Source organism: Lutra lutra, chromosome 5 (genome assembly GCF_902655055.1).
Source record: "Lutra lutra chromosome 5, mLutLut1.2, whole genome shotgun sequence".
NCBI lineage: Eukaryota > Metazoa > Chordata > Mammalia > Carnivora > Mustelidae > Lutra > Lutra lutra.
The window spans coordinates 125,856,031-126,000,209 of NC_062282.1; the positions used below are offsets into that span (position 1 = coordinate 125,856,031).

At 36.7% G+C, this 144,179-nt stretch overlaps 2 pseudogenes; both read left to right on the plus strand.

Moving 5' to 3' along the window:
- The first annotated feature begins 2,901 nt into the window (after positions 1-2,901).
- LOC125101199 (14-3-3 protein theta-like) lies at positions 2,902-119,227 on the plus strand (annotated as a pseudogene).
- A 20,738-nt stretch (positions 119,228-139,965) lies between these two features.
- On the plus strand, positions 139,966-140,066 carry LOC125101424 (uncharacterized; annotated as a pseudogene).
- The last annotated feature ends 4,113 nt before the right edge of the window (positions 140,067-144,179 follow it).

A 144,179-nucleotide genomic window follows, 5' to 3' on the forward strand; every position in this document is an offset into this window, starting at 1 on the left:
GGTCTTTCTCTGCATTGTAATGTACAACTTTCTCAGTCAGGATTTCTCCTAATCTGAACCAGAATACCAGGAAATAATGTAAGTAGTGACTTTCTCACTTATTCTAAGGATATTTTAGAACTTGGACCACTTTGGGGGCGCCTGGGTGGCTCAGTGGGTTAAAGCTTCTGCCTTCAGCTCAGGTCATGATCTCAGGGTCCTGGGATCAAGCCCCGCATTGGGCTCTCTGCTCAGCAGGGAGCCTGCTTCCCCCTTTCTCTCTGCCTGCCTCTCTGCCTACTTGTGATTTCTGTCTGTCAAATAAATAAATAAAATCTTTAAAAAAAAAAAAAAAGAACTTGGACCACTTTGGATGCATAAGAGAAGTGAATTCATTACATACAATGTATGCCTCAGAGCATTAGGCCTTAATTCTCTGATGGACCTTAGTTCAGAAAGTCTTAGGATAAGCATTCTTTGATTTACTTGTTTTGTAGATATATTTTTTTCATACACTGAATTTACTAAAGGTAATAGTTGAGCAAATAATTAAATGAAGCACTTGTGACTTGAAAACGTGTATGCAGTATTTAGGGGAAGGCACACATACTGAGAAGGAATCAATGAATACTTACTGGCGGGGGCCTGAGGGAATAAGGAAAAATAATGAGTCTAATTCACATCTGACCTGCTTCTGCCCAAAGTAATATAAATAATTGATCTCTAGTCTGCACTACCACAATTATCTTTCTACACATTCCTCTCAAAAGCTTTATGTCGATACATATGGAAAACTTAGAGAAAATTGTGCTCTCAGAATAGAACCACTTAACCAAATTGTATATTACCTACTATTGTGACCTATAATTAGAAAAGTCAGGAAAATGCATTTTAAAAATCTTTCAGGAAAACTCAAATGTATCTTCTCATTATTCCTGGTGAAACCTAAAGTATATACTATTTACCTTTTAGAAATGTGTCTGGGTAGCTATGAAGGGCATTGCAATGGAGGCCCGGGGCTGGAGGTAGGGTGAATCCAATTGTTTATGATAGATGGATATAGATAGAGGCATAGAACTAGCAAAGGGAACAAATGCACAGAGAAAAGACTTCTCAAGGGTGAATGGGTTACTAAAAAGCATCTGAGAGGTAGAATTTCTGTGGAGAGACACCCTGAATTCATGGGAGGTTTGGTTGCTCGTTTAGTGTGCTAGAGGTATTCATCATATTTCTTTTGTTGTTGTTGTTGTTAAGATTATATTTATTTATTTGACAGAATGAGAGGATCACAACTAGGCTGAGAGACAGGCAGAGAGAGAGAGAGAGGGTAAGCAGTTTCCCTACTGAGCAGCAGCCGGATGAGGGACTGACGAGATCCCAAGACCCTGAGATCATGACCTGAGCCAAAGGCAGAGGCTTAACCCACTGAGCCACCCAGGCGCCCTCATCACATTTCTTGTGAGGCAACTTCTTCCACAAAGAGGACGCTTGGACTCCTGATCACTTCTTGCTTTTTGGTGGATAGGCTTCTTTTTTGGTGTCAAAGCAAATAAAATGTTAAAGCAAAACAAAAATAAAACATTAAAAAAAAAACAGCAAAAAGATGTAATAGTCTCAAGATCCAGCCTTACAGCCTCTTCTCTCTGAAGAAACAGCTAAGTTAGCTTAAAAATGCACATCAGGGAACAAGCGAACTCAGCCACATCAAACCAAGCGAAGGAGGTGGAGATGTGACTAGAATGATAGGAGAGACTTTGCATATCATGTAGTACAACCATCTTATTTTTTTTTCCAAGATTTTATTTACTAGAGAGAGAGCACGAGAGCGGGAGGAAGGGGCAGAAGGAGAGGGAGAAGCAGACTCCGGGAGGAGCAGGGAGCCAGACTCAGGGCTCAATCCCAGGATCCTGGGATCATGACCTGAGCTGAAGGCAGACACTTAACAGATTGAGCCACCCAGGCGCCCCAGACAACCATCTTGTTTTATGTTGTGACACCTGAAGCAAAGTAATTTCACGTAATTTGCTTAATTTATCATTTGTTCATTCACTCATTCATTCATTCAACAAATATTTATTGTATGCTTCTTGTATGCCGGGCATATCAGGTCTGGGGATAAAGTAGAGAACAAAGAATCATATTCCCCTCTTTCTTACTGTCTAGAATGGAACAAAAATATAGATAAAAACTCTTGAGATGATTATTTTAATAAGCACAGAAAAGAAAACACTTGGGAGGGAGGGCATAATAGGTAGTCATTTTTAGATAAGGGGGTAGGAGAGGGCCTCTTTGAGAAGATAACATTGATTTAATGCTTAAAGAGTAAGAAGAAGCTAACTTTACAAATGAGTGGTGAGAACAGCAAATTTAAGGCTAGAAAGCACAAAATGGCTTGGCTAAAATGGCTGAAAATGAACATAAAAGAGATCATTATGGCTTGTGAAGCAAATTGGATGGCAGTGAGAGACGAATTTTGGGATATTCGAAAAATAAACATCTCATAGTTATATTAGAATCTGGAGCATTGGATTACTGAAGGAATTATTTCTATATAGCATTAGTTTGAGCGGGTCGATTTAAAGAAACATCTTTCAAATCATATATTCAATCTTTCGGTTTAGGCACAAAGGCATATATGATTCAAATCTGTAGAACTTGGGATTTTACAAGGTATTGTGACAGAGAAAGAGAACAAATGTTAAAGGTGATTTATGTATCATGATTGTAATTGATAACTAATGGTCAAAGTTGAGTTAGGAGGGGTAAAGATAGAGGAAACAGGAAGAGTAAGGAGAGATTAGAAGGGTCAAGAACTCAGTTCAATGGAAACTTTGAAGATACAAAGAATTATTATCCCAGGAGTACCAGAAAAAGTGAGCTGGTGACAGAGCAAATGGCAGTCAGAGAATGGCATATTCGACAATGGGATTTCAGAGACTCTGCAGTAATGCAGAATTCAGGGTGCGTCCCCTGGGGTAAGACACGTGAATGTAGGGAAAACATTAGGGAGAGGTGATGAAGTCCAAAAGTTTGTCACACTGTCACCTTAATTATAGTGGGGGAGAGGATAGCAGTCCTATCCCTTCCTGCATTGGTGCTCTGCATGTCTTATGGCAGTGGGTGCGATTATGTCATAGGCTTCAGGGAAGAAGAAAATGGAAATATCGGAGACAATGAAACAATCCAACACAAAAAAGCACTGAAAACTTACGATAACTACTTCATGAATTCAACCCAAACTCGGCTGAGACATGTGTCTGCCAAGGTAAAAATAATAAACACTGAATAATGTCTATAGTAGTTAAAGGGTAAGAGATTTAATAAAAAAGGTAGATGTCAAGATATCTTTCCTTCTCTACCGTACAAAACAAATACAGGTAAAGGAATGTGGTAATGATGGTTTATTAGAAAAGGAAGATGAGCTGATCTGTCTCCCTAAAATCCTCATTAAGTAGTAATCATTCTTTAGTACATTTTTCATGCTTCAGTGTCTTGCCACAAACTATATCAGCCCAGATACATGGTTTGACCATTACTCTGCATTATATTCTAGACACTGGGATAAACTGCATTTAACTTATAAGACAGTATGTGAACCGACCACATGGTTGAGATGGTCTTTGGGGAGAGGGTTCCAGATCAACCTCTACCAGTTAGCTTCGTTCATACAGATCTCGATTTTATGTGAATGGCTGTTTAGGGCTCCATTCTTACTTTTCACTCTCAAAGTGCCTTCCGTATTTCTTGGGAGAATTAAGTGAGCTGATTGGAGGTATGCTGCTGTTTATTCTCTACTGTCAACTCTGCTGACACATAGGCCAGCTGTTTTAGAAGAACCATACCATGTTGTATTCCAAAGAGGATTAGAAAATGTTTATGTAAAGAAAACCTGAATTACAGTAATTAAAAATCAGTTCTAATCTGAGACCTTTTCCATAGAGTACCTCACCACTCGAATAGTTTTTAAGGCCAGGCAAAAGTTGGGCTACTGAATTCATTTTTGGAAGCCTATAAGGAAGATGGAAAGTTGTAAAGGAAAAAAAAATGTAAATGTGAATTTTGTCCCTCTCGCTGTTTGACACATGTCATTCTTAACCTTGGAATATTTTATCATTGGGCCTTTAAACTTTCAGGTTAAATTTAATGTCAGAGAGATTTTTTTTTTAAGATTTTATTTATTTATTTGACAGAGAGAGAGATCACAAGTAGGCAGAGAGGCAGGCAGAGAGAGGGGGAAGCAGGCTCCCTGCTGAGCAGAGAGACTGATGTGGGGCTTGATCCCAGAACCCTGAGACCATGACCTGAGCCGAGGGCAGAGGTTTAACCCATTGAGCCACCCAGGTGCCCAAATGTCACAGAGATTTACAGTTTTACTTCAACAAGGATGTGACAAGGATCTCAGCTGTATTCTTTCTCTGTAGTGAAACATTAATGCTCAGAGCCACCGAACCAGGTGTCGCCATATAAATAGCACCCAGTGGCTCATAACATAACATCCCAAAGATATGTGTAAACTGATACTCTAATGCTACCTTTAAAACCTCACAGTAAGTTATTGCCAAATTATGGCTAAGTGAAAGCGTTTCCTTGTGTGAGACATTGCACATCCGAACATACTAAATGTTCAGTGTGGCATTTACTTGGAAGGATGATGGAAGAGTTAAACAAATAATCGTGAATGATCACACAATTGCACATTAGGTTCAGGAACACATACCTGAATGTTTTTGCATTGCTATGAGCTATGGTAATGCACAAAGCTATAAGCAGGTATTAAGATGCAGGATTAATAAAAAATAAATCTACTGTATATTATGCTAGCCATCATCTATTCACATAACAATGTATTGAAGGGTCCTTGGTGGCTTTCAAATATAAGAAGAAATATGGAATTAATTTTATAAGAATGTTTACCAGGCTATCCCAAAGAATAAAGAAAAAATGGAGATATACCACATGCCATTATATTGAATCATTCGCAGATTAAAGGAGCAGAACAGAGAAAACTTACACAATGAGTGTTTGGGAAGCATGATATAAATGGAGATGTCCTGATTTCTATTTGAGAACTTAGAAGGGAACCAGGCATGTGCTGCCCTTGATCCAAAAAGGACAAATTTCTATGTTCTCTGTTCTATTTTTCCAGGTTAGAATGCTTGGCTGAAACAAACAACAAATGTAGTCATTAGTCAATGCACTATGTCATGTAAGGGAGAAGGAACCTTGGCACACAGTTGGTACATTGTACATATCTTGGGGAAAGATAAAGAAAAAAAAAAATCCTGCTGGCAAGAGTGCTTCATGAAATTGTCCAGGAGGTCAATGTATGACTTGCCTTGGGACCTAAAGTGATACTCACACAAATTTAAAAGTAAATCACCTACTTCCTAGGGTTGGGATGGGAGTTAGGTACATGAAGATGGGAAACAATCTTTCGCTGTTTAGAAAAGAAGTAGTGTAATTGATACTGTGTTTGCTCTTTGGAAGTTTATATATCCATGGGTGAGGTATAAACACTTCTTATCCCTCATTTAGAAGAGGGAAAGGATATCAATGAGATGCCTCACACAGATGAGGACATCATTGGAATTTAAACAAGAAAAATGTAAAAACAAAAACAAAAACGAAAATGAACAAGAAAATAATTTACAAGTACGAGGAAGGATAAAGCAATCTCACAGTTACTTAAAAATTAGTTACTGTCTTGGTGTGCCTGGGTGGCTCAGTGGGTTAAGCCTCTGCCTTCAGCTCAGGTCATGATCTTGGAGTCCTGGGATCAAGCCCCACATCAGGCTCCCTGATCAGCGGGGAGCCTGCTTCCCCCTCTCTCTCTCTGCCTGCCTCTATGCTGCTTACTTGTGATCTCTGCCTGTCAAATAAATAAATAAAATCTTTAAAAAGAAATCAGTTACTGTCTTGAGGTAATTCTACCTAATAGAGAGTAATTCATTAAGAGTTTCAAAATATATTAGGAAAACTCCTTGATGGGCAAGAGGTTTGGTTTTGGTTTTGGTTTGATTTGGTTTGGTTTGGTTTTAAAAATTTTGTCATAGCATTTATGGAGGAAACAGAAAGAGTGATAAAATGTGTCCAATGAAAATTTCAAAGGACATAATGAAGCAATTTAGAATAAATGTTATTTAGCCATATTTCTATTTTAGAGATATACAAATACCTATTTGGTTTGTTAGCATGTATTGTAAGTGTTAATTGTACTAGTGTAAATACTACTTCAGTTGAGAAGAATTTAATTAAATATCTAGAGATAGACTATATGATAAAAACAACACTTAAATATTTAGAAATATATTAATAATTAAGGTGTAAAATCAATTATAATTTTCATATATACAAAACTTCATTAAAAATATGAGCTAAATTTAATAAAAATAATGGTCTAATATTATAGAATATATACAGTATATGTATATATATACACTATATATATATATAAAATAATGTGTTGTCACATGTTAAACACACAAAAAATTATTTTTAATAATTCCATAGTACTTTTCCTAGAAACTGACATTAGCTTTGACTTGAAATGATCACTTTTCTTCCTTTTCTTTGAATTTTGTACAAGGTTGCTTCTAATGGCCAGATGTTAAAAATATTTAATAAATTTGGGGATATAAAAGGAAAAGGAGAGTTACGGGAAATGGACTGAAATGGGAATTACTCAGCCGGAAGAAGATGTTAGAAAGGATTCTAGTGTCATATTTTTATTCTTTTGTTAACTCCTTCACGTATGTCCTGCTGTCCCAAGGGTCTCTCCTGCTAGAGAACCGGAAGGACATTCATAAAGACTCATGAACATGAATTATTTCAGAAACTGCACCATATCGATATACCGATGTGTACTACATTAATACTATAAGTAATTAACACTTCTAACCAAATTAGAAATTTGTCTATCTGAAGTTTTAATCAGACAAAGGAAGTATCATGAACAATGCATATCTATGAACATATTAATTCACTGTCCCCTGCTTTTTTGCATAGTTAGAGAAAAGGGCTCCATTTAGACTAACCCTTTCAGTCTCATTTGCGAACGAACAACGAAAGGTCAAGTATTTTATTTCAGGATTCCTGGAAGTAGTGACACTGGATTGATCTATATTTGGTCATATCAGAAAACTGAGGCTATAGAAATACCTAAATATCTGTAAAAAAGATAAATATGAGAGGCGAAGTGTGTTACGTAACTAGGTGGTGGGAATCCTCTCATCATTTAAAAAAGAAAAAAATATAAATATCTACAATCATGTCTGTTCTGTTCTTTTTTATCAGCTGTTTGGAGCATCCTTATAACAGATCCTTACTACCTCACCATTCCCAACATATACATCACTGCATTGTTTTTAAGACTGAACAATTTCTTATAGGTCAATAAGTCTTTTGAAAGCAGTAACATACATTATTTATCTTATATATTCATCCTTTTGCAAGGTGCCTGAATATGGTGGGATTATAAGTGGTCATTGAATGATTACATGGGATGAAAAAAGTACAGGACTATCCCTCTCACAAGCCATATCTTATTTTTTCTGAAATCTGTCTTAAATCATCCATGGTATGTTTTTGTGTGGACAATTTTAACACATTTAGGAGCTTTGATTCACCTGCTACTGAGTCTATAGACATCTAGGGGCATTTGGGTTTTAGCCATTCACAAACCCACTTTGGTCTCAGTCTCATGACTGCTCTCCGAATCCTCTAGTTTCGGTGGAGTTCTTTGTTATTCTGACACATTATGCATGGACTCTACCACTCTTCACAGTCTCTTTTGACTCTTTGTTTCTGGTTACTGTATCTTGGATTACATTCCTATCATACTCATGTCTGTCTACTTCTAATCATTGTTATAGTGACAAAAACAGGTTTTTTTATATATCCATATTTTTTAGAGTTTAGTGTGTTTTATAAATTGAAATTTGTTAGTGTATTCTCTTTTGGGAAAGACCTTTATTCAAACTGTAGTTCACTGAAGATATGTGACTTTTAAGTGAAGCATACAGTTTGAAATTTGATAAGTAGAAAACCAAGGAATTGTTTGAATCTTTTTAAAATATATATTTTAAAAATTTATATATTTATTTAGAGTGAGAGAGCAGTAGGGAGGGGCAGAGGAAGAAGGAGAGAGCATCTGGGGCAGACTTGGTGCTGAGAGTACGAGCCCAACACAGATCTTGATCTCACAACCCTGAGATTATGACCTGAACTGAAATCAAGAATTTGTCACTTAAATGACAGAGCTACCCAGGTGCCCCTGAATCGCTTTTTACAAGTGAATTTACAACACATCGTTGCGTATTTCCACTTAATTGAAAATGTACACATTAAAACATGTTTCAAGGGCACCTGGTTGGCTCTATTGTTAAGTATCTCCCTTCGGTTCAGGTCATGATCCCAGGGTCCTGGGATTGAGCCCCACATCAGGCTCCCAGTTCAGTGGGAAGCCTGCTCCTTCCTCTCCCACTCTCCTGGCTTGTGTTCCCTCTCTTGCTGTCTCTCTCTGTCAAATAAATACATTTTTTTAAATTTTTTATTTTATTTTATTTTTTTTACAGAGAGAGAGGGAGAGATCACAAGTAGGCAGAGAGACAGGCAGAGAGAGAGGGGGGAAGCAGGCTCCCTGCTGAGCAGTGAGCCCGATGGGGGACTCGATCCCAGGACCCTGAGATCATGACCTGAGCTGAAGGCAGAGGCTTAACCCCCTGAGCCATCCAGGCACCCAAATAAATACATTTTTTAAAAAAAAATCTTAAAAAAATATGTTTCAGAAGAAGAATAATTTCAATTTCAAAACCATTTATTTTTTATGTATATAGTTCCTTTTGAATCAGTAATATACATCATGTTGAACTAGACAAGCATATCCTTTTAAGAGACTATGGGACAGCTGTAAATTTTAGTTAAGAAGAAAAAAGAAGGAAACAAATTGCAGTATCTTTATGAGCTAGTGTCTATCCTTGGTCTTTGGAGAAGACCAAGAAAGTCCTCCCTTCTACCACCTGACGCTCTCCTGGAATGTAACAACACACCACACACCCTCACCCATTCCTAACTGTGAAGGGGTGCTAAATTTTGAAGTTTTCTTCTGGTTACTCTCTGGAATCACAATTATAGCTCTCCAATACCTGTCCACATTCATACACAAGACTAGATGATCCCAGTCACTTTTCCAATCTATTCCTCTGTGCCACAAACAGACATTTATACCTGGTGTGCATGGTGACCATTTCCTTTGTCGAAGCTTGGTGATGTCCCATTTAAATTTATGTACACTGTGAGAAGAGTTAATATAGCAGAAGATGGTGTATAAAAACAGCGTATTCATTTAGTGTGTAATGTTTTCCCTGAGACAGTTGGTTGACAATTTGAAAGCCCCAAACAGCTGTTTTCCTCAGACAAGTGTCAAAGGATCTTTGTGATTCGTGATGATCAGTGACAAAACAAAACAAACAAACAAACAAACAAAAAAACATGCAGTTCCAGATGCTAATCTCATCTTTTATTTTTTTATTTTTTTTAAAGATTTTATTTATTTATTTGACAGAGAGAGATCACAAGCAGGCAGAGAGGCAGGCAGAGAGAGAGGAGGAAGCAGGCTCCCTGCTGAGCAGAGCCCGATGCGGGGCTTGATCCCAGGACCCTGAGATCATGACCTGAGCCGAAGGCAGCGGTTTAACCCACTGAGCCACCCAGGCGCCCCCTCATCTTTTTTTTTAATTAACATATAATATAATATTTGTTTCAGGAGTACAGGTCTGTGATTCATCAGTCTTACACAACACATGGCGCTCACCATAACACATACCTCCCCAGTGTCCATCACCCAGCCACCCAATCCCCTCCACCCTGTTCCCCTCCACTTCCCTCCCCTCCAGCAGACCTCAGTTTGTTTCCTGAGATTAAGAGTCTCTTATGGTTTGTCTCTCTTTCTGGCTTCATCTTGTTTCATTTTCCCCTCTCTTCCCCTGTGATCCTCTGCCTTGTTTCTCAAATTCCTCATATCAGTGAGAGCATATGATAATTGTCTTTCTCTGATTGACTTATTTCTTTTAACATAATACCCTCTCATCTTAACCTCACTTTTCCTTCAGCTTCAACTGCCAATTTCATTTTCACTATATTGTTTTTCAGGTATTTTTTTCATTCTCCACCAAATGTCATCGCCTGAGCACTTCAACTTTGTGCCTTTCTGACCATGTCATTCTCCATAAATATGCTTCATCTATTCAGCAGAAATAGCAAAGTGATAATAAACCTTCAAATACATTATTAAAATGAACAGCTTCAAACAGGGCACAATATCACAGCTAGTTTGGTGCAGTGGATTACAGAATGGTTTTTGTAGTTGGTTAAGTCCATCTGTTGGCAAATGGAAAATTATTTTGAATACATGGCTTTTCAGATATTACCCTCACTAAAAATCAATGTAAATCCTTGGAAAATAAAATAATATTTGAATAATTGAAATATTCTTGCACTCAAGTTTTGGTAATTCTACTTTTTTTATAGTGTGCATTAAAGGAGAACCAACTTTCTCAGTTGGAAAACACATGGAAGAGTCAGAAAAAGAGAATGAAGACCAAAGCCATAAACCATATATTTGAATTTTAATTCTGCTACCATTGTGTAGCAATTTTATCTAACACGGTTAATCTCCCTGAACTTGAGTGTTACCATCTATTAAAAGGAGATGCTACTAGTAACTTGCCTTAATCCCATCAAGTTCCCGTAGGAGAGTTGTTGCATACTTCCTATCCTGAGGGTTGGTTACTTGTTGGTTAACAAACCAAGCCTTAGGTCCTTCAGAATCCTCTCACGTGTACCAGTGCACTGGGCAGGACTGGATAGCAGCGTGCTCTGGTAGAGTAAGGTATTTAAATATGCGTCTTTCTGGGGACCACGACAACTGATCATCCAGAAGTTGTGACTTCTGCTTGTCCTGTTTTTCATCTGTGAATAACTTGCTTTAGCCTATGTCCACCTTTGTTTCATAAACTCACTCATGAGAAACTAATAATATTGCCAAGTTAACAAAGCATCATGAAATCAGTCCTTGGTGTCTCATGTGCCATTCTAGAATCATGTCCAAGGCAGTGTCAAAGTCTCCAGAGCATATTTTTGCTCTCTGAAAGGGCTGCTAGAAGAATGATCGATTAATTTCAAGGTTCCTTCCTACAACTCTCAAACATGATTTGAGACACCATTGCAGTCTTTATATGGAAAAGGTAGATCCCCAAGCAGTGTTCCAGTGCACTACAGAATCTGCCTTAAAAATTTCAGTATCTCTGTCTCTGAAGCATGACATGTGTGGGACTTCCCTGATCACCGTTCCCCACAGAGACTGAAGTATACAAACCTGAAACATCAAATTGAGACACCCAAGTACCTCACTTATCAAATTACTCATTGTATTGTTACCAGTTCTTTTTTATTTTTTAAATTTTTTATACACATAAAATGTATTATTAGCCCCAGGGTTACAGGTCTGTGAATCACCAGGTTTACACACTTCCCAGCACTCACCATAGCACATATCCTCCCCAATGTTCATAACCCCACCACCCTGTTACCAGTTTCTTTTTCAGTTTTATTCAATATTATGTGTTTCTTATTCTTTCTCTAATGTGTGCAGACTTTGTGACTTCAGTATGACATCTTTTAGCATATAGGTATTAGAAGAGTCTTTAAATGCATAATATATTTAGAATGTTATTCAACAGAATTTTTCTTAGAAAGAGCGTGTCAGTGTCTCTGAATATAAACTGAAAGCCACAATGTTATTTTTATCAGCATGAAAATGTCAAAGTCCTACGACAGTGTTTCTTGTTCACTGATTTTAAAAAGCAAGTAGATTTTCTTAAAAGTCTCTGAACTAAAATTGTGAAAGTGAAAAATGTTCTCTACAGAACTGAGAATATACAGAAAAAAATAGATTTCTTGATATCAAATGAGTTTTCACTGGAGGCTTAAGAATATACATGATTAATTTTGGAAATTTTGTCTTTATGCCACTTACTTTATAAGCTATTTTCTTTTTTTGGAAAAGATTTTATTTATTTATTTGAGAGAGAGACAGAGAATGGGTAGTGGGGAAGGGAAAAGGGAGAAAGAGAAGCAGACTCCCTGCTGAGCAGGGAGACTGATGACAATGTGGGGTTCAGTCCCAGGACCCCAAGATCATGACCTGAGCTGAAGGCAGACAACTGACTGAGCCACCCAGGAACCCTTATAAGTTATTTTCTGATGTCAGTTTTGCCATTTGTGTTTTCAGGTTATGCTGACTTACAGTATTATTGGATTATCATTCTACTGTTTTTTAAAGGAAATAGGTTTTATTTTTTTTATTTTTTCAGTGTTCCAAGATTGATTGTTTATGTACCACACCCAGTGCTCCATGTAATTCATGTCCTCCATAATACCCACCATCAGGCTCAACCAACCCCCCCCACCCCTCACCCCTCCAAAACCCTCAGTTTGTTTCTCAGAGTCCATAGTCTCTCATGGTTCATCTCCCGCTACGATTTCCCCCAACTTACTTCTCCTCTCCATCTCCCAATGTCCTCCGTGTTATTCTTTATGTTCCACAAGTAAGTGAAACCACGTGATAATTGACTCTCTTTGCTTGACATTTTACTATTTTTAATAGAGGGTGAGGGAGAAAAAACAAAGAAAAATAAATTTGTCAACTTTTGAAAATAAATATACAAACTACACACGATTAGAGAAATTATTTCTTCTAATTAGTTTTTGCTGAAAGCTTTTCATATGAAGAATTTAATATTATAATTCCCAATCTTTTATTGCCTTATGTTGCTAAATTTTTAGTTAAATTCAAGTGGAATAAGGAGTTATTAAAATAGCAAAAACTTTATACCTATTATGCTAGGAAAAAACAACATAATGTACTTCCTAAAAGAGAAAAGCTATGAGTTGCAAAGGTATCATTTATGTTAATGTTGATAAAATGAACATTCTGGGGGCACTTGGGTGGCCCAGTCAGTTAAGCATCTGCCTTATGCTCAGGTTGTGATCCCAGGGTCCCGAAATCGAACCCTACATCAGCCTCCCTGGGGAGCCTGCTTCTCCCTCCCCTCCTCAATCATGTGTTCTCACTATCTCTGTCTCTCTCTCAAATAAATAAATAAAATCTGTTAAAAAAAAAGCGGGGGGGCGCCTGGGTGGCTCAGGGTCCTGGGATCGAGCCCCGCATCAGGAACTCTGCTCAGCATGGAGCCTGCTTCCCTTCCTCTCTCTCTCTCTCTCTGTGTTCCTCTCTGCCTACTTGTGACCTCTATCTATCAAATAAATAAATAAATCTTAAAAAAAAAAAGAACATTCAGTTCTCCAAATGCTGTCTATTCTAAGTATGATGTTATCCCTAGAAATACTTTTCAAAGTAATAGGAAACACGTAATTATTTAAAGTGCTAAGTAACTTGAAAAGGATAGTTCTGATAATGAGAAAACAAGCCATATTACATTATGATATTTATGTTACTGTGATTAAAATATCACTATAATATCTACAACGTCAGTTGTTTAAAAGTAAGAATATTTTGGTGTATCTTCTGGGGAAAAAAAATCCAAGAGAAATGTAAACATTTATTAGTAAGGACATATTTGAAATTCAGTTTTGCCACTTTCTGTTTTTCAGGTTCCTTATAATTTTCTTGCTTCAATATTAAATTGATACAATTAAATATCTATTTTTAAAAAACATACAGTTGGTAATTTAATTAAATGCACATAGCTTTATTTCTGGGTCAACTTTAGCCTTTATTTACTTATAGGGTTTTTTTTTTAAGATTTTATTTATTTACTTGACACACGGAGATCATAAGTCAGCAGAGAGGCAGGTAGATAGAGAGAGGGCGAAGCAGGCTCCCTGCTGAGCAGAGAGCCCGAAGTAGGGCTAGATCCCAGGACCCCCGAGACCATGATCTGAGCCAAAGGCAGAGCCCCAACCCACTGAGCCACCCAGGATAATTTGTTTTTCATTAGTCTGCTTTGAGAAATCTACCCCAAATTTTATACATATATATATTATGTATATAATATATATAATAAATATTTGAAACGCATAGATATATTTATAATGATTTCTCAAGTTCCATAACCATTTAAACTCATTTTATTCACAAATATTGTAAGTTTATATGCTAATTATACCTGGAAAGTCAGTTTTTATCATACCAAAAAATATTCCTCAAAATTTAATTGGCAGAATGAGTTTGAGAGAAACCAGTAAGAAACATAAAGGATGAAAATTTTAGGCACTACACGTGCCAACAAAGTTTGATATGGCACTCAAAGAACCAGATTTATTAAGCTTCAGGGAAGCAAAATTGCTTTTTCTTAAGTTTTTTTTTAATTATATATCAATATGCTAAAATTTTCACAATTTTTCTAAGATATTAATACTTTTGTTAAAAAAATAACATTTCATGTCTGTCCTCACAGACACATTATTATTATGGAAGAAATATGATACACAAGGACATTCTTAGTCCCTATATTCTATTATTGCAGTATCAAATATATGGAAATTATGTAAAGATCAATGTGAATATGAGTATTAGAAATCTTATTCTCACTATTGTCATTCATTTGAAAAGAAATGGCATCCAATTGAAAACTATAGGGTAGAAATCATTTGAAAATATTTTAATGACAAATTTTAGGTAAAAACCAAAAAATACATTTCAAAATAGATTAGTTGTTGATAATCCGGATCTAAAATATAACCCGTTTTTCATCTACTAATTTCTCCAATAAATGTAACTTTTATAATGGTTCATAAAAGAGTTACCTGAAGATAAATTGGGGGAGATAGTTTAGGACTATGCTTTTCTAGAAAAAAGAAAGTTATTAACATGTTTGCATGTAAGAATAATAGCTAGTAATTGATTTTTAAAATCTTTAGAGTTGCTTCTAAGATAAACTGGAGAAACTACAGATAGAAACAGAAAATATTTAAGAAAACATAAAAATTTCACAGGAAAGGGGCGCCTGGGTGGCTCAGTGGGTTAAGCCTCTGCCTTCAGTTCAGCTCAGGTCATGATCTCAGGGTCCTGGGGTCGAGCCCCACATCGGGCTCTCTGCTGAACGGGGAGTCTGCTTCCCTCTCTCTCTCTGCCTGCCTCTCTGCCTACTTGTGATCTCTCTTTCTCTCTGTCAAATAAATAAATAAAATCTTTAAAAAAAATTTTTTCACAGAAAAAATCACAATGAAATAAACAGGTTGATAGTGATACCTAAAAAACAGAAATAGTATATTATGATCTTAAATCTGAGGAATGTTGTATCAATAGGAGTCAATGATATCTTTGATATAAGATGAACTAAAGAAAGGAGAATCTAAAATTACTCTAGATTTTGAACCTCAGTGGTCTAGAGAATGGTGGCTTACTAAGTGGGGAGATAAACTGTATATGCAGAATGTCGGGTTCAATGTACTAATAGTTTCTATTTTGCACTAAAGGTCAGAGAAATGTCTAGCAAGTAGTTAGAAATTAAGGGCTCACACTGAGGAAATTTATGAGTGCAGGTCCAAATAATAAGACTGGTTCTCATTCAAAATAGTATTAGTGAGTATTACTGGGACAAAGACAGAAGGAAGATAACAGCCAGACCATCTTAAAACAAATTATGTCAAACAAATTAAAATATATATTTTCTGGGAAAAAATGGAAAATGTATTTATAATATGTCCACAATTTTGTAAGTGAACGAGTCCTGAGAGGGAAATTTGGAAGGCCTTACTAATGGAAATAAAACCAAGGGGGAAGGATCTAGCTCTGTCACAATTCTTTGGGGCAATTTGGCATTAACAAAGTCACAAATAGGAGAGATCCTTCACCAAAAGGCAGTATCTTTGGCTCCTCGCTAACTTCTATGGAACACTGATTGTGATCACCTTATACCTTCTTGTAGAGCCATAAGAATGTAAACGGGAGCATTTCTGGTCAAAAGAGGCCGTGTGATTACCTAACCTACAATCTGTTCTTTCAGTGCAAATGTTACTACAGATCAAGTTTTGATTAATAGAAGTCATTCACTTTGGCTTATGCTGAGTTCAAATTGATAATTCATGATGTTTATACTTTGTCTTAATTTTTTAGGAGTAAATTTAACTAAGGTAATGAAAGATAGGTACACTGAAAACTGTAAAACCCTGACATTTGTACTTTATGTTTAAAATAGTTTTCCCGAGGGGCACCTGTGTGGCTCAGTGGGTTAAAGCCTCTGCCTTCAGCTCACTCAGGTCATGATCCCGAGGTCCTGGGATCAAGCCCCACATTGGGTTCTCTGCTCGGCAGGGAGCCTGCTTCCCTTCCTCTCTCTCTGCCTGACTACTTGTGATCTCTGTCAAATAAATAAATAAAATCTTAAAAAAAAAAAATAGTTTCCCCGAGAAAAAGTAACTATTTTTATCTTACAGGTCATTTAAAATCCTTTGAATTCTGCCTTGATCACTTTGCAATTATCTGTTCCATCACATGGTAAATCAGCATGCTGAGTCCTTTGTACCCGCTAAGCAGTATATATCCATGTATCCACATCACAGGGCTTGTAATTAGACCAGCTCTGTTCACTGTGTCCTGCTTTAACAATGCTCTTGCCTTGAAGCAAAGAATCGGAACATTTACACGTGAATGGAAAACATGCAATTCTAAATATTTCTACATGAATTCCTATTTGATTTGGGTAAAAGGTGTTCAAAAATAAAGAAGACTGAAAATATCCTTCAAAACTGCACATCAAGAGATCCTTTCTATATCTGTTATCTGTGAATATAACTTGACCTTGATCAGAAGTCTAAAATTACGTATTCATGAATAATTTGGCATATTTCATCTATTCCATAAGTTATATAGTTACATAGTAGCTATAGTTTTAAAAAGATTCTATTGGTAGTTTTTCTAGCCATTAAAAACTCCTCAGGGATGAACTTACATAAAAGAAAGATACAGAATGTTACCTAAGTGCACACAATCACCTTCACATCTACTCATTTTTCTAAATATCTTTATTTGTAAGTGGGACAAGTCCTTCGATTCTTATTAACTGTCCGCATGGAGACCATTAACCATACTATACTAATTCATTCTCCCTCCTGCAGAGCTAATTATAACTAATTATAAGGGTTTCAGACTTGGTCAGGCTTACTTGTAACTGGAAATTGACAAGGCTCTTTGTGCTAAGGAATAAGCAAGGAGAAGAGAGGGGCAAAGTATAGTGAAAATGACCTGTCTATATTGTTCTGATACACCTAAATTGTAGATGAATATACCACTTTTAAATCCCTAAAATTGATGAATATACCACTTTTAAATCCCCTTTGCAATAGCTTGAAAAACACCCATTAAAAATCACTGAAAATAATGAATTTTCACAAAATCCTAAAGAGAAAAGCAATTAGTTCTAATTGAAAGTGTTGAGAACAAATGCATGTAGGTGGTTTTTAGTAACTGATTAATAAATGAATGACATAAATGTGTACAAGCACTTCAGTAACATAAAAATCATCCTTAATTTTAATGATGTAGTGGTGATTATTTTGCTATAGACAGAAGGCATATTGTCTTGTTTTTCCAATCCTTTTTAAAAAATACTTTATTTATTTAAGAGAGAGAGAGAGAGAGTGAGAGAGAGCGCAGCTAGCGGGAAAGGGAGAAGCAGCCTCCCCGTTGATCAGGGAGCCAGATTCATGATGTGGGGCTCAATCCCATGACCCTGGGATCATGACCTGAGCCGAAGGACACTTAACCAACGGAGCCACCCAGGTGCCCCTTGTTTTTCTCATCTTAATCTGATCAAAGACATTGCAGACCTTTTAAGTTATTATGAACAAAATCAGTGTTTCTGATTACTGTAAGTCCAAAGTCAAAGCCATTTTTTATTTCAGTAATACAGTTCTTTTGTTTATGGAATGAATTTTATATGTCAGGCATTAAGGAGTATATAGTGCTATGCAATATGTGAGAATAATTATAATCTATACTTTATGACATATCTGATAAAGAAATATTAGAATTAACATAATCTTGATTTTTATTTTATATTACACAAGAGTAAAGTAAAATACATTGTAAATTTATGTATATTACAGGGAAGTCAATACAAAGCATTAACTAATTTTAAATTTAGACTTCCAAAAATTTCTATAGTCATTATTTATCTAAAATATAACATCTGGAAAGAATCAATTGAAGTGGAAATCTGGGCATTGTTCCCTATATTTATTCAGAGCATGTGACCCCCACATTGTCAACTAAACACCCAAAATGCTGCCCTGGTAGTTGTTAACATTTATCAAATATAGACATTTGTGGCAAAAATATGTTTTTTAAAATCCCTTAAACCTTCTTTTCACTGTCAGACTGAATTCCAAAAAAAGTTCATAGAGAGGGCAAGATTCTTCAACATCCTGCATTTCAAGTCTCCCCCTGCACTGCTTCCTAGATCCCACACCTGGCTATTCAAGGTATAGGACAACCTCTTACACTGTGCTTTTCCTCACTACCTATATCATACCCCACTCATCATCTGACATTCCGCTCAGATATCACCTCAACTTCATAGACAAATCAATAGTCACTCCTTTGTCTCTTCAGAACACTTTCTATAAAATTCCCATGGCCCTATTACCTTGTACTTCAATTATTCTTTATATTCTGCCTCCTCTGAAAATACTCTGTAATCTACAATTATGCTTATTCCATCTCAGTGTGCCAAAATTTTGACTTCCTTATATCTAGAGGTATATATGACAAGTAAAGCCAGAATAAAAGGGAGAAAAATAGGAAAAAAAAATAAGAAAAATATTCAGGATAAAAATTAGAGAAGAAAGAATCAATTAACTGGCTATCGTGGTTTAAATTAAAATCAAATAGATATATTAAATGCAGACATTCAGATAGTCTCCCTAGAAGGGCAGGTAGTATTTCAACTTCCTTGTATTTCATTTTTCTCAAATGGACATTAAAGTGATTAGCCTATGTGATATCTGTGGTTCTTGCCGGATTGTAATGTTAGTTAATTGCATCATGCTAGCTAGTGTTTTAAGCCTCTATAGTTTAACCTTTTAAAATTTGCGTTGTAAAACTGTACCACCCATTGTGTTTAATGGATCTCTTTTCTTCTACCCATCAAGCACACTACCTGCTCCTTCTCCCTAAATGATTAAATGAAAGGAACTTAGACATCCTTCTTCAGTCTTAGGCCCTGAGCTTGTGGACAAGCCTTAACTTCTGGCCTGGTTTGTTTTTTGTTTTTTGTTTTTTTTTTTCCTCCCCTCTCTTTTTTTTTTTCTCTAGCTTTATTGAGATATGATTGATAAATAATAAATTATGTACGTTTAAGGTATACAACTTGATAACTTGATGATATAGATATGTTACAATATCATTACCACAATAAGGGTAATTAACGCATCCAACACCTTATATAATTACCTTTTTGTAAGTTGTGACTGTGTGTGTATGTGTGTGTGTGTGTGTGTATTTGTGTATATACATATTATAAGTTAGGTAGGATTTTATAAGTTACCTAGAGTTTTAACTCAGTCTTTATCCTTGTTAATCAAAGTCCTTGTACATGGGATACTATATATATAAAAGTGTGTTCATATGCCTACACACCTATTTGCATTCACATACACATATAACAGCAGAATAAAGTGAAGGAAAATTATCATTCATATATTTTTTCGAGGATCCCAAACTAGAAGCTTTGGAGAGTAATATGGTTAAACTTTATATGTGCCCAAAATGCAGAAGAAGACCAGTAACAGATGAATTATCCCTGCATTATTCTGTTAAGGTTGTTGGTCTTTTCAAAGAGGCACACTAGGGTGATACTTGATAGTCAGCTCTTTTTAGGAGACTTATGGATTAATTAGGTTATCTTCATAATATAAATTAATCTTTTAAGTTGAAGCAACAATTACACATGGGTAGCATAATATATTTTGGCAGAAATTCTCCTGGGAGACTATAAAATTATTTGATGTGAAGAGTTAGTTTTCTTTCTCTTCTATGAGGTCAACCCAACAGACCTTATATAATAAGTTTATTTTCATAGCTCTGGCTTTCCTATTTTCTGTTCCAAGATATATGTAGATGTTTCGCAAACTTCAAAGAACAGGGCATTTACCTGGGAGGCTTGTTTAAAACAGAAATAGCAGGTTTTCATTTGATCTTTACCCTCCACCAAACCTTAAGAATCAATGAACTAGAGTCTTATAGTGAATGGGAGACAAACTCTGTGGTCAAATGTGTTTTGTAAATATGGGCTTTAAAACTTTTCTTTCTTGGGCGCCTGGGTGGCTCAGTGGGTTAAGCCTCTGCCTTCAGCTAGGGTCCTGATCTCAGGGTTCTGGGATCAAGTCCCACATCAGGCTCTCTGCTAGGCAGGGAGCCTGCCTCCTCCTCTCTCTCTCTCTCTACTTGTGATCTCTCTCTCTGTCAAATAAATAAAATCTTTAAAAAAAAAAAAAAACAACTTTTCTTTCTTGGGCGCCTGGGTGGCTCAGTGGGTTAAGCTGCTGCCTTCGGCTCAGGTCATGATCTCAGGGTCCTGGGATCGAGTCCCGCATCAGGCTCTCTGCTCAGCAGGGACCCTGCTTCCCTCTCTCTCTGCCTGCCTCTCTGTCTACTTGTGATCTCTCTCTGTCAAATAAATGAATAAAATCTTTAAAAAAAAAAAACTTTTCTTTCTTTACTACAGAAATTCTCAAGCACTCTCCTATGTCTATGGCTCTGGAACCTCTAATCTAGGAGTACAAATGAAGCATCTTTCTCTCTCTCTCTCTCTCTCTCTTCCTTTTTATAAGATATCTATCAATGTATTTCAAATTGAAAATTTCTGATTATTTTATGTCCGTCAATATTTAAAGGTTCTTTCCTTCAAATTGGATTCAATTATTATCACCAGTCATGAAGCTTTAGTGTTCAGATGAATTTCCATTTCATATCTTGTATTCTGCTAAGGAGTTATTCTCAAAATTCCAAAGTATATTTGGGAATGCCCATGACTCATGAATATTTTCATTTTTTTAAGTTTTTTTTCAAATATATGTGTTCTTCTGTTTAACTGTAGTTTTGTGGATTGGGTAATTATAAATATTAAGACAATTAAAATAAATGTAAATTTCTGACATGTTTAACAACTGGTGCTTAGGTACTTAGGCATAAACAGATGGCTCAAGTGCAGATGTTTTCAGATACTTGGCTACTGTTCCCCTGTGGATCATAAATCATGGTAATAGCCAAAGCTCCTGAGCTAAATTAATTAATTAACTAGCTCACTGAATAAATAAACAATAACTTGATATAAAGTTTTCTTAAAATCCAGAGAGGGATTTTTTATTAAAATGAAGTGCATTAATTCTCCATTCACCTATATCCCTAGTATGTTGGTTTGGTGTGTTGTGTTGTGTCGTGTTGTGTTGTGTTTTGCTTTCCCCATACAATTAATACTTTCTACTAAGGTCATAAAGTGGTAAGGGTCTGAAAACAAGGTATCACCTATCACATTCTGGTGATATGAAGTTATCCCCACATAGGATTGTGACCATACACATCACAGTAATAGCTAATGTTTACTAATAATGTTTACACACCAGGCACTGCTCTAGGGTTAATATAGATTAACAAATTTGCATTAACTTCCTCATGATACAGGTTAACCTATTATCATTCTATTTTCAAGACAAAATTGTGAAGCAGTGTCTGAGAAGTTCAACTTCACATACTTGTGGAATTCGGATTCAGTTCAGCAAAGTCTGACTTCAGAATATGGGGTCTGAATATCTGCTGTGATGGTTAATTTTATGGATCCACTTGGCAAAGTGCTATTACCTAGTCATTTAAACAAACACTAGTCTAGGTGATATTCTGGAAGTATTTTGTTGATGTATTTAACATCTACATTGATTTAACTTTAAGTAAAGGAGATAACATTTGCTTAGAACGTTAGTGGTTGTCCTCATCCAATCAGCTGAAATGCCTTAAGAGGGGAAACATTTTTTCTGGAGAAATTTCACATGAAAATTGCAACATCACCTCCTGACTGAATTTTCAGCCTATGGACTTACCCTAAAGATTTTGGACTTGATTGCCCTATTTGCTACAAACTTGCCAGCTCCCCAATTGTGGGGTTAATTCCTTGAAATAAATCTCTGAGTGTATGTATACACATATATCCCATTGATTCTCTTTCTTTAGGGAACCCCAAATGATATATACACTATATAATAAAATGCCAGGATATATAATTGTTTCTCCTCTATCAAAAGTGTGCCCTTTGGGGCATGTGTCAATTTCTAAATGCTCAAAAATCATTGTCCTTACCATTTGGTAGCTCACTATCCATGAAAACCTGTGATTTACACGGGTGTAAATTAATGTTTAAATGATGTTCTAAGAACAAATTCTCTTTAAATAAGAGCCTGGTATTCATCCCATGGGATGGAGAATAGGTTAACCTTATTGATGGCTCTTTCTGCTGCTTTCTATTCACTGCAGTTCTACTCATCTTCTAAAACTTGACTTGTCCTGCGTCCTCCATGAAGGTCCGACTGATTATTCAAGTCACACGGATCTTTCTTCCCCTTGAAACAAGTGAATACTGATTCTACACTATTTGTCTTGTCCTCAAATTGTTCTCTTAGATCTACAATTAGATTCTAAGCTCCTGACCCCCTTTTCACTGATATCCATCATGGATTTGAGCAGGCAATCCAGTAAAGAAGTATTCAGAAAGTACCTCTTAGTTTTTTGTTTGTTTGTTTGTTTGTTTGTTTTTAAAGAGAGAGCACAAGTAGGCAGAGAGGCAGGTAGAGAGAGAGGGGGAAGCAGGCTCCCCACTAAGCAGACAGCCCGATGTGGGGCTTGATCCCCGGACCCTGAGATCATGACCTGAGCTGAAGGCAGAGGCTTAACCCACTGAGCCACCCAGGTGCCCCACCTCTTAGTTTTTCAATTTGATTTATAACAACCTGGAATAAGACTCTTCCAGATCATGTGATCTGTCCTATGACAATACTGCTGTACTCAACTGACCACAAAAGCCCAAAATAGAATACCATCCATATATGTAGGGACAGTACAGTGGAAGACCACATACTAAATAATAGTCTCAGAGTATTCTGAAGTTTCATTAAGATTGTCAGTTACATACATATTCTACATTAGTAAAATCATTTTTGAGTGAGTGGGTGTTGTCAGTAGTCTTAACAGTGCTCTTCTTTCACACACATTTAACCGCCATGAACTTTTATTATCCTAATGACATTTTAGGTAATCTTATCTTTTAGACTAGTGACTTTCAGATCTGTATATTCAGAGCCATTCATAAATATAAAAATTTGCAAATTTCATTCTTGTATGTATTTTCTTCCGTAAGTTTTTGTTGATGGCTAGGAGCCATCATTGGTTGTTAAATTTATTTACAGAACATTTTACATGCAGAACAAAAGTTCAATAACGTCAGGGGAGTTTTTCTACATGTTTCAACAATTAGAGATAAAAATAGTTCATTGCTCTATGCGTGGTTTAATGGTCTACTGATTGACTTAGTCTCAAAACAAATTTTCAACATATATGTTTCAAATTTGCACCCCAGAAAATCATTACTTTACTTCCTCTCAGGAATCTTTGAAAGTATATTATTAGTGAAAGCATATATGCATTTTATTTGGAAAATTAAAAATCTAGGACACTAACCTGATCAGAGGTGGAAAGTGGAAGCTTGGAATCCAAAACTGGGCAAGAAGAATTTTTCTTATTTTCTTCTTTCCTTCCCTTCCTCCCTCCCTCCCTTCTTTCCTTCCTCCTTCCTTCCTTTTTTCCTTCCTTCCTTTTATCTTTTTTTTTTCTTTCAGCTCCATTGTAAATACCTTGGTTAGGTGAATTTTGCATAAAGTTTTATATTTGTGATGTATTTAGGGAAATCAGAGATCTAGCAATATGGGTGTTTTCTTGCGTGTCTAGCACTGAGCAATAGTTTCCACTTAAGAGAAGCATTATTCTTCCATCAACCACAGACCTCATCTGTTAAATTAAAATTAACAACAATCATTTAAGTAAACTAGTTGTCTTATATAGGATTCAGAGGATAGTGATAAACTTTATTCTCATTTTTATTCTATACTCAACCTTTAAAGCTTATTTCCTGATTTATGGCCAAATATATATGAGAGTCTCATTATAAATTCACTTTTTTGTCCTACCTCCTCAACTACCATCCTGTGTATAACTGGTCAATAAAAGATAATACAAATGAAGTCCCCATGCTGCTTCAGTAAAGAGCATCTTCGGAATCATACATTTGAATACCCCTCATTACCCAATCCTGGTAATTACAAATTACTACTTGCTTCTGGTTTTTTTTATTCATATCACTAACAACTTCTGTTAAGAAGGAATTGACAGAATAATCTGAGTATCATGGTAATAGGTTAGTTGGCATTTATTTTGCTTCAGTTAATAGAAATCCTTGTATTTTCATCAGCAAGAAATCTCCACATGAAGATGTGGTTTCACTGATAATGAGGAAATTAAGAGGAAGAAAAGGAAAAGTGACATCTAGCTGAGTGGACCAGTTCTAACATTAAGCTTATGATGCTGATGTCTGTGGCGGAAGAGGAGTTACTTAATTTATGAACACAACAGGCTAGCAAAAAACCTGTTGTGTTAATTGTCCTCAGAAGTGAGAACCAGGGGTGCCTGGGTGGCTCAGTGGGTTAAAGCCTCTACCTTCGGCTCAGGTCATGATCCCAGGGTCCTGGGATTGAGCCCCACATCGGGCTCTCTGCTCAGCAGGGGAGCCTGCTTCCTCCTCTCTCTGCACCTGCCTCTCTGCCTACTTGTGATCTCTGTCTGTCAAATAAGTAAATAAAATCTTAAAAAAAAAAAAAAAAAGAAGTGAGAACCAATGCCAGGTTCTCCTCCACCATATCTTGGTACCCAGGCACTTCAAGTCTGACAGAATAATAAGTAAGTTCCCATGCAGTGCTGCACACCACACACAAAACAGTATTTTCACCTCTTATTACCTCAAACCACACTGAAATCTTCCTACACTGCAGAACCTGAGTCATCTTTTGGAAAAATAAAACAAATACCCAACATTTGAAAACTGAAATGAGTAGAAGATCACATATGTCAAATATTTTGAGGAAGAGGTCATTGATTCCCTTTTCCTCATATTCTGCTATCTTGATCTCAATATACTCCCTAATGAAATTTGGCCCCTAGCCTGCCATTTCCAATTCCCTGCTTACATGCTGATTTTACTATTCTGTTTGAGACAACGGAGTAATAGAATGAAGTAAACTGTTGGAAAATTATGATTTTCTAAATAAAATGGACTCATCTTTTATATGTCACACAAAACATACAAGAAAAATGTTTAAAGAGATTTTTTTCCTCTGAAAGGAGGGGGGACCAAAAGGATAGGTACTGCTTCTTGAGTCAGAAGACCCAGCTCCTTTTTTCACTAGTTAAGGAGTTTTACCTAAGTCATATAACTTGTTTGAGCTTCATATGGCTCTCCTGTAAACAGAAGATACTGATTATTATTATTAGTAGTAGTAATAGTAGTAGTAGTAGTAATAGTAGTAGTAGTAGTAGTAGTAGTAGTAGTAATAGTAGTAAATTACTTAATTTAAGGAACAAAGGTAGAAACACAGGTAAAGGTTATAGATGTCAATTGAAATTATAGTAGGAGTTATAAAAATTACTATCTGGTTAGTACTTCTTCATCTGAGCCCCTTAGGTTTTTTGCAATACTCCATTCGCACTCCCACCTAGGGCTGTCATGTCAATTTCAGGTTGACTGTGACCCTGTCCTCAAGGCAGGAAATCCAAATCAAAAGCTGCTTCTTCTTCAGTTCCGTCTCAGCATTAGTTGGCTAAAGCCACATCCCATTCGATCAAGGTGGTCTTAGCAGATTATTTAGTCCATCAAATCCTTTATTGCTAAGATATTGCTAGATCAGGGATTAATTAAAAACAAGGAAAAATAACAATATAACAATAATAATGAGGGAAAATGCAGTGTCAGTGTTTTTGAAATTGGCAGTGACCACTATCTCATATAAACCCTGTATATGTAGACATTATTTATATATACATAGATAATCTCATATATCTCATAGATACAACATATATATCTATATACATATCTATATCTGTATCTACAGATACAGATATAGATCTCCTATTGTCAACTTAATGTAATGTCTGTCACTAAGGTCAGGCCACAACTAAGTACTGGATCTCAGCTACCAAATACGATTTTCCACTCCCCAAAGCTATAAGACTACTCTAATTCTGAAACAAAAGCAAGGAAATCACACACAATAGCTGTTAACAAAAGACCTTTAAGAAGTTTCTTCTGGTCCAGCAGCAAAATGATTATCTGTTCAGACTACACAAAGGATGGAATAACATTAAGGCTGGTCCAAACATGCAATAAAGGGAGAATATGTGAAAAAAAATTATGATGAATCTAGAAGGCAACAAACACCATCATCTTGTATATTAAAGTAATCTACTCTAGGTGCCCTAACAGACAAACAAATCTCTATGGCTTAGCTGTAAGTTTATTTTATAATTTATTTCTCACTTTTTATAGTCTGATGCAGATCAGGTGTCCTTGCTAAGTCTTATATCCGGTTAAGCCAACTGTAAAACACGGCCACACAGTTGTATAACAGAGTAAAGTGAGGTATGGGAGAGACATGCGAGCTACTAGCTGCTTACATCTCAAAGTTACACAAGTCACTTCATTTCAAAGTTAGCCACATCTGACAATCTTAATTGGAAGGGATACTGAAAATTCCAAGTAAGCTATTGCTAACATTCTGTAGAGGAGAGATGGGCCACCTGACCCAAAATTTGATTCAGATAGTCAGACTTAGGATACCACTGTGCCTCAAGAGGGTATGAAAAATTTAATACTCCTATAATTAGGCTTTTGGGGAAGAATGCAAGGAAGTCTCCCAAATAGGTCCAAAAACGTGTGTATAGGGTCAGTTGGTGTCCAGAGTAACTAGGGAGGGTGAAGGCTTGGGTTTTATGGCTAATAAGAGCCAGGGCTATCATGCTGCGGAGTTTTCACTGGCTCCCTAAATGGTTTGTTCAAAAGCTCAGCATTGTAAATTTTGAGACATGAAATGAGTGCTTTGGTCACTATCAGTAACAACCAAAGTCTGAAAGGAATAAGGAATGCCTTGGTTAGGACTTAGGGATTTAGTCTGTGTGGAGATATGTATGCCTTTGATTTATATTTTCAAAATCTGTGAGGCAAGAGACTCCAGAATTCTTTACCCTAAAAGAGGTAACCTTGGGTATAAAAAGTTGTTGCTTCCAACATCTAGTTGGCTAGATATTTTGTGCAGACCAGTGATAACAGTCAGAGGGTCTATAAAAATGTTTGGAGGGGACCTACTGTTTTCCAGGGCAGCCTGTGCTAAGATAAATGCTGGAAGTTTAGGCAGTTGTGCTAACCTTTGGGTTCCATCCTTTATCAGGAACATTCCAGTTAAGAACTGAAAAGCAGCAGCTCTCCAAGAAGGTGCATCACCTGTAATGACTGCATTGCCATTCATAAACATTTCACTTTGTTGTTCCAGGGGGCTCCCCAGCTAGCCAAGAGGTGCAAAGAGGGACGACCTCCTCCAGCAACACATTTGTCAAGGGACTGAGGATAGGAAAGCCTACCTCCTGCTGAGGGTATGATTCACCAGAGGGACTAGGTTTCACTCTGTCTCACAGACACAATTTCCTTTAGGCAAGAAGGCCTCTGTGATTTTGCCAAGCTTGCAAGATTCTGCCTGCATAAACCAAGACATAATAGACATCTGGGTGTGTAGGGTTACAGGCTCGGGGCCTGTGAGAGACTCTATTTCTAGGAGCTTGGAGCATATGATCAACACTTGTCATTCTAATGCCATACAGTGTGAGGTTGAGGAAGGCAGTTTCTTTCATCAGAAGCCAATGAACCACATATGGTCGCCATGGTTACCCAGAAACTCCAAAAGGCATGAGAGGATGTTACCAAATCCCTTACAGGGAAAAAGTTTCTTACAGACATTAATGAGAGTGTCTGTTGTATTGCAATTTGGACAGATTCCATAGGCTTTTTTTTATAAAAGTCCCATTCAACATGGGCTGAGTGAGTTATGAGTAACAGCATAAATGGGTATAAGTAAATTTGTAAAATGAAGTATTTGTTGCCTTCAGAACACAAAAGGACTAAAAGATGTTGGACTTATTTTAATGGTGTAGGTTTCGAGAAGGTAAATATATGTCTTGACAGCATCAGAGAAGGAATGGTCCTCAGGTTACCAAATAATTTTCAGGAATTAACTGAGGCTTTGTAGGATGTGTGGGGCAATGGCCCATTCCCTTTCCCTTAGGTCCTCTGTGACTATTTATATGTCTTGCATAAGTATGATAAATGAATCTTGGAGGAGGAGATCATCATTATGAGGGCACACTGGTTCTTCTGGGAAAAAATGGATGTGGTTGACATATTCAATCCATTTCATTATTTTTCAGTGGTCTCACTTTAAAATCTGGCAGTTGAAAAAATACTAGTTGCTCATCAATCCATGTATCTTTTAAATAGCCAATCACTTTTTCACTAGAATAAGCTCTGGTGATGATCTCACTTGACCTTCACAGTCCTGTATCTGTCTCCCGATGTTAGCACTCCCACCCACGCCCCACTTTCCACCACTTCCTGTATGTGCTACTCCTCAGTAGAAGCAGTGTTTATTTTTCTTTAAATAAACTCCTCCCAAGCCATCTTTTTTTCACCTATTGCTGTCCTTGTGACAGAATCTGGCAGATTCTTCTTCCCTCAGTGAGGTTATAGCTCATCTCATCATTCAAAGCACACTTCTCTCAGGGAAAAATTTTCCCTCGGGCACAACAGCCTCTCAGCTATAGTCCTTCATACAGTACTGTATTGTTTTTTTTGTGTGTTTTGTTCTTTTTTTAATGATTGGATATATTTGTCTGTTATTACCTGAAAGAAAAAAAAATCAGTTATATTTATACTTTTCTATAAACTTTGGAGTGAGCTTTCAGATATACTCCTTCATTTGATTATTACAACAGAAGTAAAGATTTATTTTATATTGTAAAAGAAAAAGAAACAGAATCTGGAATGAAAGTGGACTGCTGAGGGACTGTCTTAGTTCAGGCTGCTATAATAAAGTCCCAGAGACTGGGAAGCTGATCCACAAAAGATTATGTCTCATGTTCTGGAGGCTGGAGGTCTGAGATCAGGATGCCTGCACCATGCCCAGGTTCTGGCGAGAGCCCTCCTCCAGAATGCAGACCTCTGACTTCTCTGTGTCTCTTCCCATGGCAGGAAGATGACGAGCTCGCACTCTGGCCTCTTACGAGGGCACTCATCCCATGATTGAGGACTACACCTTCATGACCTGATGTCCCAACAGGTTCCACCATCAAATACCATCACACTAGGATCAGGATTTCAACATAATTTCAGAAAACACAAACATTCAGTTCATTGCAGGCACACACAGCTGGTGAGTATGAGAGCCAACACAAGCCCAGTCTTAGGACTCTTTGCCCTATTCTAATCTCTTATTCTCATGTTTGAACTCAAACCCCATGGAGTTATGCTTGTGTCTTTCAAATGTTAAAAACATCAGAACTTGCCTTAACTGTAGGTAGAGAGAAGGATGTTTTCATGGCTCATTAAATGGAGACCATTAAAAGCCTCTGACATTTCCATCTTTTTCCTACCACCTGTTATTGTGACCTTCACTCCACCACTAACAGTATATCAACCTAGGTTAAACCATGGTTTATTTAGAAATCCTTAAAATGCAGTCGTAAAAAGTAACCTCTTCATATGATTGTTATACTTAATTAATTACTTAATTATACTTAATAAAATAAAATAAAATAAAATAAAAAATTAATAAAATAAAAATAATTAATTAATTACTTAATACTGATAAAAGCAATAGAACAGATACTCTTTTGGTGGGCAGGAGAAAATAAAAGGATTAAAGATTTAGAGGTTCCCCTTTCAGTAAGTGTATCCAAAAGAGGTTTAATCAAATGGTTCCTGGATAATACAAGGTCCTGGCTTCATGGAGAAAACTAAGTAAAGATACAGGAAAGCTGATGAGATTATATACACTATCCTTAAGATTTTGTACAGGTTTATTTACTTTAGAGATAACAGTCATTTCTTAGCAGCATTTTCAGGACAGGGTTTTGGGCCATAAGAGAGTTTCAAGCAAACTTTTTTTTTTTTTAAATCCAAAGAATCACAAATAATTGGACTTGGAAAAAATGTTAAAGAATTGATTTACTCACATCATTTTTCAGACAAGACAGGGGACACCAGATAAAGCTGAGTAACTAAGTCAAGGTCAGAAACAAGTTTTGGATCAAGGTTTACTTCATTGTCACTTGTGCTCCTCAGTGTAATCACAAGTAACTATTCGCAGAGCTCAGTTTGGATTATGTCTTTACTCTTTTCTCTGCCCTCTGTCCCTGCCCTCAACTACACTGTGCTCATGTGGGCTCTACTTGCCCTAAAAGCTCAGTTCAGGAGATCCCTGTTACTTCAGTCTTGGTCAGAGCCTTCTTCCCTGTGTCTTCTCAGCAAGATAAGCCGAATGTTATCTGGTACGTATCACAGAGAGGATACATAACTCTTAACTTATCTATCCTTCACGTCCAGGATATCCTTACGTCCCACTTTTCTTTGCATCTCCAATGCTAATAATGGTCTCTAATCCTCAGTGGCTGACACAAAGTAGGTGCTACATAAATGCCGAATTCAAAGATCAATGGGTACCTGCCAGAATTCTCATTTTATACAACAAGAGTTTTCTCTCCTTATTTCTAGCTAATTGTAAGGTTAAACCCCCTTCCATGGAATCTGAAATTGAAAAATAGACTGATCCATTTCCCCCTGCCAGCCATAATTTCCAATATGATAATGGATATTAGTATTTATCTTTTCAAGTTTAATATTCTTTCTCTTTGCCATATGTTACTGAATTCATTTCATAACTTTAATTCATGTCATTTCCCAAATTTACTGTAGCCTTGCCATTTCCATTCCCCAGTAAGTTTTCCAAAACAGAACCAATCTGTTTAGAAGGGTGAGTTATAATTTTCAATTGTCATAGTTCCATTCATTTATTCTACATATCCAACAGGCATTTCCCTCTCTATTTTGACAGCTTCAGTTCCACTGAAATATTCATCATGTCCCAGCCTCGAGCAGTATTTTTCTAGAAGCCTCTGTAAATTCAGAACAGATCAGAGGATAAAGGATTTCAGGTATTTTAACTATTTTGCAATAAACACAACACATTTATCAAATTAAAGGAACTTTGTCAGAGGCACGATAGAGCAATGGAACTCTCTGCAAAAAATAAAAACCAGTACTTTCTATGTGGAGGAACATTTCATGAGGTTTATCCTCACTTCCCAACTACAAAAGAAAAAGTAGAAGGTAGACATTTTATCCAAGTGCATGACAACTCTTTTGACCTTCTAATATGCTCAACTTCTGTTGTGGGGGTAATTTTATTTGGCTTCTATAATTTTATTTTATTTGAGATATTTGAATATGCTTAACAATGTATATTATAAAAATTATGTATATCACACTCCCTCAACCATGCATTCTATGGGATCCTTACCTAATTTAAATTAGCTGTCTTCATTATTTTCAGAGGATATGATATTCAGTTTTAATTTATTATTATATTAGGAATTTAGCTCAAATATATCAATAGCATAAAATGATATGCTGTGTTTAGTTATAAAAACAATAAAATGTAGGTCATATCAAGAATTGTGAAACATTTGAGCTATTTACACTATTTTCAAACTAACAAATTAACCTTGCACAGTGTCATGGATGCTGGAAGAATGCAAGAGATCCTTGTGGCAGAGAGCAAGTTTATTGCTTATAGAAATAGCAATACTCAGAGTACCATTATTTTCTTACTCTGGTTTTCTGAGTCTTTGTTTCCACAGAATGATGTGATGATCCCGTAATTATCAGGTGAATACTGCTCATGGAATGGATTGTGTTACAGGAGAGGAAACCTGAGCCTTTGCTATACATCTGCAAATGAACATGCTCTTTACCCTGTAGCTGGGCAAACTAGCTTTATTGTACTGGAGCAGCTATATTATACTAGACAGTAAACAGATCTGCCCTCTGCTACTCCGGATGGAGGCACTAACTCTATATTTTACTGTTATTTGTAATTCTTTTTTTTTTTTAAGATTTTATTTATTTATTTGACAGAGAGAGATCACAAGTAGGCAGAGAGGCAGGCAGAGAGAGGAGGAAGCAGGCTCATTGCTGAGCAGATAGCCCGATGCGGGGCTCGATCCCAGGACCCTGAGATCATGACCTGAGCCGAAGGCAGAGGCTTAACCCACTGAGCCACCCAGGCGCCCCATGTTATTTGTAATTCTTAAAAAAAGGAACTCAATAAAAACTGTCAGTTTCTGCTCAGAAAACATGCAGTAATACGAGGGATTCATGGTATTAGTCAGGATTCTCCAGAAGAAGAGGATCAGTAAGAGATTGACATGATTGGCAAATTGATGTGTGAATTATTCATCACAGAATTTATCAGTTTTAACAGTTTTACTGCGGAATTTTTAGGGATTTCCACATATAGAATCATGTCATCTACAAAATAGAGATAATTTTATTGCTTACTTGCCAAGAACAAGGTCTGGTGAGGTCCTTGTTATGATGACTGGGTCCTTTAAGTAATCCATTAATACAAGGAAAGTAGCAAAAATAGCGGCTAAACAGTTCTCGATGGTCAGTGATCTTAAAGCCATTAAACCTATGAAGGAGCATTAAAGATGTCCTTTCCTCAACATTTCTGTAAGGTACACTTTGTTCTCTTCTCTTTCCTTCAGAACTGAAATGTGCTTCTCAAATTCTCCAATTTGCTAAATAATTATTCAACTTACATAGACGTATAAATACATATGTATGTGTGTGTGTATGTATGGGTGTATGTGTGTGTGTGTGTGTGTGTTTGGTGGGCAGTTTAGGACAACCATAACAATGGGAGGGTGGTATTCCTTTGCCATAGTTTGGCATTAAAAAAATAAAACTATATTTGTTAATATTTCTTTACTTATTTCCTATGTTTCTAACTTAACCCAAGGTTCTGCAAACCACAACTCAGAGGCCAAACCTTATCTGCTAACTGTTTTTATAAATAAAATTTTAATGGAGCACACACATGGGTGTATATTTACATATTGTCCATGATCAGTGGAAAAGTTAAGTAGCTACAGCAGAGATCAGGGGGTCCAGGAAGCCAGAAATGTTTGCTACCTGGACTTTCACAAAAAAAGTTTGCCGATCTCTTATCCAAGCAAAACTTAAACCTACCCAAAAATCAAAGAATGACAGAAATCTCAAAATAAAACAAACACTATTGGAAATGGCACCATAAGGTTATGTCCTAAGAAGTTCTGAATTAGGAACAGTGTCCTAGACTACAAAAGCACAGTGGTATTATTAATTTACTTAAAATAATAAAAAATCATTTAATACACTCTGTGACCAAGATCTGGCTAAATTATTGCAGTAATACAACTACATGCATTCCCCAATTTTTTACTACCTTTTCAAAAAAAAACCTGTTTAACAGTGAATTGAGAAAACTGATTATTTAATCCTATTATTTGTGTTTCCATGTTTTAATCCTCATTTAACTTGTATTCTCTTCTCAACATCTTGCTCTAACGAGAGAGGACAGAAAAATGCAATAGACTATAAGCAGTAACATAAATGATCAGAATTACATGCATTTATTAACATTTGACACCAAATGATTTTTTTCCTTCAATTTTTTGAGCATCAACCAAACAAAGATTTCCTTACATGATCATTTATCTTTGGGCTAATTTGCTTGAAGCTCTAGAGTTGTCCACCTGAAATTTTCTATACCAATGACTTTTTAAAATCAATTATACCAGATACTAATAGATGTAAGTTTTAATATTTAAAACTTTATATTTAAAATAAAAAAATCTGCCTAGTGATTTTTCATGTGGGGAGTAAATTTGGCTAAGAGGTTGGGAACAAAAATTTCCCATTAAATTAATAGCATTACCTAGTTCTACCTACTAAAAGGCAGTTCATTAAATTTAACACACACCCCCTTTTTTATAGTTTTATTGAAGTATACCTGACAGAGGGTGAAATTCACCCATTTTAAGTGCACCATTCCATGATATTTCAGTAAATGTATAGGGTCGTGCAACCATTATCTCATTTCAGTTTTAGAACATTTTCATCACCTCAAAAGGCCCATTTGCAGCTGCTCTCATCTCGCCTCCAGCCCTAGAGGAGCAATGCTCTGCTTTCTCTCTGGACCTGACTTATAAATGAAATGATAACATGTCATCTTTTGCAGCTTTCTTCATCCATTCAGCATAATATTTTTGAGGTTCATCCACGCTGCAGTGTATGTTAGTATGTAATATGTATTACTCTTTTGTTCCTTTTTATTACTGACTATATACATATGCTGTATGTGTATGTTTTCTAACCACTCATTAGCTGACGGACATTTAGATTGTTTCCACTTTTGGCCATTCAAAAAAAAAAAAAAAAGCCAAAAAGAAAAAAATTCCTACTCTAAAAATTCTGTTGCACATCTTTGCTTGGATATTTATTCTTGTTTTTCTTGGAGAATGTATAGAAATCAAATTGCTGGGTTGTATGATCAATTTATGTTTAACCTTTAAGAAATTGTCAATCCAGTGCCCTAATTATTTTCCAGAGTTTCTTATACCATTTTATATCTTTACCAGCAATGTTGATTACATTTTTTCCATATCCTAGCAAATGTGATATTTTCTATCTTTCTGAGTATTGTCAGTGCTTGTGTAGTGCTTGTGTAGTAGTATCTAACTGTGATTTTAAATTGCATTACATAATGACTCAATTGAGCATCATTTCATCTGCTTATCAGTAATTCCCCTATCCTTTGTGAAATTTCTTTCAAGTCTCTTGCCCAATTTTAATTGGGTTGGTTTTTTTTGTTTGTTTTTTGTTTTGGGGTGGGGGTTTTTTTGTTGTTTTTTGTTTTTGTTGTTTTAATTACTGAGTTGTAGATGTTCTCTATATATTCCGAATAAAGGTCCCTATTCAGACATATGATTTACAATATTCTTCCCAGTCTGTGACTTGTACTCAATTTTCTTAAATTTGTTTTTTGAAGTACAAATTTTGAAATCTTTATTCAGCCTAATTTATGGATTTGGCTTTTGGTGATGTTTCTGTATGTTTGTCCAATCCCAGATCATGAAGATGTTTTTCTGTCATAGTCTAGAAGATTTATGGTTTTGGTTCTTGAATTTAGGTCTATGATCCCTTTTTAACTTTTTAGTACAAATCTAAGATTTTTTTTAATTTTACTTTTCATGAGATAAATCTCTCATGATCATCGTATATGACTCTTTTTACATGTTGCTGGGTTTGATTTACTACTGTGTGCATATGAGAGAGAGAGAGAATTTTATATCTATGTGCATGAGGGCTATAAGTGTATAGTTTTCTTGTGGTGTTTTCTCTGGCCTTGGTATCAATGAAATACTGGCTTCAGTGATTGTACTCTTCAGTACTCTATTTTCTGAAAAATTTATCTTTTAAGTATTTAAAGGAATTTCCCAGTAAAGCTATTTAGACTTAGGCTTCTCGGGGCGCCTGGGTGGCTCAGTGGGTTAAGCCGCTGCCTTCGGCTCAGGTCATGATCTCAGGGTCCTGGGATCAAGTCCCACATCGGGCTCTCTGCTCAGCAAGAAGCCTGCTTCCCTCTCTCTCTCTCTCTGCCTTCCTCTCCGTCTACTTGTGATCTCTGTCTGTCAAATAAATAAATAAAATCTTTAGACTTAGGCTTCTCTTTTCTTTAAATTACTAATTCAATATTTAATTACTAATTTCAATTGTTAACAGGATTTGAGTTTTTTGGATTTTGTGTGTGTGTGTGTGTGTGTGTGTGTGTGTGTGTGTGTGTAACTTCTGGCAGTTTCTGTCTCACAGTAGACATCTGTCCATTTTTATCTAAGTTATCTGGCTCATTGTCATAAAATTGCTTATAATATTCTCTTATAATCATTTTAGTTAGTTTTAGTTTTAGTTTAGTTAGTTAGGGTAAAAAAATGATATTCTCTCATTCTTGATTTGGTGCTTTGTGTCCTCTTTTTTCTATTGATAAGTTTAACAAAAGAGGTACCGATTTTATTGATTTTTTTTTTTGAGAACCAAATTTGATTACACAGAGTTTTTCAAATGTTTTTCTATTTTCCAGGGGATTCTCTAATCTTTAATATTTCTTGTTTTCTTTCTTTGGTTTTAGTTTGCTCTTCTTTTTCTAGTTTGTCAAGAAGGGAGTCTAGTTTGTCAAATTGAAGACAAATTGATTTTAGAAATATTTTTTTCTGATATATTCATTTAAAACTCTAATTTTTTGTTCTTGTTCTAGTTACATCCCATAAATGTTAATATGGCATGTTTTGTTTACTTTCAGTTTGAAATTTTTCTAATTCTCCTTGCAATTTCTTCTTTGGCTGTTTTATTACCAATTTAATTTTGTGCATTCAAGACATTTCTTTGTAGACATTCTTTTTTTTATTTTAATTTTTTAAAATTTCTTTTCAGTGTTCTAGAATTCATTGCTTATGCATCACACCCAGTGCTCCATAAATACATGCCCTCCTTAATACCCACCACCAGGCTAACCCATACCCCCACCCCCTTCCTTCCAAAACCCTCAGTTTGTTTCTTATAATTTCAATCCCATTTAATGTATTGAGGCTTGTATTATGGAGTGTAGTATCTCTCCTGTAGAGTAGTCTACATTTGCTTGTGAAGGCTATATATTCAGTTGTTGTTGGGTTAAGTATTCTATACTTAGGTTAACATGGTTGATACTTTATTCATGACTACTGTATTCTCATTGATTTCTCTAATTGTTCTATCAACCACTAAGAGTTATGTATTGACTGACATTTCTATTATCTTTTAATTATCTATTCATTCAATTCTATCAGTTTCTACTTCATCATATTTTAGGTCTCTGTGTTATATATATGCTCTTCTACTTTCAAAGACTTAACTAATCAATATGTATTTATCTTAATGTTTAGTGGTATCTTCTAAATTTGTCCAATATATTTAATCTTGTTACAAAAATAAGCATAAATGAAATTAGTATAATCACTGTGATTATATTTTATGTAATAAATAAAGCTTAAGGGGAACCTGGGTAGCTCAGTGGGTTAAAGCCTCTGCCCTCGGCTCAGGTCATGATCCTAGGGTCCTGGGATTGAGCCCTGCATCGGGTTCTCTGTTCCGTGGAGAGCCTGCTTCCTCCTCTCTCTCTGCCTGCCTCTCTGCCTACTTGTGATCTCTGTCTGTCAAATAAATAAATAAAATCTTTAATAAATAAATAAATAAATAAAGTTGAAGTGTTCATGTAGATTCCCACTCATGTGACACTTAAATCTCTAGCATATTATGTTCTGTGGCCGGTTTACTATATCTTAAAATTCCATATACGTTCCATCTATGCTCTCAATAGTGTTTTTCAGTTGGAAACTACAATAGTCATCTGACAGGTTAATTAATGTATTGCTTTTTTATATTTTGAACAGCAAAGTAAGTGTGGCATTTTATATATGTACAGCCTACATACCAATTTGTTCAATTTTTTCTGTTAGTCATGTATTCTTTTTCTGCCACAAAGGTAACATAGCACAATTCAGATTGGGAACCATATAAAAAGTAAAGTTAACATTGCTTTACATTTATTGGTACTAGTAAAGGCTATGCAAAAGAAGAAGTATTATCTCTATAAACAAGTTGAATTGAAGACAAAGGATATCATATTAAAAATATTTGCAAAAGTATGATGGAAATATATTCCTTACTTGAGGAAAAATATTATAACTCATTACTGCAAAACAAGACCCATTGTAAGCTCACATGAATTCATAAAAACAACAGAATGATGTAACTACATATTTCTTAGATGTCTAACCTAAGCTGGCTAACCTATGGTAATGAACATATGACATAGAAGATAACCAGTGGTCTTTTTATTTCCATAGTCAACACAGCTAGTTCAGTCTATTTTCTGTTCACACAGAGAAGAAATACCCAGACAGAAAAATGTTGTTAGAATGAGTAGAAGCTTATTATTAGTCTTCTGTCAGTAAATAAATTATAACTATTCAGCACTTGCTGTTATGTGAATTTCTTTTTCATTAACATGAATAAGGTTTATATTCTTTCTAGAATGCACACTTTGTTCCTATACATACTCTCATATTTCTAGAATGTAATAAACACAGCATATAAAAAAGGCTAAAAATAATTAAAAACAACAAATGAGAACAGGGTTCCTAGAGCATCTTTTGCACCTACAAGATTTTTCCTACCAGCATATTTGCTATGCACTTTGCCCATAATAAATCTGATAAACATTTTATTTTAATATCCTTGTACTTTTATATTAGTCATTCAGTTACGTAAAATTGCCCAGTATGTTCTCATAGGCAAAATAAGGAAAATAACTTCCCTTAGTGAAGGAATAGGATTGACTCAAAATTTTATACTTTGAGCACCGAAAAGCAACACTCACCTGCCTTACACAATGTCATGGGTTTACTGACTCATAGGACTTAAAAGTCCAGCAGTGTTTAGGCTTCAGGTCAGTTAAATCAGGAAACTAGATCAATAGTTTGCAATTTTCTCAACTCTGCCCTTTTTCATGTATTGATTTTACTGTACTTTCATGGTCAGAAGATGGCTGCTTGTAATAAATAACAAGAGCTACATCTTCCTTGTGCACACCTATTGGAGAGAACGCTTCCTCCTACCATCTGGAAATGAATGTTCTCAGCTTCACCTTGATTGTACTAATAATATATACATTTTGGTCACTGGGAGGTCAGACTGGCTTAGGCCTGGGTCATTGATCTTTTTTTTTTTTTAAGATTTTGTTTACTTATTTGAGATAGAATGAGAGAGAGAGAGAGAGAGCATGAGAAAGGGGAGGCTGAGCTGAGCAGGGAACCCAGTGCAGAACTGGATCCTGGGACTCCAGGATCATGACCTAAGCCGAAGGCCGTTGCTTAACCAACTGAGCCACCCAAGTGCCCCTGGGTCAGTGATCATTATTAAAACATTTACAAGATTCTTGATACCTGAGGTTTTCTGGGTCATGAGCTGTCTTTGTTAATCTAATTCCCTTTGTAATTTTCCTTTTCATTTCTATTAAACATATTAGGTTGAAATTTTTCATAGTATGACTTCTATTAATTACTTCTGAACTTACATTGTATCCCAAATCATATTCCTTATACTGTTCCTTTGTATACTCTTTTGATCATTGTTACCAGAGTTGACCTAATTCGTAAAAGTTTAAAATAATTTTATTTTTCAATTATATGTCCTTCTTACCTTGGAGAGTTTCCTTTGCTAACTTTTTCTAACTTGTTAAATTGATGTCTTAATTTCTTTTTTATGATACATATTTTTGAGGCTATACAGGATCCCTTAAATACAACTTTAGCCATATTTCACAAGTTTTATTGGCAGTTATAAATACCTCTCAGTATAACTGAACACAAAGATTGTTCAAAAGATTATTCATAAATGCCAAAAATTATTATTTAATTCTTCATGAAGTGATTTTCTTGGAAATTTGAGAATTTTTTTTGTTGTGTTGTTATGTTAGAAACCATATAGCACATCATTATGTTTTGATGTCGTGTTCCAAGACTCGTTGTTTATGTGTAACACCCGGTGCACCATGCAATATGTGCCCTTAATACCCACCACCAGGCCCTCTCATTTCTCCACCTCCTTGCCTTGGAGTTTCTTGGAATCCACAGTCTCTCATGGTTTGTCTTCCCCTCCGATAGGAAATTTAAGAAATTTTTTTAAGGAAATTTACTTTCCTTCTCTTTCTTTTTGTCTTCTTTTCTGCTTTGTATGGATTAATTTTTCCTATACTGTCATATGCTGTCACTTCTACCATTACCAAATTATTATTTTAAAATTCAGGTTACTTTGGGGGGGGGGGTATGGACATTGGGGAGGGTATGTGCTAAGGTGAGTGCTGTGAAGCGTGTAAACCTGGCGATTCACAGACCTGTATCCCTGGGGATAAAAATACATTATATGTTTATAAAAAATAATAAAATAAAATAAAATAAAATAAATTCAGGTTACTTTTCTGGTTATAGTCCTTCAAGGGCCTGGATTGGGTTTACCCAAAAAGATAAGTTTACACATCTTGATAATTCCTGCTCTTTAGTCAGAATCAAAATTCATGGCAATAAAATACTTTCAGTATGAAAAGAAAATTTTAGGTTAATAAAAGAAAACTGACTTTATAAAATTAACCTTCTTTAAACATTTCAGAAATTTGAAGATATCACTCACATATCTTAAGCTTAAATATGTTTAAAGCACAAAAATAACTCTTGCTAAGGGCAAGACAGAACTTGCTGAAGTTCAAATAAAGGCTAAGAAAAGAAGTAGCTCTTAAGAAATATAGAATTTCCTTCTCCATGTGTAGTCAAATAACATTTAAGGCAGATTACCTTGATTTACATGAACAAATCCCTGAGTATACTGCACAAAGCATAAATGCACATCTTGTTGTAAATATATAGTAGAGAAATGTACAGTTTGCAGCAATAGTGCATCTGCCTGAAAATTATGTTTAAGATGGATTTATTGTTTGTAGTATAGGTTATAATGAGCAAACAATTTCAGAGTTACAAACCTTTATCTTTATCTTAAACTGTGTAGAAGAGAACCCCTCCATAATATCTTCCAACACGAAGCATGTTGACTGGTCCTGGGGTTCCAAGCTTTCTTGGTCTCATTTCACATTTTGTCATATTTGGAACCACAAAATTCAACTTCTTCAATACAAATACATGGAGGAACAAAGAGGAGAATGAGGAGGGAGAGGCAGAAGTTGAAGGGCAAAAAAGAGAAAGCTCCAGGCTACATGATTATGATTATTCCAAATCACAGCAACAAGGCAAAGCTCCCAAACATTATGGTTATATATCTGCCCCCGACACACCTCTGTCCACCCTTCACATTCACACACACAACAGGGTTGATTCTCATATTAAGTATAAAACTGAGTATAACTTGTCTTATGCTCTTGAACCCCCTTGGGTTCAAGATGATAAGCGACACACATTTTATTGTGTTTTTTTCCATTTGTCATAATTATAATCTCAAAGCACTTATTCTCATAGATGACCTTTTGTTCCTTTTTTGGAATTCACTGATGCACCCTTATCCACACTTTTCTAATATGATCCAGAAGAGCATCTTTTGCTGTTAGTTTTATGAATATAACAAGATAAGATTAGTATTTAAGTTATCTCAATATGTCTTAGAAAAATGTATAATATTTGATAATATGGACGCTTTCCTCTAACTTCATTTTCAAAGAGAAATACTAGATACCTCCTACCTAAAAAGGAAAACATTTTTTTATATATACAATCTTAGGGTCCCCATTATATCAAAATAAATTTGGGGTGCCTGGGTGGCTCAGTTGGTTAGGCAACTGCCTTCAGCTCAGGTCATGATCCTGGAGTCCTGGGATCGAGTCCCACATCAGGCTTCCAGTTCCATGGGGAGTCTGCTTCTCCCTCTGACCTCCCCTCTCATGCTCTCTCACTCTGTCTCTCTCTCAAATAAATAAATAAAATTAAAAAAAAAATTTTTAAGTCTTCTTCAAATCCATAAACTTATTGGAAATCAAACTGGAAATGCCATAATCATGTAGGAACTTAACTGAGAGGAGAAAGATCAAGTTTTTTAAATAAGCAATTTCACCAAATACTATTCCCCGGATTTTTATCATGAACAACATAAAAAAAAATCTTTTAGAGATTAAAAAGAAAATGAAACTCTGTTAGTGTGCAGGAAATAGAAATGAGGGAATGTTCTGAAGAAAATGTTAGGGAAATGGTTACATAAGCATGACACAAACACAGAGATATTTATATTAAGATTTATTACCACAATCTGTCTCTGGCTGGTTTATATAATATACGAACATTACTGTGTAGGTGGGGACTATTACCTTCCAGCACTGTTCATTGTTCCATTCTTCTGATAAAGAAGCAACACACAGACAGATATAAAGCCCTGTTTATCTCTAATATATATAATACCACAGTGTTGTTTTAATTCACAGATGCCTCAGAAATATGCACAAAAGGGTCACAATGCACTTCCATCTCAAATGATACAATGAAATTCAAGTCAAAAAACATGTTTTAAAGGATAGTTTCTGCTTTTAATAAAATTGGTTATTTCAGTTGATATGTTTGCTGGAGTTGAATTTCCGAAGTTTAGGCTCTCTGTTTGTAATAGAGGGGTGACAGAAACTAAAAATCAACCCATTTTCCTCTATACCAGCACTATGCCTCCACATAAGATTTCATAAAATAAACAGGGTAGGGACAGTTCCAATGAAAACAGTAGGCATTAGTGACACATATGAAAATTTACTCTCTCTCTATTTCCACTTATAGATATGTTACATTATACCCAATTATGATAAAATACATGTAACATAAAATTAACCATTTTAACTATTTTAATGTATAACATTGAGTAGTCTTAATTACCTTCACAACTTGTGAAACTATCACTCCTATCTAGTTTCAGAACTTTATATCACCCCAAAAGGATACTCTGTACCTATTAAGCAGTCACTCCCAATCCCCCCTCTCTCAGTCTCTGGCAACCACTAATTTGTTCTCTCACTCTAAAGACTTGCTTATTCTAGATACTTCATACAAATGCAATCATATAAAATGTGCCCTCAAGAACAAGGCAAAGATGTCCATTCTCACCAGTTTTATTCAAAATAATACTGGAAGTCCTAGCCAGAGCCCTTACACAAGAGAAGAAACAAAAGACATCCAAATCAGAGAAGAGGAAGGAAAATTACCTCTGTTTGCAAATGGCATTAATACAGGTAGAAATTCTAAATACTCCATTAAAGGCTTTTAGAACAAGTAAACAAGTTCAGAAAAATTGCAGATTACAAAATCAATATATAAAATCAGTCATGTGATATGATGAGCACTGGGTGTTATATGCAACTGATGTATTACTGAACTCTACATCTGAAACTAAAGATGTACTGTCTGTAGGCTAATTGTATTTAAATAAGAAAGTAAATAAAGTAAGATGAAATCCATCATATTTTCTATACTAACCACTCATTATGCAGGAAGGAAATTAAAAAATCAATCGTAATTACAACAGCATGAAAAAACAAAAAAATAAATTACTTAGGAATAAACTTAACCAAGGAGATGAAAGATTTGTACACTGAAAGCTACAAAATCTTGATGAAAGAAGTTAAGGAAGACACAAATAAATAGAACAACATCCCTTTCTCATGGATCAGAAGATTTAAGATTGTCAAAATGCCCATATTAACCAAAGTGATAACTGGATTTAATGCAGTCCTTATTAAAATTTCAATGGCATTTTTTACAAAAATAGAAAAAAAATACTAAAATTTATATGAAACTACAAAAGACCCTGAATAACCAATGCAATCTTGAGAAAAAAGAACAAAGCTAGAGGCATCACACTTCCTGATTTCAAAATATATTACGAAGCCACAGTATTAAATCATTTTGGTATGGCACAAAAAGAGACATATAGACCAGTGGTACAGCATAGAGTGCTCAGAAATAAACCCATGCAGTATAGCCAATGGATCTTTGAAAAGGGGGCCAAGAATACTCAATAAGGAAAAGTCTTTACAGCTAATGGTTCTGGGAAGCTAGATATCCACACACAAAAGAATGAAATTGTACCTGTATCTTAACACCGTTCACAAAAATCAACTCAAAATGAATTAAAGATGGTCTTAAATAAGACTAGAAATAGTAAAACTCCTAGAAGAAAGCATAGAAGAAAAACTTTATGGCATTGGTTTTGGCAATGTTTTCTTGAATATGACCTCAGAAGTACAGACAAACGAAGCAAGAATAGACAAATGGGATTACACCGAACTAAAATGTTCCTGTACAGCAAAGGGAACGATCAAGAAAATGAAAAGGCAACCTACAGAATGGGGAAAAAGAATTCTAAGCCATTTATATGATATGAAGTTAAGTTACAAAATATGTAAGGAACTCATGCAACTCATAGCACAAAAGCCTAAAATTTAAATTAAAAAATAAATTGATTGAAAAATAGGTAAGTACTTGAATAGACATTTCTGTAAAGAAGACATAGAAATGGCCGACAGATATGCAAAAATAGGATCCACATCAGGAATCATTAGGGAAATGCAAATCAAAATCACAGTGCTGTCACCTCACACCTGTCTTAATGGCTCCTATGAAGTAAGCAAAGGATAACAAGCATTGGCAAGCATGTTGAGAATTTGGATTTCTTGTGCACTGTTCACCGGAATGCAAAATGGTACAACCTCTATGGAAAGTAATACAGAGATTTCTCAAAAAAATCTGAATAGAATTACTATATGATCCAGCGATCATATTTCTGGGTATATATCCAAAGAACTGAAACCAGCATCTCAAGGAAGTATCTGCACCTTCCTTTCATTGAAGTACTGTTCACAATAAGCAAGATACGGAAACAACCTAAATGTCCATTAATCGGAGTTGATAGGGCCTCCTTGGGTGGCTCAGGTAGTTAAGTGTCTGCCTTGGGCTCTGGTCATGATCCTAGGGTCCTGGGATTGAGCCTTGAGTCGGGGTCCCTGCTCAGCAGAGAGCCTGCTTCTCCCTCTTCCTCTGGCTCTCCCCTCCCCTAGTGTTCTTGCTCATTCTGTACTCTCTCTCTCTCAAATGAATAAATAAAAATCTTAAAAAAAGAACAGAGGAGTTGACAAAGAACCTGTAGCAAATACATACAATGGAATATTATTTAGCCTCAAAGAAAAAGGAAATCCTTTCATATGCAACAACACAGATTAACCTACAGTACATTTTGCTATGTAAAACATTTGTATTTATATTGACAAAAATATATTTTGGTCAACATAGTAATTATTATATATAATATTGTATTATATATAAATTATGTATTTATGTATATTGTGTGCATTTATTCAAATCTTTAATGTAAAATTAAATTTTTAATTTTTATTTTAAAGATTTTTATTTATTTATTTGACAGAGATCACAAGTAGGCAGAGAGGCAGGCAGAGAGAGAGAGGAGAAAGCAGGCTCCCTGCTGAGCACAGAGCCCGATGTGGGGCTCCATCCCAGTACCCTGAGATCACGACCCAAGCCGAAAGCAGAGGCTTTAACCCACTGAGCCACCCAGGCGCCCCATAAAATTAATTTTATTTGCTTATTACCTTTTCCTCCTTCAGCCTCTGTATTTCATGTTGTTCTTCAGAGTGCAATAAAGGGTACCAAAGACAGTTTGATTCATAGTTCACAAGTCATAGTTTTTATTCTCACTTTATTTTTTTTTTTTTTTACCAGATTCCTTTTGTTCCGAGAGTGTCTGGAATCTACTGATGTTTGTTTTATGTAGAACTTAAGGCCATTAGGAACTTTCACTTGTTATTTTTGAAGGTCTCCTTATGGTCACTGCAATTCATGAACAAAACATCTGCTGTGTTAAATCAGAAATGTGATTGTTAATGAACCCAGAGGTGATCGAGTTCTAGGGAAATGACTCATATTAATAAAATCTCAGTAGAGAATGATGGAAAAGAAGAGGAATAATACAGTGTACTCGTCTGTCAGTTAAAATCTCTTCGTGTTTTTTTTCCCTCTGTTTAATAGCTATCTCTTGTTTCTGCCCAGCTTTATTCTCCTTTCTTTTCTTAATAGTGTCTCACTTTCTGTGGACTCTCTCCTCTACCTCACTCTGAATTGCTTTGTTTACAGATGAACCATTTCTGTGTCTCAGACCCAAGAGTAAATAATTGATCCTCAACTGGCCAATAAGTTAGTTTTCATTAGTATGTCAGATTTTTATAGGGTCTTACCATGTAACAAGGAGCTTTTAGAGAATGACGCTACAGAGCCACCAGTCTCATAGAGATTATATTTAAATGTATGATCTGTGTGTCTATGCTTCTAGACTTAGAGTGAGGGATGGACATGATTCACTCTAGGCAAATCAGATAAGAAATCTGGTTCTTTACAAAAATCCTTTATATTCTTATTTCCAGAATTCCTGGGTAAGAGTTGAGAATGTTTTTCCTTTATTTTTTCATCTCTTGGTTTTATCCAGTTTGCTCCAAGGGCAAAATTAATTATAATTGGGACCACAAACATTATTTTGATCATATCACAGCTTGATCAGTAAAATCTAAAAAGTGGAAAATGTTATACAAGTTGCAAAGAGAATACTTTTGGAGTTCACTGACATAGCAAGTGGAAATAATACAAAGGCAACAGGTGTTAACATTTAGAACAGTACTTGTAACCTGCTCTTTTCTACACAGTTCTGAGACCCTGTTGCAAACCCTCCATACATCACTGCTGATTTCCTTGAAAATTCTCACCCCAGATTCCAGGAATTTATTTGTCAGTAATGAGATGCACCAATGGACCAGTCCCAAATGAAGACTCTTTCTTATGAAGTGAGGCATACTGAAATAAAATCTTAGGAGATGTTTGGAGATGCCAGATCACTGGACAAAGGAAATGCACATGTATTGTTAAGCATAATAAAATCTCAAAAATATTTCTTTTCATCTGTGATCCTGAAATTATATGTCTGGGATGAGGAGGGTGTTCAGATGTTTCTTAATTCCATTCCTGAGGAAAGGGTCTTCCTTGAGTACTTTTTATCCCCATGGAGTCTTTTATCATAATAAATAAGGTAGAAATATGGTAGAAAAACCACCAGGTTTATCAAAGGGCACTTTTCTTTGGTATAATGGAAAATGTGATTTTTGTGAAGTGGAGAATGAGGAAAATTTTATTTTAGGGAGAGAAAGCTTAAATTATATTGAAGGAGAAGAAAGATATTTAAATTTATGGTCTTATTATCTTCAATTAAACAGGAGGCTTGAAGTACATTATTTAGTAGAGAAAGAAATAGAATACACTTAAAATATTTCTGAATAAATAGGTGGGCCTCCAAAGAATTGGTGAACCAGAATTAATATTTGTAGTGAAATTGCTATTAAAGATTGATATGCATGGTGGCATTTCTGTTGCATGACAAGGTTATTATTAAGAAACTCTGTATATAGATACAAAGGGAAATAAAAAATAAGATTAACAACATTCTTTGCATAAGGTTAATTTTTTTATTAAGAATATTAGAAGATAATTTTTCCAATAGTTTCTTATGCAAAATTTTAAAATAATTCATTTTTTCCTGGGCTCCATTCATTTGGAATGTATTTTGGATACACTAAAATACTAGCCATTTTTATCTGTTGTATCAATCCATGTCACATATGGTATAGCTGTCAGCATTTCTTACTTGCCATTTGAGAACATGCAGTGCAAAAAGAAAATGTACTTCCATGACATTTGCAGAGAATGAAAACTATGCAATTATTTGCAGCTTTGCCAATTTTATTTTATTTTTTTGTTAGAACTTATCTTTCCTGTTCTGTGTTACCTTTTTATTTTATTTCTCCAGGTAGAATTACCTGGAATTCTCAAAACTTGCAGTGCAGGGATAAGAGGCTCTGTTAAGCTAGAAGTTAGTGTCTGTTTATGCTCAGAGAAACCAGATCAATTGTGCTAACCATTATTTTTCCTTCTTACACCGCCTTAGTTCTTTTTTATTTCCCTTTGCTACTTATGTTTCCTTCCCCCAATGTTTGATCTGAAAAGTTAGGTTTCTTATTGAACATTGCAACAGATATGCATATTTATACCTGCTTTCTCCAAAATGCAACAAATATGACAATAAAAAGAAATTTTAAGCTATACATCCACAAGGACCAAAACCAAAATATACACACAAAGACACACACATACACACAACAAAAATGATAGAAGAAATATTTGGAAGGTAGAAAGCAAAGTCTCAGAATGTGTTAGGATAGCAGACCCTTGAAATAACACTCAGTGAATTTCTCTGGTATGCTGGGAAAGTAGTTAGGGATGGTGCAATGTATAAATTAAAGAGGGAAGCCATAATGTCAGAATTCAAATCCTGATTCCACTATTTGCTATGTGATCTTGAAGAAAGCTGATTTTCCTCTTTCATTTCTCAGTTTCCTGACCATTGCATGAAGTCAACTATAGTGGTATCTACTTCAAAGGGCTCTTTTCAGTATTAAATTAATTAATTTAAGACTGTATACAGTATCTGGAATGCTCTTACTTCTCAAAATGCTGCCAGACTAGAGTTCTCATCCCAGCAACTTGAATTAACTCAAATAAACCGCTGCTCTGTATTCAAGCCTCACCCCGTCTGCACATTTGCACAGCTGCTCCCAAATCCACTGATGAGTACAATGTAACACTCACAAGCTTCCCTGGGCATTCACTAACAAACACCCTGAAGGTGTGGCACTCCAGCCTTAGCACAGTGGGTTGGGACAGAAGAGATGGAAATCTGTTACAGAGTGACTATAGGCTTTAGGCAATGCTGATGTCTAAATTCACAGGATTTGAAACTGACAGATCCAAGGCCAAATACTGGTTCTATCTATGTAGCAATAGGCAAGTTACTTAATCCCTCTACCCATATACATATCTAATGCCCCACATACATTTAACACCTACCTCATAGTGGCACTGTAGAACCCCCAGTACATGGTGTGACACTCATCAGGAACAGCTAAAACAGGGCACCTGGGTGGCTCAGTGGGTTAAATCCTCTGCCTTCGGCTCAGGTCATGCCCTCAGGGTCCTGAGATCAAGTCTGGCATCGGGTTCTCTGCTTGATAGGGAGCCTGCTTCCTCCTCTCTCTGCCTGCCTCTCTGCCTACTTGTGGTCTCTCTGTGTCAAATAAATAAAATCTTTAAAAAAAAAAAAACAGTGTTTTAAAAATTTAAAAAGCTCTTGAGTATTTCTCAAGTATTCTGCAAGTTTATATCTTATGACTTAACTGTGTGACTTGCACAAGTTTCCCATGATTCACAACTGTCCCATGATAGGATCCCCATGTCCTTATCAAGAGAAGGTGGTTCATTGTCTCTAGAGCAGAGACAATGCACACTTTTTGTTTCTCTGTATCTACTTGTTGTGGTACCCACTGTGAATATATAACAAATGAACACTGATTTATCTATATTAGTAAATACCGGATTATGCTACTGATAATCATAAATCCATGAGTCAGTTTTGTTATTTCTTAAATTTCACTGCTTAAACTGCAGGCGGTGCTTAGAAACTATGTGAACATCACACACAGACAAGGAGAATCTTTAATAAATAAAAAGTTCTGCCAATGATTTAGGTGCTTTGCTATTGGTCTTTAAATCTGGTTCATTCTATGAAATATTTGAATTAAAATATGTGGAAACTGGGCACCTGGGTGGCTCAGTGGGTTAAGCCCCTGCCTTCGGCTCAGGTGGTGATCCCGGGGTCCTGGGATCAGGTCCCGCATTGGGCTCTCTGCTTCAACGGGGAGCCTGCTTCCCCCGACCCCTGCCTGCCTCTCTGCCTACTAGTGCTCTCTGTCTGTCAAATAAATTAAAAAATCTTAAAAAAAAAGACATTAAAAATATGTGGAAACATGTGTATTTGATACTGGAAGGAGATAGATAACAAAAACAAAATTAAAAAAAAAATTACCAGTACTAAGTGAATTTATTGTACCTTTTAAAGAGAATAAATTTCTTTTAATCCGAGGTACAATTTAATGCTTATTATTATGTTTCTGAAATAATAGAAATACTATTAATTGTTCAAAAACAAAAGGATAATAATATGAACTACAATCCTAACACAGGAACTAACCATCTTTAATTATTTGGCAAGTTCTTTTTGGTATTTTTCTTTATAAATGCTTTACAATTTTAAATTTTGAAATAGAATTATACTATATATGCTGTTTGTATCCTACTTTGTTTCACTTGGTATCTCAATTAGGAGAGTTTCACAGTTAATTAAATAATGTTAAAAAACATGACTTCTAATGGCTACATAAAAACTAATTTATCATTATATCATAATTTATTTCCCAATTCTAGAAATGTGTCTTCATAGCTAATATAAATAATTCTTTGTATAAGGTAGATGTATTAGTTGTGAATCATAGAAACCTGCCCCAAGCTGGCTTAGAGAAAAGGGTAATTTATTCACAGAATACTAGTGTACTTTGGGTAAATGAAAGAAGAACCACAGGCAGATGCAGTAATGTCTCAGAAATAAATTAAATGAGGAATTCATTCCTCAAGACTCTCTCTCTTCTCCCTCTCTCTGTCTCTATTTAGGTACATATGTGAATGTGAGTGTGTGTGTGTGTGTGTGTGTGTGATCTGTCATCTCTGCTTCTCTCTGTCAACTTCAGTTGCTTCTTTCTGTATGTTAACATCATTTTCATGGAATGCACACTGTCTTACACAACTTGGCAAGAAAATGCTCACTGACAACAACCAAGCCGTACTCAGCTTCTTACACACATGCACACTCACACTATACACACATACCCATGTCTGTGTGTACACACACATCCACCTCGAATGCTTTTATTAAGTACTAATTCAAAGTAGACAAGTGAATGATTTTAATTGATCTGGTCTCAGTCAGTTGACAATCCCTTGTCCAAGGCTTGGTACTCTGGAATAACAGGAAGAACCACAAGAATTACGTGGGTGTGAGCTACTATGGGAACAGTTTCTAGAAGTAGATGGTGGTGCTCTACAGATCGCTGTGTAAACAACCATTTCTTTTTGGAGACTGTATCTCTGTACACATTTATTAAGTATTTTATGATAAATTTTGAGAACAGGAATTACTATTAAAGAAAGAAAATATTTAAGGTTTTGCCATATAGTCCCATTCGTACCTGTAGAAATGGGTTATCAATTTGATAACCTTGAAGAGTGGATTTCACTGAGATCTTGTTAATACCATCTTACCATATTTTAGTAGATGTTATGTATCTATCATGTTGTTTACATTAAAAATATACTAAGTCAAGATACCTAATATGTTGTATCCAATCATTAGTTATATGACCATGGACAGGACATTTATCTTAGTACAAGTTTCCAATGAAAAAAATTTTGAATTGTATAATGCCTAGTTTTTGCCAGTGAATGAGCTCTTAATATAAGAAAACCTGAATCTGTTGAAGGAAACTCCTGAACAGTGTATTAATGCAGTTCTTTGTTTTCCAGAATTATATAGCTGTTATCTTTGAATGTGTCTCAAGAACTTTAATCTGACTATTCATTCAAAGATGAGCTCTTTTGTCTCAGACTGCTGTTCACAAACAGAACTTCCAGATATTTGTTTAAATTACTTCTGTCATTTGCTACAGTTGCAGAGGTGTTTTAAGGCTGAAACTTAAAATCACATATATTCTGTAAGTGGCAAGAAGCCTTTATCATAAAGGAAATCCTTCGGTCTGACTGGCCATTAGCAGATTGAGAAGAGGAAATTAATAAATTAGGCAATAATTGAGGTAAAGCTTGTGTCTCAGCTGCAGACATTGGCTAGGCATTATTTCATCACATGTCATACAAAGAATTAGGCAAGAAAATGAGTGATATTCATGACAAGGAGTCAAACACTTTGGCTCATAGAAAAGAAAGCACCCCTAATCCAGAGATGTAATTCCTTATCTAAGGTAGATTCACTTGATATTTTCTATATTGAGTAACATTAAGTCATTGAACTATGCCTCTGAGAATTATATGAAACATGGAAATCTGTATCAAAGCATTATTTGTGCATTGGAATAAATGCTTTTTTTCATTAAAGAACTTGCATGAATTTTATGAGTCTATCTTGACATGAGATATATATAAGAATTTTTCTTTCAAAACAATATATTTTGATCAAGCACACACTAATGCCTTTGAATAATGAATATATCCTTGTCTGTAATTTTTTTAAGATTTAATTTATTTATATATGAGAGAGAACAAGAAAGCACAAGTAGAGGGGAGAAGGAGAAGCAGGCTCCCCGTTGAGCAGGGAGCCCAATAAGAGGCTCAGTCCCAGTACCCTGGGATCATAACCTGAGCCCAATGCAAATGCTTAACCAACTGAGCCACCCAAGCTCCCCTCCTTGTCTATAAATCTCAACATTGTTTCTTTCCCTCTGCTTTTGTTTGTGATGGTGTTTGCATATAAGCAATAAATATTTGAATTAACATTGATTGCATCTACTAAAAGAAGAAAATACCAAAATATTGTCCTAAAATTATTGAAATATAAAAGCCTTGTGACTTACCATCAAAATAATTTTTGCTGCTTAAATGAAGGAGGAACTTGTATGCTATATGAATAGAAATGAGCTTCATTAGAAACGGTCGGTGATTGGTACCACATAAAGTTACATTTCCTTCAAACAGGTTACTATTGCTGATAGTTTACATAAATGAGCAAATATTTCATGGGATGTTACTTGCACAGCTATTTTATACTAACATATTTGTATGTCTTTGTAAGACTAATCATTAAGATTAATTATAATACATGTGGTGTTTCTTCGATTTTCTTTGGTAAGAAACACCTGGTTCAAATTTCTGTTGTATCCCAAATACCTTAATATACCACCTATGGATTTGGAATCAAAATTTTGCTGTCCATTACTTTTAATTTAGTGTTTGCTGGACTAGCAATATAAAATTCTAAACAATATTATACCGAATTTTCCTTCACTTTTTGAGGAAATCAAGGAATAATCTTTCACTCTTGTTTCCTTCATAATCTTGTAAGATTGTACTTTAATTTCACACTTGACCTTTTGAAAAATCCAGGAGTTAACTTCTCATAACACAGCATTTATCAGATTGCTGTGTATAGTTCGGTTTTATAAACAAGAAGGCATACCATGACATTTATATATCTTCAGGAAGAATGTACCAGTTAAGAAGTGTGATCTAGTCTGTCATGTTCTAACACTACCACTTGTTTTTTTAAAAGAAGACATATTTGGATTGTCATGCAATTTCAAGTTTTCCAGTACATTATCATATCAGACATGAAAACTGTGGTTTAGAACTATTTATTTTTCAGCCAAACAGAATCCAACTAAATGCAGATGTTTTCTACTCCATAAAGTAATTTAGGGAATCACTTAGCAAACACATTTTCATCAATGTTACAATTCAAACCATTTCATGGCAGTTGCATTTACAATTCAATCCCCATAAAAACAGTCTACCGAACCTCAAATCATGGGTCTGCTAAGTAGTACCTGAATGTGCCCATTCACTTAATGTGCTCTGAATTCTTGGACTGCAGGAAGCCGGGAACTCCTCTGTACTTCAGAAACTTTGAAAATAACATACAGCATTATGATTGTTTGTGTTTGCCTTTTTGTATTTTATTGAGGGTGGAGGAAAGAAAAAGTTTGAGGGAAAGAAAGATGAAGGTGCCTAATCTACACGAAATAGACAGAAATATAACTAAGAGATTTTTTTAAAAAAATCAATTCTGTGAGGTCATCCTTTCACTAGGACTCTCCTAAGCTTTTCCCCTGATCTCCCTCAGAATTGCCACCAGAATAATCTCTTACATATACCCACAAAGACAGGTTATTCTTCCCAAACTCATCCTTTACTCAAGTTTTTGCTATTACTTTACTCCATAAGTTATCATCTGCCTGTACTAGAACACTCTAATAGTGACAGGAAGGTCTCAGTGGAAGATATTCCTGTAAGCGCCTTCTTGCAATGAACCAATCATATGATAAAAACAAAAGGTAAATTAGACAGTCATAAACATATTTACTAAGTGTCATTGTTTGCAGAACATTAAGTATTAAAAAAGAAATTCCATTTTGAAATGTCTCATAGAATTAAAGATTAATTTTGGACAATGGTAAATTAGCTTTTCCCAGATAATAGTTAAGTGTTTTAATTACTAGGTTATTATTGAAACCATACTTAGTATATGACATTCTATTGGCCACAAGGAATTAATGCTCCTCCAGGAAGCGATTATCCAACTATGATGATAATTAGCACACCAGGAGAACCAAATTTCTCTTTAAGATATGATTTACTCGGGGCACCTGGGTGGCTCAGTGGGTTAGGCCACTGCCTTCGGCTCAGGTCATGATCTCAGAGTCCTGGGATCGAGCCCCATGTCGGGCTCTCTGCTCAGCGGGGAGCCTGCTTCCTCCTCTCTCTCTGCCTGCCTCTCTGCCTGCTTGTGATCTCTCTGTCAAATAAATAAATAAAATCTTTAAAAAAAAAAGATATGATTTACTCAATCTCACTTGATTCTAAGGGTCACAAAAGAAGCATTTTATGTTCCTATAAGCCAGTCTATTAGTTTCAGTCACAAATTAACCTACTATCTCTCTTGAACATCCTTTTTTTTTTTCCTGTGGCTATTTCTTGTTGATTTGGGTTCCCTTAAGCCATTACGTAGAACTGCATAGTATAAACCTGTCACAGTTCTGCATTATATGTTATGCTGAGAGTTTCTGAAAATTTTCTCATGAAAATACTTCAGCTTGTGCTTTCAATAAGAGATATTACCTTTCATCTCCAGTGGCTGAATTATTTGAAGCTGATGAGTCATATAATAGTTTTCAACTCCCCAAAGCACCTCCATTATGGGAAACTACTTCTGTACTGTCATTTAGTTTGTGAAATATGAAATGCTGCCATGTGGTTTCTTCTCAGAATACCTAAGAAAAGAAAATATAGATGCCATTTGCTCACTAGATAGAAATCTTAAAAGGATGAATTGATACTGTTCATGTTTAATTTCTCAAGAATGATTTTACTTAAACTTAGGCTTTGCAAAAAAAAAAAATAGGTTTTGCAATCATTTATTAATACCGTGCTTTATATTCCCAAGCATAATTATTAGGAATAAAATGCATTTAAATTTTTTTCTATTTCTTTGTTTTATAAACTAAATGTCATAGGAAGTAAATAAAATAATAAAGTCTAGAAAAAGAAAAAGTAGTAATAATAATAGCAGTGTAAACCTAGGAATAACTTAAAACATATTTCAATTTATATTCCAGGCTAATGCTGCCTCTTCCGAATAAATTTATTTTTTAAAATTGTCATTTGGTTGTATACTTCAATAGCCATAAAAATTTTCTCACTACTGCATTTCTTCTGCCTGAGCAATTCTTAGGCTGTTATTTGTGTTGATGTAGGTAAGAATAGAGAAAAGTATTTAAAGAGGGTCCACAATGTTAATTCATTCACTTAATCATGTAAAGATCTAGTAAAGACAGAAGAAAGGAAAGGATAAATAGAGAAACTGGACTCGGTTTAAGGAGAGAGCGAGGTAGAAGGATTTGCAAGACTAAGAGAAAGCTGTTGTGCTCCGTGAGGTATTGTTAGCCAATGGGAAGATAGCATGAAGAAAGCCGGGCTGTTTCGTAAACACAAATTTCCTTTATCACTTTTTTGTATAATTTGAAAGGGATTTTAAATGTTTTCCAGTGGATTTGAATGTTTAACATGGTTTTTACTCAAATGTGACAGATTTCAGCTGTTATGTAGGTAAGCGTTATGCCCACTGCGTACATTAACACTAACCTGTTTTGGAATGCTGCAAGCATATAAGTAAGCATGTAATTATGACACATCACACTGCTACTTAGTACTGTGAGGATTCCATAGGTTGTTGAAATCAATGGGTCTGTGAGGCACCTGGGTGACTCAATTGGCGAAGAGAGACTCTTGATTTCGGGATTGTAGGGATCTAGCCCTGCATCAGGCATCCCACTCAGTGGGGAGTCTGCTTGAGATTCTCGCTCTCTCCCTCCTCTGCCCCTCCCCCCACTCTCTCAAATAAATAAATAAATCTTAAAAAATCTTTGGGGCGCCTGGGTGGCTCAGTGGGTTAAGCCTCTGCCTTCAGCTCAGGGCATGATCTCAGGGTCCTGGGATCGAGCCCCGCATTGGGCTCTCTACTCAGCAGGGAGCCTGCTTCCCTTCCTCTCTCTCTGCCTGCCTCTCTGCCTACTTGTGATTTCTCTGTCAAATAAAGAAATAAAATCTTTAAAAAAAATAACTAAGGGTCTGTGAATCTATATAGAGTTAGGAGCAATCCTGTTTTACTTCAGAAAACGGGTTGTTATTGTAATAGGACAAGAGGAGGAAAGAATTATAAATTTGTGGAACAAAATTTTAAATTCCTTTGATTACCTTTAGATATCTAAGAAAACTGTAAATGTCATTGATTTTGATTCTGTCTAAAAGAATATAACATTCTTCTGGAGAAAATAGACAAATTCAGATAGATAGGTAAGGTTTTGTTTTTGTTTTTTTTTGTTTTTGCTTTTGCATTGATGACATGTTAAAAGGGAATTCATTGTTAATTGCTTTCCTGTAGAAATGCTGATGTACTTAAATCTTTAGGAGTAAGTTATGTTTCAGGCACACTAAGATGATGAAATAAAAGGTTTCATAATCTTTGTACCTATAAATATGATACACATGATCCTGAAATAACAGACCATCCTACAATTTCAGTGGCTTAAGACAAATATTCTTATTTTTGTTCATGGTACTTGTCCATCACAGATCGCTGGGTAGGGACAAGGGGCAGGGTGTTCTGCTCAATGCAGTCACCAGGAACCCAGGCTGATGGAATTTTCATCTTAGCAAATCCTTCCACGATTACAAGGCAAGGGAAGAAGACATGACCAATTTTCCTTTGGTTCCTACACTTTTAACTCTATGTGGTTGCTCTTATACCACTCCTATTTCCTTGTCTAAAGCAAATCCAATGGCAACACTTAATTTCTAAGGAGCTGGCAACTGAAATCCTACAGAATACCCAGATGAGGGCAGAACCAGGAATATTTGGTGAACTATATCTATCTATCTCCTAAAAAAATAAAGATGTCTTTTCTAAAGAACTAAGTAATAGCATGTAAAATACAAAGCTACAGGCCAAAGCCTGTATTTTACCAAGGAGGGGATTTTAGTGAAGACCATAGAAAGGAAGTGAAATTTAAAGTTTCAAATTCCAATAAAGGATAACCCTTCTTTTCCTCCCATAAGACAGGTAACAACACCTCAGTAACAATGCCCCAAAGGGCCTGTATGCTGTGTTGATTCAAGCATTTGTGATATTACTAGTATTTTCAGGCCATTAAAATTCAGAGCTTAGTAAGAAAAGACACTTATTTGTGAATACATGTGATATCGTGACTAAATTAAATTTTCTCTAGTGAGCAAATGACTGTTTCATTTTATTTTATATTCTCACTTACCTTTATTTTTTGTTTGTTTCTAGTTGAGGAATATCAAAGATTCCTCAAAAGTAACATAGCCTCATACCAAATCCTATTAAATCATGGTGATAGTTTCAGCAGCAGCTGGTACACTGTTCTTTCATGACTTCCTCTTACCACACATGTTTACCTCAGGTACTTCATCACACTATCCTGTCTATATGAGCTTATACGCAGCATTTTCTCCTCCCCTCCTGCTTCTGTTGTTAAATATTCTATTTTCCTCCCACAAAGATCTTGGATAATCTGTCCACTCTGTGTTGCTGTTGCTGTGGTCTATTCTATTCCTTTACTTCCTGGTCTTCATCTTGGACCTTGGATTCTGATATATGCATTCATTTGAAACTGCTATGGTAGAAAAATATGTTATCTAGAATTCTCTTCCTTGCATTTTTTTTTGTCTTTTTTTGTTTTCCTATATCAATAGAGTAAGTGTGTATTTCCACTCTATGAAAAGACTGGTTTCCCAGCAGTGCCACCATGAGAATCTTCCCCTGGGCAATAAAACAAACACCATGAGCTAATATATAGTAGACTGGGGGCATCCTTACTATATTCCTAGACCTCAAGTGGGAATGTCTTGAGTAAGTCTTTGTGGGGAGCATAAGGCATACTAACACCTGACTGCATATTCAATGTGTTTAGAAGTTTATTTCTTCTGGCAGTGCTCCTTACATGGATTAGGAAATCATAGGTAAAGGACATCATCCCTGATAACCATGGTTTTCATGTATTGCCTGGACATGAATGAATGCCAGTCCTGTGAAAAAACTAAGTGTTCCTCAACTGGACAGAAAGCTAACAAAGATAATAATAAGCTATTTCACTTTTCCATGGGAAAGGAAAACAAAACAAAAAAAAAGAAGAAGAAGAAGAAGCAGAGAGTTGCTATATTATATAAACAAAGAAGTGGAGAGGAATTCCATGACTGATAGATTGAATACCTCCCTTGTGCACAGAAAGGAAACAAGACTTAAAAGTAAGCAGAAGCAGAGACAGCTCCTTAACTGTAGTAGTTCCCAAGGGTTGTCGCCACAAAGTATCACATGCTGGGTGGCTTAAACAACAAAAATGCATTGTCTGTGGGTCTGGAGATTAGAAGTCCAAGATCAAGGTGTCAGTAGGGTTGGTTCTTTCTGAGGCTGTGAGAAGGAATCTGATCCAGGGCTGCTTTCTACTTTCTGGTGCTTTGCTGGTGGCCATTCCTCAGCTTCTGCTACATCATTGGACCCTGCCTCCATCTTTACATGGACTTCTCCCTGTATGCCTGCGTTGCCCCATTTTAGGAGGCTACCAGTGACATTAGGGGTCCATCTTACATTAGTACGATATCATCTCTCTTTTTTTTTTTCTTTTTAAAAGCAGTGTAGTTAACATATAGTGTTGTATTAGTTTCAAGTGCACAATATAGTGATTCAACAATTCTATACATTACTCAGTGCTCATCACAACAAGTGTACTCGTAATCCCCTTCACCTACCACATACCCACCTCCCCTATGGTAACCACCAGTTTGTTCTCTGAAGTTAAGAATAGTACGATCTCAGGAGCGCCTGTGTGGTGCAGTCAGTTTACCATCTGACTCTTGCTTTCAGCTCAGGTTGTATTCTCAGCACTGTGAGTTTGAGCCCCATGCGGGGCTCCATGCTTAATGCAGAGCCTGCTTGAGATTCTCTTTCTCCCTCTCTCTCTGCCCCTCCTGCTTGTGTGCTCACTTTCTCTCTCTCTCTCTCTCAAATAAGTAAATAAATCTTAAAAAAAAAAAAAAAAGAGCAGTATGACCTCATCTTAATTATTTAACCTCTGCAATGACTCATTTTCCAGGCACTGGGTACTGAGGTACTAGGTGTTAGAATTTTAACATATGAATTTTTTGAGGGCATAATTCAGCACATAACACTAGCTAATGACAGACACAGACATAATATTAAAATCAAGAATTAGTTTTGTTTGGGGCACCTGGGTGGCTCAGTGGGTTAAGCCGCTGCCTTCGGCTCAGGTCATGATCCCAGGTCCTGGGTTCGAGCCCCACATCGGGCTTTCTGCTCAGCGGGGAGCCTGCTTCCTCCTCTCTCTCTGCCTGCCTCTCTGCTTACTTGTGATTTCTCTCTGTCAAATAAATAAATAAAATCTTAAAAAAAAAAAAATTCCCTCATCTTTAAAAAAAAAAAAAAAAGAATTAGTTTTGTTTGAAAAATGTGGCCATAATTATAATGACATGGGAGACTTTTATAAATATTTATTACTGTGCCCCAGTCTCAGAAGCTGTTCAGCTGGTCTGCAGCATGACTTGTATATCCATATATTTTTTTAAACTCCCAGGTGATTCTTAAATGCAAAAAGGAATGAAAGCTACTAGCCCAAAGAATCTGAGGTCTTATAATACCAAAGCAGCCAACAGTTGAGGATTAGCCATCCATTAGTTCAAACCTGATACTATTTTCCAAATTGGGAAGCTTCAATGTCAGTTCAAAGCTACACCTCATTGTCTGTTGAAAGCCACTGATTCATCTGGCTTTGCTGAATTTTCAATTTTTCATTTTTCATCTTCCTCCAAATCCTATCACCTGCATGGTTTATCTCATTGATTTACATTGCATTGTTATATGCAAGAGTGATATTCAAAATATGCATCAGCTGACAGAGCACAGATACTGACCCATCAGAGTAGAAACCAGATTGACTGGAAGAAAAATGGCCATAAACACCAGGCAGCCATATGGCCATAAACACCGGCAAGCCATTTTAGCATGTGCTGGCTGAATATCAGTATTGCAAATGTGTTTTCTCCACCTGAGACTGGCTCTGGTTTCTATGCACTTACTGATTTGTGAGGGAAAATATTACTGCTGGGTCACAACCAAGTATGAGGCCATTTGGGAGGTAGTTTCCGCTCTAAACCATGCTGTACAAATATTTTCAAAGCAATGTTTACCTAATTCAAATATCTCAGCAACATCCCAGTTATAAGAAGGGAAGTTTTAGTTAAAACGATGGATTTATTTGTCATGAACTATCCTCTCACCCCCCCCCACAACACTTCATCTCATAGATCCCCCTTTTATATCTTATACATAATCCAGTGGCTAGAAGGACTGAATGGCTCATGGACAAGGTGACCATCTGTGGTTACAGCTCTACCTTCACACATAGCTGTTGACAAATTACTTCCATCGCTTCAGTTGTCATGGATATAAATTGGGTGACAATTCCAGTTACCCCTGATAAAGTTCTTAGGTAAATCAGCCAGGCAGGAGCAATCTTATGAAAACTATGAGATGGGTTAAGCTTTTCTCCTCTATTCACCGGCTACATTATTTTCTCTTTTACTAGATCATGAAGATACATTAAAACAGTCTTCTAATAAGGTGTATCTGAATGTGTACATGTTGGCATATGGCCAAAAGATATGGAGGAGCTAAATTTTGTTGAGAAAATTATTATTCCCTGACGATGAAATCTCTTCAGACTGTTGAACATTAAAATGGAGCAATCTTTCTTTAAAATAGCTATCAAGAGTCAGAGGAGGTGAAATAATATATCCTGTACCAACTCTGGGAAAAATAGTTCTACTTTGTCTATCAATTCAGCTCAAGGGAATAGTTTAATGTTATTTCCACTATAGCAGTCTATCACAAAGATTATCAGCTCTGAAAGAATCCAGCTCAAGAAGCTAAAACTAGGTGCTTTCCGGCAGCCTAAAAAGACATTATCATGGACATCAGAACCAAAGAGCTTTCCTTCTCGGGTGTAAACTCTCTCCCAAAAGATATCAAGGTGGTCAAACACTTAGGTAGTTTTAATAGTTTTTATAATTCATAATATGCCTGAATTTTGCACTTTTTTTTCTATGCAGTGATGTTTTCCTAAATTTTTCCTTGTGTGGGTGGAACATCCCAAGAACGTAATATGCTTTTGTGTAAATTACTGCTATGAAATTAGAAAATGAACTAGTAAGAGATAAGGAAATCTCTACTATCCACATGTATTTTGTTTCATAAACTATATAGTCTCATAAACTATATGAGAGAGAAATACGTATTTCTTTTCTTTAAAGATGTATTTATCCATTTTAGAAAGCAGGGAGAAGGGTAGAGGCAGACAGAGAGAGAAGGTCGGTATTTCTGTCTCTGTAGCTGTTACCAAGTTGTTGCCAACAAACTCACAGTGTTTAACTATCACGCTGTATGAGAGCGGAAGAGTGACCTTACTATACACTACCGGTTTTGTTCTTTCTACATAGGCCACTTCCTCTGTGGTTACAGAGCTGAAGTAAATGGCGGTTAAAACCAGAGTAGCCCCCTAGCAGCCACCGTCTTACAGTAGGTAAAGTCCCAGGTGCCAAAAAAAAAGATATTTTCCATATGCACTGAACTTTTATGAGTTTCATTCCTGGATTCACATTCTGTCCCATATTTTTATTTTATATTGCTGAACTCAACTGGAGAACATTTGTGTAGAAAAGGTCTTTCTCCCTCTGCTCAATCTCTTTGTATTTAAAAGTTTGCTCTTTTTCCTCTGTTCCTACTATTTTAGTGTTTTGGGCAATTAAAAAAAAAAACAAAACTCTCATCTCAAGATGGCCACAGTTCTCCTTTTCATAACCCCACCTCCTGGGGACCTGCTATCAACCCGAGGTCCTGTGTTCTTGCTTGCCTGAGAGGGTGTTGTAGATGACGGTGTGCTGGAATCAGCTAACTTGGGTTTGTGAAAGCCAAATGAGCACATCTTTTCTCAAGTCTGTGTTCAGTGACTTCATTTTAGTAGCTGAGAATTGGCCATGGGGGGAGTATTTACCTCAGGCCTATTGGCAAGTGCCCAAATAAGGGCCTTTTCTCTCCTGAAGAGCAAGTATGGCTATGAAGTTTCAGCTGTGAGGTCTGGATTCCAGGTTCCCACATTTTTCTTTGTTCTCTGAGCTCAACAATAATGACCCTCATAACCTCTACCATCCTGAAACACTGACTTACCAGCTAGTTTAGGATAATATAAATATATAAATATAAATATATTTTATTATATCTAGTGCATTCTTTAGTGTAGCAACAAAATAAATTCTAAGAAAATGGATTACTGCGTTAAAAAGAGGCATGAAATAGGCATTTTGATTTTACTAGACAATGCCAATTTCCTGTATTTAAGATTTTGTACTTCTGCTAATAGTGCAGAAAAGTGCACATTTGTTTCTCCGCACTCTCACAAAGATTTGATGCCTGTTCCCACGTATTATTTGACCATTCTGAGAGGTGGAAAATATCATTTTCTTTTGTTTTTATTTCCTTCATTCCATGTTATATTGACTGTGCTTACCTATGTATTGGCCATTAATATTTATTTCTCTTACCCTTTTTTTTTATTTCTAGCATTTCTTTTGATTCTTAGAGCTTCCATTTCGCTGCTTCCATTATCTATGCTTTTTTTTTAAGATTTTATTTATTTCTTTGACAGAGATCACAAGTAGGCAGAGAGGCAGCCAGGGGTGGGGCGGGGGGTTGGGAAGCAGACTCCCTGCTAGGCAGAGAGCCAGACACAGGACTCGATCCCAGAACCCCAAGATCATGACCCAAGCTGAAGGCAGAGGCTTAACCTTAATCCACTGAGCCACCTAGGCAACCTTATCTATACATTCTTGAATGTCGTCTACTTTTTCCTTTAGAGTAGAGCCAGTGCCATTTTAATCATGCTTATTTTTAAATTTCCAGTTTGAGTGCCATATCTGAGATTCTGATGCTTGCTTTGTTTTTTTCAGACTGTGGGGTTTTTTTTCTTTTTTTCTTTTCTTTTCTTTTCTTTTTTTTTTTTTTTTTTTTTTGCCTGTTAGAATGCCTTGTTATTTTTTGTTGAAAATCAGGCGTGATGTATAAGGTAAAAGAAACTCATAAATTGGCCTTTAGTGTGAAGTTTTATGTTATCTGTCCAGGAATTGGGCTGTATTTAGTGTTTGCTCTTGTTGGAAGGGTCTGAAGTTAAATCTCCTCTAGTGTCCCTGTTTTTGCCTTTTCTGTTGTCTTTAGGTTTCCCTAGGGACTCCTTAAATTGTGCTGAGCCTTACGTTCTTTCAGCTTTAATCTCCTGTTATTATACAGGATCCCCATTGATGTGCTGGTGAGATGTACAGAACAGAAACAGCTACAGTCCTACAAACAGGTGCCCTCTAGCGAACCTGTGTGCCCATGCTGTGACCTTCACAGGTACTTCTCACCTTTTTGTCTCTCCCATCTGAGGTGACACAGGAAAGCTAGAGGGGGCTAGAGTTGGGTATTTCTTTTCTCTCAGTTCCGTTAGGCTCTGGTAAAATAGTCTCCTCTAAGGACAGACATCTGTAAAGGAGAACATAAGCTCTGAATGTATTTCAGATTGGGTCACCTTTTTCCCCTCCCCCTGTTGGAAGCATGAAGGGACTGTTCTCCAGTTTTCTCAGAAAGAACCTGGTGAGGTTTCTGGCCCTCCAACTCATGAAGGAATGTGGCAGCCCATCTGTGGCTGAGCCCTTAGGAGGTTTCTTCTCTCAAGCTGGACCATGTCCAGGCCCTAGCTATTAGTCTCTTACCCTTTAAGTGTTCCTGTTGATCCTGGCTCCAGCTGATGGCACCTACTCCCCTTGTAAGTTGTGATTCTCTATATTCACCTGTGTCTCTTTTGCATTCAGGCCGGCAGTCTGCCCTGTGATCTCAGTTCTCTGAGAAAGAACTGTTTATTTTCAGGTTTCTCTTCTTGTTGTGAATAGGATGGAACTGAGGTCTTCCAAACCCTTTGCACGTCAGACCAGCCCATCTTCTATTTATTCTTTTCAGCAAACCGCTTGTTAGCAAGTTCAAAATTGACCCATTCTGAACTCTATTTCATTTTTCCCTTGGAAGGGAAGCTGTAGCTTATAGATCAGAGGCTAGGAAGTCAGATTCACATAGCACATTCCATGACTATTTTATTTTCCACTAAGATCTTGGGAACATAATTAACTGATCTTTACATCAGTGTCTCTTCTACAAAACAAGAATAAAATTTTCCTGTAAGATGTAGAGAACTGTATGTTCTCTTATTTGATAGGTACCAGGTACCTGAGGGGGGCAAATCAAGATGTATAAATTCAGCTCACCACCTGTTTTGATAAAGTTTTATTGAAACATACCCTGCTCATTTATTTATTTATGGTCTATGGTTCTTTTGCATTACAGTGATCAAGACGATGCATAACTATGACAGAGAGTGTATGGGACGCAATATCTAAAATATTTATTATCCAGGTTTTTTACAGAGACCTTCTGCTGACCCCTGATGTTGTCCACAGTAAACACATCCCACCACTATCTAAGTCTAGTTCTTCAACTTTTTCAGGTATCAGAGGCACTTGGAGAGTTTCTTAAAGTATGACTGTTGAACCTCAATCTCTGAGTTTCTGATTAAGTGGACATAGGATGGAGCCGGAGGATTTGCAATTCTAATAAGTTTTCAGGTGATACTGATTTGCCGGTCCAGGAATCACACTTTGAGAATCACTGACTAAGCTATTCTACAAAAGAACTACAAATATCCTAAGAGGTTGAAATTTATATCTATGTCCCTTTCCCTGAACTCAAATAAATTTACTTTCTTTTGTGTGTTTTGACTCTGTTTCTCCTGCAAGGGAGAAAAAAAAAAACCGAAAAACTAACCTCAAGGACACAGCTGAGAGTGCTAAGATTACCTATGACCTCGCCTGAAAGCTCTCCAGTTTCTGCCTTATTTCCACCTGTGTAAGCCATTAAATGTTCCCGGAATCCTCCTTCCTCTAGCTCTACCACTGCGGCGTCACCCAGGCTACGCCTTCAACACCAGGTAGCCTCCTAGGATCTGATGATTTTATAGTCTTCTCACAGAGGTAAGAGCAGATCTTTTGTAATATTGACCTGGGATTAGTAGGTAATAATAACTGAGAGCTGGAGGAGCTTTGCTGTGAAGGTGAGAGGCCACTTTTCATGAGAGGTTCTTCTTTTTGACGATGTCCAAATGACAATATCATGAATTACATGTATGTTGCAGTTGCTTCGACTTTGTTGTAAAAAAAAAAAAATAAAGGTGTATGTGTTTTTAATGTGTTAGTGGTAGGGGTATGGACCAATCCTGTCACTGCATTTAAAATGAAAGAAAAACGTATTTTAAATTACCATCTGTGGCTATGGTTTTGCTTCATGTTACAGTTTAGAGTTTAAATGTTATAAAATGATAAAAATTATGGTTTTTTAGTAAGGCTGCTGAAAATTTTATAAATGTAATTACACAACTATTGAGCACCTGCTATATACAAGACACGGATATAAACAAGAAAAGTAATACTGACTTGTGATGTTTTTATATAAAGGACTTGTATAATATATGAATAGTACAAGAAATATGAGGAAATTAGTGTATAAATAGTAAAATGATGCTGGCTGAGAGAAATGTTCTTAGAATGTATAAATGTGTGAGAGATCGAAGCAGAGGAGAAACCCCTGTGGTGCAGGAGGTCTAAACAGTTACCCTGAGGATGTCCTATTGGCCATGGGTCTTGAACAGAGGCAGTATTTCCACAGGTGTGCATGATGCATGAGGGCATTTTAGAGCCTGGAAACTGCGTGAGCAAAAACAAGGAGTCAGGGAGGATGAGTTATTCAGGATGGTAGGGAGTTCTGTTTGGCTGTAGATACATAGGGTGGAAATACGTGAGGAAATGAATAAATGTGGATTTTGTGGAATATGTACTTAATTTGGGTTGGGGTAAATAGCAATTTTGAGCAGCAAAGATTTGTTCAGAGATAAAGTATAAGTTGCCAAATCTGGCAAGGAGTTTTGTGCTATGTGGGAATGAATTTAAAAAATAAAATTATGAGCATCTGAAATAAGATAGCAGAAGTTATGAAAAAGGAGGTGAGAAATTTAGTACCATTTACATGAAATATATATATATACACACATACACACACACATATATATATATACCATGTTTTATATATATATATATTATGGTATAAAATCAGAAGTTTAATATATATATCATTTCAAGTATATATGCAGTTATATAGTTAGGAAAAACAAAGTATACAGTTTCTCTTCCTATATACCTAACATAATAGAAACACTGAGATACACATGCCAAATAGTAACAGTAAAGAGGTTCTCTGCGAGGAGGTATCAGTGATGTCTGTTTTTCCTTTTTGCTATGTTCTAATTATTCAGAAATACTATGGGAGTTGAATTATAAAAATCTTGAAATTTATATTTTAGGATCACATTGTACTCAACAGTCATAGGCAATCTTCCCACCTAACATTGTCATCTATCATGGAAACTAGTAAATGTGTTCTGGGACACAAACATGAGAAGCATTAAGGATAAAGGTTAAAAAACATACTACGTGGGATACCTGGCTGGCTCAGTTGTTAAGTGTCTGCCTTCTGTTCAGGTCCTGATCCCAGGGTCCTAGGATCTAGCCTTGCATTGGGCTCCCTGATCAGTGGGAGGACTGCTTTCTCCCTCTCCCACTCCCCCTGCTTATATTCCCTCTCTTGCTGTCTCTCTCTCTCTGTGTCAAATAAAGAAAGAAAAATAAATTTTAAAAAAAAGCATACTATGCATTAGAGGACTTGTTTTTATTTCTTAAGAAAAACGGAACTTGTAATGTCTTTTTTTTCTTTATTAGTTAAGCCCTTTGTAAAAACAATATTATCATGCTTGAATGCCAAAAAGCAGCATTCTTACTTAAGCAGAATTGATTGGTTTACATAGGAGTATGTGATAGAGATAAAACATGTTAGTGATGGGGCGCCTGGCTGGCTCAGTGGGTTAAGCCGCTGCCTTCGGCTCAGGTCATAATCTCAGGGTCCTGGGATCTAGCCCCGCATCGGGCTCTCTGCTCAGCAGGGAGCCTGCTTCCTCCTCTCTCTCTGCCTGCCTCTCTGCCTGCTTGTGCTCTCTCTCTCTGTCAAATAAATAAATAAATAAATCTTTAAAAAAAAATGTTAGTGATGGATGTGACTTTTGTTGGGATTATGGTAGTTCTATTTACATTTAATTCAATTTTCCTATGTTTCCAAGTATTCCCTAAATAGAATAAAAGATATATTTCTAAAATATGAAACATTTGAGAGAGTGTGATAGTTAATTTATGTGTCCATTTGACTAGCCTAAGAAATTCACAGATCTCTGGTAAAACATTTCTCCATGTGTCTGTTTCTAGGAGAGATTGGTGTTTGTAGGAGAGATTAGCATTTGAATTAGTGAACTGAATAAACAGATAGCCCTCCAAAAGATGTGTAAGCCCTCAGCCACTGAGGGGCCCAAAGGGAGCAAAAGACGGAGAAAGGACTAATTTGCTTTCTGCTTGAGCTGAGACCCATTTTTGGCCCTCAGACATCATTGGTTCTCCCACTTCTCAGGCTTTCAGGCACAGATGAAGATTTCTGCCACCAGCACCCCTTACCCTTTCACCCCCATTCTCAAATTTCAGACTCAAACTGAATTATGCACTAGCCTTCCTGGTTCTCCAGAGAGAGATCATGAGACATCTCAGTCTCCACAATCATCTCAGTCCTTTCCTTCGATAGACCCCTTCTTCCCTCTCTCCCTTCTTTCTGTTCCCTTTCTCTGAAGAGCCCTGACGAGGGGCATCAGAAAGTAGTAGCTGTAGTACTGTCTCTGTAAGGTTATTACATCTGTAAGTGTAGAAACTTAAGGCTCTAACTTCTGAAGCATAAGTCATTTCAAATATAAAACTCCATTATTTATATAGTGAAACACACAGACATACATACACTTCAACTGAAATGCTGCTGTGGATTGAGTGCGTGGTCAATTATAAGATCTGGCTAATACATAGCTGTTGTTCTGGAATACCATACAATATTGGAGGCCTATGCCTTGACGAGTAAAAATAAAATTGGGTAAGGGTTTAATAAGGAAGTATACAAAATTCTATGGTTAAACAGTGTAGAAAACACCAATTACTTTCCAGGAGGTTAGAAGAAAACATAACAGAAGAAGGGATATTTGAGCTGAGTAATGGGAATAAAAGGGAATAGAAAGGAAAAGTAGCAAAAGAAGAAAACTGTGCAGAGAGACTAAATTATATAACACGCTCCCAAGTAAGGAGATATTTATTATGACCAGGACATATTGTAAGCCTGGATAGAGGCAGAAAATGAAGCCAGGTTAAATTAAGATAGATGGGGTCTGACGATAATGTTCTGTAAGGTAAATAGTTTGAATCATATCCTGATGTCCTAGGACTTCCTAAAGATGTCTGAAGTGAAGAATGAATTTGTTCATTTTCCAGAGAGAGAAGTTCGCTATCAGTGCATCAGAATGGAGGAAAAGAAGGGCACTATATTAGAGAGAGGCCAATTAAAAAAGTTTGGGAACTAATCACCCTGAGACAAGTTTGCGTGTTTTGTTCTCTCTAGACTAGGAAATTCTTTAAGGTATGTTTCTAAATGCTTAATTATTAGCTAGGTGATTATAATTTCTGTGTAGGGTTGTCTAATCACTTATATTGCCAAGTTTGTGTATACGTGGTAATAGAACCTGAATGAAAGAAAATCGAACTTGTAAATGTCTAGTATGGTTGTGTTCTTCTATGGATGCCCTGTTCCAAGGACTGGATCTGAGGGAGGTGGGGTATGGGGAGGACCAAGCTCAGGGACTGTTGTCTCAGAGTTCTCAGAGTTACTCACCAAAATCATTTTCCCTCAATCCAACAGGACCATTTTATTTATTCCCTAGTACAAAAAACAGACTTTGACATTTTTCTGCATTGTGCCAAATGTTTTCATTTCTCCATAAGCTTTATGCCTGGGACTTACAGAAATTTTTTTTTCTGAAGATACTACAAAGATAATCTTGGCAGAGGGGGAAGGGAGGGGGCTGGGAAGGGAGGAAGGACTATAACCAAAACAATAAAATTTGCTTTTCAGGGTCTTTTTGCTGCTGTGACTTCCAAAAGTCTACTCTGAAATCCACACAGGAATTATCTTGTCCTTAGTTAGGGCTTCCTTTAGGATTAACTGTTTTCTGATGATAGTGGTTCTAGCTTTCAGCCTTTCTGCCTGGGAGGGTGCTAAGAGTAAGGAACTAGAAACACTATCACCAAGCCCAGGGATCTTCCCTATAATGCATGTGGTCCTGGGCTGTGTCCCTAAGGATTTCTGCTGTCAGAAACTGCCTTGCATCTTGGCTGATCACTACTTTCCTTTGGAACTCTGCAGCATTCTCTCATTGCCCTGCTTTTGTATTCCTTCCCCCTCCAAAAGTGTTATTTTCTTTAAATGAAAGGGAATTTAAATTTGGTTCTGTCTTGGCATCTAGGTTGAGAAACCATTCTAGGTCCTTTCCAGAACAGTAACTCTATGATCCAGTTCCATATAAAGCTTCAGTAAGAGGGCATTTAAGGAACCACAACATTTTGCATTCCACATATTTTTAAATATTGTTGATGGACTTAGGTCACTTTCTGAAAACTACTTGTGGTAACGTGGCCCTATTAAAGTAAGAGTAATCTAGTTATCACACATTTGCATGGTCACATATACCAAGAAGTAATCTCTGTATTCATTTTATATTCTGCATTTTTGCAAAAATAACGTGCATTCTTAACTATACACCTTAATAATTACTTTCATAATGCTTATGATAAATGGTTAATAATTAGACGTGATTTTTAAAACTGTTTTGAGATTTAAGTACACTAAATCACATATATCCTGACTTAATGTATTACCCTATATTATTGCATTTATTCAGTACGATAAAAATCTTTCATAACCTCTCCTAGGTGCCATGTTATACACTCAGCCAATAAACAAGAGCACTTTAAAATTAAATACTTTAGTCATACTTATTACATACTCCTCTGTCCTTTTTGAAGAGGGAGATTGAAAGATACAGCTGATTCTTCTATATTCACAAACTTAATTTTTATCTAACTTAGAAATAACCACTTTCTCTGAATGGAACTGCAAACTGACTGGACCAGATCAAAAATAAAATAAGCACCCCCAGAGTTTTTGTATCTCTACAATTCTAACCAATTAATACTTTTCTTGAGCTTTTAATGTTATATAATACTAAAGTTTTGTAATTCTGTAAATAAATCTCTTTAAATGAAATTCTGAGCCTGAAATTTCATCTAAAACAGATTATTCCATCTATATTATATATATCATAGTGTTAAACTCAGTTAAGTATCTAATTCAGATATGTGGGAAGAAGTAAAATCAAGTACTATACACAGGAGGTAAACACTTTCTCATTTGTGGATATTTAAGCTCAAAATAATATTGAGGACACAGAATGAGACACCAGTGGAACTATCTAAACAACTCACTTAATATAAATAATCAATATGTTATTCTAGATCTCCTCACCTATATTGTCTTTTTATACTTTGCTTAAGAAAGTAGGCTTCTTTTAGCATTAGAGTTCAAAATTCACACACACACACACACACACACACACACACACACACACACAAAACTTGAGAGCCTGAGTTAGGAGATTTTGCTCTTACCTCTTTCTGACACAAGGAGAAATAGGATTTTAGACAGGTCAGGTGTCCTACCTGGACCTAAATTTTCAGTTTTGTAACATCAGAAGGTTGGCATAAAATATTTCTAAGGTCCTTTCCAGAATTGTATTTTGTGATTATATTTTTCTTCTGTCTGGCAAAATTAAAAAAATAGTCTAAGCTGAACATACCATCTTGTAACAGATTTGTTATTAGAGAGGCATCAGAAAAATAAGCCAGAGAAAGAAGATGGCCCAGGGCCAGTTAGGGGAGTGTCGCATAAAATGACCCCTCTTTCTGACTATCTGTTAGTTACATGGATATGTTTTCGTTTTTTTAAAGATTTTATTTATTTATTTATTTGTCAGAGAGAGGGGGAGAGAGAGCGAGCACAGGCAGACAGAATGGCAGGCAGAGGCAGAGGGAGAAGCAGGCTCCCCGCCGAGCAAGGAGCCCGATGTGGGACTCGATCCCAGGACGCTGGGATCATGACCTGAGCCGAAGGCAGCTGCACACATTGATTTCCTTATCAGTTTTCCAAACTGATCTTAAAAATAAACAGGCTAGCCAACCAACTACCAAAAAAATAGTTGTTGAAAGTGTCCACTCTGAGAGAACATGCTCAAGTATAAGAATACTACTCTTACTACTTACCTTATACCTTTAATTTCCGTTCGAAATAGAACTGGTAATAAAGAAGCGAGGATTTCAGCAATTGTGCAGTTAACATTTGGTAGGGAGGTGAAAACCAAATGAACTTGGATTCAGAGGTGACTATATCTTACAACTGATAGGAGTGTTAGAGAAGCTTACTTCAGGGCCTCAGGACTTCCAGGTGACCTGCCACAGTGAAGCCAGTGCATAGCTTGAAGTTCATATAATGTTCCTTCTTTAAAACTAATTGTTTTTTCATATGCTCTGATTGGTATATCTCCTAGGATACTGATCTTGGTTTTATATATCCTGAAATTGTTGATGAAAATACGGGCGATCACTACTTACTATGATTTCAATATTGCTAACTTTGTTTATACCTCTCTTTCAATTATCTTTTTAAGAAAGTTCTTTTCTTGTTTAGTTTTTAAACCATGAAATAAGGCTTTTCCCCCCTACCATCTGTACTCACTCCTAAGTGAGTTCACTTGACAGCTCTATGCAAATTGCTCAATGTAGTTTCAATGGTTCACCGCCTTCTATCTACTTTTGGTTGTATCTCATGAATTTCCTTGATGTCTTTCTCAGAAGAAAGTTAAAATTTTATTATTCCCCTTGTTTTCTTTTACTCAGAAAGTAGATAGAGCTCGTGTCCTAATAGACTTTGAAAAAATACATAAAGAAGTTATATGGACTGATAAACTGGACTTGTATAGAATTTTACCACATAAATTGATGCTTCACAAAAGTCAGGATAGATTAAGAGTAGCTAAAAGCCAAATCATGTTTTGTGTTTTATACTTACAACCTTCTTGAAATTCCTATTAAATATACATTTTAAATTCATCTAACTGAAAGCAGACATGCAATAAAGGGTTAAGAATACATGTATGAAACAAATATGTGTATGTAAGTATATCTTTAAAATTAGTAACAATTAGTTTTTTTAATGGCCAAAACAACTGTAGAAAAGCTGAACAATCAATGTAACATTCAATTTCAATAAAATTGTTTTGCAAAGTTTTTCTAAATTATCAACCTAATTTGTGGTTTAGCATCAGCTCCTACTACACTAGAATGGTTAATCTTCACATCTTATTTCTTCATAAACATTCTAACACAATCTTCGAATTTTCATGCCCAGTTTATAGGATATGTTGTTAACTCTTTCTAGTTTGGTATCTAAGGCAAAGCATGGTTTTTTAAAAATTCACTTCTACTATAACTCAACACAGATGATCCTTCTTAATACCTCCATGTGATAAAATCCACTAATTTTAAGTACAGAAGGAGAGGATTTTTAGTTCTTTTCTACAATTGTTCAATAATTACCACAGTCCAATTTTAGGACTCTATCATCACACCAAGGGTTTTCTTGTGCTGGTTTGCAGTTTTATTACTCAGGGTTCTCCAGAGAAAGAAAAGCAATCTATAAGAGGAGATTTATTATAGAAACTGGCTCATGCTGACAACTTCCGCCATCTGCCATCTACAAACTGGAGACCATGGAAAGCTTGTGGTGCAATTCAGTGTAAGTCTGAAGTCTAAGAATAGAGGGCTGGTGGTGAAAAACTGATCTGACCCTGGATGCCTGAGAACTAGGAGCACCAGTGTCAAAGAGTAGAAGATGGTCACACAGTGGAAGTAAATCAGCCCCTCATAGGCCTTTTTTGTTCAGAGGTTCTCAGTAGATTGGAAGATGCCTATCCACATTGGGAAAGGTCATCTGCTTTACTCAGTTTACCGTTTCAAATGCTAACCTTTTCCAGAAACAGTCTCCCAGACAAACTCAGGAATACCCTTGTAACAGCTATCTTGGATCTTCTAGAAAATCCATATTGTCTTTTCTAGAAATTTTATGTACCAAAACATGTACTGTATGGTCCTTTTTATCGGGTTTCTTTTATTTTAGCATGTTTAATATTTGTCCATGCTGCTGCATGTCTCCAATGTTTTTTTTAATTGAAATAAAATTGACATATAATGTACATTTCTCAGTGCTGACCATGGTAAGTGTAGTCACTGTCTGTCACCATACAAAGTTATCACACTATTATTGACTATACTTCCTACGCTATACTTTTCATCTCCATGACTTATTTTATAACTAGAAATTTGTATCTCTTAATCTCCTTCACCTCCCTCACTCATTCCCCCATCCACCTCCCTTCTGGCAACCACTAGTTTTCTGTATTTAAGAGTATTTATTTTCTTTTGTGTTGGTTTATTCATTGGTTTTGCTCTTTAAGTTCTACACATAAGTGAAATCATATGGTATTTGCCTCAGTATCTGACATATTTCCCTTAGTTTAATATCCTCTAGATCCATTCATGTTTTCCCAAGTGGCAAAAGTTCATTCTTTTTTATAGCTCAATAATAATCTATTGTATATATACACCCACTTCTTTATTTATTCATCTACTGATGAACACTTGTGTTGCTTCCATATCTTGGCTATTAAAAACAATGTTTAAATAAACATTGAGGTTGTATATAGCTTTTCAAATAACTATTTACATTGTCTTGGGATAAATACTCAAGTGGAATTGCTGAATCATAAGGTATTTCTTAAAAATTTCAAAATTTTTTGAGGAAACTCTGTACTGTTTTCCACAGTGGTTGCACAAATTTACATTACCACCAACAGTGCACAAGGGTTCCATTTTCTCCACATCCTTGCCAACACTATGACTTCTTGTCTTTTTTATTTTAGCCGTTCTGACAGGTGTGAGGTGATAACTCCTAGTGGTTTTAATTTGCATTTCCCTGACAACAATCTTTCCATGTGTCTATTGGCCATTTGTATGTCATCTTTGGAAAAATGTATATTCAAGACCTCTGCCCATTTTTTTTAACTGGACTATTTGCTTTTTTGGTGCTCAGTTGTAGAAGTTTTGTATATTTTTGCTATACTTACCCCTTATTAGATTCAGCATTTGCAAATATCCTTTCCTATCTAGTATTTTATGGTTTTAAGTTTCAAATTCAGGAGTTTTTGCATTTTTACCTTAATTTTTTGGGTATGGTGTTAGAAAATGGTCTAGTTAGATTCTGCTGTACATAGCTGTCCAATTTTTATACCAATTATTAAAAAGATTGCCTTTTTCCCATTATATATTCTTGCCTCCCTTGAAATAGATTAGTCAACCATATAGGTGTGAGTTTATTTCTGGGCTTTCTATCCTGTTCTGTTAATCTATATGTCTGTTTTTATGCCACTACCATAATGTTTTGATTACTATAGCTTTATAGTCTATCTTGAAATCCAGCATTGTGATATGTCCAGCTTTGTTCTTTTTTAAGACTGCTTTTGCTATTTGTGATTCCATACACAGTTTAGGATCATTTATTCTAATTCTGTGAAAAACATTATTGGGATTTTGATAGGAACTGCATTGACTCTATAGATGGTTTTGGATAATACAGACATTTTAATGATACTCTTCCAATTTATGAGCACAGGTATATCTTCCTACATGTATCATCTTACATTTTTCTCCTCAGTGGCTTATAGTTTTCAGGGTATAGATGTTTCACCTCCTTGATTGAATGTATACCTAGGTATTTCATTCTTTTTGGTGCAACTGTAAATGGGATTGTTTTCTTAATTTGTCTTTTTGCTGCTTCATTATTAGTGTATAGAAATGCGACAGATTTCTATATGTTAATTTCATATCCTGCAACATTACTAAATTGATTTACTGCTTTTGCTTTTTGGTGGAGTATTTAGGATTTTCCAAGCATAATATCATGTGATCTGCAAATAGTAACAGTTTACTTCTTCCTTCCCAATACAATGGCTTTTATTTCTTGTCTTAGTGCTATGACTAAGGTGTTCAATAATGTTAAATAAAACTGATGAAAGTAGACATCCTTCTTTTTCCTGATCTCAGAGGTAAAGCTTTCAGTTTTTCAAATTTAGTATGTGTTAGCTGTGGATTTTTTCATGTACGGTCTTTATTACATTAAGCTTTGTTCCCCTTAACCCCATTTTGTTGGGAGGTTTTTTTTTTTTATGAATAGATCTTGTATCTTGTCAAATGCTTCTTCTTAATCTGCTGAGATGATCATGATTTTTATCCTACCTCTTATTGTGGTATATCATGTAGATGGACTTGCAAATACTGAACCACCATTGAATCTCTGGCAAAAAAAAATACCACTTGAGCATGGTGAATGATCTTCTTAATGTATTACTTAATATGATTTGCATACATTTTGTGGAGGATTTTTGCATCTTTGTTGTTCAGAGATAGTGACCTATAGTTGTTGATCAGAGTTAGTGACCTATAGTTTTATTTTTTTGTAGTATCTTCATCTGGGCTTGGTATTAGTATAATGTTGGCCTTATAGACTGTATTTGAAAGTTTTCCTTTTCTATTTTCAGAATAGTTCAAATTGAATAGGTAAAATTGGTAGAATTAACTTGTGAAGCCATCTGGTCCTGGATTTTTTTGGGAGTATTTTGATTAGTGATTCAATTTCATTACTACTAATTGGCCTGTTCAAATTTCCTATTTTTTTCTTGATTGAATTTTGTAAGCTGTGTGTTCCTAGGAATTTATCCATTTCTTCTAAGTTGTTCAATTTGTCATATAATTTTTCATAATAATCTCCTATAATTCTTGATATTTCTCTGATATCAGTTGCTACTTTGTTGCTTTTTCTTTTATTTCTGAATTTCAGTCCTCTTTTTTCTTGATGAGTCTGGTTAAAGTTTTGTCAATTTTGTTATCTTTTCATAAAGATAGTTATTAGTCATTAGTTTCATTGATAGATTCTAGTTTCTCTTACTCTTTTATTTTCGTTCTATAATATTGCTTCCTTCTACTATCTTTGTCTTCTTTTTTTAGTCCCTTTATGTGTGATGGTAGGTTGTTTGAGGGTTTGTTTGTTTGGTTGGTTGGTTCCTTGAGGTAGTCCTGTATTGCTATAAACTTCCATTTTAGAACTGCTATTCATGAGTCCCAAAGACTTTGCACCATTGTATTTTCATTTTCCTTTGTCTCTCTGTATTTTTTATTTATTTGATTTATTCATTGGCCCATTGGTAGTTGATAACATGTTGTTTACTCCCCTTGTGTTAGTGTTTTTTCCCACTTTATTTTCATGTGATTTATTTCTGGTTTCATACCATTGTGGTCAGAAAATACACTTGATATGATTTCAACCTTAAATTTATTGAGACTTGTTTTGTGGCTTGACATGTGATCTCCCTTGAAGAAGTTCCATTTGTACTTAAAAAGAATGTATATTCTGCTATTTGGGGATGGAATGTTCTATACATATCTATTAAGTCCATCTGGTCTAATATGCCATTCAAAGCCACTGTTTGCATACTGAGGTTCTGTCTGGATGATGTACCCATTGATCTAAGTGGGGCATTAAAGTCTCCGTTTATTAATGTGTTACTATCAATTTCTCTACTTATGTCCGCTAATATTTGTTTTATGTATTTAGGTGCTCCAACATTGGGTGCATAGATATTTAAAATTATATCCTCTTGTTGAATTTATCCCTTTATCATCACCATCATTGTTTCAAAGTTTATTTCATCTTAGCATGGCTATCCTGGCACTTTTTGTGTTTGGCTTACATTTACATGGTGTATGTTTGTCTATCCATTTATTTTAAGTCCATATGTGTCTTTAGGGCTCAAGCGAGTCTTTTGAGGGAAATGTATAAATCTTGTTTTAATCTTTTTAGTCACCCTGTGTCTTTTGATTGGAGCATTTAGTCCATTTACATTTATAGTTATTATTAATAGATATGTACTTATTGCCATTTTTTTATTGTTTTCTGGTTTTGTACTTTCTCTCTATTCCTTCTCTTACTCTCTTCTGCGGTAATTTGATGGTCTTCTTTAGTGTGCTTGGATTCCTTTCTCTTATTCATGTATCTTTTAGAGATTTTTGATTTGTAGTTAACAGTGGGTTCATATATAACATCTTATGCATGGAGTAGTCTATATTAAGTTGATAGTCACTCAAGTTCAAACACAAATCTAAAAGCACTATATTTTTACTTTCTCCTCCACACTTTATGGATGTGATGTCAAATTTTATATCTTTTTAATTTTTTAACCATTGGATAATCTTTATAGATATAACTGATTTTACTACTTTTGTGTTTTAACCTCTATACTGGCTTTATTTAGTCTATACTACCTTTCCTATTTGCTTTAACCTGTGAATTTTTTTCCTTTCACATTTTTCCCCCTCTAATTATGGCCCTTTTCTTTCCACTTAAAGAATTCCCCTTAACATTTCTTATGACTGGTTTAGTGTTGATGATGGTATCTTTATATATATTTTTAAAGATATTTATTTATTTATTTGAGAGAAAGAGAGAGAGAGAGAGCAAGAGATCACAAGTAGGCAGAGAGTCAGGCAGAGAGAGGGGGGGAAGCAGGCTCCTAGCAGAGCAAAGAGCCTGATGCAGGGCTTGAGCCCAGGACCCTGAATCATGACCTGAGCCAAAGGTAACCCACTGAGCCACCCAAGTGCCTCGATGATTGTATCTATATGACCATTTCTTTGAATTCTTTATCAGGTATATTCTAATTTCTGCTTCCTTTAGATCTTCTACTTTGATTTTTGTCTTATTTTTTCATTTGGGACATATTCCTCTGTCTCCTTATTTTGCCTAACTCTGTGTTGTTTTTATAAGGGAGACCATCTATGTCTCTTGTCTTGAAAGTAGTGGCCTTGTGTAAGAGTTGTCCTGTAGTATTTTACTTCTCAATATCCCTGGCCATCTGAGCCAGGACCTCCAAAGATGCCATATGTGTGCTGTGTGCAACTTCCTATTGGGACTTTGCTTCCTACGTGAACGCTGGGCAAAGTTTACTCCCTGCACTCTTGAGAGGCCTGTCTGTGGCATCTGTGGACTTGGTGAATGGGGCTGGCAGTTAGCCTAGCTCTCCACAGTTAGCATCTCTGCTCCAGTTGCTGGAGCATAGAAGATCAGGGTTTGCTCCCTGCTCAGTTAGCTAAGACGTCTCAGAATTTTGGCGCATTGGTGTTGAGTCTTATCTCCCGCCAGCACAGGAGTCACATTGGAGCACATGTGTCCTATCTAAGGCTGCCTGTCAGGTGTGGTGGAGTAGAGGATCTTTTGAGGGATGCCTTTCAGGGCAAGCATGTTGGATAGATGTGTCTGCAGGAAAATGTTGGGCTGTAGCACACAGTTCTAGCAAGGTAGATGGAGAGTGTTAGCACTGGTTCTCACAAGTGTCCAACTATCTATGCCAGGAGAGGGGAAAAGAAATGGTGTCACCCAGCCCTTTTGTCCCTGGGGAGATCTGCAGATCCCTGCCCCTCCAATACAGGTTCTAAGATTGGTCAGTAAATCTTCTTCACATATACCCCATGTGCTCACCAAACTGTTCTTTCTGTGCTGTGTCTCTGGCAGAGTAGGCTGGCTCTTGAAGAGTGGAGAATCACTTTCTTATTAATCTCTAGCTATTAATCTCTAGCTATCCTATTAATCTTAGTGCTGGGTGTGCTGGGTGTGGGGTCTGATCTTCTCACTTATACCTGCTTGTCATGTCTCACCCATGCGTGGCTAGTTACATCAGGGGTTTGTTTCCCAGCAGAGTTTCCACCTCCTCATACCTTTTTTGAGGTGGGCTTCTCTCTATGATTACCTATGGAAAGTCTGTTTAGCCAGTCATTTGTCCAGTCAGCTACATAGGTGTAACTATCACTGCAGTGTGGCTATGAGGCCAGGAGAGCTCAGAATCTTCCTGCTCTGCCATCTTTCTACATGTCTCAAAGGTTTGTTTTTTGTTGCTGAGTACATTCTATTACTATATTACATATATAGTGTGCCATATATGTGTATCCATGGTTGATAGATATTCAGATTATTTTCAATTTTTGGCTGTTAGGAATGATGGGATTTTGAATATTTACATGGAATTTTATGGACGTGTTTTCATTTTTCTCAGGTAATGAAATATTGATCATGTACTTACTACATGTTTGACTTTTAAAGGAAGAACCAGGGGCACCTGGGTGGCTCAGTGGGTTAAAGCCTCTGCCTTTGGCTCAGGTCATGATCCCAGGGTTCTGGGATCGAGCCCCGCATCGGGCTCTCCTCTCAGCAGGGAGCCTGCTTCCTCCTCTCTCTCTGCCTGCCTCTCTGACTACTTGTGACCTCTCTGTCAAATAAATAAAAAATATCTTTTTAAAAAAAAAAAAGGAAGAACCAAAGTATTGTAAAATGGCTATTAAATTTCTACCAGCTATGTATGAGTGTTTCAGTTTCTCAACATCCTTGCCAACATTTGCTATTAGTCTCTAAATTTTTATCCATTTTAACAGTATCTCTTTCAGTTTTAATTCACAGTTCTGTAATGTTGTCTCATGGTAGTATTAATATGCATTTCCCTAAGACTTAATGACACTGAGCCTTTTATATATCACTTTTACTTAAGTGCCTAATTAACTATTTTGCTATTTTGCTCTAATGAAGAAGTTTAGCGATTTTATTCTTGTCAGAATGTTTTACATATTCTAGACAAAACCCTCTTATTAGATACATGCTTTAAAAAGGTTTTCACCATTGAATCCTATTGGATAGTATTTTGGCGAGAATTTTTGCATCTGTGTTCATCAAGGATATTGGTCTGTAGTTCTCTTTTTTGATGGGATCCTTGTCTGGTTTTGGGATCCAGGTGATGCTGGCCTCATAAAATGAGTTTGGAAGTTTTCCTTCTATTTCTATTTTTTGGAACAGTTTCAGGAGAACAGGAATTAGTTCTTCTTTAAATGTTTGGTAGAATTCCCCCAGGAAGCCGTCCGGCCCTGGGCTTTTGTTTGTTTGGAGATTTTTGATGACTCTTTCAATCTCCTTACTGGTTATGGGTCTGTTCAGGCTTTCTATTTCTTCCTGGTTCAGTTGTGGTAGTTTATATGTCTCTAAGAATGCATCCATTTCTTCCAGATTGTCAAATTTGTTGGCGTAGAGTTGTTCAAAGTATGTTCTTATAATTGTCTGTATTTCTTTGGTGTTGGTTGTGATCTCTCCTCTTTCATTCATGATTTTATGTATTTGGGTCCTTTCTCTTTTCTTTTTGATAAATCTGGCCAGGGGTTTATCAATCTTATTAATTCTTTCAAAGAACGAGCTCCTAGTTTCGTTGATTTGTTCTATTGTTTTTTTGGTTTCTATTTCATTGATTTCTGCTCTGATCTTTATGATTTCTCTTTTCCTGCTGGGTTTAGGGTTTCTTTCTTGTTCTTTCTCCAGCTCCTTTAGGTGTAGGGTTAGGTTGTGTACCTGAGACCTTTCTTGTTTCTTGAGAAAGGCTTGTACCGCTATATATTTTCCTCTCAGGACTGCCTTTGTTGTGTCCCACAGATTTTGAAGTGTTGTGTTTTCATTATCATTTGTTTCCATGAATTTTTTCAATTCTTCTTTAATTTCCTGGTTGACCCATTCATTCTTTAGAAGGATGCTGTTTAGTCTCCATGTATTTGTGTTCTTTCCAAATTTCCTCTTGTGATTGAGTTCTAGCTTCAGAGCATTGTGGTCTGAAAATATGCAGGGAATGATCCCAATCTTTTGATACCGGTTGAGACTTGATTTAGGACCAAGAATGTGATCTATTCTGGAGAATGTTCCATGTGCACTAGAGAAGAATGTGTATTCTGTTGCTTTGGGATGAAATGTTCTGAATATATCTGTGATGTCCATCTGGTCCAGTGTGGCCAACAGACACATGAAAAAGTGCTCCATATCACTCAGCATCAGGGAAATACAAATCAAAACCACAATGAGATATCACCTCACACCAGTCAGAATGGCTAAAATTAACAAATCAGGAAATGACAGATGCTGGCGAGGATGCGGAGAAAGGGGAACCCTCCTACACTGTTGGTGGGAATGCAAGCTGGTGCAACCACTCTGGAAAACAGCATGGAGGTTCCTCAAAATGTTGAAAATAGAACTACCCTATGACCCAGCAATTGCACTGCTGGGTATTTACCCTAAAGATACAAACGTAGTGATCCGAAGGGGCACGTGCACCCGAATGTTTATAGCAGCAATGTCTACAATAGCCAAACTATGGAAAGAACCTAGATGTCCATCAACAGACGAATGGATAAAGAAGATGTGGTATATATACACAATGGAATACTATGCAGCCATCAAAAGAAATGAAATCTTGCCATTTGCGACGACGTGGATGGAACTAGAGGGTATCATGCTTAGCGAAATAAGTCAATCGGAGAAAGACAACTATCATATGATCTCCCTGATATGAGGGAGAGGAGATGCAACATGGGGGGTTGAGGGGGTAGGAGAAGAGTAAATGAAACAAGATGGGATTGGGAGGGAGACAAATCATAAGTGACTCTTAATCTCACAAAACAAACTGAGGTTTGATGGGGGGAGGGGGTTGGGAGAGGGGGGGTGGGGTTATGGATATTGGGGAGGGTATGTGCTATGGTGAGTGCTGTGAAGTGTGTAAACCTGGCGATTCGCAGACCTGTACCCCTGGGGATAAAAATATATGTTTATAAAATTAAAAAAAAAAGGTTTTCACCATTTTCTTAATGATGTATTTGAAAAGCAAGCATTTTGAATTTAATAAAACTTAATTATTTTTTATTTATTGATTGTGTTTTGAGCCCTATTTAGGGATATTTGGTTTGATTGAAGGTCACTAAAAATTTTTCTTATGTTTTCTAAGTTGAGTTCTTAATTTTAGGTTTATAAGCATTTCTAGTTTATTTTTGTAAAATAAGAACTAAGAGATTAATAATTTTATATGGATAGCTGATTTTTCTTCCAAGACCATTTTGATAATACCATTACTTCCTTCATTCATCGCTTCTCGGCCTTTTGGCTAAGATCAAGTGTACTTCCTTCATTCAGTCACATAGTCATCTTTGTCAAAATAAATTGGCTGCATAAGTAAAGCTCTATTTCTGGATACTTTATAGTATTCCATGGATCTAAATGTTTATCCTTATGAAATTAATATGCTGTCTTGAGTGCTGTAGCTTCAGAATAAGGCATGAAATGAAGTGAAAGTGCACTTTTTAAAAAATATTTTTTGGCTATGCCAGAAACTTTGCCTATCTGAATACATTTTATGATCAACTTCTGAATTTTTATAAATCTGTTAGGATTAGATGGAGATTTTATTAAATCTACATGTTAGAGAATTGCCCTCTACGTAGTGTTTGGTTTTCCAGTACATGAACAAGGTATGTCTCCATTTATTTAGGCTTTAATTTTTATCAGCATAGTTTTTGCATACCTCAGTTTACAGACTGTACTTTTTGTTAAATTTATTTTATTATAAATTTTGTTAAATTTATAAGTATTCTTTTCAATACCATGGAGAATGAAAGTACAATCTTCTATTTCAGATTGTTTATTGTTTATGTATAGAAATAGGATTGACCGAAAAATTAGTATTCTGAGCCATACTTAAATAAAAACTTAATTATTCTATTTATATAAAACTCTAAAGAATACAGAACTGTAATGACAAAAAGCCAATCAAATGGTTGCCTATGGCAGAAGTAGGAGGAAACATAGGCTGCAAATCTCCATGAGAAGATTTTGGTGAAGGATGGAAATATTCTGACTCTTGGTTTTAGCAATAGTTCATAGTTGTGCATATCTGACAGGACTCATCAAATTGTGAATTCTAATTGATGTAGGTTACTGTATAAGTATATGTATACACACACATTTTCTAATTCAGATGATAACATCTGTAATATACCTGTATGTCATTACCCTTAAATCATGTGGGTTGCTTCTCAGAAAATTTGTTTAAATAAATTTGAGACAGGTGAATACCTTCCAGTGGTGACAAGGCAGTAGAAAGAGAACAGGCAAGTTTTTAGTTTTAAGCCTTTAGGATGCAAAAGGTTAGTCTCTCTTAGGCACAAATGATCAACTTAACCCAGATTTAACAATTTTAAATACCTTTGACTAAAATAAATTACATAAAGTACCCTTTAGAAGTACTCCTTATTCTAATGTAGATTTCAAAAACTAAGATTAAAACCATTATGATATTGTAAGAAAACCTCTATGTGGTTACAGAACTTTGGGGGGAGAAATATAAGTGATTAAAATTTCAGGGATTGTAGTTGCTTTGACGATCTAACACAGAAATCAAGTCATTTGCCTTATTTTACATAATTTTGCAAAGCAAATATTTTCTAATGATTTAGAAAAAAGATGTTGAACATGTCCTTGTCAAAGATGCCTCCCTTGTTTATCAACCATCGTTACTTGAGCTCTTCATCCACTGTTTCAGGTCCTGGGATGCACACTTAACAAGTCCGATATGGTCTTTGCTCTCACTAAAGTTACAGTACAATAGAAGCAGGCAGCAAGGGCCCCTGGATGGCTCAGTCGCTTAAGCTTCTGCCTTTGGCTCAGGTCATGATCCCCACGTCCTGGGATCCAAGCCCCATGTCTGTTGGGCTCAGTGGTCATCAAGGAGTCTGCTTCTCCCTCTGCCTCTCCCCCTCACCCCCATTCTTTATGCTCTCCCTCTCTTAAATAAATCTAAAAACAAAACAAACAAATAAATAAATAAATAAATAATGGGTGCCTGGGTGGCTCGGTTGGTTAAGCAACTGCCTTCAGCTCAGGTCACAATCCCAGAGTCCTGGGATCAAGTTCCGCATGGCTCCCATCTCCACAGGGAGTCTGCTTCTCCCTCTGACCTTCTCGCTTCTCATGCTCTCTCTCACTGTCTCTCTCTCTCTCAAACAAATAAATAAAATCTTTTTTAAAAAGTATCTATGTAAAGACTTTTTGTTTTGCGTGTTTCTAAATGCTCTGAAGGAAATAAAAAGGGATACAGGAGAGTAGTGTCAGGTGGTAGGTTGCTACTTAAAATTAAGTAGGTGTGTACTGTCAGAGAGGAATGCTTTTGAGGATGTGCTATTAGAGCAGTGACCTTAGGGTGAAAGGAATCACTTGCATGAATAGTTCCAGGAAGAGCATTAGAAACAAAGGTCATAATTTGCAAATGCAAAGTGCCAGACAACAGAATGAGCTTCTTATGTGAGATGAAATAAGGGCGCCAACTGAGCTTGAAGTTGGGGGATCAAGTTGAGATTGGAATTGGGGAAGAAGTTGTGTAAAAGACCATTCATTAATTTAACCGACTGACCAAAGAAATACTAACTGTAAAAGTGAGCATATAATACTATAGGATGGACATTCTTGGCAAAATAAATAAATAAATAAATACCAAAATAAAATTTGAGAACTTAATGGAAAAATTTTTCTTTGAGCAGCACTTAAAATCTAATTGTATAGTTCAGAAATACTTTATTTTTTTTTAAAGATTTTATTTATTTATTTGACAGACAGAAATCACAAGTAGGCAGAGAGGCAGGCAGAGAGAGAGAGGGAGAAGCAGGCTTCCCGCTGAGCAGAGAGCCCGATGCGGGGCTCGATCCCAGGACCCTGGGATCATGACCTGAGCCAAAGGCAGAGGCTTTAACCCACTGAGCCACCCAGGCGCCCCCAGAAATACTTTAAAGTATACATTCAGTATTCTCCTGTCTGATTAGGTCCACATCTTTAAAAATTGGATCTGTTCATTTCATTAACTGAGCATAAAATCTAAAGAACTAAATTGCAGCATGTTGTTAATAATCTGAAACAAAGGAATACACATGGACAATTTATATCTTAGGCTATCTGGAGTTCAGGAAAAGAGCAGTTATGCCACTAAAATATTGGGAGACTTCCTTTACTTCAAGCACCAACTGCTCTCTTGCTTAAAGTTGAATCATTCAATTATTTCTTATAATTTGAGTAAATGAATGCTTAATAAAAAACCTGTGTATAAATATGAAGTCTATATTGCTCAATTGACTTTGAACTGCTGACATGTTCACCTGGCTCAGAAATTTCTAGATGACTGATTGGCAAGTTTTTAACCTTTGGAAATCATTAAATAAAAATTTCATCATATGGCCCCAAATAGCAGATTTAATTAATATTTTAAAAATATGCATTGTCTTAGATACATTTTATTTTTAAGATGCCCCACACTTAGCTTCTAAGTATTTAGAGTTCTACTCCAGAAGCAGGAGTTGTGATATTGGTGATTACCAACAGCTGCTTCCTTTCTTTGATTCAGTTATGTTTCAGTCCTCTGGGATTTCTTTCAAGATAATGCTTCATAACTCACAATCTAAAATAAATGGATTCTTTATGGCTGTATCTATGTTTTATAACAGGAAAAAAAATATTTTGAATAAAATCCAGTAAACAGGTACATGAATACATAGACAACTAACAGAAACAAAGAAAGCGAAAAGGTGCCATCCATCAGGCAAGCAATACATGCTATCCATATGTCTAGGTGCTGAATATTTGTTATCTTCAAATCTAAAAGCTGTTACACAATACCATCACCTCATATATACAAAGTAGACATTCAGAGAAACTTGGCTGAGCTAAATGACTTAAGATTGGGAAGAAACCAAATTCAGAACCAAGTCTTTATGGTCCCCAAACCGTGGTTTTTCCTTTTGTGCCATGTTGGCCCTAGAAGACTTAATGTCAGGAACAATGAATTAAGTGATCTTTATTAGTCCGCTTTCCTTTGATGTGTTAACAGATATTAAGTTAGAATATTTTTCATGAGGTCAGTACTCCAGCACTTGTCCTTAACAGAATATATACCTACTGAGGCCCCAAAGAGTGGTTGCTTTCAGGGCTTTTTACTTAACCACAAATCACCAAACGATCATCTCCATTTTATTCAGGTCGAGTTGTACTGGACAAGAAGAAAAAATATATTAATAGCAACATGTACTTTAACATGTATTTTTCCACTCTTTCCCCTTCACTTGCCATCTAGAGAAAGTTCTGCCTTTTTTTCATTTAGTGTTTTCTCACTGTAAGCTTCTGAGAAGTGTCCCATTGCCAAAAAAGTTTTGATGCACTGCTGAGGGAAAGTAGAGGAGTAGAAACAACATAAGTAATATAGCATATTCTCTATGGAAAGGTTGTGAAAGCAAAGGAAGTGCTTCAAATTCCAAGTATGTGGACAGGAGAGGGAGGCCGAAGTACACTGTGCTAGGACCAAAACATTGAGGTGGTCATGAGGACACGGGCAGTGGGATTCTTGAGCTTGGCAACATGAAATTTCTTGTGATTTGGGAAGGAGATGGAGAATGTTCGGGTTGCTGACAGATTTTAGTAAATTCTATGGATTGCATACTTGGTTTCCTGGATTCTGGGACACTTGCATAATATTCAGACCAGCCCAGGCTTGGCCATTTGCTGTATGGCAATGCTCAGTCTCTCTGGGAATGTAGACTGGAAAACTTGGTGAGCATGCCTAGCACAGTGAGGCTACGCTGCAGTATCATTACCGCAAACGGCTGTGGGTATAAAAGATCAGTAACTTATGTGCCACATAGTGGAAGAAAGAGTGATCAGATTGTTGTGTGTATCCTAATTAGGGTTAGAGGGGCCCACACTTCCAAAGCTACTCAAAAATAGTCCTCTTACCAGAAGCAGTAATTGATAATGGCTTTCTCTTTTGAACACAGTATGAGGTCCTTTGTTAAAATACTCTTCTGCCTAGGAGAGCTGTTCTAGTTCATTCACTTTCTTATGTAAAGAACATATTATATAGTCTGTAGCTGAACTAAAGGAGACTTTCTTACTGCCTTTTAAGAAATTACCCCTAAAACAGCACTCTTTTAGTTTTAAAAATATATTAACATAAATGGATCTATGGCAAAATCAGTGTAGAGTTGTAGAAAATGTCTACCTGAAATAAACACTACCGCAAAGCTAGACCCAATGGATTAGCTTTATAAAGTTTACGAATAGATAACAGAACCAGGGAAATGAGCAGCTAGGTTAATGAGAAGTAGAGTAGCAGGGTGGAGTGAAGATAGAATGAGGCTGGGTAAGAGAACACTGAACAGCCTAACCCCGAAAACTCTCACCTCTTACAGTAGAAAAAGAGAAACTAGAATTTTAATTAATCCAGAGAAAGAGTACAGTGAATTATATCCATTTATTGACTCGTAAAATTTTTTTTCCAATAGACATGTATAAAGCAGAAAATAACATGTATTAGGCAGTGTATTTGAAGTCAAAATCATTACTTCTGGAATCTTATTTCAGAGCTATACCCTCACACATTACAACTGTGAGAGAAGTACCACTGTCTGAGGAATCACATGAGCAGTCAGAAGTATAGATTAGACCACAGATATACGTCTTTTGTCTCAGCCAGTTTGGCTCACTCATGGACTGCCTTAGTCATTGTCAAAACATTTTCTTGATGTCAGCAGAGACATAAAAAAGTAGACTGAACAATTTGATAAAATGGATGCAGTAATATCATCCTAATTTTAAGATGTGCTTGAAGAATACCTAATAAAGCTTCATGTTTCTAAGTGTTTGATGACATTTTTATGTAAACAGTAATAATTTCTCTACAGAGATACAAAATGCAGTAAGTAGAATTGGGTCTTTTTAGTACATTAAAATAGCATGAGTGTTCTGGTTATGTTGCGTGTCCTGTACTCGGTAAATTAATTGCTACAGAATATTTCAGAAAAAAAAAAAAAAAAACACCTGAAAGTTACTTCATTTTGCTTTAGTGCTGCTTTAAAGACAAAAACACCGAGAAGAGCAGTGTTTCCAAAAAAATGTGTCTAATTACTCAAGTTCTGTTTTATAAACACATAGGGGAGGGCCGAGGGAGAAGGAGAGAATCCTCAAGCAGACTCCCTGCTGAGTGTGGAGCCTGCCCCAGTGCTCCACCCCAGGACCTGGACACCATGACCTGAGCTGAAATCAAGAGCCGGATGCTCGCCCAACTGAGCCACCAAGGTGCCCCTAAATTTACTAGTTTCTTCTTTTCTTTTTTTTTAAGATTTTATTTATTTGACAGATCACAAGCAGGCAGAGAGGCAGGCAGAGAGAGGGGGGAAGCAGGCTCCCTACTGAGCAGAGAGCCCGATGTGGGACTCGATCCCAGGACCCTGAGATCATGACCTGAGCCAAAGGCAGAAGTTTAACCCACTGAGCCACCCAGGTGCCCAATTTACCAGTTTCTACAAGAATTTTATTTTGGGAGACAAAGTTAATGATAATGAAAGTGGATATTTAACCATTTTGGCTGAACAGACAAATTTTTACTATACCATTTTTTTAGACACAAAAGCAATTTAAAAACCTAACTATAGATATATTATTTAATCTTTGACTATATATTTGAATTAAATCATCCTGTCGTACAACTTACTTTGTTAAATGTCCATTATATCTCAAAAAGGTTGGGATTAAAGAATTTTTTTAAAATTGGGCTAAGGGGTGCTTAGATGGCTAAGTCAGTTGAGAGACCAATTCTTGATTTCAGCTCAGGTCATGATCTCAGAGTCATGCAATCAAGCCCCAAGTTGGACTCTGAGCGCAGCGGGGACTCTGCTTGAGATTCTTTCTCTCCCTCCTTCATTTCCCCTTCCTGTCTGTATACACTCTCTCTCTTAAAAAATTACTTATAATGATGTATTTGTTACATTTCTCAGATCTAGTTAATTACCAATATCTGATTCTAGGAAAGTCATCTTCTAGGCAGTATTTGGGGAAAATTTTATGGAATTTCAATTATTGGAGCACTTCATCACTCTGTGTGACAGAACATAGTATAATCATGAAGTATCAATGTCCACATGGCACTTCTCATTTGCTTGTCATACTTTCAAAGATTCTAGAATATTTTCTTCATGATAATACAGATAAAGGGACACAAAGAAAAATTAGAAATTTGTAAAATGAAACTAACACACACCATCACTATACTTAAAATGTTTAGCTACCAGAACTTTGCAATTTCTCTTTGGTATCAAATAAGCCAACTTCCCTATCACAATGAATGGTAAAATCCTGCATAAGAATTATATCTCCCCCTTAGTCAAAGGTTACAAAGTTGTGGAACAGCCCAGTATCTGTAAATGTGTACAGTATTCAAATATGTTTAAAGAAATAAATCAATCTCAGGTTGATGTCATTAGTTGATTGGGTAATTTTTGACCAAGTGACAGACAATAGAAATTTTGTTATAAAATTAGGTCGAGAAATGTGCCCAAAATGTAATACTAAATTTATATATGTTAGCATAGATTTTAAAACCAAGCTTCTACCTCTTGATCTGGCCATTTTGGTTTGATGACTAGTAGCCTTTCACCATGAATTAGATAAAATAAAGTAGAATTCTTGAAACACGCCTACATCCAGACCTTAATTACTTTAGAGAACTGATCCTGACCTGCTCCACTTCCCTCCTACTCCTGGAATGCTCATCATATCTCCACCAGTCCTGCTGACCATGAAACCGAAAGAGAGTCTTTTACTATCTAAGGAAGTTTAACAGGTGTGCTTTTTGTAGACCTTTCCCATCTCAGATTACCACAAATTTCAGATGTAATTTTCAAATTTTACTTGTCGTCTCATTCTTCCTTGTACTCCTTCTGTTCGATTTACTTGCATTTATTGTAAAATTTCTAACCTTTTTCGCACACTCTCTTTACATGCCTGCAACACCTTCTAAACTGTAAAATCTCTCAAAGGCAGGAGCATATTTGTGATTACAGGTAACCAGTGTTTACTTAGCACAAGAAACAGTGCTTTGTATAGGTTCAGCACCCAACGACTTAAATGTCTTAAAAGCTTAAAAACTTTTAAGAGCCACCTAGAACGTGACTGGCTGGGTGGAATAAGGTCTTCTGAGGGTTTCTGCAGATTACAGCAGATCTCTAGAACTTGCACTCTTCTCAAATCTAGTAGCTAATAAACAGAACTCTGGAGGCTAGTATAGAAATAACATTTTCTTCAAATACTTTGAGTATTTTCTGAATACATCTGAACATACTCTGAATTTGAGTATAGACTCACCCATTGTAACCACCACCAAATATTCATGGATCTCCCACCTCTTCTCCCCCACAAAATAGGCCTAAACCATCTCGTCAAAATGTTTTTCATGTAAATTCAACTATAAAACTATGGATGGAATTGTTAGGCTTATAACTCCTTATAACAAATGCAAACAAAATGAAGGAGACGGACTCCTTCCTGTCCATTATCGGATTTCTTATTTTCCTTTTTCTCTGTCCAGAGCCACGCAGTACTCCACATGATCCTTAAGTGGGTCTTGGAAGACGGGTCTCAGACTTGATATTATCAAGGGAGAGCAAGTGAGAAATCCACTGTCTTTTATCAAGCAAAGACTGGGAGTCCTGCAACATAAGATAAACTCAATTTTCATAAAAGGAGTGTAAAATGAAAATACACGTGTGCACACGCACGCGCGCACACACACACACACACACACACAGCAGTGGCTCTGAAAGTGATGTGAACCAAAATTTAGTCCAACAGAAGACCTATAGGTGTCAACATGCTTTTTATATTCTCCAGGGATGTATTTGTTGACATTTTCTGGTGAAATAAAGTAACAGACTCTGTTATGTTGAGAAAGGAAGGCCTAGCCCCCACTCCTCCTGATGGCAGTTAGACCAGAAATGTGCGCTTGGAGAGAGAAAACAGCCAAAGGTACAGAAAGAAAAGCAAAATACACATAAAAAACATAGTGACAAGCCAACTTTTTCTGTTGCTTCTGACTTTAAAAAACTACAAAAAAAAAGTCAATAAAACTTTCAGATACCTTTTCTACTTAAATTCCAAAAAATGACATAAAATGAAAATAACCACACAGAATTGTGTTTTCAGTGCTTTACCATGATTTGTGCCATACCCCCCCCGAGAAATTCCTGTTTTGAAGTCTTAACCCCAATATAGCTATGTTTGAAAATAGAACCTCTAAGATTTAGTTCACATTAAATGAGATTATAAGAGTGGGGCCCTGATAAGATAGAATTAGTGTCGTTATAAAAAAAGACATGAGACTTTTCTTTCACGCTTACTCCTGTTTTTTTCGTGATCAACTGTGAACTTTCTAAATTTAACTGACCTATTACTCTCAAATGTACAATATAATGATTTGACATTGGTATATTAGCAAAATATCCCCCTAGTAAGTCCAGTTAATATCCATTATCATAGATAGTTACACACATGGTCCACTCAAATAGAAAATACAGTATTATTTTTTTTAATTTTTTTTTTATTTTTTCAGCATAACAGTATTCATTATTTTTTGCACCACACCCAGTGCTCCATGCAATCCGTGCCCTCTACAATACCCACTACCTGGTGCCCCCAACCTCCCACCCCCCACCCCTTCAAAATTCTCAGATCGTTTTTCAGAGACCATAGTCTCTCATGGTTCACCTCCCCTTCCAATTGCCCTCAACTCCCTTCTCCTCTCCATCTCCCCTTGTCCTCCATGCTATTTGTTATGCTCCACAAATAAGTGAAACCATATGATAATTGACTCTCTCTGCTTGACTTATTTCACTCAGCGTAATCTCTTCCAGTCCCGTCCATGTTGCTACAAAACTTGGGTATTCATCCTTTCTTTTTTTTTTTTTTTTACAGCTTTATAAACATATATTTTTATCCCCAGGGGTACAGGTCTGCGAACCGCCAGGTTTACACACTTCACAGCACTCACCATAGCACATACCCTCCCCAATATCCATAACCCCACCCCCCTCTCCCAACCCCCTCCCCCCATCAACCCTCAGTTTGTTTTGTGAGATTAAGAGTCACTTATGGTTTGTCTCCCTCCCAATCCCATCTTGTTTCATTTACACTTCTCCTACCCCCTCAACCCCCCATGTTGCATCTCCTCTCCCTCATATCAGGGAGATCATATGATAGTTGTCTTTCTCCGATTGACTTATTTCGCTAAGCATGATACACTCTAGTTCCATCCACGTCGTCACAAATGGCAAGATTTCATTTCTTTTGATGGCTGCATAGTATTCCATTGTGTATATATACCACATCTTCTTTATCCATTCGTCTGTTGATGGACATCTAGGTTCTTTCCATAGTTTGGCTATTGTAGACATTGCTGCTATAAACATTCGGGTGCACGTGCCCCTTCGGATCACTACGTTTGTATCTTTAGGGTAAATACCCAGCAGTGCAATTGCTGGGTCATAGGGTAGTTCTATTTTCAACATTTTGAGGAACCTCCATGCTGTTTTCCAGAGTGGTTGCACCAGCTTGCATTCCTACCAACAGTGTAGGAGGGTTCCCCTTTCTCCGCATCCTCGCCAGCATCTGTCATTTCCTGATTTGTTAATTTTAGCCATTCTGACTGGTGTGAGGTGATATCTCATGGTGGTTTTGATTTGTATTTCCCTGATGCCGAGTGATATGGAGCACTTTTTCATGTGTCTGTTGGCCATCTGGATGTCTTCTTTGCAGAAATGTCTGTTCATGTCCTCTGCCCATTTATTCATTGGATTATTTGTTCTTTGGGTGTTGAGTTTGCTAAGTTCTTTATAGATTTTGGACACTAGCCCTTTATCTGATATGTCATTTGCAAATATCTTCTCCCATTCTGTCAGTTGTCTTTTGGTTTTGTTCACTGTTTCCTTTGCTGTGCAAAAGCTTTTGATCTTGATAAAATCCCAAAAGTTCATTTTTGCCCTTGCTTCCCTTGCCTTTGGTGATGTTCCTAGGAAGATGTTGCTGCGGCTGACGTCGAAGAGGTTGCTGCCTGTGTTCTCCTCGAGGATTTTGATGGATTCCTTTCTCACATTGAGATCCTTCATCCATTTTGAGTCTATTTTCGTGTGTGGTGTAAGGAAATGATCCAATTTCATTTTTCTGCATGTGGCTGTCCAATTTTCCCAACACCATTTATTGAAGAGGCTGTCTTTTTTCCAGTGGACATTCTTTCCTGCTTTGTCGAAGATGAGTTGACCATAGAGTTGAGGGTCCATTTCTGGGCTCTCTATTCTGTTCCATTGATCTATGTGTCTGTTTTTGTGCCAGTACCATGCTGTCTTGATGATGACAGCTTTGTAATAGAGCTTGAAGTCCGGAATTGTGATGCCACCAACTTTGGCTTTCTTTTTCAATATTCCTTTGGCTATTCGAGGTCTTTTCTGGTTCCATATAAATTTTAGGATTATTTGTTCCATTTCTTTGAAAAAAATGGATGGTACTTTGATAGGAATTGCATTAAATGTGTAGATTGCTTTAGGTAGCATAGACATTTTCACAATATTTATTCTTCCAATCCAGGAGCATGGAACATTTTCCCATTTCTTTGTGTCTTCCTCAATTTCTTTCATGAGTACTTTATAGTTTTCTGTGTATAGATTCTTAGTCTCTTTGGTTAGGTTTATTCCTAGGTATCTTATAGTTTTGGGTGCAATTGTAAATGGGATGGACTCCTTACTTTCTCTTTCTTCTGTCTTGTTGTTGGTGTAGAGAAATGCAACTGATTTCTGTGCATTGATTTTATATCCTGACACTTTACTGAATTCCTGTACAAGTTCTAGCAGTTTTGGAGTGGAGTCTTTCGGGTTTTCCACATATAGTATCATATCATCTGCAAAGAGTGATAGTTTGACTTCTTCTTTCCCGATTTGGATGCCTTTAATTTCCTTTTGTTGTCTGATTGCTGAGGCTAGGACTTCTAGTACTATGTTGAATAGCAGTGGTGATAACGGACATCCCTGCCGTGTTCCTGACCTTAGCGGAAAAGCTTTCAGTTTTTCTCCATTGAGAATGATATTTGCGGTGGGTTTTTCATAGATGGCTTTGATAATATTGAGGTATGTGCCTTCTATCCCTACACTTTGTAGAGTTTTGATCAGGAAGGGATGCTGTACTTTGTCAAATGCTTTTTCAGCATCTATGGAGAGTATCATATGGTTCTTGTTCTTTCTTTTATTAATGTGTTGTATCACATTGATTGCTTTGCGGATGTTGAACCAACCTTGCAGCCCTGGAATAAATCCCACTTGGTCGTGGTGAATAATCCTTTTAATGTACTGTTGAATCCTATTGGCTAGTATTTTGGCGAGAATTTTTGCATCTGTGTTCATCAAGGATATTGGTCTGTAGTTCACTTTTTTGATTGGATCCTTGTCTGGTTTTGGGATCAAGGTGATGCTGGCCTCATAGAATGAGTTTGGAAGTTTTCCTTCTATTTCTATTTTTTGGAACAGTTTCAGGAGAATAGGAGTTAGTTCTTCTTTAAATGTTTGGTAGAATTCCCCCGGGAAGCCGTCTGGCCCAGGGCTTTTGTTTGTTTGGAGATTTTTGATGACTGTTTCAATCTCCTTACTGGTTATGGGTCTGTTCAGGCTTTCTATTTCTTCCTGGTTCAGTTGTGGTAGTTTATATGTCTCTAGGAATGCATCCATTTCTTCCAGATTGTCAAATTTGTTGGCATAGAGTTGCTCATAGTATGTTCTCATAATTGTCTGTATTTCTTTGGTGTTGGTTGTGATCTCTCCTCTTTCATTCATGATTTTATGTATTTGGGTCCTTTCTCTTTTCTTTTTGATAAGTCTGGCCAGGGGTTTATCAATCTTATTAATTCTTTCAAAGAACGAGCTCCTAGTTTCGTTGATTTGTTCTATTGTTTTTTTGGTTTCTATTTCATTGATTTCTGCTCTGATCTTTATGATTTCTCTTCTCCTGCTGGGCTTAGGGTTTCTTTCTTGTTCTTTCTCCAGCTCCTTTAGGTGTAGGGTTAGGTTGTGTACCTGAGACCTTTCTTGTTTCTTGAGAAAGGTTTGTACCGCTATATATTTTCCTCTCAGGACTGCCTATGTTGTGTCCCACAGATTCTGAACCGTTGTGTTTTCATTATCATTTGTTTCCATAAATTTTTTCAATTCTTCTTTAATTTCCTGGTTGACCCATTCATTCTTTAGAAGGATGCTGTTTAGTCTCCATGTATTTGTGTTCTTTCCAAATTTCCTCTTGTGATTGAGTTCTAGCTTTAGAGCATTGTGGTCTGAAAATATGCAGGGAATGATCCCAATCTTTTGATACCGGTTGAGACTTGATTTAGGACCAAGAATGTGATCTATTCTGGAGAATGTTCATGTGCACTAGAGAAGAATGTGTATTCTGTTGCTTTTGGATGAAATGTTCTGAATATATCTGTGATGTCCATCTGGTCCAGTGTGTCATTTAAGGCCTTGATTTCCTTGTTGATCTTTTGCTTGGATGATCTGTCCATTTCAGTGAGGGGAGTGTTAAAATCCCCTACTATTATTGTATTCTTGTCGATGTGTTTCTTTGATTTTGTTATTAATTGGTTTATATAGTTGGCTGCTCCCACGTTAGGGGCATAGATATTTAAAATTGTTAGATCTTCTTGTTGGACAGTTCCTTTGAGTATGATATAGTGTCCTTCCTCATCTCTTATTATACTCTTTGGCTTAAAATCTAATTGATCTGATATAAGGATTGCCACTCCTGCTTTCTTCTGATGTCCATTAGCATGGTAAATTCTTTTCCACCCCTCACTTTAAACCTGGAGGTGTCTTCGGGTTTAAGATGAGTTTCTTGTAGGCAACATATAGATGGGTTTTGTTTTTTTATCCATTCTGATACCCTGTGTCTTTTGATTGGGGCATTTAGCCCATTAACATTCAGGGTAAGTATTGAGAGATATGAATTTAGTGCCATTGTATTGCCTGTAAGGTGACTGTTATTGTATATTGTCTCTGTTTCTTTCTGATCTACTACTTTTAGGGTCTCTCTTTGCTTAGAGGACCCCTTTCAATATTTCCTGTAGAGCTGGTTTGTTATTTGCAAATTTTTTCAGTTTTTGTTTGTCCTGGAAGCTTTTAATCTCTCCTTCTATTTTCAATGATAGCCTAGCTGGATATAGTATTCTTGGCTGCATGTTTTTCTCATGTAGTACTCTGAATATATCATGCCAGCTCTTTCTGGCCTGCCAGGTCTCTGTGGATAAGTCTGCTGCCAATCTAATATTTTTACCATTGTACGTTACAGACTTCTTTTCCCGGGCTGCTTTCAGGATCTTTTCTTTGTCACTAAGACTTGTAAATTTTACTATTAGGTGACGGGGTGTAGACCTATTCTTATTGATTTTGAGGGGGGTTTTCTGAACCTCTTGAATTTTGATGCTTGTTCCCTTTGCCATATTGGGGAAATTCTCTCCAATAATTCTCTCCAATATACCTTCTGCTCCCCTCTCTGTTTCCTCTTCTTCTGGAATCCCAATTATTCTAATGTTGTTTCGTCTTATGGCGTCACTTATCTCTCGAATTCTCCCCTCGTGGTCCTGTAGCTGTTTGTCCCTCTTTTGCTCAGCTTCTTTATTCTCTGTCATTTGGTCTTCTATATCGCTAATTCTTTCTTCTGCCTCATTTATCCTAGCAGTGAGAGCGTCCATTTTTGACTGCACCTCATTAATAGCTTTTTTGACTTCAACTTGGTTAGATTTTAGTTCTTCTATTTCTCCAGAAAGGGCTTTTATATCTCCTAGAGGGTTTCTCTAATATCTTCCATGCCTTTTTCGAGCCCGGCTAGAACCTTGAGAATCGTCATTCTGAACTCTAGATCTGACATATTACCAATGTCTGTATTGATTAGGTCCCTAGCCTTTGGTACTGCCTCTTGTTCTTTTTTTTGTTGTGAATTTTTCCGCCTTGTCATTTTGTCCAGATAAGAGTTTATGAAGGAGCAAGTAAAATACTAAAAGGGTGGCAACAACCCCAGGAAAATATGCTTTAGCCAAATCAGAAGAGATCCCAAATTGTGAGGGGGGAGAAAGGGGATAAAAAGGGGCTCAAAAAGAAAAAAAAAAAAAGAAACTATTTAAAAAAAGAAAGCCGATAAAGAAAAAATATAAAAAGAGGAAAAATATATATATATTAGATAAACTATTTAAAAAACGTTAAAAAAGAAAACGGTAAAAGTTAAAAAAAATTAGCAGAAGAAGAGAAAAAGAAAAAAAAATTGAAAAAGAAAAAAAAATTAAATTAACTGCAAGGCTAAAAAATCATGGGGAGAAAGCCATGAGTTCCGTGCTTTGCTTTCTTCTCCTCTGGAATTCCGCTGCTCTCCTTGGTATTGAAACTGCACTCCTTGGTAGGTGAACTTGGTCCTGGCTGGGTTTCCCATTGATCTTCTGGGGGAGGGGCCTGTTGTAGTGATTCTCAAGCGTCTTTGCCCCAGGCGGAGTTGCACCGCCCTTACCCGGGGCCGGGCTGAGTAATCCGCTCGGGTTCGCTTTCGGGAGCTTTTGTTCCCTGAGCGCTTTCCGTAGAGTTCCGGAGGACGGGAATGAAGATGGCGGCCTCCCGGTCTCCGGCCCGGAGGAGCGGAGAGCCTGGGGCCCCACTCCTCAGTGCGCCCTCAGAGAACAGCGCCCAATGTCTCCCGTCACCCTGGCCTCCGGCCGCGCTCCAAGCTGACCGAGCCTGCGACCGGTTCAAGGCAACCCCGAGCTGAGAGTCACTCCTCGGCTCTGTCTCTGTAGCCGGCTTCCCTGTTCTAACACCGGTAAGCTCTGCGACACTCAGACACCCCCGATCCTTCCGCGACCCTGCGGGACCTGAGGCCGCGCTGACCCCGCCTGGGCTTCATCCCAGTTAAGCCTCTGGAGCGATGTCCCTCAGCGGAACAGACATTTAAAAGTCCTGATTTTGTGCTCCGTTGCTCCGCCGCTTGCCGGGAGCCGGCCCCTCCCCCCGCAGTCTATCTTCCAGTCGCTTTGGATTCACTTCTCCGCCAGTCCTACCTTGCAGAAAGTGGTTGATTTTCTGTTTCTAGAATTGCTGTTCTTCTTCTCTTCAATCTCCCATTGGATTTGTAGGTGTTTGCAATCTTTAGACAAGCTATTTAGCTGATCTCCCGCTACCCGAAGTAGTCTCAGCCTGCTACTTCTCCGCCATCTTGACTCCTCCCAAAAATACAGTATTATTAACTATGGTCCCCATGCTATACTTTATATCACCATGACTTACCCATTTCATAACTGGAAAATTGAATCTTTGACCCCTTTTACTGTTTCACTCACTCCATACCCCCTGCCTCTAGCAACCACAGTCTGTTCTCTATATTCATAAGCTCAGGTTTTGATTTCATTTTTCTGGATTCCAAAGAAAAGGGAGATGGTATGGCATGTCTTTTTCTGTATGACTTATTTCACTTAACATAATGCTTTCAAGGTCCATACATATTATTCATAACTGAATAATATTTTATCTACACACTATACTTTTTTAAATCCATTCGTCTGTCAACACTAAGGTATTTTTATGTCTCTGCTATTGTAAAGAATGCTGCAGAGAACATGGGGCTCATATATCTAACTTCATGTTTTCATTTTTTTAAATGAATACTCATAAGTGGAATGGTAATTTAATTTTTAATTTTTTGAGGAAACTCCATACTGTTTTCCATAGTGACTGTAGTGATTTACATTTCTACTTTGCCTGAGAGTTCCATTTTATCCATATCACTTGTTTTGTTGAGCGTGTGTTTATTGGTTGGTTTTGTTTGTTTTGGTAAAGGCTATTCTAGGAGGTTTAAGGTGATAACTCATCGCAAGTGTGACTTGTATTTCCCTGATGGTTAGTGATGTTAAAGATCATCTTATGAAACTGTTGGCCATCTGCATATCGTTTTTTTTTTAATACAATTTTTTTTCAGTGTTCTACTTATATTCCACAAGTAAGTGAAACCATATGTTAATTGACTCTCTCTGCTTGACTTACTTCACTCATCATAATCTCTCCCAGTCCCGTCCATGTTCATACAAAAGTTGGGTATTCATCCTTCCCGATGGTGACATAATACTCCATTGTATACATGGATCCTATCTTCTTTATCCATTCGTCCATTGAAAGGCATCTTGGCTCTTTACACAGTTTGGTGACTGCGGCCATTGCTGTTATGAACATTGGGGTACAGATGGCCCTTCTTTTCACTACATCTGTATCTTTGGGATAAATACTCAGTAGTGCAATTGCTGGGTCATAGGGTAGCTCTATTTTTAATTTCTTAAGGAATCTCCACACTGTTTCCCAAAGTGGCTGCACCAACCTGCATTCCCACCAACAGTGTAAGAGGGTTCCACTTTCTCCACATCCTCTCCAACACTTGTTCTTTACTGTCTTGTTGATTTTGGCCATTCTCACTAGTGTAAGGTGGAATCTCAATGTGGTTTTGATTTTAATCTCCCTGATGGCTAATGATGATGAACATTTTTTCATGTGTCTGTTAGCCATTTGTATGTCTTCTTTGGAGAAGTGTCTGTTCATGTCTTCTGCCCATTTTTTGGACATGATTATCTGTTTTCTGTGTGTTGAGTTTGAGGAGTTCTTTACTGCTCTAGGCAGTATAGACATTTTAACAATGTTTATTCTTTTGACCCATGAGCATGGGATGGTCCTCTATCCTTTTGTGTCTTCTTCAATTTCTTTCATCAGTGTTCTGTAGTTCATTTGAGTACAGATCCTTTACCTCTTTGGTTAGGTTTATTCCCAGGTATGTTATGGTCTTTGCTATAGTAAATGGAATCTATTCTCTAATTTCCCTTTCTACTTTTTCATTGTTAGTGTATAAGAAAGCAACTGATTTCTGTTCATTGATTTTATATCCTGCTACATTACTGAATTGCTATTTGAGTTCTAGTAGTTTGGGGGTGGAGTCTTTTGGGTTTTCCATATAAAGTATCATGTCATCTGCAAAGAGAGAGAGTTTGACTTCTTCTTCGCCAATCTGAATACATTTTATTTTTTTGTTGGCTGATTGCGGTTGCTAGGACTCCTAGTACTATGTTGAACAATAGTGGTGAGAGTGGACATCCTTGTTGTGTTCTTGATCTCAAAGGGAAAGCTGTCGGCTTTTCCCCATTGAGGATGATATTTGCTGTGGGTTTTTCATAGATAGATCTTATGAAGTTGAGGAATGTCCCCTCTATCCCTATACTTTGAACGTTTTTAATCAGGAACGGATGCTATATCTTGTCAAATGCTTTTTCCGCATCAATTGAGAGGACCATGTGGTTCTTCTCTCTTCTCTTATTGATTTGTTCTATAACATTGATTGATTTGTGAATGTTGAACTACCCTTGCATCCCAGGGATAAATCCCACCTGGTCATGGTGGATAATCTTTTTAATGTACTGTTGGATCCTATTAGCTAGGATCTTGTTGAGAATCTTGGCATCCATATTCATCAGGGATATTGGTCTGAAATTCTCCTTTTTGGTGCGGTCTTTGTCTGGTTTGGGATCAAGATAATGCTGGCTTCATAAAAAGAGTCTAGAAGTTTTCCTTCTGTTTCTATTTTTCGAAACAGCTTCAGGAGATAGTTATTGTTTCTTCTTTGAATGTTTGGTAGAATTCTCCAGGGAATCTTTCAGGTCCTGGGCTCTTGTTTTTTGGGAGGTTTTTGATCACTGCTTCAATCTGGTTATTGGATATTGGTCTATTCAGGTTGTCAATTTCTTTCTGTTTCAATCTTGGAAGTTTATAGGTTTCCAGGAATGCATCCATTTCATCTAGGTTGCTTAATTTATTGGCATATAACTGTTGATAATAATTTCTGATGATTATTTCTATTTCCTTGCTGTTAGTCGTGATCTCTCCCTTTTCATTCATAACTTTAGTAATTTAGGTCCTTTCTTTTTTCTTTTGGAGTAGTTTGGCCAGTGGTTTATCCATCTTATTGATTCTTTAAAAAAAAATAGCTTCTAGTTTCATTGATGTGTTCTATTGTATCCCTAGTTTCTAGCTCATTGATCTCTGCTCTAATCTTGATTATTTCCCCTCTTGTATGTGGGGTTGGCTTAATTTGTTGTTGATTCTCCAGTTATTTAAGGTGTAAAGAGAGTTTACGTATTCAGGATTTAAAAATTTTTTTTGAGTGAGGCTTGGATGACTATGTATTTCCCTGTTAGGACTGCCTTTGCCATATCCCATAGGTTTTGGGCTGATGTGTCTTCATTCTCATTGGTTTCCATGAATTTTTAAGTTCTTCTTTGATTTCCTGGTTAATTCAAACATTCTTAAGCAGGATGGTCTTTAGCTTTCAAGTGTTTTAATTCCTTCCAAACTTTTTCTTGTGATTGAGTTCCAGTTTCAAAGCATTGTGGTCTGAGCATATGCAGGGAATAATCTCAATCTTCTTATATCAGTTGAGCCCTGTTTTGTGACCCAGTGTGTGGTCTATTCTGGAGAAAATTCCATGTGTACTCCAGAAGAATAAGTATTCTGTTGTTTTAGAGTAGAATGTCTGTATATATCTATGGGTCCATCTGGTCCAATGTGTCATTCAATACTCTTGTTTCCTTAATGATTTTCTGCTTGGGTGATCTGTCCATTACTGAGAGTGCCGTGTTAAGATCCCCTACTATTAATGCACGCATATCAGTATGACCCTTTATCTTGATTAACAGTTGGCTTATGTTGTTGCCTGCTCCTATATTGGGGGCATAAATATTTACAATTGTTAGATCTTTTTTTTTTTTTAAGATTTTATTTATTTATTTAACAGACAGAGATCACAAGTAGGCAGAGAGGCAGGCAGAGAGAGGAGGAAGCAGGCTCCCTGCTGAGCAGAGAGCCCGATGCGGGGCTCGATCCCAGGACCCTGGAATCATGACCCGAGCTGAAGGCAGAGGCTTTAACCCACTGAGCCACCCAGGCGCCCCCAATTGTTAGATCTTCTTGGTGGATAGACCCTTTAAGAATGATGTAGTGTCCTTCTTTATCTCTGACTACAGTCTTCAGTTTAAAATCTAACTTATCTGATATGAGAATTGCTACCCCGGCTTTCTTTTGAGGCCCATTGGCATGAAAGATGCTTCTCCATCCCCTCACTTTCAGTCTAGAGGTATCTTTACATTCCAAATGGAATATATATGCAGGGATGGGTCTGCTGTAGACAAATGGGTCTGCTGTAGACAAATATGGAGAGGTCCTGTCCTTTTATCCAATCTGCAACCCTTTGTCATTTTATGGGAGCATTTAGGCCATTCACATTGAGAGTGGTTATTGAAAGATATGTTTTTATTGACATGATGTTGCCTGTGAAATCCTTGTCTCTGTAAATTTCTGTTCTATGACACTCTTGGATTCTTTCTTGTTTTATAGAACCCCCCCCCTTAATATTTCTTGTAGTGCTGGCTTGGTGGTCACATGCTCTCTTAAAACTTGCCAGTCTTGGAAGCTCTTTATTTCTCCATCCATTCTGAATGTCAGCCTTGCCAGATAAAATATTCTTGGTTGCATGTTCTTCTCATTTAGTGCCCTGAATATGTCTTGCCAGCCCTTTCTGGCTTGCCAGGTTTCTGTAGACAGATCTGACGTTATCCTGATGGTCCTCTCTCTGTATGTAGGGAATCTCTTCCCCCCCTAGGTGCCCTTACGACATCTTCTCTGAATTTATGATTCATGAATTTCATAATCACATGTCTGGGGGGTCTTTCTACCCTCTTGATCTTGGAGGGTGCCCTTTCTGCCTCTAGGACACAAACAGTTGTTCCATTCCCCAGATCAGGGAAATTTTTATGTAGGATTTGTTCAACTATATCTTCTGATCATCTTTCTCTCCACCCTCTCAGGGATCCCAATAATTCTGGCATTGGGATGTTTCATAGTGTCATTTATTTCCCTGATTCTGTTTTCATGGCTTGTAAGCTGTTTGTTCCAGGCCTCCTCTTGATCCTTCTTTTTTATCAGTTTGTCTTCTAGATCACTAATTTGATCTTCTTCCTCATTTACTCTAGCTGTTAGAATATGTAGATTAAATTGGATCTCATTAATAGCATTTGTAAGTTCTGCCAGATCAGCTCTCATTCCCGCCATTAGAGATTCTATGTTGCCACTAATGGTCTTCTCCAACCTAGGCACTTCTGGATAATTGTTACCATGAATTTTATTTCCAACATACTATTTATGTCCATTCTGTGGCAGAGGTCACAGTCTCTGAATTCTTCCTCTCTTGGGTGTTCCTCCTCCTAGTCATTTTGGTGAGAGGTGGTTGAGGGGATGTATACCTGAATGTATCAACTATGATCCAGGCAAGGTGCACCCTCTGCAGTGAGGATTCTCTGGCCCTGTAGAGATCCAGAAGTGTATAATCTTACATCTCAGGCTGATTTCATGGGTGTTTAGAGTGCTCTGGTAGATATTTAGCTCAATTCAGGGCACTGGTTGAAATAGGGTCTCTTAATCCCCCACCATCTTGTCCCTCCCATCTTAAATAGTATTTAAAGAAATCTTTTGCAGGAGCAAAAGTTGCTTGGTTATATGTATATAACCAGGTTGTAAAATTTATTTCTTAAACCTGGCACTTGGAATGAGGAACTTAGATTAATAATGAAACTTAAGCTGTGTTCTCCTTTGAAAATTAAAATGTAAATTTAGCCCTTAATTTAGATGGACACTGCCATAGGAAATGCTGTCAGATATATCTAGTTAATAAAGGCAAATATTTAAGTCAGATTGCTCTGATACAGGAAAATCTGTATGGAAACAGCTTGTAAATTAATTCGGTAAAAATGTGTGCAGTATTATATAATCAGTAGATACCTTTATGGAACACATGGATTCCTGTGGCATGTTCAATTTAGAGAGAACCCTTCTCAGCATTATCATTTGTCATTATGAATACAGTGGAAAAACTCACAAAATAGAATGCCAAGGTTATTTATTAGCTATTGGACTTAAATTTGCTTAACACTATGTGATTTTATCATTGTCTTTCCTTTGATGGTACTATACAAGGTAAATGTAATACTTTTAAAAATATTATTTGAGTTGCTCTATGCTTGAAACATTTTTCCCCCAACAAAAATTGCTACATTATGTAGTCTTGATACTAAAGTACAAACATTCTGGCGATATCATCAGGATTATTGACATGAGTTCCATGCATGTGGAGTTAATTGAAAGTTATAAAATCTAATCCTTTTAATCTATGAGTATAAAAATAAAAAGATGGGGATCCATAAACAAAGAATTGTTGTAAGTTTCCAAAGCTTTGTAAGGCGGGGGGGGGGGCGGGGAGCATTACCTGCAAAAACGTTGGTCTCTTTGAAAAAAAAATACTATACAGTAATAAGTTGAAGTTACTGTAATCTCTTTCCTTCCTCAAAGTGTTATAAATCATAATGTCGATGAACCAGAGCTTCACTCTTCTCTCAACATAAATAACGAGTTCTGGATGAGTAGGCAAGGGGCTATTTATTAGACTATTGAAGTGCATTGATATAGTCAGTGAGCTCATAAAAATAAAGACAACTGAAGGTAAACAGCATGAAGCACATACAATAATTTAACACTGGGTTATTCCTTTGATGCTTGAACAATATGCACAGTATATGGGTGAGGAAACAACACTGCCTCAAGAAAAGGAGGTGTTATTAGTCAAAGGCTTCAGTTAGACAAGATAAGTTTTAGAGATCTGCTGTCTAGAATAGTGCCTCTAGTTAACATAAGAGCTACTCTTCGAGCTAATTTTTCAGTGTACAATATTAAGTGTTATCACAAATACTAACAATAATAATACCAGCAGGAAGAAACTTTTAGAGGTGATGGATATGTTTATGGCATAGATTACAATGATAGTTTCACAGGTGGATATTTATCTCCAAACTCACTGAGTTATATGCATTAAATATGTACAGCTTTTTGTAAATCAGTCATACTTAGTGATTTTTTTTTTTAAGTATGAATAAATGCTGAGTTGGCTAATACAAAAGTCCAAGTCAGGCAGTATATTAAATGACCTAATGAATTAAACCTAAACAGGATAATTAATTTTCTTACAGATATATTTTATATATACATGAGAGCAAGAGTAATTTAAATGTTTTTCAAATATACATCATACTTTTATTCTTTTTGTAATTTCTTTCCAGATAAAGACCTATTTTTGCATTAACCTTTTTTCATTTGACATATTTGTGAATTCAGGATTATAATTTTTATCTATAACTTGTAGCTGCATTTTTTTTTAAGAGATGAGAAACAGTGAACTAATAAATACTTCGTTGTTTAAAAAAAAAAAAGGCTTTGAAAAGAAACCAAGTATGGTATACATGATATACAATCATTGTATTAATAGTATTTAAATAGATATGACCAGAATTATCCTGTTGAGTAGTTTAATGCATAGGTAAAATATAATAGAGAAAACTCATCTTAATAACTTACAGTAAAACATTTTTAAACATGTGTATAATTATGAAATTAATACCTCTCACCCTATAGGGAACTCAGCAATAAAGTTCTTAGAATCTTATGCCACATTGGCCTCTACGAACACTAAGTTGCTGGAACCACACATAATTCACTAAAAAGTCATACAACAATGAAAGGATAATCCTTTTTTTTTTTTTAACCCAGAAGGAATCAAAAGGCTGGAAGAGTATTAACATTGTGGAAAACATATCCTTAGGTGTGATAAACCAAAACCTTTTTTGTTCATTAATTAATGAAAGGAGTCAAAAGAAAGAAAAACACAAAAAACAGTGAATAAAAATGAAAGCATTTTTTTTCATGACTTTCAATTATGAAGCAAATTTGTAGTCAGATTATTATATCTAGAACCAAATTATTGAGATATTTATTAACAGGTTTGTTTTGGTTTCCTATTGATCCTAGAACAAACTACCATAAATGTAGTGGCTTAAAGCAACATAATTTATTATCTGGTAATTCTGGAGGTCAGAAGTTTGAAATGGGTTACACTGGGCTAAGATCAGTGTCAGCTCATGTATGTTCTTTCTGAAGTCTCCAAGGAAGAACCCATTTTCTTGCCTATTTCAGCTTCTAGAGGCCACCTGTATTCCTGACTCGTGGCCCCATTCAGGATGATCTCTGTTTCTTTGATAAATCTGATTGTGACTCCACTGCCTCTTTTTTCTTAGAAGAACACTTGTGATCACACTAGATTTACTGAGATAATCCAGGATAATCTCCCATCTCGAGATCCTAAATGCAGTCAAATTAAAAATTTGTGTGTGTGTGTGCATGCAAGATAACATACTCCCAAGATCTAAAGACCAGAAGTGGACACCTCTGATAAACCATTATTCAGCCTACCACAAGCTTACAGCACTGTTTATTATGGAAAACAATGTGCTACCCTAGAGTGTTGTACATAGAAAAAATGCTGGCTCTAACCTCCGGCTCTGCTAGTATCTATCTAGCAGACACCAAGTGACACCTGCTATAAATCACTAATTCTGTGTATGTCTCCTTTTTCTAAACAATATAAACAGAAGTCAGAATGCCTCCTTTGATGAATTTCCAGGTAGGTCGTAACAGTCAAATGAGGTAACCTAGGTGAAAGCATTCTACAAAGTAGAACCTAATTTATTTTAAAAAGAAAAAAAGGAGGGCTTTATTCTGAGCTACATCATACATCGGGACCTCTTCTCATTTTCAAATGCAGTTTGGGACCAGAATTAATAGATAATTAAACAATCCATCCAGATGTGAAGTTCTCGTTTTAAAATACATGAATGAGAAAGGACCTTTTTGATACAGTCTACGTGTTTAAAGCAATTGGCAGTATTTCCAGTCCAGATTCTTGTTGCTGCTATGATGGTACCCCCAGAGGTATCTTTCTATCCTGTTCTTCTCATTCTCTTTCTCCATCTTTTTCTTTTCTGACATGCTTGCCAGTGAAGAAAGGAATATTTTTAATAAACAGTACTGGAAAAATCAGATGAATATACACCAAAAAACAAACAAACAAAAAAAACAGAAAAGCACTTAATTCTTATCTCATGCCAAATACAAAGAAACTTGAGTTACAATCTTTAGGTCTATGATCCATTTGGAGTAAACCTTCAAACTTCTAGAATAAAAATAGGTGGGAAATTTACCTTTTACCTCCTAATATAAATTACAGGTACTAAACTCAAAATATAAAACCCTGAAAATACTAGAAAATGTTCAAAACTAAAGGAGGAAGACCCATTTAACAAGCTACAATATGAAAGAATCCTAAGAGAACTATTGAATTTAATTACATTATGTTAAACTTTTTTTAATAAAAGTATGTCATAAACAAGTTTTTTTCTTAAACTAGAAACAGACTGGGGAAAATATGTAAAGCTTATGTAAGAGAAAAAAATTATGACTGAAAAAATCCCAATAATTGGGAAAGTTTGTAAATACACAAACCACAAAAATACATTAAAATTACTTTTAAATATAAGCAAATACTTAAACTAACATGCTTTCTGGGAAGTAAAAAAGACAACGATTTTTCCTTCACCACTCTATGCAGTAAAAATGAAGAAAAACATACACATCTAAGATATTTGGTAATGCTAAGAATTGGCCTAATTGTTGGAAAAGTTTCATGAATATTTCAACAGAATATTAATTGGTGCAACATTTTTGGAAAACAATAGCATGATAACTACTTATATTTAAAATGTCCTGTGATTTATAGATTTCAGAACTGGAAGCCTGTATCTACACTCCCCATCACCCCTTTTTCCTTTTTTTCTCTTCACCCATTTTGCCTGTGACTCTACCCTCCTTCCCCTGGCAACCCATCAGTTTATCTTAATCTAAATGGATAATTTGTTTTTTCATTTGTTCTTTAGATTCCACATATGAATGACATCATATATATTTGTTTTTCTCAGCCTGACAGAATTCTCTTATTATAATATACTCTAGGTCCATCCATCTCATCACAAATGGCAATATCTCATCCTTTCCATGGCTGTAATAACGCATGACCCATATACCACATCTTCCTTACCCATTCATCTATTGCTGGATAGTAAGTTCCTTCCTTTTCTTGGCCACCATAAATGCTGCTGAAATAAACATAGGGGTGCATGTATCTTTTTGAATTGGTGCTTACATTATCTTTGAGTAAATATCCTGTAGTAGAATTATTGTATCACATTGTATTTCTACTCTTAATATTTTGAGAAAACTCCATACTATTTACCATAATAGTTGTATCACTTTATATTCCCACCAACAGTACATGAAGGCTCCTTTTTCTCCACATTCTCACCAAAAGTTGTGAGTTGTCTTTGATTTTAACCATTCTGACTGTGTAAATTGATAGCTCATTGTGGTTTTGATTTGTGTTTTCATAATGTTAAGTGGTGCTAAGCATCTTTTCATGTATCTGGTGGCCATCTGTGTCATCTCTGGAACACGGTTATTCAGGTCCTTTGTCCATTTTTTAATTAGATTGTATTTTGGTGTTAAGTGTAGAAGTTCTTAGTGTATTTTGGATATTAAGTCCTCATGAGGTATATCATTTACATAGATGTTCTCCCATTTAATAAGTTGTTGCTTTGTTTGGGTTTTCTCGCTGTGTCAAATCTTATTTCAATGTACTAATAATATTGTAGTAAACCAATAAATTAGTTTTGCTTTTGTTTCCTTTGCTATAAGAGACATACCTAGAAAAATGTTTCCACAGTCTAGATCCCAGAAATTACTCCTAGCTTCTCATCTAAGGTTTTCATGGGTTCAGGCTTTATATTTAGGTTTTTAATGCATTTTGAGGTTTTTTTTGTGTATGGTATAAGAAAGTGTTTAATTTGTCCAGTATTCTCAGCACCATTTGTGGAAGAGACTGTTTTTTTCCCATTGCATATTCTTAACTCCTTTGTCAAAGATTAATTGAACATATAAGGATGGGTTTATTTCTTACTTTAGTCTTCTTAATCTTTGTTTTGTGGCGTGTATTTGGAGTTTGTTCCATGCACATTGAAACAATGTGCATTGTTATTGGACAGAATATTATATATGTATCTATTAATTCATTCTGGTCTAGTGTCTCAGTCAGGGACACTGTTTTGTTGATTTTTCTACCTGAATGATCTATCCATTGATAAAAATGGGTGTTAAAGTTCCCAACCATTAATGTATTTTCAATTTTTGTCAAATTCTTTTGTTTAATCCCTTTATCATTATATAATGCCCTTCTTTGTCTCTTGTTACAATCTTTGTTTTAAAGTCTATTGTGTCTAAAGTACTGCTACCCTTTGTTTCTTTTTGTGGGCATTCAAAACGGCTAACTAGATAAGATTTAATAAACACGTGCCTCCCTAGATGAGGCTAACTGAAAAGCAAAGAAGGAAGGTCCAGAAAACTGGGCCTCCTTTAAAGTGTCTGGGCTGCAAACAGCTGGATCCTTGTTGTGGCTCAACACACTCCCCCAGGGAACAAATATTACTTAGGGGAAGCGTTTATCTTCAGGGGTCACGCACTCCCTGTCTGCATGCGTGTTGTGAGAACAGCTTATTCTAATCACATGATGCTCCCTATGTCACAGTTGTGATTATTAAGGCTTCTCACTCCTTGTATTGATAACATTCACAAAAAAAGTAGAGGCAGAAGTTTGGCTTGGAAACTTTTGCCACTAGAGCACCTGGTCCCCTTGCTCTCTTGTTCTCCTACTAAAGTGTCTGGAGTAATCTTTCATCTGCCGCCTCAGGGTTTGCTGGCCAAACCCAACATTTTTTTTGCTTCCATTTGTGTGGTAAATGTCTTTCCATCCTTCACTGCTATTCTGTATGTGTCTCTATACCTGAGATAAAGGTCTTATAAGCAGCATATAGAAGGGTCTGGTTTTTAATCCATTCTGCCACCCTCTAGCTTTTGAATGAAGCACTTGGTACATTTCTATTTAAAGAAATTACTGACAGATACGTGCATAATGCCATATTGTCCACTGCTTTCTGGTTATTGTGGTAGTTCTCTGTTCCTTTCTTCTTCTCTTGTTCTTTTTGTGATTGATGGGGTTTCGTAGTGTTATGTTGGACTTTCTTCTTTTGTTTATTCCTTAAGGTTTGGGATTTGTGGTTACTATGAGGTTTATATATAACATCTTAAATATATGGTAGTCTTTATATATATATATTTTTTACTTCTCCACATTTTTTAAAAGATCTTATTTATTTATTTGACAGACAGAGATCACAAGTAGGCAGAGAGGCAGGCAGAGAGAGAGGCGAGGAAGCAGGCTTCCCGCTGAGCAGAGAGCCTGATGCGGGGCTCCATCCCAGGACCCTGGGATCATGACCTGAGCTGAAGGCAGAGGCTTTAACCCACTAAGTCACCCACGTGGCCTTACGAGAGCCCTTACTTCTCCACATTTTATGTGTATACTGTCATATTTTATATCTTTTTGGTCATAATTTTCTTATATGTAATGATGGCATTTTCTTTTCTACTTTAAGATGTACCTTAACATTTCTTGTAAGGTTGGTTTAGTGGTGACAAACTCCTTCAGTTTCTCCATCAGTTCTAAATAATAAACATGCAGTTTATAGGTCATGCTTCACTTTTCTGACCTACCCATTTTCTGCTGAAAAAGCAGTTAATAATCCTACAGGGCTTCCAGTGTACATAATAATGTACATAATTGACACCTTAATTATATGTGGTGGGGGAGACCTCCTTGGGTTTGTTTGGAACTCTCAGTGCTTCTTGAACTTGGATATCTATTTCCTCCCTTGGGATAGGGAAGTTTTCAGGCATTATTTCTTCAAATAAGTTTGATCCCTCTTTCTCACTTTTGGTGGAACCGCATAATGCCAATGTGTGTTTGCTTCATGTTTAAGAGATCCCTCAACCTATTTTATTGTTTAAAAATCTTTTCTCTTTTTGCTGTTTAGATTGGGTGCTTTCCATTGCCCTATCAGATGACTGTTACATTTTGATGCACCTGCTAATCTCCTGTTGATTCTGTCTAGTGTATATTGCTGCTGCTATGAACATTGGGGTACATGTGGCCCTCTAGTGTATTTTTTTTTCATTTATTGCATTCTTTTTTTTTTTTTAAGATTTTATTTATTTATTTGACAGAGAGACAGATCACAAGTAGGCAGAGAGGCAGGCAGAGAGAGAGGGGGAAGCAGGCTCCATGCTGAGCAGAGAGCCCAATGTGGGGCTCGATCCCAGGACCCTGGGATCATGACCTGAGCTGAAGGCAGAGGCTTTAACCCACTGAGCCACCCAGGCATCCCCATTTATTGCATTCTTTAACCTCTGCTTGGTTCTTTTTTAAATTCTCTGTCTCTTTATTGAAAGCCTCACTGAGTTCTTTAACTCTTCTTTCTGGCCTGGTGAGCATCTTTACAATCCTTATTTTATTATTATCATTATTAAATAAAGTTAGTCACCATATAGTACATCATTAGTTTTTTTCCCCCAAGATTTTATTTATTTGATAGACAGGGATCACAAGTAGTCAGAGAGGCAGGCAGGGAGAGAAGAGGAAGCAGGCTCCCCGCTGAGCAGAGAGCCCGATGCGGGGCTCGATCCCAGGGCCCCGAGACCATGACCCGAGCCAAAGGCAGAGGCCTTACCCCACTGAGGCACCCAGGTGCCCCACATCATTAGTCTTTGATGCAGTGTTCTAAGATTCATTGTTTACATATAACACCCAGTGTTCCATGCAATCCATGCCCTCCTTAAAAACCACCACTATGGGGGCGCCTGGGTGGGTCAGTGGGTTAAAGCCTCTGCCTTCGGCTCAGGTCATGATCCCAGGGTCCTGGGATCGAGCCCCACATCGGGCTCTCTGCTCAGCGGGGAGCCTGCTTCTCCCTCTCTCTCTCTGCCTACTTGTGATCTCTCTCTCTAATAAATAAATAAAAATCTTAAAAAAAAAAAAAAACACCACTATGTTCATCCAGCCCCCTACCCCCTCCCCTCCAAAACCCTGTGTTTCTCAGAGTCCACAGTCTCTCATAGTTCATCTACAATCATTACTTTAATTCTTTACCAGACATAGTACTTATCTCCACTTAATTTAGTTCTTTTTCTGAGGCTTGGTCTTATTCTTTCTTTAGAAACAAATTCTGTGTGTGTTTCTATGGATTTGTGGAACAGCTAGTTCTAGACTTGCAGGAATGTTCTCATGTATGGTTGTCCTCTATGAAGACTCTAGGTACTTGGTGAATTTTTTACTGGTTGGTTGGAGCCGTGGCTGTCCTGGGGCTCCACACACATTAGGCAGACTGGTAGGATAGCTAAAGCTGAGTGGGTGCAGTCCAGGCAGGTCCCCGGATTCCGTATGCTGAAAGCACTCTGGCAGGACAGCTGAAGTAAAAGTGGAGTCACATGGGGGTTTCTTGGTGGGGTAGCCGCAACCATGGGAGGCAAGGATTGGGGGTTCCTAGGGACTGCAGTCATGGCTGGATCCAAAGACTATTTCAGCCAGGAGATACCTGAGCACTCTGTACCAGGGGTGCCTTAGCAACCCTCTAAATCCAAAATGGTAGGGCCTGTTCTGTGGTGCTTTGCATTTGTGTCACCTTGGCACAAAGTCTGGAGCTATGGCAAATCCTACCCCGGACTGTCCCTGTGTCCATGGCCCTGTGACAGCTTAGGTCAGACAGCTGGTGTTGCTGTGGGGCTAAGGACACAGGAATCACTGAAGTGGCAGGCTGCTTATGGTGCCTGCACTGTGCACTGGTCTATGCTTTCAAGGTAGAGAAGTGCAGACTGTCAGCCCCTCCCACCAAGTGAGAGTTTCAGCAGCTCCCTATTTTGCAGAGTTCTAGAACTGGCTCCTTCATATTCTAGTTGTTCTTTTAAATTGTAGCACTTTGTGTGTGTGTCTGTGCCCCTGGGCAGAGGTGGACTAGGGGAACTGGAACTTGTTGAGGCCACATATACATTATGGTGCCCAGATTCTGCTCCTTTTCATGTTATTAAGGTGGTTGGGGGATAGGGGAGCTTAAATTTACCTTGATGTTCAACTAAATGTCCACTAACGGAAATGTTCTTTAAATCATGGGACAAAAAGACAGCATACTGTTAAAAAATCATATACAATGAAATAGATTAATATGTACAACCGAGGCAAGTTCTCTAAGTCCTATTAAAAAAACACACATAATTCATAGAAAATCACCCAAATCACAAAACTACAAGCTCTTTCATCAATGCTCACTCGGAGTCCCATTAAAATTCTGTATAGCTTACATGTGGTTAAATGTATTGACCACGTTTGGAAAATAGATATACATATGCCATCCTGTAACACTGGCTTTTTGAGAAGTAAAATGACAGTGCTGAAAAGGAAAATGTTTTCCTACTAATCATTGTCAATCCATTATAACTCTTAGGAGATAAAAACATACTGCATGAATGTTTACCAACTCCTAAGACTCCTTCCTATCAACCTATCCTAACCCCTAAGAACCTATCAACATTTTAACAATATATTGTAAAAAGACTTGATATGTGATGGGACAAGCATGTTTAAATGTGAAAGACAATAACAAATTAGAATTTAAAGGAATGCGAACTTCACATCCACTATTGTGTTTCATTCAGAATACCAGCTTGTATGATAAAGCATTTTCAAATATGTGAGGCTTTCAATACACAACAGGAATTTGATTTTACTACTCATCTTGCTTATCATCTCTCTGCCTGGAGGTTACAAAAAGCATTCTACTTTAGATTCTTGAATAAAAATGATAAATGTAAGATATTAAAACTCAGACGAGAAGTTTCTATATAATTGACTCTAATCAAAAGGGAAAGTATCCTTCCATCAGCTTACTGGGGGAGTCCTAAACTTGAGAATAAGCATTAGCAGGTTTCATAATGTCAAAGTTTTTCATGTTGCTACCCGATAGAGAAGAAATGGCCATAAAAAGCTTCTAAAAAGGAAGTCAAACAGATGCTCAACTCCTGAATTTAAGAAAATGCTTAAATTAAAAGTGTATTTAACACCTTTTAATTTTCATTGGTAAAAAGCATAACTTTAAAAAATCTTTTTCTTTTATTAGCACCTGCTGCCTCGGTGTTCCCTAGGAAAAGGAAAGCTTAATGAGATATTCTTATGTAACAATAGAGGTTCTTAAAAGAAAATTAGAATGCTTTCTCCTGAAGGGATTTACAGATTAATTTGCACAATCTCCTCAATATAAGGGAGGAAATGAAAGAAAACATTTTAGAAACTGGAAGAGTTGCTTTTTCTTTCTTCCCCCTATGTGTTAATTATATAGAGAGCCTTGGCTGCCTTCTCCCAGTGTGCTATATTCTTAGGTTTTCGTGCAGGTGGCTCACTGCTCAGTCATGAAGGACGGGTAAGCATCCACAGTGGAATGTTCATAGGCTGGTCAACATGCAGGTCATACTCGAGGTGTAGAATATAAGTCTTCAGCTCTCCCTATTGTATTTTTTATTTTTGTTTGGTCTTTGCTAAGGAGTGAGGGAGGGGAAAAGTATAAGATATTTAGAATTTATCTGTCATCAATATCCCCTCCTGGTATACATACAGGCTGTGGACAGCTTGCCCCAAATCCAGGAACACACTCCCCTCACACTACACCCACAGCTAGTGACAGGGGAAAACACAAAAAAGAAGAAAACAGAATCCCTGATTCACAAATGACCTCAATAATCTCTATTCTATTATACATTAAACTGCATCCATTATACTGGATTCTCTGTGGTTATGAAACTGTTTTCTCCTTGGCCTCATTAAGCCTTTTTGGTTTCTCACTCAATTTTAGGCTCCGTGGTTACCAATATTTATGTCCAAGAATGTCATTTGAAAAGCCACACTGTTTTAACATTATCATGAACCGTCTTGGTTATGACTTGGGCTGTAATAATTGTCGATCCCTGTGACTCTTGCTCTAATCAGCCATGATACAGACCCCTGGGAAATTGTCTTTGGTGAGATACAGCAATGCTTTGGTGCAGCTGACATCACAGAAAAAAAAAGGCAACTAAATATGCTATGTGAGAGACCCAGTAGTCAGCTACCAGCCAAATTTCCTATACACTGGAAAATTGGAGTTTGAGAAAGCCACTGGAGAGCTCTATTAATAAAAATAAAAGGAAAAGTTCTCTGAAAAGGAACATAATAAAATACTGGCGTTTCATCAAGAATTGGCCATGTTAAATGGTAAGGAGGAGGATTTCACCAAGTAATTTTTCTAACTTAAGAGGCAGTTCCCAGGGCGAGAACTCCATCTCGGAATTTAAGCAACAGGCAAGGTACAGCTAAAAAAATAAAGCTACCCAACTAGGAAGGACATGGCCACAGAAATGGGTACACCAGGAACCAGTGGCTTGACTGGCTTGCCTCCTAGGAGTAAAAATTAGCTGGTAACTGTTAAGAGTTACCTGCCTTCCCTCTGCCAGGGGCCATGTAGGAAAAAAGATTTAGCTACTATTAAATCTTTCTTTTTCTGCCCTCCCAATTTTGACTATAATTTAGCCAATATTTTTCCATTATTACAATAAGCAAGTTAATGGCCCCAGTGTTGCAGCTAATGAAAAAATAAGGCAAATCTCTATTCACAAAGTTTTTAGCTTAGTTTTTGAACTTACAATTGTTGCTAATAAACCATCTAAGGAGGAAAAGAAATACTAGGAAGAGAATCCAACTATGTTTCCATTTACTTGAAACCTATCACTAAATACACACAAGTGCAAAGGCTGCATGCCAGAGCTGTTTCACACTTATCTCCAGTGGCCACAGAATATAAATAAACAAAAAACTAAGTACCTTTGAAGAACCGCACAGGTAGCATAAGTAAAATTTTTTGCTATATACATGTTCATCAATAAGTGCTACTTAGTCTAAGGTAAGTTTTTTACCAAAAGGGTTTTATAAAGAACTCATTTTGAGAAAGCCCAGCAAACTCATGAAGTCATTCAGACAGAATCATCTAGGAATATTATTATATTTTCTATTACTCTGACCCACAAATTAGAATACAAGTACATTTTCTCAATGCCTGCACTGATAGTATTAAATCATTAACTGTACTTGTAACAAAACTTCCAGTTCACCCCTTCTGAAGTAGCAACACCACTAACTGTCTTCAGTTTCAACAGCATCTATCTACATTCATATCGTAAGAAAAAGTGAGAGAACACTGCCAGGGCACTTATTTTATCTTCCTAGTATGTAAAAGTAGAAAAAATGCCTGTTTCAAAAGATAATGTCTATGTTTTAGACACTCAAGATGTGTTCCATTATAACCTAAATTATATTCTTACCTCCTGTACAATTGTTGTGAGGCATTTTGACTCAATGTTCTAGATATAAGAAACCATTCACACTACAAAGTCAAGGGGCTAAAGAATACTTAAAACAGACAGCTTTCCAGTAACAGGTGAGATCCTTGAGAGCTTCTGTCTGCAGGCATCAGGATGGCACTTGGTTATTTGTCCTATAAAAACAGCAGGCCAACTACTACACAACACATTTACTGTTTTTGTTTTGTGGGGAAGTGGAGGGATAGGTCTTTTGAGAATCAAGATGGTGACAAAGACAAATCTTTGTCAATAATTAAACCCTGACCAAATGTGAATAAAATAGAGGTACTGCAGCTCTGAAATATTTTTCTCTTGTTTTTAGGACATAGATCTCATTTTGCAATATCCATGAATATTGTACAATTACTAGATTCCCCTCTAGGTTCCAGGGGAAAAGATCACATGTCCCTGCAGAAACTATTCTGGACAGGACCTTGTAAAGAATTCTCACAGCTCAGCACTGACCCAAAGTCTGGATAAAAACATGTGGCAAGGGGTGCCTGGGGGGCTCAGTGGGTTAAGCCTCTGCCTTCGGCTCAGGTTGTGATCTCAGGGTCCTGGGATTGAGCCCCACATCTGGCTCTCTGGTCAGCAGGGAGTCTGCTTCCCACCCCCCACCCCCACCCCCTGCCTGCCTCTCTGCCTACTTGTGATCTCTGTCTCTGTGTCAAATAAATAAATAAAATCTTTAAAAAAAAAATGTGGCAAGATGGGGCCTGTTCTAGGAAAGAGAAGTCAAATGTCATTATAGCTGGTGGTGTGCCACAAGTCTCTTAAAAAGAATTTAAGTATTAAGATGAGGATATGTCTGTAGGTAGATGTGTATACATATGGATTTTTTTTTTTTTTTTGCTCTTCTCCTAGGTGATTACTACTGTTGCATATCCTCTAATTGGCTGTTCCCTTTACTGTATTTTTCATGTCATTTATTGTATTCTTCAGTTCTGATTGGTTCTTTCTGAGATCTGTGAGCATCCTTATGATCATTACTTTTAACTCATTACCAACTAAACTACTTCCAATTCATTAGGATTTTTTGTGTGTGTGGCATTTTATCTTCTACATTTGTTTAGAAGTGAATCCTCTGTCTCTTCCTTTTGTTTGCCTTTCTGTGTTGGCCTTAGGCAGAACAGTTACCCACCTCTCTCTCTGTCTTGAAGCTATTGTCTTATGTCAATCTTGGGCCACTGCTACTGCAGCGTTGGCCGGCCTGCCAGGGCATGCTGCATTGGGGCTGCCGCAGCATCTGTCTAGAGTTCAAGCAGACATGAGCTGGGGCTACCTGACATCAGCTCAAGTCTCAGGGCACATGGGCCTAGCCCTAGTAGGCTGGCTAGAATGCCTGGATCCTGTCTCTGTTGACAGTACTGAGTGCCAGCATCTCCCAGCCGATTTGGCAGACAGTCCAAGATTAAGGAGTAGATTTCCTTCAATTACAGTCTAGTTGCCCTTCTAGCTGTTGGTTTCTTGTGCTGTCCCAGTGTAAGGGAGTCTGGGTGTGGGCCCCTCACTGATAACCCTCCCTGCTGCAGGTTTCTGCATTGGGGATGGGGTTCCAGTTGCTACCATGTCTCTCCTACTTTTCTCTACGTGGCCCCTCTGTTGTTGCTGTATCGACAGATGATGGTTTGTTCAGATCTCAGTTCTACTTCAAGAGGAACTGCTCTAAATGTAGGTGTAGATTGAGTGTGTCTGGGGGTGGACATGAATTCAGGGTTTTCCTCCACTGCCATCTTGGACTGCCCCTGTAGCTGGACCCTTTAAGAGCTTCCCTCTGGAGGTGCCCCACCCATTGACTCCAGGAAAGGAGGAGACTGGAAGGATCCTCAGGTAAAGCCAAAAGCAGATCCACGTGGTGGGACTGAGGCTGCAGTCGAGGCACATGAGTGCCATCTGCATGCCTCTACTTCATATGCCCTCATCCTCCTCTCCCTACTCCCAAGGAGGAGACAGAGCAGATACAGAAGGTTGAGGTGGCCAGGTAGGATGAACACTACAATGACACAGCCACCTCCTTGAAGGCAGGGATAAAATAAGGTTGTCCAACAGGGACTGTCACATGCTCCCAGTAGCCTACATGAACATGGTGGGGATAGAGGACCCATTCAGTGCTTTTTCTCCAGCAAGGACCAGAAAACAAATCCTCCTACAAAAAGTTGCCACTGATAAAGGACTATCAGGACCCAGTGGAGTCCATATGCTTCATGGTGTTTGAATTGTTGGATAATAAGTATTTGAAGCCAATGCAACTGGTCCAGAGAATAATGTCATCTATCTGGAAATGGAGGGAGATTATTCCTAGTACGACTTGTTGAAGCTGCAAAGGGTAATGATCAGAAACAAATGATAAGTTTCCAAGGAGCATACCAAGTGGCTTTTCTTAAAAGCAAAAAAGAAATGCAGTCTACACACACAATCCGCCCGGGGCTGGCTCTTAACTTTCCTGTATTTTACTATAAGATCCCTAATAACCCAGAGGTTGTCTGCACACGGGCTAAAATGACTTCTGATGAGGCCATTGCAGAACTTGATATTCTGAACAAAAACTCCTACAGAGACAGTGGTATCATCAGTTGCTTAGAAACAACATGTGGACAACAGACTGCAGGAAAGGAATATGAACGTGGCAAAGGGAAAGAAAACTGAGTGCATAAAGGGTATCATCCTTCTTCCTCTCAAGTTTTTTTTTTTTTTTTTTAAGATTTTATTTATTTGACAGAGAGAGAGAGATCACAGGTAGGCAGACAGAGAGGGGGAAGCAGTCTCCCCGCTGAGCAGAGAGCCCAGTGCGGGGCTCGATCCCAGGACTCTGAGACCATGACCTGAGCTGAAGGCAGAGGCCTAACCCGCTGAGCTGCCCAGGTGCCCCAAGAAAGTTTTTTACATATCTCTATTCCTTATATCCTTTAGATCTTCTAGGAAAGAAACCCATTCATTTATATGGAATCAACTTTCAGCTTTGGGAAAACTGTATTCATTTATTTGTGTTTGTCTTGGTCTTCCTAGTGTTCAGTTACCACTGTAACTACTAAGAACTTCGTTTTAAATATACAAAAGTAACATCCAAACACTTATGTGGAAGATTAAAAACGTATTTGGTATTTTAAAATCTGAACCAAGGTGAGGTGCTGGGTGGTTCTGTTGGTTAAGCAACATGCTTTTGATTTCAGCTCAAGTCATGATCTCAGTGTTGTGAGATGGAGCCCCATGTCAGGCTCCATGCTCTGCAGGGAGAGTCTGCTTGAGATTCTCTCCCTCCCTGTCTCTGTCCCTCCCCTTGCTTGCATGCACCCTCCCTCTCTCAATAAAAATAAAAAATCTAAACCAGGTCTGCAAGGGACTGTGTTCTATGTTAGGGTGAGGATACAAAAATGTAATTAATTATGATTTAAAGATTATTCTACATAATTTACTAATTTTTACATTCCTGCCTTTATTCTTCTTCAGGAATGTAGTATATTATAGTAAGAATCCAGAAATAGTAGATGGAATAAAGAATTTCTTGCCTAGGGTTCACAAACTGAAATGCCTTCTATATCATATATGATGGAGGTCTTGTACATGTGTCACAATGAGTAGTTCCCTTATTCATTCTTTTGATATTCAAATTGATAAGTACTCTTCCCAGTAAATATCCACTTAAACATCCCCTGTAACCCTAAAAAAGCAGGAGGCGGCGGGGAGGTGGCTGCCACCAAGTCTGGCTTCCAGTGAGCATGAATCTTAGTGATTACTGAAATCCTATACTCTAGAACACAGCCAAGTCTTGGCACACTATCAGCCATTACGAGCTATTAAAATAAAATAGGCTACTTCGACAATCACACAAATTTGAGAGATAACCAAGAGCCAGGGCACAGTTGACTGATAAGTTTTATCATACATAAGACTAACCCTTCAAGACTGGGAGAGATGGCTGTTTTGTCCAATACACAGACACAAAGGGTCAAGCAAAAGGAAAACAGAGGAGTATATTCCAAACAAAAGTAGAACATAAACCACAGGGAAAAAAAACCTTAAGTAGAGGTAAACAACCTGACAGAATTCAAAGTAATGGTCATAAAGATGCTCACCAAACTTCAGAATGATTAAATGCATTGAAAACTTCAACAAAGAGAAACTACAAGTACCAAACAGAAATCACTGAGCTGAAGCATATAACGACAATGGAAAACAAAAACAAAAGCAAAAACAACCCTAGAAGGGGTTTAACTGATGAAGTAGAAAAAACTGTCAGTCAACTTTAAGACATGACTGAGAAACTCCATCAGAGGAGCAAAAAGAAAAAAAAAAAATGGAAAGAAAGTGAAGATAGATAAAAAGACATCAAGCAGATGAACACTGGCATTACAGTTTTCTCAGAAGGAAAAGAGAGAGATGGGCTGAAAACTTAATTGAAGATATAATGACTGAGGTGGACACCAGAATGAGAGAACACAGGAGGCTGCCACCCTCCCCCCTGCCACTAGTACATGCCAGGATCTGTGTTCCTTAGCCGTATGTGAGGGGAGTTGGAGCAGCCAACGTAGCAAAGGCAGAATATAAATAGTGACAGCACTTGGATAGGAAAACAGGTTCGGGATCTTAGGGGGCATTCATGGCAGGGGAAGTACCACTCTTGACTATATTTCTGAGCCTGAAGGAGCTGCCACCACAGCCAAGTCACTGAGGTTTCGGATGACTGGCAGGACAAAGTGGTGAGCCCAGTTAATGGAAAAAAGAAAAGAATGGCTGAAAACTACCCTAACCTGTGGAGAGAAACAGAGATAGAGTTCCCGGAAGCTCAGATTCCAAATAAGAGGAACCTAAAGAGACCCAAACTCAAACACATAGAGAAAAGGTGGGTCTGTTAAAAAGAGCAATGGAAAAATAACTTCTTATGTACAAAAGAACCCCCAATAAACTATCCAATTTTTCAGGGGAGATTGTAGGCCAGAAGGGAAGGTTATGATATATTCAAAGTATTGAAAGAAAAGAATTTCCAACCAAGAATACTATGTCCAGTAAAGTTATTTATTCAGAATTAAGGAGAAAGACTTTTCTAGATGAGCAAAAGCGAACAGAGTTCATTACTAAATCAGCCTTAGGAAAAAATGTTGAGGGGCGCCTGGGTGGCTCAGTGGGTTAAGCCGCTGCCTTCGGCTCAGGTCATGATCCCAGGTCCTGGGTTCGAGCCCCACATCGGGCTTTCTGCTCAGCAGGGAGCCTGCTTCCTCCTCTCTCTCTGCCTGCCTCTCTGCTTACTTGTGATTTCTCTCTGTCAAATAAATAAATAAAATCTTTAAAAAAAATGTTGAGAGTTGTGAAAGAAAGGGTGCTAATTAAGTAACAAGAAAACATATAAAAGCATAAATCATACTCATGAAGTATAAAATAAGGTAATAGATTAATCACAAAGCTGTATGAAGGTTAAAAGACAAAAGTTGTAAAAGGTGACATAAAAAAACATGAAAATATAGCTTCAAAATATATTTGAACTTATCAAATTAAAAGAGACTGTTGTAAATAACAAATTTTTTATGTAAGCCGCATGGTAATAACAAAGCAGAACCTGTAATATATGCACAAAAGATAATGAGAAAGGACTCTAAAAATGCCACCAAGTCATCAAACCACAAAGGAAGACAATAAGAGAAAAAAAGGAACACAGAGGAACTACAAAAATGTCAGTAATTACACATACCTAAGTTCTCCAATCAAAAGAGACTAGTTGAATAGATTTTTTAAAAAAATACATCTATATGTTGTCTGTAAGAACCTCCCTTTTGGGGGCACCTGGGTAGCTCAGTTGTTAAGCATCTGCCTTTGGCTCAGGTCATGATCCCAGGGTCTTGGAATCGAGCCCCACATCAGGCTCCCTGTTCAGCAGGAAGCCTGTTTCTTTCTCTCCCACTCCCCCGCTTGTGTTCCTGCTCTCTCACTGTCAAGTAAGTAAATAAATAATCTTTAAAGAAAATTTAAAAAAAAAAAGAATCTCTCTTCTGATATAAAGATTTACATACAGAAACTGAAGGGAGGAAAAGACATACTTCATCAGAACAGAATCAAAAGAAAGCTGAGGTAGCTATATTTATATCAGACAAAAGGGACCTTAAAACAAAAAGGGTTCATGTATTGATAAAAATGTCAATCCAAGAAAAGAATATAATAAATATTTATGAACCCAACATAAAAGCAATCAAATATACAAAGTAATATTAAAACATGTAAAAAAGGGAGAAATAGTAAGAGACCTTAATATCTCACTTAAATAGATCATCTAAATAGAAAATCAATTAAAAAAAAAAAAAGCCATTGTTCTTGGTACACCCGAGCACCTAGTAGATTAGGCAGCTGCCTTCAGCTCAGGTCATGATCCCATGATCCCAGGATCCTAGGATCAAGTCCCACATCAGGCTCCTTGCTCAGTGGGGAGCCAGCTTCTCCCTCTGCCTGCTCCTCCCCTTGTGTGTGTTCTAACAAATAAATAAAATCTTAAAAAAAAAAAACCCATTGTCCTTAAATGACATGTTAGACCAGATGGACTTAATAAATAAATATAGAACATTCTATCCCAAAACAACTTTCTTTTCAAGAGCACAGGGAAGATTCTCCAGGATAGATCATATCTTTAGGTTTCCAAACAAACCTTAACAAATTTCAGTTTAAAATCATATGAAGCATCTTTTAGGAAAACAGTGTGAGGCTAGAAGTCAATTATGAAAAGAAAACTGGGAATTCATACATGAGAAGATTAAAGAAGAAATCAAAAGAAAAATATTTGAGGCAAATGAAATTGTAAATAAAAGCTAAATTTACAGAATGCATCAAACCAATTCCAAGAGAAATTTTGGTAGTGCTAAAGGCCTACCTCAAGAAACAAAAATCTCAACCTAAGTTTATACCTTAAGGAGCTAGGAAAATAATAACAAAGGAAGCCCAAAGTTAGTAGAAAGAAGAAAATATCACAGCAGAAACAAATGAAATGGACACTAAAAAGACAGTAGAAGCTCAATGAAACTAAGATCTGGGTTCTTTGAAAAGAAACAAAATTGATAAATTTTTTAATTTAGCTAGACTCACCAAGAAAGAAAACCCCAATACCATCAGAAGTCAAAAAAGAAGATTGTAATACCACAGAAATACAAGGGAACATAAATAAGACCATTTACAAGCAGTATACACCAACAAATTGGACAACCTGGAAGAAATGGATAAACTCCTAGAAACAGAAAACCTTCCAAGACTAAATCATAAAAAAAAGAAAACCTGAATAAACCAACTAATAGTAAGATTGACTCAGTAATCAAAAACCTCTCAAAAAACAAAACTTGAGGACCAAACCGCTTCACTAGTGAATTCTACCAAACACTGAAAGAACCTACCAATCCTTCTCAAATTCTTTTTAAAAAATAAAAGAGCAGTGAACAATTTCTATTCATTTTATGAGGCTAGTATTACCCTGATATCATAACCTGAAAGGGATGCCATAAGAAAATTATAGAGCAACATTCCTGATGAACATAAATGTAGAAATTCTCAACAATGTATTAGCAAATAGGGCACCTGGGTGGCTTAGTCGGTTAAGCATCTGCCCTTGGCTCAAGTCATAATCACAGGGTTCTGGGATGGAGCCCCATGTTGGGCTCCCTGATCAGTGGGGAGCCTACTGCTTTCTGTCTCACTGCTTGTGCTCTGTCAAATAAATAATCTTGAGAAAAAATATGTTAACAAACCCAATTAAACAGCACATTAAGAGGATCATACACCATATAAAGTATGATTTATTCCCAGGATAGAAGGATAGATCAATATCTGATAATTATCCATGTGATAAACCATATTAGCAAAATTAGTGATAAAATCATATCTCCATGCATGTGGAAAAAAATACTTGAAAGATATATACACTGAAAACTACATGACATTGATGACAGAAATTGAAGAACACAATTAAATAGAAAGATACTCTGTTTGTAAACTGGAAGAATACTGTTAAACTGTCTATACTATCCAGAGCAATATCAAGATTCAAGGCAAACCCTATAATTCCAATGGCACAGTTTACAGAAATAAAATAAGGAGTCTTACAATTTGTATACGACCATAAGCAACCTTGAGGAACCATAGAAATTTTGAGAAAGAAAAACAAAGCTGGACATATCATGTTACCTGATTTCAAACTATACTGCAAAACTACAGTAATCAAAACCATATGACATTGACATAAAAACAGGCACAGAGATGAATGGGAAACAATTAGAAAGCCTAAGAGGAAAAAACCTACATAGATGTATGGTCTGTTAATTTAGACAAAAGAGCCAAGAATATAAAACAGGGGAAGGTCAGTCTCTTCAATAAGTGGTGCTGGGAACACTGGACAGCCACATACAAAATAAGGAACCATAGGACCAGTATCCTATGCCAAACACAAAAATTAACTCAGTTAATTAAAGAGTTGAATGTAAGACTTGAAACCACCAAACCCCTGGCAGAAAACATAGGCAGTAATCTCCTTGGCAAAGGTCTTCACAGTGATTTCTTGGATTTGACACCTAAAGCAAAGGCAACAAAAGCAAATAAAGTGGGACTACAGCAAATGGGAAAGGTTTTGCCCAACGAAAGAACCCACTAACAAAATGAAAAGGCAAGCCCTTGAATGGTAGAAAATATTTGCACATCAGGTATGTGAAACTAGGTTAATATCAAAAATATATAAAGGACTTATGCACCATGACACCAAAACTACAAATAATCTGAATAAAATTGGGCAGAAGATACGAATAGATGTTTTTCTAAAGAAAACCTACAGATGGCCAACAGACACGTGAAAAGATGTTCAACCTCGCTAATCATGAGGGAAATCCAAATCAAAACTACAATGAGATATCACTTCTCATCTGTTAAGATATCTATTAGCAACCAGATAAGAAATATTATGTGTTACTCAGGATGAGGAGAAGAGGGAACCCTTCTTCATTGTTGGTCATAATGGAAATTGGTACAGCTAAGTGGAAACTGGTACAGCTACTATAGAAAACAGGTTGGAAGCTCATCAAAAAATTAGAACCACCATATAATCCAGCAATTCTCCTTCTGGGTATTTTCTGGAGGGGGGAAAAAAAAGGAAAACACTAACTATGAGATGTATGTACCTCAATGTTCACCGCAACTTATTTTCAATAGGCAAGATATGGAAATGACCTAAAGGTCCATCAATGGACAAATGGACCAAGAAAGTTTATACATGCACACAGTGGAATACATCACTCACCATAAATTAAATGTAGCCATTTGTGACAACTTGGATGGAACTTGAGGGCATTATACTAAATAAAATAGATCAGAAAAAAATGCAGCATATGATTTCACTTATATGTGGAATCTGGAAAAAAAAACTCAGTAAAGAGAATAGATGGATGATAGACGGGGGTGATGGGGTGGACTGGGCAAAACTGGTGAAGGGACAGTCAAAAGGTACACATTTCCAGTTATAAAAAAATCATGAGGACATAACATATAGCATGTTGACTACAGTTAACAACTTTCAGATATGAAATATAATATTAACAGGGTAATGGTTAAATGTTACCCAAAAGTAACTATATGTGGTATTCCTAATTGTGATGATCATTTCACAATATATACAAATATCCAATCATAGTGTATACTTGAAACTAACATAATGTATGTCAATTATACCCTAACAAAGAAAATGTGAGCCATACTAAAAGCATGACCCATGAAAGAAAAAACAGAAGTTGGAGTTTATAAAATTGAAATCTTGTGTTGTGCAAAAGATACTGTTCAGAGACCAGCCACAGACTAGGAGGAAATTTTGGGAAATCACATATCTGTTAATGAACTTCCACCCAAAATATACAAAAACTCTTGAAACTCAACTGTAAGAAAAAAACACATTTAAAAATTGGTCTAGAGACCTAAACAGATACCTCATCAAAGAAGTCACTAGATGTGAAATACACAAATGACAAATGATGTTAAACCTTTTGTCATAAGGAAGTACACATTAAAACAATGAAGGAGTGTTACATCCAGAGCAGATAAAATCCAAGAAATGGACAATAACAAAAGCTGAAAAGGATATAGAGAAAGAGGAATTTTCATTCGTTGCTGGTAGAAATGCAAAAGGGCACAGCTACTCTGGAAAACAATTTGGCCATTTCCTAGAAATTTAAACTTTATCTTACCATATAATTCATCAATCATACTCCTAGTTATTGACTTGAAAACCCAAGTCCACACCAAGACCAAGACATAACAGCCTATTTATATTCTCATGACATGAAACAACGATGATGTACATCATTAAGCAAACAGAGAAACTATAGTACGTCCATTCAGTAGAATACTATTCAGTGATTTTAAAAAATGAGTTATTAAGCCATGAGAAGACATCTTAAACGCATATTTTGAAGTGAACAAAACCAGTCTGAACTGGCTACATAATGAATGGTGTCAACTACATGACATTCTAGGACAGAAAAATGTACAAAAATAGTACAATGCTCAGAGTTTGCCAGAAATTTGAGGGCAGGAAGGAAACAAATAGGTTATTTTTTTTTTTGGAGGGACAAAACTATACTATGTGGTACATTATGCTTTATCAAAATCCTTAGAACTTTGCAACATAAAACCCAAATCTTAATGTATACAAATTATTTTGAAAATTTAAGAAAACAGATTCTGAAAATGGAATAGAGACCATGACAAGAGAATCTTTCCACATTACAAACATTATACAGCATTAAAGAAGATGGCTGAGGGGATAAAGGTGCTGACCTTACTAACTTCACATAGGAATTGCTTCTGTGGGACTAAGAGCAAAAGGAACTGAACATTCTAATTCATAAAGTGGTGTCCCATGTGAGGACAAGGTAAAAATTGTGGTACTGCTCTACATGGGTATGCATATGTACTAGAACTGAGCAGTTAAATGGATTATAGAAGGAAAAAGCTAAGTTGCTTACTATCCAAGTAAAAACAGATGAGTGAGAGTAGTCCAGAATGATTGATATGGTAATGCACTTGAGTTGAAGACATCAATATGTACCTCAATATAAATACTAATAGATATTCACCTATCTATATCTGTGTGCACGTACATAGGTTACTATTCAGGCACATATTCCTTGCTTTCTCAGCTGAGTAATCTAGAAGTAATGATAACCCAGTATCAATAAGCATACCCAACACTGAGACTGATTTCCAATATGCTTTTCTAATAAAAGCAGCATAGTTTTTTTGGAAAATGACGGACTGTAAGCCTCACTAGATTTACAAGACAAGCCTGGAGGATCTTGTTATGCCAGAAAATAGGAATATACTAAAAAAAAAAAAAAAAAAAAAGCATACAAAGAAATACACATACTTGATATCCATATGTTAAAGAAACACAGGAGCCAACTCAAAGAGCCCCCAAGGGCCAAAGCAGAAAAATTTAAGGAAAAAAAAAAGTAGTATTAGCTTATAACTCTCAGTGTAAATAAATCATGAATTCATACTAGTATGAATAAATTATGGAATAATAAAAATGAAATAAAAGATAAATCTATGCAGAAAAATTCCAAATAAATTATATAGGTACTATGCCTTTAGGAGGGGGAGGATTACTCCCCATTTCCTAAGACTGGGCTGTACGTAGTGACTTTTTCAAAAGAGTACAGTGTGGAGTATGGAAAGGGTCAGATGGGAATAACTACAGCAGAGAAACCTAACAAACGCTACCTTAGTTAGGTGATTAAGGTCAACATCAACAATAATAAATCACTTTAATAATGCATACCCTTGGTATGATGTCAATTTACTTCTGTGATTCTCCTCCTTAACAGTCTGCTCAGGAGGGAAACATTAGAACATTCCAACAGATCAGCATCCTTGAAAATACCTGACTCGTGCTCTTCAAAACCGCCAAGGTGATTAAAAAAAAAAAAAATCTGAGAAAACGTCACAGCCAAGAGAAGCCTTAGGAGATATGACTAAATGGAAGGTAGCCTGAATGACATCCTACACACTGGGTAAAAAATAATATAAATCAACTGTCAACTTTAATAATGATTATATTTGATCATTATAGCAGGTGTATCATGTAAGAGGTTAATTGGAGAAACGGTGTGGAGTTTATCGGACCTCAAGCATTTTTTCAATGTGTATGAAAACCTAAAACCGTTTCAAAAAAGTAACAAAAGATAGATTCAGGAGAGGAAAACAAGAAAATTTAGAGAAATATTCACTGACAAAAAGGTGTTGAAAAATTTTTAGTCCTTTAAATATGAGGATATTGAGCTACAAAGACTATCAGGCAAATAACATAATCAAATGTAAAGAATATACAATATATTTTATGTTGCACAGAATGGTTCATATTAATAACCAATACATTCACTCAGACGATATTCTGTCAAGTCTTTTTCAAAAATAGTACAATAGATAATAGAACAGATTGTTCTATATTTCATATATTTCTAGTAAATGAAAATTTTTATTACTCAAAATAATTCCATGGCCATTAGAATTAAGAGCAGCTTATTGAAATGATATGTTCAAAGTTAAAAACTATTTAGGATTGTATTAAATAATATTTATGCCGAATCACCTTTTATTTCTTCTATGTATTGAGGAAGTGGGATAATTTTAGATTTTGCATACAATTTACATAGTTGATCAAAATTACATGTCTGCAACATGTAGGCTAATTTTCTTTAGAAAGTTCTGAGAAATGTGAGAAAACAAAGGAGACAGAACAGCTCCTCACATTCAGAAGCCAATTTGATATATGCAAGCCATTTATTCTCCCATTCAATAAACACTCCTACAATATACCAATTTAAGGTCACTCTGAGACACAGTTGAGAAAGAAAGGACACTTTGTAATTTCGTCTAAGTACAGATAAAAAGGTCACTGTATCGTTACAAGAAAATTAATGTTCTTTTTTACTAAATGAGTATCTTTTACTCCTTTATCCAATCATAGAATTGCCCCTGCTTTCTGACAGGATCCATTCCAGAGAACCACACTCTTCTTTGGACCAAAACTAAATCCTGAGACAGATTCTAATGCTCTTATGAGATACTCCATGTTCCCCAATGGTGTGTATGCTCCCCCTCACTGACATGTACCCAACTTGTTCACTTCTAATGACTCCCTGGATGTATCTGGCTAAAAGTCAGTGACAGAAATCAGGATACTGTCATCACAAAAATAGAAAACCTTTACACTTAAGAAATTCTTATCAGTAAATTCTGCAAATTAACTACACTTGGGAAAAAATTACTTTGGCTAGCATACTAGTTCTTGCAGGACATTAAATGACTTCTTAGTGCTCAATTTCTTACTGCTTGATAGTGATTAAAAACCATCTTTTCAGTAATTGAAGGGAGGAATGCCATTTCTCTCATCCCCTTGGCCAAGATCTTCCCAACTACTCTGTTTGTCCTATTGTCCCCTCTATCCTGCTTCTTGCTGTTAATTGCTCTATGTTTGACTTCTCAGTTTATAATCTTTGAACAGTACTGGTACAGAACAGGTTGTTCTATAGAGGCTGACTTAGTTCTTTATAAAATCAAAGATTTCTGAACTATAAGGGGATCAGATCTACAGTACGAGACTTCCAGAATATAAATATGAAACCTATATGCGCTTTAAAGGTTGCTGTCATTATTAGAGTATAACGTAAAAGTATTCTGCAAACTTTATATTCTTATCCTGGAAGTATCAAATTCAGGGACATAATTTTCTCCAATTTTACTTCTGTATCTAACTCGGATGCAAACACTTGGTGTAATACTGGGCAGCTACCTACGTGGTTAGTTACTCAGTTTCTATTTTAAGCTTCCACTGCTTTAGACATCAAACTAGACTGAACAATGTTCTTGGAAGGAATAACTAAATAATTGGGAATCTAGTAATCAAATTTTCCATCTACTTATCTATTTATATAACCATTCACCATCCATCGATCAATTCATTAATCTAATTGACTGCCTGTCACTTATCTCTTGAAGTCCTTGCTTTGGCCAGTTATCTGTATCATGTGATTTGGAGCAAGTTACCTCTCTAACCTTATCTCACACCACTGCTCTACACATGGGGTCTGTCTCCGGTGGCAAAATCCTATTTGGGGGGACTTTGTATTTGCTCTTTATGTTGGGAAAGCTCTTCCAAAGATAAATATTTGACTTTCATTCTGATTTCCTTCTTCAGTCCTATTTTACTTTCTTCATGAGAATTTTCTGGAACCCTTTGTAAAATTATGCCCTCTCCATCATACTTACTATCCTAACTCCCTTTTCCGTTTAAAACAAGTACTAATATTTTTATATTTACATAATTATTTTAATCTCTTTCATCAACTAAAATTTAAGCTCTGCTAAGGCAGAGATTATTGTCTGTCAATTTAGTATTACATTTCCAGTATCTAAAATGGAACCTGTCCATAGAAATCCTTATGAAAAATTTTTTCCAATTCATGGAATTTTAGGGAAGATAAAAAGACACACTGCTTACCCCTGAACTTTGTACAGACCATAAACTAAAGAGATGGCACACTCAGACTCGTAATACTTTATATAACACTATACATAGAACACTTTCAACCACGAAACTTAAGTACTCATCACTGTCTTAAGAGATAATTGCTTGTTATTAAATTAGTAAGTTCTAATGATAATACTTAAATATATACAAAAATCCATATATACTCTATAATATTACATTTTTATAAGACAATATATTTTGAGTAACTTTACTGTGATTATGAGGTTATAATTTAATTCATGAAAATGAATTTAAATGACATTTGCATAACTATAACTCAATCATATATTCTTTATCAAGTCAATCATTGTAGGTAAGTATAACTTTAACGAATGTAGTTAATTAACTTTAATTTGCAAATGTGTGCATTTAAATAATAATTTAGAATTTTCACCTAATAGAGAAAAGCAGCACCTTAGTCTCTAACAATTTTAAATGAAATATGGCTTCTCATAGTATTAACCTGGTCACTTTTTCTTAGTGTTGGAGTGTAAAATAAGATACATATGATTATCTAATGTGATACAAATAGTGACATCTATGTTAATTAGCCATATGACTGAGTGAACCTTTTAAGATTCACTTACAGATTCTGTTACAGTTTCTAACTGTAACCTAAGCTTACAGTTAGAAAACATTACACGTTTAGAAAGCATCACCTAATGAAATATAAAATTATGAGTTATAGTACAATTTTAATTTATTGGAAAATGGGTATAGTATATACATAAAAACAGTGCATAATAACTTCTATATCTGGTTCATATCAAGGACAGTATTATGAAATAACTACATAATTGTGTTTAAATAAAAAAAAATCTTTACATAAGTTGTGTAAAGTGTAATAGCCTCCTCATTATAATTTTCCAAAAATGTGGATTCATAAGTCAGAATGCTCTGTTTAACCCTGAAAGTATGACATTGAGTAAATTACCTTCCCCCTCCAAAACACCTGTCAAAATAGCAATAGTATAACCCATGTAATCTTTATACATATAATATCCATGTAACTCATTTCAAACTTAAGCATTTAATAAATATTAGTAATAGTAGTAGTTGTAGTCAGTTGTCCTATTTGCCACAAAGGAATGGTCATGCTTACTAGGTAATCCCTGATTTTTCTTCCCCTCACATTCATGAGTCGTGTGCCTACTGATGGGGAGAACCCGTATGCAGGTTAAGTACAGACTCTTCTCAGCAGCATCCCCAGGCAGCAGCACTGCACCAGCCAAATGGCTTAACATCCACAAGACCAGCATGAAATCTGTTCTGTTGGCCCCAGATTACAATATAGCCTTCGGAAGAATCTAATGAAGATGCAGTCTCTAGCACCTACCATGTTTTCACTCTGCCCATGAGGTTACCTGATTTCTCTAAATCTTGTAAATTGTGTAACTTACAAATTAGAAATCTTGCAATTTGTAACTCTTGTAAATTTAACTTTGGTGAGACTTTACCATTGACCAGCCTATTATACAATTCACAACATCTACAGAAGGAGGTAACAGTTTGCCGTACTACCTGGAAAACGAAGTACTTTAAAATCTGACACTATGTCCTTTATTCTGGGGAAGGAAGGTTCCTCCTACAGGTATGCAAATAAGCTAGTCTCCAAATTAAATAGGACTTAAACTCATATTGAGAATGATTATCTCTTTTGCAAGGAATTTAGATTATGATTTTATATTTCTGTTCTATTTTAAAACATATTCTGAACATAGCTATTTCCACCCTCGGTATCATCAAAAACAGTTTCAAATCAATTTATCAACTCCAGGTATGCCAACAACTTCCTCAGAGATATAGGACACATTTAATTAAGTATATTGTGTAAATGAACACATGGAAGAATGCAGATGAGGACAGGAGAACAGAAAGCCGAATTATAGCAAATGATGAACCCAACTGTCTGTTTTAGATCACGAGAGATCACTACCAAACACTCAGTATTTCTTTGTGGATGTCTGGCTGTTCTCCGCTATACTGAAAGTTCCATCTTCAGTTACTGTCCTCATCCAGGGTGTGACAGTAAAAGATGACAAAGCCCAGAAAAATCTGACTTAAAATGGACCCCAACACTGAACTCCCACTCTTAATTCTACTAATATGTCTCCAGGTTATCTATTTCTTAATTAAATTTCTAGTGTTATTTTTACATTTTAAACCATTCAAAATCTGCACCAAAATCTGAGCAGTCTTTGGGCAAAAGAGAGGACGGTAAGCCCTCACATCAGTTTTACAGTGTTTTGGTTTTAAATTAGATTATTTGGGGGAGCATGTAAAGATACATGCTGCTGTTTTGTGTAATGACCTAAAGCTTTTCCCCACATATTTAAGTTTTTGATACATAAAATGTTTTGACTTTATGATTATAAAAAATACACAGCTTTATCAACTTTACGGACATTGCTTTTTAAGCATTTTTAAATAGACTATGCTATTTTAGTTTTCCTCAGGGTATTTATTTTGGCTTTGTTTTGATTAATGTTACATTCTTACATAAAATAGCATTTGACATGTGCATTTTCACAATAAACCACAACAGACAGTATTTCCTATTTTCTTTTAAACAACTTGAAACTCACCATGGTTTCTAAATGGTGTGTCCTTCTCCATTCATCCTGTGCATTTACTGCTTGTCATCTACCTACTGTCCAGGTGATAGACACCTACTTTGACTCCAGTTTGCCTCCCAAGATCAGGGTACAAAGAGATTAGGGTGACGCAGGCAACGCAACTAGGGTACGAATTTTAAGGAGGATCTCATTCCCAGAGTGAGTACCCTACCCTGTACATCAGGCTCTCTGCTCCTCTCTCTGCCTGCCTCTCTGCCTACTTGTGATCTCTCTCTGTCAAATAAATAAATAAAATCCTTAAAAAAAAAAAAGTTCTTCCTCCTACCCTAGATGGTCTCCTAAATTAACTTTATATTTTTTACTTTTATATTTAGACATTAGTGCATCTGGAGTCCACAATCATATGCAGGGTTAGCCAGCGTGACTGAAAGGATTCTATTCACTGCTATTCCATTCTCTCCTGATAATAGAATTAAATGTCTACAACTGTGAGACCTCGCAATAGAGAAGGACTATATACTTCTACTCCACTGACTTTGGGTGTTGTCCACATGACTTGCTTTGACCAAAGTAACATGAGAAGATATGAAATGGTGCAATGTCAAGCAGAGACTCTGAAAGCATCATATATTTTCCATTTGCCCCTCTTGCCTTCCTACTACCTGCCATGAAAAAAACAAGCCCCCAGTGACTGCCATTCCTTTCACCTACATTTCATAGGGAGAGCTATAGGAAGCGAGCCTGAATCCAAGCCTAGCCAATTTCAGCCGAAGCAAAGATTGATTATCCAATCCAAGGACACGAAATTTGTGTTGCCACAGCAAAACCTGATTGACAGATACATGAACCCTTTCTTACTTTTCTTCATATAAGGGCACTATTTTTCTGTCAGGATGACATGAAAAGCATAACAAATTAAAAAGTTTCAAAAAGATCTAACTAGATATCTTATATTAAAAAAATTCACTCTATCCATGTTAAAGAGCAATTTTCCAGATGTCAAGCTAATCATAAGCATTTTAAGAGAAACTCTGGTTTACATTCATTACTAAAGCACACTGCTATATTCTTATAACAGGAGCGTACCTTGAGGATGTCAAATTCACGCACAGTGATGGGGGTATTGAAACCATAATTGTATAATGCATGAAGTTCACCTAAGAAAACCGAGTCATACTTACAAATTTAAGTTGATCTGTTAACTGACATAATCTGTTTAATTCTAGGATCTGTGTGCAGTCATTTTTCCTAGATCTCCCAAAATTCCAACAATATAGGTGGCCAAACCATGATGGATGATACCAACCTTGACACTTAAAAGTGTGTTATTCATTATTCACCTTCTTTATTATTTGAGCCATTTAATATACTTAGTGATTTCAGTGATTTGAGCTCCCCTAGTTAGTAATTTTGAAAACACACATAGACTATCATAGTAGTCCACTGAGGTAGGGGATATAATTACACAGAAAATTTTTTTTCTTCTTTTTTATTCTGTTTTTTTCTTTTTTTTTTTTCTATTTCTCTCCCTTTCCTTCTAAAACTATTTTTTTTTTTAAAGATTTTTATTTTATTTGACAGACAGAGATCACAAGTAGGCAGAGAGGCAGGCAGAGAGAGAGAGGAGGAAGCAGGCTCCCTGCTGAACAGAGAGTCCGATGTGGGGCTCGATCCCAGGACCCTGGGATCATGACCTGAGCCGAAGGCAGAGGCTTTAACCCACTGAGCCACCCAGGTGCCCCTAAAACTATTTTCTTAATTATTAGGCCATAGTTCAGAAATTTATACTATAAATACTGCTGCTTTTGTGAGATTACCTAAATAAAAAGACATTATATAGTTAAAATGATTCCATTGCTCTCATCCTTTAAAATACCACAAAGTGAACCAAAGGAACTTAATTCATTTCCCATCATATTTGGCCAATATGTCTTAATTTCATTTTCACAGATTATCAGTGAAAGAATAATAACTACTTCACCTCCCACTGGGTTCACATACTACTCTAATAATAATAATTATCATTTAATGGACAGTATGTGCCACCATAGTATATTAAAAGTAATTGTTATGATCAGGTAGGTTTTGCGACAGTAACAAATCCTGAAATATCAGGGCCTTACTACTATAAAAATTTCTCATTTATGAAAAACTCTATGCAGCTAGTCAGGGATTTCCCGATGTCTGCCTTCCAAGATTTCTAGGATTGCTAAGGCATAGCAGGAAAGAGAATAAAGAGAGAAAGAAATGCAATAACCCTTAAATGCCTCAGATGGATGTGATACATCACTCCCTCTCACAGTCCCATGGTCCCACACTAACTCCGAATTAGGCTTATGAATGTTGTTATCCTGTCTTTCCAGAAAGTGAAAATAGACTGTTGAACAACCAGAACTGTTTCAACTAAATGAATAAAATGTTTTTCTTTGAAATCCATTTCTATTTCCATGTACTCTTAGAGCTCCTATTTACAATCAGTCTCAGACTTCTATTCCAAAATCAGGACTACTTTCACTACGTGTCACCAAGTGAATAATCATGGGGTTATGGCACAGTTTTAAATAATCTGTTCCCAGAAATAGATTAGCTAACTGGCTATCATCACATGACACTTAGCTCTAATTCAACATTTGCTCTCAGACAAGGACTCCAGGAAACTCCTTTTCTTGGGGCAAGGCTGCCATGTCCTGATTTAGAAAGGGGACCGTGTCCACAGAATCATTAGCCTTAACCATCTGGTGGACCCAGGAATAAATGGAAAGGTTCTAGCAGTCACTATTATAACTGTTAAGTGTAACATAAGGGTTCTTGTAACAATGAAAATTTAAAAAGGCCACTGAGAAGACAGGAATGAACAAAGACAAGAATGAACAGGGACAGCAAAAGAAAGAAGTGAACAGATGAATTGAGTTGCAAAAGAACAGAGAGAACCTCCCCCTCCTAGTCTCTAATAATACAGAAGCCCAAGGAAGACTTTTCACTCTCCTATTTCTCTTCTCTCTCTCTCCTGTCTTTTATCCTGCTTTGTTTGTTCTTCTTGGGCATTGGTCTTTTTCACCGTTACATGAAAATAGAATTGAACATTCTCTTGCTTTTGTAAAGCTTAAAAGGATGACTTCAGTCATCAAATTCAGGAAACGTACTAGATTAATCTTTGTCGAGATAAAAGTAATGTAAAATAAACAAAAGTATGCAAGTGTCTCCCTAATTCCTCCCTCATTCCTCTACCCTGACCTGCTTTCTTTCAGACATTCTCTTTGTCACCTCCGTAAAAGCAAATGAATGAATAGGAGTCAATAACCTTTCCTCAGTGTGAGGGATGAAACTACAAAGTCTGGCCTTTAATCTGAACCTCAAAAGAAAGTGTCGTTCAGGCAGGCATATGCTGAACTACTGCACTCTGAAAGCCTGACACACCCATCTATCTCACTATTTTTAGCGACAAAATCCACTATTTTTAGTGACAATGTTTAATTTCAGCAGTTGATAAAAACCAAATGACTTCACACAACATTACCATTTGAGCATTTTATGTTACCATAAAAGATGCACTAATTACCACAGGAAGTCAGGGACAGCTTTATAGTTTTCTCTATAAATGACATAAAAACACTGGAAGCTCTATAGTTGGCATCATTTCGTCACGGGTTCTTTTTCAGATTTAAATACAGACCGCTTCCAAGCTCATTTTGCAAAGCTCATGTTTGAAGAATCACGAATGACCTATTTACACTACAAGGATTTCTTTAAAATTGATCAAAGGAGTTTATTTCAGTCCCCAAACAAAAATGTTCACTTGAGGGGCGCCTGGGTGGCTCAGTGGGTTAAAGCCTCTGCCTTTGGCTCAGGTCATGATCTCGGGGTCCTAGGATCGAGCCCCGCGTCTGGCTGTCTGCTCAGCAGAGAGCCTGCTTCCTCCTCTCTCTCTGCCTGCCTCTCTGCCTACTTGTGATCTCTGTCAAATAAATAAATAAAATATTTTTTTAAAAAAATGTTCACTTGTGCTCAATCACCAGAGAGAGTTTCTTATCTAAGCCTCCAATTTCCAACTTGATTCTTGATCACCAACAGCTCTCTTGCAAGTAGAAAGAATCTAAACCTGGTAACTTTCAATGGCAATGCTACAAAAAGAATCTTCCTCTTGTAGGTACGAAACCTGAATAGATGAGGAGGAAAGAATAGATCGTTTCACTAGATCACTACAAATGGTTGCCTTGAGATCATAGTACTTCTGAGATAAAATAAGATTAAGTATTTTAAGGTCTATTTTTACTATGCTGTAGTTTAAAAATTAAAAATTCTATGCGGCCCTTCACAGAATACTTTTAATAATAAGGTCAGAAGGAAAACAAATGAACATCACACACGTTACGTGTATGTTTAGGGCAACAATGGACAAAACGCAGTTACGTCAAACAGGGACTAAACGCAATCATACTTTGCATGGAGTCTGCTGGTTTTCTTCCGATGTTTACCTCTCTTCTAGGCACTTTCAAATCCATTTTTTTCTATCTCAAAGCCAAGCTACAACTTATAAGGTTGTATTTTAGCCCAGAGCTCCGTTACCAGAGGTAGTCCGTGAATACTAGTACATCAATACTAACACAAAAACAATTTTGTGCTGCAATGTGTAGAAGTTCAAGAAATGCAACAAAACTGCAAGTGAAAATATCTTCTCATAGGTTTCTAACTTAATGAAATACAATTCTGAGCTTAGAGTCATGAAGCACCCCCTTAATATCATATGCAGTTGACTCCTAAAGAACACGGGTTTGAACTGCATGAGACCACTTATACCCAGATTGTGTTTGATACGGTACAGTGCTATAAATGTATTTTCTCTTCCTTATGATTTTCTTAGTAACAATTTCTTTTCTCTCACGTACTTTATGGTAACAATACAATATGTAATACATTATAAAATACATGAGAACTATTTATGTTACTGTATTGGGAAGGCTTCTGGTCAACAGTAGGCTATTAGTGGTTAAGTTTTTGAGGAGTCAAGGTTATACATGGATTTTCTACAGCTTAGGAGGTCAAAGCCCCTAACCCTCATGTTGTTCAAGGATCAACTGTAATTAGTAATGACTGGCAGAACTCGACACTATTTCCTCACTCAAAGTCTGGGAGTAGAATAGAAAAAAAAAAAAAGTAAAGTAAAGTAAAAGAGCCTGGGCATTAAAAATTTAACTGTTAGTTAGTAACAGTATTGTGAGATGTAATTTTTATAAAAGTATGCTGCCAAGTTGTAGTAGTCTTAGAAAGAAATGGGTGAGTACAGAAAATAGTCCTTCTATGTTTGTCTCATTAGAAAGAATCTACATGTTGCTATTTCAAAAATTATACCTCAGATCTTTCACACTAGTATTCCCTAAGGAAGTCGGAGGGGGAGACAAACCATGAGAGACTGTGGACTCTGAGAGACAAACTGAGGGTTTTGGAGGGGGGTTGGGAGTGGTGGTGGAGTCAGCCTGGTAGTGGGTATTAAGGAGGGCACATATTGCATGGAGCACTACGTGTGGTGCATAAACAATGAATTTTGGAACACTGAAAAAAAATAAAAATTTTGAAAAAAACAGTGAAAAATAAGGAGTATTATGCATTCATTAGATGCAGACTATATGGCACTGTGCTTTTTGCTTGGAATTCAAGTATGAAATGCATTTTCCTTGCCTTTAAGGATAGTGTTTGGGAGCAAGCAGAAAAACAGACACATAATTCCAATTCAGCATAGTAATTATTAAGCAGGTATGTAAGAAATGTAGAAGTGATAGGGATACTTCTCTCTCAGGGCTTCCACTTATCCTATTTCATAGCAGTTTATTTTTATTGCTTTTGAAGGTGTGCAGATTACAACAAAAGTTATAACTTTCCTATGACTTATTTTTCTTTTTGCAGACCAGCCATGAGTTATAAGCAAGGTTTGGGGACAAATACCAAAAGGAGCGTATCTTTATCCCATTCGGTATAATTATACTCCCAACCTTTTCTATTTGGCTTGGAGTTGAATAAAAGTAGAATTAGCAGGGATCCTACCCAGAGTTTTTTTAGGTTGTACACTCTACCCTACTGCCTAGAAAAATGAGTATATAAAGGTAAAATCCAGTTCACATGCCACATGCAGACCCAGGCATCTTGGCTTTGGTTCTTGTCCATAAGTTTGTTGAATTCAGGTAAAGATTTCTTATGGACTCACGCCGGCCTTAAGCTTTAGGGCCTCCAGTATTGGGCATGCTGTAAGAAGACTGCCTCTGTAAGAGATTCCTAGTTTGCTTTGGCAGCACATACACAAAATTGAAATGATACAGAGAGATTAGCATGGTCCTTATGCTAGAAGGACATGCAAAATTGTGGAACACTCCATATTTTTATATCCCTTGTTCATGGACAAGAAGAGGTAATTTGTAAAAGTGGGAATACTACCCAAAGCCATCTACAGATTCAATACAATCCCTATCAAAATGTCAAAGGCATTCTTCACAGAAATGGAAGAAATAGTTCTTTTTTCTTTTTTTAAAGATTTTATTTATTTATTTGACAGACAAAGATCACAAGTAGGCAGAGAGCCAGGCAGAGAGAGGGGGAAGCAGGCTCCCTGCCGAGAAGAGAGCCCAATGCGGGGCTCGATCCCAGGACCCTGGGACCATGACCTGAGCCGAGGCAGAGGCTTTAGTCCACTGAGCCACCCAGGCGCCCCGAAGAAATAGTTCTTAATTTTGTTCAGAACCAGAGAAGACCCTGAATAGTCAAAACAGTCCTACAGGGGAAAAAGAGTTGGAGATATCACAGTTCCTGATTTCAAACTATATTATAAAGTCATAGTAGGGTCCTGGCACAAAAACAGACACATAGATTAACAGAACAGAATCAAAGTCCAGAATTAATTTCTAGCATATATGGTCCACTCATACGTGACAAGGGAGCCAATGAGGAAAGGACGGCCTCCTCTACAAATGGTGCTTAGAAAACTGGAAAAAGACATACAGAACAATGCAATGGGACTCCTATCTCACACCACTCACAAGCATTAACTTGAGAAGGATCAAGAATTGATAAAGTAGAACTTCTAGAAGAAAACACAAGAGACTCATCAGTACTGGTCTTGGCAATGATTATTTTTGGACATGACACCAAAAGTACAATGAAAGCAAAAATCAGCAAAAGGGTCTACATCAAACTCAAAAACTTCTGCAGAAAAATAAACAAAATGGAAAGCCTACAGAATAAAAGAAAACTTCCCCAAACACTTTCTCAGATTAGGGGTTAATGTGCAAAATACATAACAAATGAACAGAACTTAATAATAAAAAGTATCTGATTTAAAAATTGGCGGAACGACAACATCTTTCCAAGGAGGACATCAGAAAGTCCAACAGGCACATGAACAGATGCTCAGCATCCCTAATTGTCAGGGAAATGCCCACCAAAACCACAATGAGATTTTCACCTGATACCAGCGAGACTATCTGTCATTAAGAAGTCAAGAACGACAGGCACTGACCAGGATATGGTGAAAAGAAACCCTTAGGGGCGCCTGGGTGGCTTAGTGGGTTAAGCCGCTGCCTTCGGCTCAGGTCATGATCTCAGAGTCCTGGGATCGAGCCCCGCATTGGGCTCTCTGTTCAGCAGGGAGCCTGCTTCCTCCTCTCTCTCTGTCTGCCTCTCTGCCTGCTTGTGATCTCTGTCAAATAAATAAATAAAATCTTAAAAAAAAAAAGAAAGAAACCCTTATACACTCTTAGTGTATATTGATCTAAACACCATGGAAAACAATATGCACCGTCTTCAAAACATTAAAAATAGGTCTACCATATGATCTGGCAAATCCAGATATATACTGAGTATATATCTAAAGAAAATGAAAACAGGATTTCAAAGAGATAGATGTGCTCCCATGTTTATCACAGCATTATTCACAGTAGCTGAGAAATGGAAATAATACATCAATGCATCAAAAAGATATGGTGTGTGTGTGTGTGTGTATAACATATATATATATATAAATAATATTACTCAGCCATGAGAAGGGTGCATATCTTGCCATTTGCCATGACATGATTGAGACTTGAGTACATTATGCTGAGCTAGGTAAGTCAAACAGAGAAAGGCAAGTACTATGAGATATCACTTATATATGGAATCTGAAAAAAATCAAACCTGTAAAAAAAATACAGGGTAAAATGGTGGGGTAAAAAGAAGATGGGGGCTAGGGAGATAAGATTGATAGTGTTTAAAGTTATAAGCTTGTAATGAATAGTAAATATGCCAGAGAGATATAGCATACAGTATAATGAACAATACTATAATATATATACTATATATATATTACTATGATGTACAATACTATTATACTGTAATTATGTAATCTGATGAATAGTACAATGTCAATCATATCATAATATATAATAAATCAGAGTAGCACATGGTATTCCTGAAATTGAAACAATGTTACATGTGAAATTTATTCACTAAAAGAAGACACGTTTATTAACAAAACAGAGTGCCCAGAAATAAAGTCACACATACATGGTTGATTAACTTATTACAAAGGAGACAAAAAAATACTATGGGGAAAGGAAACTCTCTTCAATAAATGGTGTTTGGAAAACTGGACACTTATCTTGTTACAGAACCTGGACTGGATCCTGACGGAAGAACTAAGCAGCACTCAGAGACTTTGGAGGATGGGAGGTTTATGTAGCACTGATGGGCTCAGAGGAGAGTGATCTCCAAAAGTCTGAGCCCCGAGCATAAGCTGGGAGAGTAATTTATACCCTTCTACGTCCACATACTTGGTACTTTTGGCACGTGTGGGAAACAGGTAGGGAAGAAGAACCCAGAAGGGCTTTGAGATAGGGACTGGAATTCCCTTGCTGATTTGGCCAGGCCATGTTATAGTTTTTCCCTTATCAATCTTCTACCAAACATATAAACATCAACTCAAACTGGATTAAAAGCTTTACGTATCGACTTAGTCTGATTAGACTTAATATCACACCACTTCATGCAAAATATAAGAACCACAAATAGTGTCATTCTTTCATACTCTAACCCATTTTGTATGCAAAATACCTTCTCCTGGGGACGCCTGGGTGGCTCAGTGGGTTAAGCCTCTGCCTTCTGCTCAGGTCATGATCTCAGGGTCCTGGGATCAAGCCCCACATCGGGCTCTCTGCTCAGCAGGGAGCCTGCTTCCCCCTCTCTCTGCCTGCCTCTCTGCCTACTTGCAATCTCTCTGTCAAATAAATAAAATCTTAAAAAAAAAAAAAACCTTCTACCAATTCCCTTGGTATGATCAGATATATTGGAAGGCTTAAAAATTAAGTGCAGTGGGGCGCCTGAGTGGCTCAGTGGGTTAACCCGCTGCCTTCAGCTCAGGTCATCTCAGGGTCCTGGGATCGAGTCCCGAATCAGGCTCTCCGCTCAGCAGGGAGCCTGCTTCCCTCTCTCTCTCTCTTTCTCTGCCTGCCTCTCTGTCTACTTGTGATCTCTGTCAAATAAACAAATAAAATCTTTAAAAAAAAATTAAGTGCAGAGAAGAAAACTGTTAGACAGTGACTTGCTTTAAAACTACCCTAACCCAGAGTATAAAGACCATGTTCTATACTGGATAGTCTTAAGATAGCCAAACACTGGACTCAAAAGATTGGCAGGTCCCCAGAAGCAACATGTCTGGGTTTCTTATTTCCCTTCCTTCTCTTTGCCAACCTCTTCCCACGGGACACTATTTCATATTCTACCATCAAGTTATCCTTGTATTAATAAAAAATACTCTGAAGCCTCAAGAAGATCAAGAGAAACAAATTTTCATTCTATATTCCACCAAGGGCTTCCCTTATTTCCAGTTTCTAATGTGAGAAATGCTCCCAGTTTTCCCCAGCCCTTTGAGGTAACTGTAGTAGTGCTGACCTTCTCTCTTAACCTTCTGAATAGATGTATCGCAGGGGCCTGACTTTGCTAGTCCCACAAGAACTGTTTCCATCTCTATTAAGGGGATTCAGGAAGAATATAATTCATAAGGTTTTCTTCAGAATCCAACTCTGAATGGAACTAATTATGGAAAACCCAAATTATCCATGGGTCAAAAAGAAAGCTAATACTCTTAAGGATCTTTCTCACTAGAGCACCTGGCTGGCTCAGTTAGTTAAGCTACTGCCTTTGGTTCAGGTCATGATCCCAGAGCCCTGGGATCTAGCCCCACACTGGGCTCCCTGCTCAGCCGGGAGCCTGCTTCTCCTCTCCTGCTCCCCTGCTTGTGCTGTCAGATGAATGAATAAAATCTTAAAAAGTAATAATAATAATCTTTCTCACCAAAGTCTAGAAATATCTTTAGAACAGTCTCAGGTTTTTGTGTTACTGGCCTATTCTCAGAGCTCCAGCCCTGACCTGTTTGCTAATCCTCTCTAGGCCCTTCCTCAGAACACAGTTTGATCTCATATTTCCCTGAGAAACTGATTTTTTTTCCTTTTTTCTTTTATATGAT